The sequence below is a fragment of the Castor canadensis genome, chromosome 3 (genome assembly GCF_047511655.1).
Source record: "Castor canadensis chromosome 3, mCasCan1.hap1v2, whole genome shotgun sequence".
Lineage (NCBI taxonomy): Eukaryota > Metazoa > Chordata > Mammalia > Rodentia > Castoridae > Castor > Castor canadensis.
Genome location: NC_133388.1, coordinates 134,192,040 through 134,336,218, shown reverse-complemented (window position 1 = coordinate 134,336,218; position 144,179 = coordinate 134,192,040). Strand labels below are relative to the sequence as shown.

Here is a 144,179-nt window from a genome sequence, read left to right as displayed (position 1 = left end):
AGACCCTATTCAAAAAATATCTAAAGCAAAAAGAGTTAGTGGCATGACTCAAGTGGTAGAGCACCTATCTAGCAAGCACAAGCCCTGAGTTCCAACCCCACTACTGCCAAAAAAGAAAAATAGAAAATGAAACTATTAAAAGTTTTAAAGGGAAGGAGGGGAGATAAGAAAGAGTTGCAGAGGGAGTGAATTTGATCAAAGTACATTATATGCATGTGTGGAAATACCACCATAAAATCCCTTTGAACAATCAATGTATGCTAATTTTAAAAAGAAAGACAACATTTCCAAATCACATATCTGATAAAGGACTTGTATCCAGACTACATAAACAATTCTCAAAACTCAACATTAAAAAATCTATTTTTAAATGGGCATAATGTCTGAATAGATAAATTATCAAAGACAATACACAGGTAGCAAATAAGCATATCAAAAGATACTCAAAATCATTTATCAGTAAGATAAAATCATGAGAAATCACTATACATTTACTATAATACCTAACATTAAAAAACTTGACCATACTGAATGTTGGCAAGATGTGGAAAAATAGGAACTCTTGTGCACTTCTAGTAGGAATGTAAGATGGTACAATTATGGAAAACAATTGATCTGTTTCTTAAAATATTAAGCATACAACTACCATTCCACTAATAGGTATTTACTCAACAAAAAAAGGTAAAATATGTTTATACAAAGACTTGTACACAAATGCTCAAAACATCTCTCTTTGTAATAGTCAAAAACTGCATACAACTCAAATGTCCATCCATGCATGAATGGATAGACAAATTTTGATATATCCAAGTAATGGAATAGTACTTAACATTAAAAATAATCAACTATAGGGCTGGGCACAGGGACTCATACCTACAATTCCAGTTACTCAGCAGGCAGAGATCTGGAAGATTGTGCTTCAAAGCCAGCTTGAGCAAAAAGCAAGTCCCCATCTCAATCAATAAGCCAGATTTGGTGGCCCGAGCCTGTCATCTCAGCTACACAGGAAGCCATAGGAAGAGGATTGCAGTCTGAAGCTAGCCCTAAGCAAAAATGTGAAACTGTACTTGAAAAATAACAAAAGTAAAAAGAGGGCTGAATTTGTGGCTCACGTGGTACAGCACCTGCCTACAAGCAAGCACCGCACCCTGAGTTCAAAAATCCCAATCCCACCTGAAAAAAAAATGGGCTACTGACTTAAATAACTATACTGAGTAAAAGAAGCTATATTTTAAAAAAAACACATAGTGTAAGTTTCCATGTATTTTCAATTCTAGAGCATGTAAATTAATACATAGTGACAGAAAACATGCTGGTTATTTATCATAGGGGTGGTGGGAAAAGAGCAATGAGACAGGTTACAGCAATGCAGGAGAAAACTTTTGAGAATGATGGATTTGTTCACTCTTGTTCTTGTCATGGTTTCACAGATATGTCCATGTATTACATGATATACTTAAATGTGGATAGCTTGTTTTTATGTCAATTATGCTTCAATATGGCTTTTTAAAAACAAAGGCAAAAACAAAAACAGATATGGAGACTAGTGGAACAGAATAGAGGACTCAGATATGAAGCCATACAACTATAACCAACTTGTCTTTGACAAAGGAGCTAAAAATATATGATGGAAAAATAGCAGCCTCTTCAACAAAAACTGCTGGGAAAACTGGTAAGCAGTCTGCAAAAAACTGAAACTAGATCCATGTATATCACCCTATACCAAGATTAACTCAAAATGGATCAAGGATCTTAGTATCAGACCACAAACTCTACAGTTGATACAGGAAAGAGTAGGAAATACTCTGGAGTTAGTAGGTATAGGTAAGAACTTTCTCAACAAAACCCCAGCAGCACAGCAACTTAGAGATAGCATAGATAAATGGGACCTCATAAAACTAAAAACCTTCTGTTCAGCAAAAGAAATGGTCTCTAAACTGAAGAGAACACCCACAGAGTGGGAGAAAATATTTGCCAACTATACATCAGACAAAGGACTGATAGCCAGAATATATAGGGAACTTAAAAAACTAAATTCTCCCAAAACTAATGAACCAATAAAGAAATTTCAAAAATTTCAAATTTTCAAAAGAAGAAATTCAAATGGCCAAAAAACACATGAAAAAATGCTCACCATCTCTAGCAATAAAGGAAATGCAAATTAAAACCACACTAAGATTCCACCTCAATCCTGTTAGAATAGCCATCATCAGCAACACCACCAACAACAGGTGTTGGCGAGGATGCGGGGAAAAGGAACCCTCTTACACTGTTGGTGGGAATGTCAACTAGTACAACCACTCTGGAAAAAAATTTGGAGGCTACTTAAAAAGCTAGACATCGATCTACCATTTGATCCAGCAATACCACTCTTGGGGATATACCCAAAAGACTGTGACACAGGTCACTCCAGAGGCACCTGCACACCCATGTTTATTGCGGCACTATTCACAATAGCCAAGTTATGGAAACAGCCAAGATGCCCCAGCACTGACGAATGGATTAAGAAAATGTGGTATCTATACACAATGGAATTTTATGCAGCCATGAAGAAGAACGAAATGTTATCATTCGCTGGTAAATGGATGGAATTGGAGAACATCCTTCTGAGTGAGGTTAGCCTGGCCCAAAAGACCAAAAATCATATGTTCTACCTCATATGTGGACATTAGATCAAGGGCAAACACAACAATGGGGTTGGACTTTGAGCACATGATAAAAGTGAGAGCACACAAGGGAGGGGTGAGGATAGGTAAGACACCTAAAAAACTAGCTAGCATTTGTTGCCCTTAACGCAGAGAAACTAAAGCAGATACCTTAAAAGCAACTGAGGCCAATAGGAAAAGGGGACCAGGAACTAGAGAAAAGGTTAGATCAAAAAGAATTAACCTAGAAGGTAACACACACACACAGGAAATTAATGTGAGTCAACTCCCTGTTTGGCTATCCTTATCTCAACCAGCAAAAACCCTTGTTCCTTCCTATTATTGCTTATACTCTCTCTACAACAAAATTAGAAATAAGGGCAAAATAGTTTTTGCTGGGTATTGAGGGGGTAGGGGGGAGAGGGAGGGGGCGGAGTGGGTGGTAAGGGAGGGGGTGGGGGCAAGGGGGAGAAATGACCCAAGCCTTGTATGCACATATGAATAATAAAAATTAAAAAAAATAAAGGCAAAAGATAAGAGAATACCTACACTATAGGAAGTGTTAAAGGAGTTCTTCAAACAAAAGGAAGATAAAAACATAGATGAACAGAGAAGAATGAAGATCACTGAAAATAGGAACTATTGGGGTAAATATGATGGATTTTTATTTAAATTCTCTAAAATGCAACCAACTATGACAAAATAATAACGTACTATAATATTTGTAATCATGTAAAATGAAAATGAATGGGAAAAATTATGCAAAGGATGGAAAGGAAAAATGAAATTATTCTATTTTAAGGTTCTCATGTAATCCAAGAAGTAGCATAATGTTAACTGAAGGTAGACTGTGATAAATATAGGATATATATTATAAAACCAAGACCTAGTGCAATTACTTACAGAAAGAGAAACGGAGGAAGGGAGGGAAGAGAGAGTGAGAAAGAGAGAGGACAGACAGAAAATAAGTCAACAATGAAGAAAAATAAATTTCTCATTTTAAAGAAATACTCATTTCAAGGAAGGCAGGAAAAAAGAACTGACATCTAGACCAAATGACAACATTTGAAAACAAATCACTGTAATCTACCATATTAATAACAATAAAAAGGATAAAAATCATTCGAACATCTTAATAACTATAAGAAAATCATTTTAAAAAATTGAAGAATCTCTCGGGAAACTAGGAATAGAGTGAAACTTTCTCAAATCAATAAATAACTTGAGAGAGAGAAATAGCTATCAATATGCTTAATGGTGACAGACTAAATGCTTTTCCCCTTTGTCAGGAACAAAGCAGAATATTTTCTCTCACCACTAACATTTAACATAATACTAGAAACTCTAGCTAGTGTAGTAAGGCAAGAAAAGGAAATGAAAGGTGTATACATCCAAAAGGAAGAAACAAAATTGTCCCAATTTGCAGATGACATGATTGTCCACATAGAAATCCTATTGATTCTACAAAAATAAAAGTAAAAATTCCTAAAACTAATAAATGAGTTTAGCAAGGTTATAAAATACATGATAAACGTGCAAAAATCAAATGTATTTCTATGAATTATCAATAAACATGAAGCCACCAAAATTATATATAACCATTTACAGTCATTCAAAGAATATTCTCATATATAAATTACCAAAACATTTACAGAACTTGTATCTTAAAACAATAAAACTTAAATCAAAGAAAATCTAAATAAATAGAAATGTAAACCATGTCCATGAATTGGAATACTCAATAAAGTCAATACATAAATTCTCCCCAAATGGATATACACATTTAACAGAATCCCTACCAAAACCCTAGTAAGAGTATTTGTTAATATAGATAAGTTTGTAAATTTTATGTGGAAAGGCAAAGGAGCTAGCTGCAAAGGTTAACACAAGTTTTAAAAAGAAGAATAAAATAGGAGAAATGAGTCTACTCACTTGAAAGCATATCACATATAATCATCACAGTGTGGTATCAGAACAGGCATAGACACATCCATCAGGGGAACAGAATAGAGAACCCTGAAGAGACCAACATAAATTTCTCTACTGATTTAACAACTGCAAAGGCAATTCAATGGAAGAATAGTAGCCTCTAAAACAAATGATGCTGGAATAATTAGACATTCATAGGAGAAACAGAAACAACTCAAGTCTCACACCTTCCACAAAAATTTACTTAGGATCTATGGCTAGGCAAAAATGTTTTAGACTATATAAACAAAGGACAATTCATAAGAGAAAAAGTTTAATCAATTTTACTTCATAAAAATTAAAAACTTCTCTTTGAAACACCATTTTAAGAGGCCATAAAGAAAAGCTATAGACAGGGAGAACATATTTGCAAACTGTATATGCAACAAAAGACCAGAATTTAGACTAGATGAAGAACTCTAAACTCCTCAGCAAAAAGCAGATAACCTAATAAAAGCATGGGCAAAGAGCATGAAGAGACATTTTACAGAAGATACACAGAGATATTCATGAAAAGATGTCCACTGTTACAACCCACTAGGGAAAGACAAATCCAAGCCACAGTGAGACACTACCACATACCTATCAGAATGACTAAAATAAGAAATAAAAGCAACACTAAATGCTGGTTAGGATACAGGCAAAATGTATTAATCATACATTGTGTATAGGAATGTAAAGTAGTACTGTTTGACAATTCCTCAAAATTTGAAAAACATACCTACTAATACAAATACTAAGATGTTTATGACCCAGCAATTATATCCTTGTATTATCTTTTAAAAGCAATAACTTGTTTGCTCAAAAAAACCCATATACAAATGTTTATAACAACTTTATGAAAGCTCCAGACTAGAAAGGACCCTGATATACACCAGTGGGGTGAATGGTTAAACAAACTGTGGTGTATCCATACTATAGAACGTTAGCAATAAAATTACCAAAGAATTATGCTAAATGGAAAAGAAAGGCAATCCCAAGAAGTTACATGTGGAATGGCTCCATTTTATATAATATGCTTACAATGTGAAAACTGAACTCATGGGGGATAGTTAGTGGTCCCCAGGAGTTAAGGAGGAGAGGGTGACTGCAAAAGGAATGTAGGTATGGCCATAAAAATTCAGCATTAGGAATCCTGGTAGTGATGGGAAGGCTCTGTATTGATACTGGTATCCTTTTTGGGATGTTGTACTATAATTTTGTAAGATGCTAATATCTTACAAGGTATTATAAAATTTTACAATAGTAATATTGGCAAATGTATAAATGGGATATGGGATGCATTTGTATTATTCTTACAACTACATGCACATCTACAATTACCTCAAAATGAAAAAGTTTAATTTAAAAATGAAGAGAAAAATGATGGATGGATGTCAAAGAGACATGGAAACCAACTGAAAAATCTCCCAAAATATAAAGTTAATAAAGCAGTGTTGGATTATAACCCATAGTATAAAATGGATATCTATGGATCCATATTAATATAAGTAACAATAAATACCCATTGCCTAAAAGTCCAGATAAATCATGGAGAGACTTGACCTGTAAGGAGGTGGAGCATACTATTCACTCCAATGTGGGCTGCACACAATGATTCCCACTTACAGAGTACAGCAGGGGGGGATTTAAAGAGAGGGCGAGAGAGAGAGTAACTTTAGAATGGAGAAACCTAGCAAACAAATCTTCAGACGTGATCAGATCATGTTGTTTTCATCACCATACAGTGTGATGAAAAGAGTACTTTACAACAGCATTTTTAATGAAAGTGGCACCTTTATGACTTCACTCCCCCAAACCTACAATCCCATTTTAATCATGAAAGATACTGTCTAAAAGAGAAACTGTTTGTAAAAAGTATATTGGGACATTCATTTTCATCTGTCTCCGTCTTCTGTCTCCATCATATCACATCAAGGACACATGGAAACACACTATACTATCTGCTCAATTTCTCTACAAATCTAAAACTGTTATAAAAATCTTGGCTCTTACAAAGCTAGATAATTTCACCACATGATCCAGGAACCACACTCTCAAGTATTTATAAAGCTGAGTTGAAGATATATGTCCACACCGAAACCTACACATGCATATTCACAGTGGATTTTTTCATAATTTCCAGATACTGGAAGCAAGCCTGATGTCCTTTTATAAGTAATAGTTAAACATGGATATATTACTCCATCCATGTCATGGAATATTACTCAGAAATACAAGCAAATGAACTAGCAAACCACAGAAAGACACAGGAGCCAAAAATTCATGTTTCTAAGTAAAAGAACCCAGTCTGAATGGACATCTACCATATAATTCCAACCCAGTGGCATTTTACTCAGGGTAAAAATATAGGGACAGAAAAATATCAGTGATTTCCAAGCAAAATCCTAGGTTCAAATCCTAGTAACTGCCCCTATCCCAAAAATGGAACCTGGAAAATTATCAGTTGAGAACTTCTATCACACATGAAACTAGAGGTATGTTCTCAACAAAGACAAATTCTATTAAAGATAATTTGTGCAAAGAAAATCTCTTAAAAAGTATTAATGGTGCCAAGAGAATGCTATGAAAGTTTCTAATAAACACTACTCTACATTTTAAATCTCCATACTTTCACTCTACAAGGAGATGACCCTATTCTAACAGCTATGCTCTGTCTTCTTACTAAATCCAACAAAGATTACCAAGATTTAAAGAATCCTTCGCAACCAACTTGCTTAAGAACAAATTAAACATCCTCATTTCACCCTGGACTTTAATTCCAAATATCACAACATATCCCTTTTTTCTTTTTTTTCCATGCTGGGTACAGAACTTGGCCTCGTACATGCTAGGCAAGTACTGTACCACTAAGCCACATCTCTAGCTGGAAATAGTAAGTATAAATGTAAAGATAAAAGGTTATATTTTTCTCTTTTCTTCTTTAATTCCTTTTCAAGACATAAGACTTTTTAAAAACTGCAATCTTTTCACCTTTTTAACTGACAAACGGAAGTTAGAAATGATATGCTAACATTTCACCATGAACTTGGCAATTTCCTTCCCAGAGTCTGATCCACGTACATACTATAAGATTAACACAAAAAAATTAATCCAAGTATTTCTCCCCTTTCCCAAAATGCAGAAGTTGAAACACTTTACAACTAGCCTCATCCAAATTTCCATGTGGAACCTAAGTTCTGAGCCAAGACAAATGTCAGTCTTGATGGGAAGAAAAGAAAATCTGTGTTGCTCTACGACCATGGCCGGTAGATTTCATTCATGTTAACTTCCTTCAATCATAGTCCATCACAGACAGAGCCAACTTGTTTACGCATATTCTCTGACTGAACCAGACCATGACTCTGCGGCTCAGAATGTCCACATACATACCAATACGTACCTTTTTTTGGTTGTGCAACCCAAACTAAAAAAATCCTTCAATGATACTTGTAAATTACTTACTTCACCACATCTATTGGTAAGATTTATTATAAATACTTAAAGAACATTTCTGAACACTCACTAATCATAACATAGGGGCCTTCTACAAACTAACAAGACTTGGGTTATTATAGTACAATGACTGTGTGATAGCTTTAATAGGATATAATGAGGTTCTCAAAATGTTCAACATAGAATTACCATGTAATTCACCGATTCAACTATAAAAGATTTGAAAGTGGGAACTTGAACTGATACTTTTATGCCAATGTTCATAGCAACATTATTCTCAACAGCCCAAATGTAGAAACAACCCAAGTGCCCATCAATAGAGGAATGGATAAACAAAATATAGTCACACATAAAAGGACAAATATTTTATGATTCCATTTATATGAGATACACAGAGTAGTCAAATTCATAAAGGCAGAAAGTAAAATAGAGGTTACCAAGTGATGGTAGAAGAAGAGATAGAGAGTTATTGTTTAATGAGTACATAGTTTCTATTTGAGATGGTTTAAAAACAAAACTCAGGAACTAGAAAGTGCTGATGGTTGTGTAATTATTAATGTACCTAATTCCATTTAAATGTACATTTAAAATAAATGGTAATTTTTATATTATGTGTATTTTACCACAATAAAAAGGAATTGCAACTATTAAATATTAAAATAACGAGTCATAAAGTGCTTTGTAACAGTGTACTCTACAAGTATGGAAACCTAAGGTATATAAGCTCTAAAAGTTACATATCTTATTAGCCTCAGCAGAAACAAAGTCTAGCCAGTTAATGGACAAACAGGTTGGATAGCTGAACATTTGACATAGAGATTAATGATAATTATCTTTAGTGACTTTATCAGTCTACTAAGTAGTTGAAGGCAGTGTATGCTTTGTCCTTACTCAGAAGTAAACTAAAAGACAGATAAATATGTGAGATAGTTATAAAAGATATGCCAGTTTGATCATTAATAAATATTTTAAAGGTCATCAGATTCACTCAGTAATAAGTAACTTCATGTACAAATATTAATGATACACATTATTCAAAAATAAAAACATTAGAAAATGTGGTAGAAGCAAATAATATAGAATGCTAAGTCCTCTAAAGAGTTAAATTAAGCTGTAGTCTTTGAGCAGTCACCCTCTAGAACTGTGTCTTCATAAATTTGATTCATTTATAGAGTGTTTTTGATGATAGGCAATTCTGTGTTGAAAGTTAAGTGCTCTTTTATATGAATAAATAAAGAAGGCTTTGGTTTGAACTAATACATTATTTTGACAAATGTTTATTGGAAACCCAATTATGGGATCATAAATCAGGGTTCTTTGTGGTCCATCAGGTGAACTCACCAATGCCACCAGATGTTACGGTGAATACCAATAGGGTAATTAAAACAAGTCCATTGGAACGCTGTCCCTTTCCTGTACAATGACAGTAGTCAAAACAGGAAGAAATAGCTTATTATCTCTAATTTAGCTTACTGAAAATATTTCTGTAAAACATCATAACCATACCTTCAAAGAAAAAAAACATTTGTTTTCTATTTATTGTTGGATTAAAATGACAAGGTCAAGCATGATGCATGATCTGCCAGACAGATGACTTCCAAACACTTCTCAGGATAAAAAGGGGAAAAAAGTCATCTGCATAGATCCCATGACTGCACTATGTCCTTAAGAATTATTCCTTTTTCTTTTTGATTTCCTTTCCTTCAGCTCTTTTCTCTCAATTCCCCTTTTAAAATAGCAGTTATTTCCTGAAGAAGTCAGTCCTGTTAATAATACCTAATGTACCTGATCCAATGTGTATTCAGCTTTACAAAAGTCCCATGCAGTCCTAGTGCTACTAACCATGAAAAGGAAGGGGAATAAAGGCATTTAATGAAAATAGGCACTTGCATATGATGTCAAGACTGGGAAATTTTTTGACATTTGATCATTTAAATCCAGTAAAAGACACAGAAAGCCCATATCATGACATAAAATAAAACCTAAAAATTTTGTCTCATCAGCATTTCCAAAATTATTCAAATTATCTCTACTTTAGACCTTTTCTTGCCATAAGTTCTTAGCTGATTTACTTTTGCTTCCTATGTAGGCAAAGAATCTCTTCCTTTATAGAAAGGATGATACCTTGATTTCTTTAAGATATTTGATTAAATTCTGTAACATAAATAGAAATGCTGTACTTTCCTATACAATAAAGTTCTTGAGAGTTTCTGCCCTTTTTTGTTTACACATTACTGTTTAGCAGTAGAGGAGAAGGATCCTTACCTGTCACAGATTGCTAGGCAGATCTCTGCATAATTCATCCCAAACAATCACAAGTAACATAGGCCAACACATTAGAGATTTGCCTGTAGACCAGTCAAGCAGATAAAGTGCCAGTAGGGTAAGTTCACAAGTGCAAAGCTCTGTTATTACTCTAATAAGTACACTACCTGTCTGGTGGCTTGACTGTTGATAATAATATAATTAAAATGGCAAGTGACAACTTAAGATGCTTGCTGTTGCCAGGCACCAGTGGTCCATGCCTAAAATCCCAGCTATATTGGAGGCAGAGATCAGAAGGCTCATGGCTTGAAGCCAGGCCAGGCAAAAATTTCACAGGACCCCCATCTCAACAAATAGCTGGGCTGGTGATATGTGTCTAACAGCCTGAGTGACACAGGAGGCTAAGCTGGGAAAATCTTGGCTCCAGGCAAGCCCAGGCAAAAAGTCTGTGAGACCCCATCTCAGTAAACAAAAGCTGGGCATAGTGATGTGTGCCTGTTATTCCATCTACGGCAGAAAGCACACAGTCCAGGCCCATGTGGGCAAAAATGTGAGACCCTATCTCCAAAGTAACCAGCATAAAAAGGGATGGAGGTATGGCTCAAGTTGTAGAGCACCTGCCTACCAAACATGAAGTCCTGAATTCAAATCCCAGTATGGCCAAAAAATGATGCTAGCTATTGAACTACTCTAATCATAAAGAAATTATGCCATCAAGACTGACTTAAAAGAACAATGTTTAAATATAGTTCTTATTGGTGAAAGACAAAAAAAAACATACTGTCTTATGTTGCATTAATCATGAATCCCCATAATGCCAGGTTAGGGAACAATTGTCAAGAGCAACTATGAATAGTGGCATGACACCATGAAGAGCTCCACTGATTCACTTCCCAGTAAAACTTAAAGAAAATTATTAAAAAGCAAGCATCTAAAGCCTCTACAAATGGCATCAAATGCAAACAGAAAATGAAAAAACATTTGTCTCCCCAAATCTATGAAAATTTAGAAATAATGAAGACTACTCCCCCTGCTCTTGGCTCAGTGAAGCAGACTCCTTCTGAGACTGTTGCAGCCAAGAACACAGGCCTCCCTCTTGCCCATGCAAGAAGACTTCCTAGCAAAAACGAGCATTTCTCAACTGACCCCTGCCTGTCCATTGCTGAGGCTAAGTTCTAGGAAGTGTGGTCAAGAGGTGGGGCCTCCTTCTTTCTCACTTGTGTAATGAGACATGGTACGCAAGCATGATGCCCTGGCAATACTGCCCTCCAAACCACAGTCTTTTCTATCTCTTGAGGGCAAGGTTACAGGCTGAAGAAGTAAGTCAAGTTGACTTGAGGTTACTTTCCTCCCACTACCAAACACTCAGCTCCTACAATGTCACCCAGACAGGAGTTTGCCATGGTCCCCAGCTCCAGCTCCTAAACCCTGGCTCAGAGATTTTGCCTAGGGAAGAAGCAAACCATAAGACAAATATCGCCTAACCTCTTCCCAAAGAAACTGACTTTATTTACAAAAGAGTAAGCAGAAGCTTAAACTAAGAGTACTGTCAAAAACAATACAGGCTATATGAAAAGCATTTGGCAGGTTTGTGGATCTAATGAAGAAAAGGCTTGAACTATAAGGCCAGGTACTTTTTGGGAGCAAAGTGGAGAATAAGATAGCTGGGAGGATCCCTCCTAGGGTCTGGGTAAATGTCAAGCACTAACCTCAGAAACTATTCTTTCCAAAGAGTCATAATTTGATTGGACTCCTATGTTAGAGGAGTTTATACCCCAGATCATTGCTGTAAACAGCAGAGCAATGGGCCAGCAGTTAGGGAAGTTTAACAGTTGTGTGTGGTCAGGGCAAGAGTGAAAAAGACCTGTACCAATGCTGCAGGCATCCCTGTGACAGAAGATATACCCAGAGTCATCCCTCCCTCAGGAGCAAAATCAAAGGCTTAATGGTGTGGAGCAGGTGAAAGCAAGAAAGACTGGGGGCAGGTGATCATTAAATAAACAAGTGCGTAACAATAGCACGCTTCAGAGTTGGGGACCAGTGCCTAGAGTAGCTACATTATATAAAATGGCCACTTACCAACAGAAAATTATAACATATAAAAAGTATGAGCCATATTCCAGAAAAAGAAAAAAGTAGGCAACAGAAACTACCTGTAAAACCAGCTCTTATTATCAGAAAAAGACTGCAAAGTAGCCATCATAAAAATATGTTCATAGAAATAAAGAAGAGCACAATTAAAGGAACAAAGAAAAGAATATTGCCAACATTTTATACCAAATAGAGAATACTAACAGATAGAAATTACAGGGAAAAAACAAATTAAAATCCTTGTGTTGAGTGTAAAATGGATAGGGGAGTTTGGAGGTAAGAACCAGTGGGGAGGGGAGGGTGAAAGTAAAGAGTGACTGGGAAGAGAATGTGATCAAAGTACTTCATATTCACATACAAAACAGAGTAATAAAGCCCATTAAAATTGTTTTTAAAGTGGAAAGAATAAGAAAGAGTAGTAGAGGGGATAAGTTTGATCCAAGTATATTATATACATATGTGAAAAATTACAATGAAACCCCTTTGTACAATTAATATAAACTAATAAAGAAAAAAAAAGAAAAAGAAAAAGAAAAGCCTAGTGTTGCAAAGTACAATAACTGAAATTTAAAACTTTCTACAGGGGCTCAACAGTATATCTGTATTGGCAGAAGAAAGAACTAGTGACATGGAGATAGACTGATAGAGATTTTGTAAATCAAAGAACAGAGAGAAAAATGAACATATCCTCACAGAAATGTGTGACAGCATTAAATGCATCAGTATGCACATAAAGGGAATACCAGAAGATTAGAAAGGAAAAACTCATACCAAGTCCAGGCATGCTGCTTCCCAAGTACATGGGAAGTAGAGATGGGAGGATCATGGTTAAAGGCCAGCCAGGGCAAAAAGTTAGCAAGACCTTACTGAGGTGGCTAAATAGGGTAAAAGTTATGGGGACTGCCCAGATTCTTCCCCACTGACCACACACACACACACACACACACACACACACACACACACTTGCCTTTGTAATTTAAAAAGCAGCTTAAAACAAAAAGAGTTTCATCTCTCTCTTTTTTCCTCATTGCTTCTCTACCCCATCAGACAGAGATCATGGTCCCTTTTGCACTGTTTTCCCTCACCTATACTAAACTTCATTATCTCCCTTATTATATCTACATGTCCTACCTGGATTCTTTCCATGCGGGATGTAATAATCTAGGTGCCTTCTAACCAGTTTCCAGAGATTGCCAGCAACATTATCTCAACAAACAAGCCAGGAGTAGTGGTACATGCCTGTCCAAGGCTGTCCCTGGACAAAATCCATCAGAACCCCAGAAATTGGGATTCTATCTTATCGATAGAAATTGGCAAGCTGATTGTAAAATTCATATGGAATTGCAAGGGACCCTGAAAATAAAAACAATCTGGAAAAAGGAATCACACTTTTCAAATTTCAAAACTTACTACAAAGCAACAGAAGTCGAAACAGTATAGTAGTGATACAAGGAAAGGCATATGGACAAGTGAAACAGAACTGAAAGTCAAGAAATAAACCCACATATCTGAGGTGAACTGAGTTTCAATAAGGGTGATGAAGTGAGTCAATAGAGAAGGAGTAATTTTTTGCAACAAATGGTGCTAGGACAACTGGATGACTATCCATAAGCAAAAGAATGAAATCAAACACTTATCTCATATATAAAGCTTAACTCAAAATAGATCAAAGACCTAAATGTAAGAACATAATTATAAAACTTCTAGGAAGAAAATATTGGAGCAAATCTTGGTTTGACCTTGGGTTTGGAAGAAGAAGTTTTAGGTATGACATGAAAATCATGAGCAACCAAATAAAATAGCTGGTAAATTGAACTTCATCAGAATTAAATTCTTTGTACTTTAAAGGACACTATCAAAAAAGTAAAAAGACAAAGAATGGGAGCACATATTTCTAAAGCATATATTTGTAAGGGACTTATCTAAAATATGTGAATAATCTTATGAGTCAATAATAAAAAGTCAAATAATTTTAAAGTGGGCAAAAGATCAGAATTGACAAGTGGAAATATATTTCTCCAGGAAATACATATAAATGGTCAATAACAAAACACAAAACATGCATGTCATTAGTTATCAAAGACATACAAATCAAATCCACAATGTGATACCATCTCATATTCTCTAGGGTGGCAAAAATCAAATTTTCAGATAACAAGAGTTGGTAAGGATGTGGAGGAATTAGAATTCTCATACACAGCTGGTGGGAATTGGAAAGTCTATCAGTTCTTCAAACAAACATAGAGTTACCAAATGACCTAGAAATTCCACTCTCAAGAGAAATGAAAACATGACTACAGGGAAATTTGTATAAGAATGTTTATAGTAGCATTATTTATAATAATCAAAAGTGTCCATTGATGATTAAGTGGATAAATAAAATATGTTATACTCATACAATGGAATATTATTTAGCCATAAAAATAAACAAAGCATTTATACATGGTATGACATAGAAAATATATGCTAAATGAAAAAGAGCCAGTCACAAAAGGCTATATCCTATATAATTCTATTCACATAAAAACACAGAATAGGAAGATCTGCAGAGACAGAAATCAGCCTAAGTAACCTAGTGGTTACTAGGACTGGTATTAGGGAGAAGGAAAGTAGAGTTGGGAAAGAGAAGTTTTATTAGTCATGATTCTCCAGAGAAACAGAACCAATTAGATATATGTGTATAGAGAGAGATTTATTTTAAGGAATTGGCTTACAAAATTGTATTGGTCAGGGTTCTCCAGAGGAACAGAACCAATAGTAGGTAGATTAGATAGATAGATAGACAGACAGATAAACAGACAGATAGATAGATTTAGATATTTACATGGGAATTGGTTTACATAATTATAGACCCTGAGAAACCCCACCATATGCCATCTCTAAGTTGGAGAAGCAGAGAAGCTGGTGGCGTGGCTCAGTTTAAATTCAAAGGCCTGAGAACAAGAAGAAACAATGTTGTAACTACCAGTCCCAGGCCAAAGTCCTGAGAATCTGGAGGGAAAGAGCTGTTGAAACAAGACCCAGAGTCAGAATTCCAAAGAAACCCAGAATTTTTATGTCCAAGGACAGAAGAAGATGAAAGCCCTTGCTCCAGAAGAAAGCAAATTCACTTTTCTTCAGCATTTTATTCTTTCCAGGCCCACAACTGATTGGATAGTTCCTGCCCACATTGGGTAGGGGTGGATCTTCCTTCCTCAGTCCACAGATTCAAAGGCCAATTTGGAAACACTTTCATAGACATATCCAGAAATAATGCTTTATCAGCTATCTGAATATCCCCTAACCTGATCAAGTTGACAGCTAAAATTAACCATTACATCAATTATAGAAGCTGACAAGTTCAAAATCTGCAGTGTGGGCCAGTAGGCTGGAGATGTAGGATGAGCCAATGCAGCAGTTCAAGTCCAAAGGCCAGAATTCCTTCTTGCTTGGGGGAGGCCAGTATTTTGTTCTGGTCAGACCTACAACTGATTGGATGGGGCCCATTCACATCACAGAAGCAACTTACTTCCAGTCCATCCATTAAGTGTTGATTTCACCCAAAAACATATTCACAGGAACATCCATAATAATGTTTGACCATATTATCTGGACACTGTGGCCTGGCTAAGTTGACATGTAATTAACTACCACATAAGTGATATCTAAAGGTTCAGATTTCTTTTTGAGGGGATGGAAATGTTCTAAAATTGAACTGTAATATGACTGAAGTTTATAAAAAGTTCAACATAAAACACTGTACACTTCTTGTCGGGCTACTCAGGAGGCAGAAATCAGGAGGATCACGGTTTGAAGCCAGCCCCAGCAAATAGTTCCTCAAGACCCTATCTCAAAAAACCCTTCACAAAAATAGAGCTGGTGGAGTGGCTCAAGGTGAAGGCCCTGAGTTCAAGCCCCAGTACCACAAAACAAAAAAACACTGTATACTTCAAATAGGTGAATTGTATAGCACATGAATTATACCTTGCTAAAGGTGTTCTTGAAAAGACTATCACATATTCTTATAGAATGCAAAAATTTTATTTTATCCACAATTTTTTTAAAAAGCGCTTTTTATCGGTAAACCATAGGAAAACACAAATCACTCTCTGGAGTGGTAATCAATTAAACAACAAGTATTTATTAAGATTCAATCTAGCACAATGCTAAATACATAGACAGCCCTCACAAGTACATCTTGATGGGCCAGAAATGGTTGCTCAAGCCTATAATTCTGGCCACATGGGAGGAAAAGAGCCAGAAGGTAACAGTTCAAGGCCAGCCTGGGCAAAATTTAGTAAGAACCCGTCTCAACCAATTAAAGCTGGATATGGTGGTACATGCCTATGATCCAGCTATGTAGAAAGACACCTATAAGAGGCTCTCAGTACAGGCCAACCTAGGCAAAAGGCAAGATCTTATCCCAAAAGGGGATGGCAAAGTGGCTCAAACAGTAGAGCTCCTACATAGCAAGCACAAGGGCCTGAGTTGAATCCCTAGTACCAACAAAAAAGAAAGAGAAATACATGTTGATGCATTGAGTCATTGTCCCCAAAGGGGAATCAGATAATTTTCCTATGGAATAAAATATACCCTATTCACTTTTCTAGAAATTCAGAAAAAGTAACAGTCCAGGAAACTCTATATAAGTCCTTTGAGGGACACAGAATAACCATCCCTTATCTTATATGGACTTCTACTCTGGTTAGCAAACCATGTTACCAGACACAAAATAAAAGCCATAAAGTTGGACTTTTCTAAGTGAGCATTTGCCCATGATTATCCTTAAAGCAACCATAGCTAAGGGATTCTATGATCCAGAAAGAGCAAGAGAAACAATATTTGTCAATAAATATTTAATCAAACCTACTATATTTTTCTATATATCATGAATAATATACAATAGAACATTCTAATAAAATGTTTTATGCAAACAGATCAAACTTGTCATTTTGATTTCCATTTTTCATATGATTATTGCTATTTTATTCATAAGTAATTTAAGTAATTTTATGAAGCTACAAAAGTAATGTTAAGTTAAAAATACTGCATATAGTGGAAGAATGTCAAAAATAGAAATTCTCAGGAATAGTTACAATCTGCAAGACATTATCATCTATAGTAAGTATCTCAATTAATTTTCACAATATCTCATGAAGATATCAATATTATTATTGTGGTAATAATGTCAAGGCCAAAAATCAAACTCTCCTTCTTGGTTTCAAATAAAAATTTCTACCATACAAAGAAAAGTAATTTCTGGTTCAAGCCAATAATTAAGAAAGGTGTGTAAAGATTATCTATCAAAAGAAACTTTTTTGGAGATAGGATCTCACTGTGTAGTTATGGTAGCACAGTCTCTCCTCAAACTCTAGATCCTCCTGCCTCTGCCTCCCAAGTGCTGGGATTACAGATGTGTGCCACCACACTGGGCCCTCAAAAGAGAATTTTTAGAGAGCAACAACAGCAGCAGTAAAAGCATCTTTCAAGTTCTATACCACAGAGGCAAAAGGAAAATTTAACAACATTCTGGCAAACATCTTTTGTCCTTCCTCTAGTACTTTTATATCAAAGTGATGTATCTAGGAGAAAGGAATTGCAAATTCTCTATACTCTGCTACCTTTATAGTATGTGAATTTAGGTTTATTATATAAAAAGTTTAGTATTTTAAAGAGTACTTAAGCCCCACTTTCACAAAAGACATGTCTTAAAACTTAATAAGCATGGAATTGTCTCCATAATAAAACAGATCTAATATCAAAATGTAGTCTCTTTCCAAAACCACAAGTGGTTCACAAGGAAAACTAAATATATGTGCAAATGTTCACCTGGAAAAGTCCAATTTTGAATTTATTGTGATTGTTAAATGGGGCATCAGCCAGAGTTAAGAGATGCACTATTTATCTCTGCCCCCCAAACCCAAAAGAACAAACTTTGTTCTATATTACAATTTGGAATGAACCACAAGATAATGTGTCGGAAATTAATGTTTGACTTTAGCATTTCCATGGCTTGTAGCAATAAGTGTTTGGTAGCAAAAAGTAGGGAACTGATCAAGCAGTACATCCAATTTGTTCGAGGTTCCATTGCCCTCTAGTGGCTATTCTGAAATTAGTTCTTAACTGTAATACCAACCTTTAAAATTCAGCAGTTTCTCAAAGTAGGGTAGGAAGAACAGCAACATCTGGGAACTTCTTAACACATACAAATTTAAAACCCCACCTAAGGCCTACTGGAAAGACACTCTGGTAATGATGGACAGCAATCTTTTTTAATGGACCATCCAGGTGATTCACATGCATGCCAATGGTTAAGGGAAATGTAATATCCTTCTTTGAAGTAGATGTGAAAATAGGTGCATATGAATGCTTTTTCATGAGACTATTGTTCCTAATTACTTCTCTGCTTTTTCTAAATTTTAAAAAGTCTTTAGAAATACAGACTAATCAATGCAAAGCTTACAATTTAGTTGAGGAGATTTAAAAGGACTTTAAGTCATCACTGAATAATATAGAAAACAAGGGGATAAAAATGAATAAAAGAAAATGCACTAGAGTTCCCCTCCTGCCCACAGACAGGTCTGGAGTCACACACTGGCATTCAAGATGGACACCTGGCAGAACTTCCTACAGCTCATGGGAGCCGAAGTTCAGCCAGGGTCAGTGGAGCCCAATGATCCCAATACCACCACCCCACAGGCCAGAGGGAGCCCAAGCACAGCTGCTGAGTCCACACCAGTTATATCTATTTCATGTGCTATACAAGAAAAGAAGACAGTGCATATGAGGACAGAGATATGGTGATTGCTACATTCCTTCCCATGTATACATATCAACCTATTCAGACTACTGAAGGGATTAACTACAAAAGTACATATGTACAATATCTGGAGATAAAAGATGGCAACTAGGGTACAGAAGCAGACAGTGTGAGCTCCATAAATCAAAAATCTTGCTGAGAAACTGAAACCACATTTGGTGGAAATAAAGCACCAAGAAGAATCAAAACTTCAACACCCTGAACCCCTAGCCCATACAAAGCTTTTCTATGCCATGTTACACTGAGAAAACAGGAGGGCCCCCACACTGCCAGACACTGGCTCCAAACCTGTTTGGGAGACATTCAGCATACCAACACCAGGATGGCTGGTGGGCTACAGAGCTGATCTCTGGAACCTGAGAACAAGCCACACCTCACTGAGGGAGGAACTGACTAAGCAGCTGATGCTGAAAGAAAAAAAAACTGGCAAGACTCCCCAACCACCTAGCAAGACTGAGACAGAACCACTGCTTAAATATCAACACCAGGACTGGATGCTGAAGGAGTAACACCAGAACTAAGACTGGAATTCTATTGTTCCTGAACCTGGAGTTTTTTTGTGTCTGTTTTCTTTCTTGTTTGTTTCTGTTTGTTCATCTCTCCCCATTGATTTCTTTGGGGTTTTTTGTTTGTTTGTTTTGTTTTGTTTTGATAGTTTTACTTTTGTGAGTTAGTTAATACTAGTTAAATTACACCCAGACCAGGGACAGAAATAGCATACATACACTAAGCTAAAATCCAATACACCTACAAAACAAAACTTAACCAGGGGAAAGAAAACAGGTGACTGAAACCACCAATAGTCTATCAGGAACATAGTTACACAGTACCAAGTGGAACAATGTGAAGACAAAAAAGGGATGGAAACTATTCTCCCCCCCAAAAATAATTTAATACAGGATTCAGAGGGAAATGAAGAAAAAGGATACACAGTTCCAAAGTCCAACAAAACAAAGATTAAATGATGCCAAGGAACCCAGGGATGCCCACAAGAACACTCTCAAAGAAGAAATCCTGCAAGTAATCACTGAGAATTTCATGGAGATATTACTAGACATGGTCAACCAAAACAAACAAGAGGCACTCAAGAAATTCCAAGACTCCAAAAATGAAGAATATGAGAAGACACAGAAACAAATAAATGAACTCATAGGGGCCCTAAATAAACACCAAAGTGAAACCAAGAACACTATAAATAGAGAGATAAATGAATTAAAGATGAAAATATAAAATATAGAAGAGGAAGTGACCCATGATATGGAAAACCTCAGAAAAAAGAAACAGAAATACAAAACACAATGTAGCCCATAATGGACTACAACAAGCAGAAGACAGAATCTCAAAACTTGAAGATAAGATGGAAATTAAAGGAAAAACTGAAGAGCTCTTAGTCAAACAACTCAAGACTTGCAAAAGGAATATGCTAGAACTCACCAACTCCATCAAAAGACCAACCCTGAGACTCATAGGCACCGAAGAAGGAGAAGAGATGCAAGCAAAAGGGATTAGTAATATATTCAACAAAATATTAACAGAAAATTTCCCAAATCTAGAGAAAGCTATGACTATTCAGGTACAGGAAGCCTCCAGGACACCAAACAGATTTGACCAAAATAGAACTACCCCACGACATATTATCATTAAAACAACAAGCACAGAAAATAGAGAAAGAATATTGAAGGCCATAAGAGAGAAAAAACAAATAATATACAAAGGTAAACCCATCAAAACCACAGAAGATTTCTCAACAGAAACCTTAAAAGCAAGAAGGGCATGGAGTGAGGTATTCCAGGCATTGAATGAAAATAACTTCAACCCTAGGATACTCTACCCAGCAAAACTATCATTCAAAATAGATGGAGCAATAAAAGTCTTCCATAATAAGCAGAAGCTAAAACAATGTATGTCCACCAAGCCACCACTACAAAAGATTCTTCAAGGAATTCTGCACACAGAAAATGAAAGCAAGCAAACCATGAGAGGAGAGGCAGTACCAAACCACAGAAGAAGACAAGGACTCAGAGAGTAACATTGATTCAGCTGCACACAATCAAATCCTTAAACAACAAAAATAACTAAATGGATTCCAAGATGGCAGCTAGAGGGAGGAAGCAGAAAGCATGCTTCCTACAGTGAAATCTTGGAGAAACACTGGAGACACACCTTGCAGGCAAGGCCACCAAGAAGAGGCAAAACTTTGACCCCTCCATACCTCCAGCCTGCTCAGAGAATCTCCACTTCACATTAAATGGAGAAACCAGGAGGGCCCCCAGGCCACCAGTCACCCGCGCCCAGACGACTTGGGAAGACGTGGACCAGGTGAGCTTCGTGGTACCACAGTACTTCCACAGACAACCCTAGGCCAGATCAGCATAGCCCCCTGGACAGACCGACCCCCACCCAGGGAAAAAAGAGAAACTGAGTAATAAGCAATAAGAACAATAAAGACACATGTCAAAGAGGGTGGGTGCCCTGAGCTCCGAAGATGGGGGGGGGGAAATCCCTCCTGGAACTGTAAATAAACAAGCCTGGCCTGGCCAGAGAGGCTCCAGCAGGAGGGGGGGCATGCGCCCAGCAACCAGGAGTGGGAAAGCTTGTGTGAGTGGCAGAGGGAGGAAAACTCCACAGGAGAGGGGGGACAACCCAACTCCCATGTGAGCTGTAAACAAATACACTGGCTGGCAGGAGCAGCAGCACAGGCCCAGCAATCAGGAGCTGGAAAGCTTGTTAAAGCGGCAGTGGGAGGAAAACTCCACAGGAGAGGGGGGGAAGACCCACTTCCCATGTGAACTGTAAATAAACATGCAGGCCTGGGAAAGCGGGCACAGTGTCACCTCCCCCAGTGTGCTTGGAAAGGGTAAAGCTTGTAGCAGCAGCTCCCGCACAGAACTCTGAGTAAACAAAGCCTGCGGGGCCAGGTGAGTGCTAAGCTCACCCCAGAATCTGCATAAATAACACCACCAGCAACAGCAGGCTGACAGCAGCGGCCAGCCAAGCCACAGTCGCAGATAGCCATTCACAGACCTGTCTCCAGACACTTTTTTTTTCTCTCTCCCTACCTTTGATGAGAAAACAACTGAACTACACCTGTGTGCTGAAAAGCTTACTGAAACTGTATTGCATTTGAACTTGGACACTTGGTGGGCTTTTTTTTGTGTGTGTGCAGTTTTGTTCTACTTTATGTCTCCCCTTTGAGGAGACAACTACAGAACAACATCTGAGGCACCATCTCCAGGACTGTAGGCTGAGGGACGAGCACCAAAATTATTAAGACTGAAATTTCATTGCATTTGAACTTGGAGGTTTTTTTTATATATATTTTTTTTTTCTTTCATTTACTTTTTTTTTATTTTTATTCTTATCTCTACACTTTTTATTTTTTATTTTCAATCCTCTTTCTGTCTCTCTAATGCCTTTTCAGCTTACAGTTGCTTAGTACACTGTCTCTCCCTGTTTATAACTTTGAAACTTTTTTTGTTGGTTTTTTTGGGTTTTTTTCTATTTGATTATTTGTTTTTCCCTTTTCCTTTAACTTCTTTGCTTTCCATCCCCTCTCACCCTTCCATTCTAAATATCACTAGTGCTATTATTACCAGCCAGAAAATACTTAATTGCACACAGTACAGGGACAATAACAATGTCAAGGGCAATGATGGGAAGACAGAAAAAACAGGGAAACCAGTTTAACCACAGCAAAAAATTAGTACAGGAACCAGGGGGAAATGAAGAAAACAGATACTCAGATCCAGACTCCAAAAAAATGAAGATAAACTATGCCAAAGAACCCAATGAAGCCCAAAAGAATAATTTAAAAGAAGACATACTACAGGTACTCAATGAGAATTTTATAGAGATGATACTGGACAGGGTCAACCAAAATGTACAGGAGACACTCAAGAAATTCCAAGAAAACAAAAATAGAGAATTTGAAAAATCAAAAGAAGAAATAAAGGAAACCATAGAAGCACTGTATAAACACAAAAGTGAAACAGAGAACACGATGAATAAACAGATAAATGATCTCAGGACAAAAATAGACAACATTAAGAGGAAACCACCCAGGATATGGAAAACCTCAGAAAAAAGAACGAAACAGAACTGCAAAACAAAACGGAAGGCCAATCCAGCAGAATAGAACAAACAGAAGACAGAATCTCAGAACTTGAAGATGAAATGGTAATTAAAGGAAAAACCGAAGAACCATTAATTAAACAACTCAAGACCTGTGAAAAGAAAATGCAAGAACTTTTTTTTTTAACTCCATCAAAACACCAAACTTGAGAAACATGGGCATCGAAGAAGGAGAAGAGGTGCAAGCGAAGGGAATGCGTAATATATTTAACAAAATAATAACGGAAAATTTCCCAAATCTAGAGAAAGATATTCCCATACAGATGCAAGAGGCCTCCAGAACACCAAACAGACCAGATCAAAATAGAACTACCCCACAACATATCATCATTAAAACAACAAGTTCAGAAACTAAGGAAAGAATATTGAAGGCTGTAAGAGAGAAAATACAAGTAACATACAAAAGGTAAACCCATCATTAATAGATAGGTCATCCAAACAAAAAATGAACAAAGAAATCCTAGATCTAAAATATGCCATAGATCAAATGGACTTAGTTGATGTATACAGAACATTCCATCCAACTTCTACACAATATACATTCTTCTCAGCAGCCCATGGAACCTTCTCCAAAACAGATCATATCTTAGGGCACAAAGCAAGCCTCAGAAATATAAGAAAATAGAAATTATACCGTGCATACTAGCTGATCACAATGCAATAAAACTAGAACTCAACAACAAAAGTAAAGACAAAAAACTTGTGAACAGCTGGAAACTAAATAACTCATTACTTAATGATCAATGGGTCATTGATGAAATAAAAGAGGAAATTAAAAAGTTCCTGGAAGTCAATGAAAATGAAAACACAACCTACCAGAACCTATGGGACACAGCAAAGGCAGTCCTGAGAGGAAAGTTTATACCATGAGTGCATATATTAAAAAGACTGAAAGATCCCAAATCAATGACCTAATGATACCTCTCAAACTCCTAGAAAAACAAGAACAAGCAAATCCCAAAACAAATAGAAGGAGAGAAATAACAAAAGTAAGAGCTGAAATCAATGAAATAGAAACCAAAAAAAACCATACAAAGAATTAATGAAACAAGAAGTTAGTTCTTTGAAACAATAAACAAGATTGACAGACCCCTGGCAAACCTGACTAAAATGAGGAGAGAAAAAACCCAAATTATTAAAATCAGAAATGCAAAAGGGTAGATAACAACAAACACCACAGGAATCCAAGGAATCATCAGAGACTACTTTGAGAACCTATATTCTAATAAATTTGAAGATCTTGAAGAATTGGACAAATTTCTAGATACTTATGACCACCCAAAATTGAACAAGATGATATTAATCACGTGAATAGATCTATAACACAAAATGAAATTGAAGCAGCAATCAAGAGTCTCCCAATAAATCCAGTACCTGATGGATTCTCTGCTGAATTCTATCAGACCTTTAAAGAAGAACTAATAACAACTCTCCTTAAACTTTCCACAAAATAGAAATGGAAGGAACACTGCGTAACTAATTTTATGAAGCCAGTATTACACTTATCCCAAAACCATAGACACCTCCAAACAGGAGAACTATAGGCCAATCTCCTAAATATACATCGGTGCAAAAATCTTCAATAAAATAATGGCAAACCAAATCCAACAACACATCAGAAAGATCATTCACTACAACCAAGTCGGCTTCATCCCTAGGGATGCAAGTCTATAAATGTAATGCAGCACATTAATAGTAGCAAAGGCAAAAACCACTTGATCATCTCAATAAATGTAGAAAAAGCCTTTGATAAGATCCAACACCACTTCATGATAAAAGCTCTAAGAAAACTAGGAATAGAAGGAATGTACCTCAACATTGTAAAAGCTATACATGACAAATCTATACCTAACATCATACTTAATGGATAAAAACTGAAACCATTTCCTCTAAAATCAGGAATGAGAAAAGTGTGTCCACTATCCCCACTCCTATTCAACATAGTCCTGGAATTCCTAGCCAGAGCAATTAGGCAAGAAGAAATAACAGGAAAAAAAATAGGTAAAGAAACTGTCAAAATATCCCTATTTGCAGACAATATGATCCTACCTTAAAGACCCAAAAAGCTCTACCCAAAAACTCCTAGCCACCATAAACAGATACAGCAAGGTGGCAGGATACAAAATCAACTTACAAAAATCATTAGCTTTTCTATACACCAACAACAAACAAATTGAGAAAGAATATATGGAAACAATTCCATTTACAATAGCCTCAAAAACAATCAAATACCTAGGAGTAAACTTAACAAAGGATGTGAATGACCACTACAAGGAAAACTACAAATACCTGAACAAAGAAATCAAGGAAGACTACAGAAGGTGGTAAGATTTCCTGTGCTCATGGATTGGTAGAATCAACATAGTAAAAATGGCTATACTACCAAAAGCAATCTACATGTTTAATGCAATTCCCATCAAAATCACAATGACTTTCATCACAGAGATTGAAAAATCTATCCTAAAGCTCATTTGGAAACACAAGAGACCGCAAATAGTCAAGGCAATACTCAGCAAAAACAGCAATGCTTTAGGTATCACAATACCTGACTTCAAACTATATTACAAAGCAATAGCAATAAAAACAGCATGGTACTGGCACGAAAACAGACATGAAGACCAGTGGAACAGAATAGAGGACAGATATGAATGCACACAGCTATGCCTACCTTATTTTTGACAAAGGCACCAAAAACACACAATGGAGAAAAGATAGCCTCTTCAACAAATGTTACTGGAAAAAGTGGTTATCCACCTGCAAAAAACTGAAACTAGATCCATGTTTATCACCCTGTACTAGTATCAACTCAAAATGGATCAAGGACCTTAACATCAGACCTGAAACTCTGAAGTTAATATAGCAAAGAGCAGGGAATACTCTGGAAGCAATAGGTATAGTCAAGGACTTCCTCAACAGAACCCCAGCAGCTCAGCAACTAAGAGAAAGGATGGACAAATGGGACTACATGAAATTAAAAAGCTTCTGAACAACAAAAGAAATGGTCTCTAAACTGGAGACCACCCACAGAGTGGAAGAAAATATTTGCTAGCTATATATTTATACAGATATACATTTATATATTTATACATGTATACATTTATACAGATAACCAGAATATACAGGGAACAAAAAAAACTAAACTCTCCCAAAAATCAATGAACCAGTAAAGAAACGGGCAACTGAACTAAACAGAACTTTCTCAAAAGAAGAAATTCAAATGGCCAAAAAACACATGAAAAATGCTCACCATCTCTGGCTATAAAGGAAATGCAAATAAAAACCACACTAAGATTCCACCTCACTCCTGTTAGAATATCCATCATCAAAAACACCACCAACAACAGGTGTTGGTGAGGATGTAGCGGAAAAGGAACCCTCATACACTGCTGGTGGGAATGCGAGCTAGTGCAACCACTCTGGAAAACAATATGGAGGCTTCTTAAAAATCTAAACATAGATCTTCTATAATCCCACTCCTGCAGATATACCCAAAGGAATGCGACTCGGGTTACTCCAGAGTCACCTGAACACCCATGTTTATTGCAGCACTATTCACAATAGCCAAGTTATGGAAACAGCCAAGATGCCCCACTACTAATGAATGGATTAAGAAAATATGGTATTTATACACAATGGAGTTTTATTCAGCCATGAAGAATGAAATCTTATCATTCACAAGTAAATGGATGGAACTGGAGAACATCATCCTGAGCGAGGTTAGCCATGCTCAGAAGACCAAAAATCGTACATTCTCCCTCATATGTGGACTTTAGCTCTAGGGCAAAGGCAGCAATGTTGTTGGACTAGGGTCACACACTAAGGGGAGAGCACATACGGGAAGAATGGGGATAGGTAGGAAACCTAAAACTTGAAGTGTTTGATGTTCCACCGCACAGGAGCTAATACAGTAACCTTAAAATGACAGAGGTCAATTTGGGAAGGTGACTGGGAAGTAGTGAAGAGGTCAGGTAGAGATGAATCAATTCAGGTTGTAATACACTTGTGCATGGAGGCAATGCTAGGAATCTCTGTATAGCTATCTTTATCTCAACTAGCAAAAATGGAAATTTTTGTTGAAGAGTAGACATAAGCAAGAATAAGAAAGATGTCTTTCTTATTCTTAACAAAATTAGAGAAAAGGGCAGAACAGGTTCTGCCTGGAAGTGAGGGGAGTAGGGGGAAAGAGGTTGGGGGCGGGAGGCAGGGGGGAGAAATGGCCCAAACAATGCATGCACATATGAATAAATGAATAAAAAAAAGAAAATGCACTCAATGTATGTCCATCTTTTGTGCTTGCAAGCTAGCCAAAATATCTGGCCAGGATCTATTTATTTCTTGGCTATAAAATTAATGGGATATGCTTGTTGGATGGAATGAATATTTAATCCAGGTTGTGTGGGACGTTTAATATTCAAACTGTTTAGCTAATGTATATTATTTTCTACCCATTTTTCCATTACATGAATTGTTATTTCCCCTTACATATATTGTTAACTGGATTACTCAAACTATTAGTTGACACAACTCTAGTCCCACCCTATGCTAAGGTTGAAAAATATTTGGTCAGGAATTTTTTAAATTATATCATAGTCAAATAAATATTTTAATACCTTAAAATCATGTATAACTAGCATTATGTCTAAGCTGCTGATGGTTACTTAACCTACTGATCAGATAAAGATGCTGATGGTTACTTAACCTACTGATCAGATAAAGATGCTGATGGTTACTTAACCTATTGATCAGTTAAAGACAGCATGTTTCCACGGAGTATAAACTGGACCTGGAGTCAAAAAGCCTGAGATTTGATCTGAGTGAACTTCAGCAAGTTACTTGAACACTATGAGCCTTGGTTTTCCCAATTAAAAGGTATTGGTGATTATAATGTCTATATTGCATGGTTTTTGGAGGGTCAAGTAAATAGGGACCAGAGAGAATTAAGTGTTCATTGAAAGCAGCTTTGTATATCCTATTGAAATAAATAGTACTGAAAGACTGGAAAATAGTACAAAAAGACTATTGACATGTTACTTATTAATAAAAAGGTAGTATAGCTCCTACTGCACAAATCCTCTCTCACAAGTAACAGCTATAAACTCTGGGCAAAATATATAAAACTCCTGAAAGCACTTGAGAGCAAACAGTAAGACATTGGAGAGGGGTCAACATTTGGAGAAAGTAATGACATTGATTATGGGCAGAGTCCAGTCAGCACACCAAGTATACAAAATCCTGATTTAAAAAACAAAACAAAAAAAAAACTTGCAGTTTGGTGACTTAAGGCCCAGAGGACAGAATATATGGTGACTATAGCTGCTGCAATGTGAAAGGGAAGATTCTGGAAAGAGGAGAACCATCAGAGAGGTTTTCTAATTAACTCTGCTGAGTCTCAGGCTAAGGAGCAGATTTCAAGTGCACACTGAAGGCTGCTAAAAAACAAAATTATTCAGAGTTCAGAGTTTAAATTGTCTGTTAGCAAGAAAAGAAAACTTTGAAGAAGAAACAGAATTAAGAAGGTCTAATATGAGTCACCCAGAAAATCTGAGACAATTCAAAATTAGTAGCTATATAAGGAAACATGAAAATTTGGCCCATACTTTTGGCCCATACTTAAGAGAAAATGCCATCAATGGAGATGACTTCTGGGATGATCCAGATATTAGAATCAACAGGCAAAGATTTTTAGAGCAACTTTTACAACGATGATCAAGAATATATAGGAAAATATGCTTATAATGAATAAAAATATATGAAATTTTGGCAGAGAAATACAAACAATAAAAACCATAAAAAGAACTAAATGAAAATTCTAGAATATAAAATTTAAAATTCTACTATATGAAATCTTTAAAAATTCACTGGATGACTAGGAATCACTCTGTATAGCTATCTTTATCCCAAACTAGCAAAACCAATGTGTATTTCTCATTACCTCTTATGTTTTCTCTTCAAGAAAATCAGAGAAGAGGGCAGAACAGGTTCTGCCTGTAATCGGGGTGGGGGGGGTACAAACAATGTATACACATGTAAGTAAATGTAAAAATGATAAAAGGAGAAAAAAAGTTCACTGGATAAGCTTAACAGTAGATTGAAGGTAGAAGAAAAAGTCAATAAACTCGAAGAGAAACCCAATCTGAGACACAGAAAAAATAAGTTGAGAAAAAATGAACTCAGGGATCTGTATGATAACACACACATACACACACAAGAACAAGACACTGGTGGTGTGTGTCTAAAATTTTCAGCACTCAGGAAGTGAAGGCACAAGGATGGAAAGTTCCAGACCAGCCTGGGTATGTAGCATAACACTGTCTTCACAAAAAAATTGTATATCTAAAATACAAGAATGAAGTAAAATTAAAACATGATCAGATAAAAGAAACAAGGAATGCATCACCAAAAAAACTTAAATTATAGACAATGCATCAAAAAGTTTTCTAGTCTGAAATGACCCAAGCATTGTATGCACATATGAATAATAAATAAATTAAAAAATAATAAAAAGTTTTCCAGTCTGAAGGGAAATAACATGTAAACATTAAATATTTAGGAATGAATGAAGAACACTTTCACTTAATAACTTAAAATGTGTTGACGAACACATTTTATGACTCAAGAGATTGTGACCAGATCCTGCCAAGCATACCTACTTCTTTTATCACGTCACCTCCTCAAACATACTTGTACACACACAAACATGCAGAAATGGAGATATGCATACAAGGATCACTCTCCCAAGGTAAATGTAGCTTCCCTAGCACCTGCAAAAGCAAATGGTTCTTCCACACTGCCTAACTTTCTCAAAGAGCAGCACAGGGGATATAATACTGAGTTTTATATAGTCTAGGAAATTATTCAGTATTTGGTTCATGGACTAAATGAAAATTCCAACATTAAACATTCTGAAAGATCACTTGTCAGTTTCTGTAAATGCTTCAGTATGTAACTTTTTCAAGCAAGAAAACTCTGTTCTATGCTTGTTTTGGATCCCAACAACACATAATAAAGTGGTGGGCCCACAGTTATTACTTAGCTTTTACTTATGTTTTCAAATAGTTAAAATGTGTTGCATCCTTTAAGTTTATCCTTCTTCCCAATAGCTATAGAATGGTTTTATATTAAGTTATAAACTAAATGTGAAACTGTCCATTATTTCTACTAGCAATATAGAATGTTATTTTTGAGAATTCATCCATCAAGAGCTGACCCAAAGGCACACTTGGTGCTCACACCAGTAATCCCAATGGAAAGCCAAGATGGGGATGATCTCAGTTCAAGACCACCTTGGACAAAAAGCTAGCAAGACTCCATCTCATCAAACAAGCTGGGCATAGTAGTGCATGCCTAACCCCAGGCAAAAACCTAAGGCAATATCAGGAAAATACCTAAATCCAAAAACAGCTGGAAGCATGGCTCAGGTTGTACTTCACTTGCCTAGCAAGAACAAGGCCCTGAGTTCAAACCCCAGTACTGCCAAAAAAAAAAAAGTGAACCTAAGGAGAAGAGAAACTGAAAAAGAGGCAATTTTGATGGAAAAAGTTTCATTTATTTCAAGTTCAGCCTGATCCAACCATTCTATTACTTCTACAGTCAAAATTTACTTACTAGGAGGAATTATGCTCAAAACTACAAGAATATGATTTACCCCTTTTTAATCAGGTTATTTGTGCAGGGGATGTTGTTGACTTATTGTTCTCTATATATTTTAGGTAGTAAATCATTATAGATAACAGATTTCTCTATAGAAGATATACAAATGGGTAATAAACACATGAAAAGATTAGAGAAATGCAAATCAAACTACAAAAAGATATCACCTCATACCCATAGTGCTGGCTATTGGAAGGAAGGTAGGAAGGAGGGATAACATAAGTGTTGGTGAGGTAGAGAAACTGGAACCTTTGTACACTGTTGGTGGGATTATAAAGGCCTAACATTACAGAAAAAGAATAAAATAAATAAAAAATAATTAGCATATAATCTAGCAACTCTACTTCTGAGTATATATCCAACAAAATTGAAAGCAGTAACTCAAAGACATTTACAAACCCATGTTCATTCCTGCACTGTTCACAACAGTCAAGAGGTAGAAGCAACCTAAATGTGCATGATAGATGAACGGACAGAGAAAATGTGACACATGCAAGCAATGGAATATTACTAGTCTTAGGAAAGAAGGAAATCCTGTTGCATGCTACAACATCAAAGAACCTTGAGTACATTATGCTAAATGAAATAAACCTATCACAAAGAAAAACACTATATGATTCAACTTGTATGAAATTCAAAGCAGTCATAAGAACAGAGAGTAGAATTGTGGTTGCCAGGTTCGGGAGAGTTACTGTTCAATGGAGTCTAATTTTTACAAAATGAAAATTTAGAGATGTGTTGCCTAACAAGGTGAATACAGTTAACAGAATACTTAAAATGGTTAAGATCGTAAATATGTTGTACATTTTTATCATAATTTCAGAAAGTACAAATAAAACATGATTTGGCTAAAACTATTTTAGAATAAATAGAATATAAACTATATCAAGAATAAAATTTTAATCAATTTTATTTCAAAAAAGCTGTATTTTTTAAAATTTTATTAATTATTGTATTCATGAAATTTTCAGTCCTCTTAAATGCATGACAATTCTCTTTTGTATTTACTGACCTGGGAAGTTTGTAGAACTTAGTAAGAATTTGTTTTCTTAGTAAGAATTTTTTTCTTCTCTTTTCACTTCTTTTCCTTTTCCTCTACTCAACTTGTTCCCAACTCAAAAAGGCATGCACTGAGTCAAGACTACAAAGAATGAGGTGTCTTGCTCCTCTGCTCCCTTTGTAGTTCTCCACAACATCCACACCAGTGTTAGGAACAAATAAGGAAAAAGTTGAAGCAAACTTCAATGCCAGCCTTTATAGAACTATATCATTTGTTCCACTTCCAGCTCAAGATGGCAGTTTTACCAGAAAGTAAGGAAATATCTTAGCACTCAAGAGCTTCAAAACCAAATGAGAGGTCTGGGCAGAACAGTAGTACAGTGATGGTCTAACAGGTGTAAGGCCCTGGTTGATCCCCAGCACCACAAAAAAACAAAATAGAAAATAATTTAAATAATAAAATATCATTATGCTATCTTGCATTCACAATTAATGCCAAACTGTGACAAAACTGGTTTCAAGTTTTTTTATTAATTGTACAAGATAATGGGTTTCATTATAACTTTTTTTTAAAAGTACAGAGAAAAAGAGGTTTATTAGTACACTACCCATGTGCAGGAAGAGGGCAGAAAGTATTTCAACCCAATTTTGGGATACTTGCATGACCTTTAAGTTTAAAAAGAGGAAGAACTGGAGTGGGGGGAGGGCATTTTTATACATTCATAATGTGTACTTCAGTCATAATCGCCTTCCAAGTACCCTCTTCTCTCTCCCTCCTTCTATTGGTTCTCCCCCCCAAAAGAGCCCCCATCACATTTTTTTTAATTTTTTTTTTAAATCTGCATATGAGACAAAATATGTGGTATTAGTCTTTCTGAGTCTGGCTCATTTCACTTAATGTGATGATCTCTAATTCCATCCATTTTCCTGCAAATGACATAATTTCCTTCTTTGTGGCCAAATATTCCATTTCATATATTTACATTTTCCTTCTCCATTCATATATTGATGGACACCTAGGCTGATTCCACAATTTGGCTATTGTGAATAGTGTGAAATAAGCATGAATATGCAGATATCTCAGTAGTATGCTGACTTTGATTCTTTGGGGTACATACCCAAGAGTGGTAAAACTAATAAATCTATTTTCAGTTTATTTTTATATGGTAGTTCTATTTTTAGTTTTGTGAGGATTTAAATGGTGGCTGCACTAATTTACATTCTCATGTACCGTGTATAGGGTTTCTTTTTCCCACATCTTCATCAACACTTGTTTTTTGCTTTCTTGATGATACACAACCATTCTGACTAGGGTAACATGGAATCTTATTGTAGTTTTGATTTGCATTTCCTTGATGTTGGACATTTTTTCATGTTTATCTATTGGCAATTTATACTTCTTTGACAATTGTCTCATCAATTCATTTGCCCACTTAGTGACTAGGTTATTTGTTGTTTTGGTATTTCATTTGAAGGTTTTTTAATAAATTCTGGATATTAATCCCTTACAGATAAACAGCTGGCAAAGATTTTCTCCTATTCTGTAGGCTCTCTCTTCACACTGGTAATTGTCTCCTTTAATGTGCAGAAGCTTTTTAATTTGATGCAGTCCCATTTGTCAATTCTTGCTCTTATTTCCTAAGCTATTAGAATCTTGTTCAGAAAGTCATGGCCTATGACTATACCTTGAAGTGTTTTCCTGTAGTGGCTTTAAAGTTTTAGGCCTTACATTAAGATCTTCAAATTGATTTTTATACACAGTGAGACATAGGGATCTAGTCTATGTGGAGATCCAGTTTTCCCAGCATCATTTGTTTGTGCTTATTTTGGGGTCCTCTGTTCTATCCCACTGGTCTACTATCTGTTTTTGTGTCAGCATCACACTGTTCTTGTTACTATAGCTCTACAGTGTAATTTGAAGTCAGGTATTGCAATAACTCCAACATTTTTCTTTTTGCTCAGGATTGCTTTGGCTATTTGGTGTCTGTTATGCTTCCATATAAATTTTAGGATTTTTTTCTATCTCTGTGAAGGAAGCCATTGGAATTTTGATGGCTATTGTATTAAATCTGTAGATTGTTTTCATTAACATTGTCATTTCTACAGTATTAATCCTGCCAATCCATTAACATGCAAGATCTTTCCATCTTCTAGTATCTTCTTCAATTTCTTTCTTCAGTGTTTTAGTTTTTATTGTTGAAGTCTTTCCTCCTTGATTAGATTTATCCTTAGATATTTTTTGAAGTGATTGTGAATATGAATGCTTTCCTGATTCTGTTCTCAAATTAAAGGTGGCAAAAATAAGACACAACACACACACACACACACACACACACACACGGCAGAGAGAGAGGATACATTTTGTTTACTAACCAATAAAACAAAAAACAAGAAAATATATTTCATAAGTTAATAGCTTATTCCATTAGGAAATACCTCATTCTACAATCTCTTTGAGCTGATTTTCCATCAGTTTCATCATATTTTGTTTCTTCACTTCTATTTGGGTGGCAAATTCCATAATAAACAATAAGAAAAATAATTCCAAGCAGAAGAGTAAGAACTATAGTGACACTGATAGGTATAAAATAGTCTGAGCTAAAAATAGATAATGGATAAGCCCAGAACACAATCAGTATCCCCACTGTGGCCAGTACCCTTACAATATAATAGCAAGACATTGGACATTTGGTATTCTGTCCCTTAATGTTAAAAAATGTAAACACAAGAATAAATCCAACAACAATTCTATATAAGTATTCCATACTTCTGGAATTACAAAACTTAGTTTGATTTTTAAATGCCCATATTAAACCTACAAGCCAAAGAAATAACAATAGAAATAAAGCAATATTAACATTTACAAACAGTAGAAGTACAACACTCAATGTCCAAGATAACAATGTAAACACCTTGTAAATGAGGTATGTGACTCTGGGATAGACTCCCTTAAGGAGATTTTTATCAGGCAAGGATTTTCTTAAAGCTATTTGAAAATCAACAGTTGACCCAGAAATAGCACAGCAAGAAACCATGATGGCCGCATCTACAAAACAAACAATTTTAAAGACATTGTTAGAAGAATAGTAATAGCAATGTTAAATTACTATATACACACATACTTTGTCTATATACATACACTCACAAATATGCATCAGGCACTTTAATAATCTCATCTAATTCGTGGAGGTATATCATAACATTCCTACATTACATATGAAGAAACTGAGGTTTTGAATATATTACTTTGACCCTAGTTACATGGAAAGTTGCAGAATTGAGACTTGAACCTAAATCTGCCTGATTCCAAAGTTGGTGTACCAAGCCACTATATTAGACTGATATTAAATGATTTTTAATAAGTTCATTTGACAAATTTTGTTGAACAACTAATATACTGAAAACTGCCTATTCTGGTTGTTAAGAAACTACCGTTGTAATTCCAGGTTTTCTAGACATTTTGGCTTTGATCTTGAGCATACACCTAATTCACTTAGAGATGGTATCAGAGGTGTGGGGTAGTTACAAGATTTAACATAAAGTATTATGAGCTTAATTTTTCATATGCTACAGATCATGAATCAAATGACAAATACCAAAAACTTACAAAGTTCTACAGGTTTGACATTTTTACTCCACCTTTTCCCAACAAGTAAGAATAAGTTCATTACTATTTTGGAAAGCAACTATCATTATTAGCCCCACGATCAATGCAGGGGACTTTCATAAAAGTGAAAGTAAAGATATTAGAAAATTGAAATTGAATAGTTTAGAGAATAAATGACCAAAGTGCTGGCCATTTTCATTAAGCCTCATTGGAAGTCTATACTTAATGATAGAAAGGCACACTTCCCATAATTTATCTCTTGATGAGGATGATAAAACAGGAAAGATAAATAAATGCCTTTGGTTTTCACATATGACATTATAGATCTCACTAGTTAGGCTTATTTGAATTAAAACATCATTTTCCTCTAAATTGTCATATGATGTATTTTTATACTTGGTTTTCATTTCTACCAAATTAATACCTATACATATTTTATAAAAGGCAAAAAGTTCTATATGCCTTAAAACAGAAGTACTTTATCCTGTCCCTCCTCACCACTCAGTTGTAACCCCCAGAAGTCACTATCAACTCTTACAGCTTTTCCTCTGACATGTATTTTCACATTGCTACATCAAACACATACTAATATCTATTTACTAATATCTATTTATCTAGATACTGTTCATTGATTTCCTGTTTGGAAAGAGGAAAATTTAGCACTTATACTCGTATACACATGGCCTCCTTCCATTTTCCCCTCCCTCCAACTGCCCAAAAGAATAACATTACAATATTTGATAAAATCAATAGTCAGTGTTTACTTCATTATAACTAAATAAGTACATGCAGTTTTGGGTTGGTTTGCGTTGGATTTCAGGTTTTTTAACTCAGTAATTCCTATGAATTATACTAATTCAAGGAATACTGATTGTATTTCCTTTCTTTTAGAATATTTCAATTTTCATGTAGTTAGCAATTGCCTAGTTTCCTTACTTGCTTAGTGTTTCATGATCCTATCACTAGTTCTTAGCAAATTCTTCAAAGTAATTACATCCACCCACATATTTTTTAGAATATTATCCTTCTGCTCTAAGGTGGTTTCTCTCATTTCCTTCTTGTGTTCCCAGAACTTTCCTTTACCTCTCCTCTCTTCTATGTTGAGTCCTCATATCTTCTTTCTTGCTTTATTCTCATATTTGATTAATCATTCTCCAAGACCTCCTGAGAAAAGTTGCACAGAGGCTAAATTTTTTTAACCATGTATGCCTCAAAAAGTCTGAGCCAGGCATGGTGGTATATACCTATAATCCCAGCATTTTGGAACCAGAGGCAGGAGAATCTCTAGTTTTAGACCAGCCTGGATTACATAGTGAGTTCCAGGCCAGCCCAGGTTATATACAGCGAGGCAAAAAAAAAAAAGAGGAGGAGGAGGATGGGGAAGGGAAGGAAAGAAAGGAAGGGGAAGGAGAAGAGGAATGGGAAGGGGAAGGAGGGGAAGGGAGGGAAGGAAAGGAAAGGGAAGGGGAAGGGGAAGGGGAAAGAGAAGGGAGTGGAAGAAGAAGGAGGGGAAGAAGGAGAAAGGAGAAGGGAAAGGGAAGAAGGAGGGGAAAGGGAAAGAGAGGAGGAGAAGAAAGAGAAGAAGGCAAAGAAAAGAAAAGAAAAGGGCAGGAGGCAGAGATTATGAGCATCAGGGCTCAGTGCTGGCCCCAAGCAAAAAAATAATTAAAATAAATAAAGCAAGAAAGGATATAGTTCAAGTGCATCCTTGACTAGTAAGTGTGAGGTCCTGAGTTCAAACCCCAGAAATATCAAAAAAAAAAGCCTTAATTCTAGTCTCATATTTGATGAATAATTTTACTAAAAATAGAACTAAAGTCAAAATGTTTCCACTGAAACTTTGAAGCTATTGCTCTATTATGTTCTGACTTATGGTTAAGTATTTCTATACCATTCATTTCCCCTATCTTTAGTAAGTGATCTTTTTTTCTCTCAAATCTTCTAGAATTTTATCTTTATCTTTACATTTCTGAAACGATATAGTAATATTCTTGGTATAAGTCATTTTATTCACTATTCCAATCTAATAACCCTCATCTTTCAGTGATATGCTCTAATTTTATCCTTTGATGTTTTCCCTTGAAATCACAATAAGCATATTAAATATATCAAAGCTTTAAAATTAATCAACATTGTTACCTAAGAGGTAGATTTATCATGAACATAGTGACACCTAAATTTCAAGGACCCTCACTTGCCCAATCTCTTTCAAATCTGGCAAAGTCTAGCAAAGTTTACCTCCTGGCATATTTTTATAAAATCTGCAAAACCAGACATACTAATTTCAGTTGATTAGATTTGCTGTGTTCTACTCCTACTCACCCTTTCTCACACTTTGCTTTGGTATACTGCAGTGGCTATAGCATTTTTGGGGACTGAGTTGAGGTTACATTTAGGATATGTGTAGGGCCATGTTTAGAAGGTTTGCTTGAGTTAATTAAGACTAGTAAGTGGATTCTCAGGCAGATTTCCTGATCTTAATATCTCACTATGCAATCAACCCTCTATATCCACTGGTTCCACATCTGTGCATCCAACCAACCACGAATTGAAAATATTTGAAAAAAACACTGCAACCCAGGATAGTTGTGCACACCTCAGCACCTCTGAGGCTAATGCAGTAGGTTCTCAAGTTCAAGGTCAGCCTGGGCTACCTAGTGAGATCCTGTCTCCAGAAAGAAAAGGACGGGAGGGTGGGAGGGAGAAAAGGAAGGAAAGAAGGAAGGAAGGAAGGAAAGAAGGAAGGAAGGGAATTGCATTTATACTGAACAAGTATAGACTTTTCTTGTCATTATTTCTATGAAACACAGTATAGCAACTATATACATAGTAGTTACATTATATACTAAATATACTATTAGTATATAAATTATCTAAAGATGAGGATGTGTATAAGTTATAGGTAAATATTAAGCTATTTTATATAGCAGACATGAGCATCTATGGATTTTGGTACCCATGGGGGTCCTTGAACTAATCCTACACAGATATCAGGGGATGACTATATTGCCTTTCATGTAATTATGCCACCAATAGGCCTTTGATTTCTAATAGTAAGGCACAGTGATCTAAGTTCATCCAGTTAATATTGCTAGTTTGACATTATTGCTCATTTCCTGTTTACCTACTTGCCTCTAAAGCATTTATTTCTAATCATATTGCTGCCTTGATCTGTACATTACACTATGTTCAAAATGAAAGCCTGTTTTACCAAGCCATACCTTTGCTTATGAATTTCCCTTAGCCTGAAATAACCTAGCCCAATCATATTAAACAAAATCATCTTTCTTTCTGTCTTAACACTAAACATTGACACCAGTAAATATAAAACTCCCAATATTCCACTAAGTAAAGTATCAACAAGGTATTTACCATCTTTAAGATGTCAACTCAGTGTTTAAAATTAGTTACTTCATCTTAAAGAATTATGAAATGCCTTAAAATCTTACAACATTTATTGAAAAAAGTTGGTAGAGGTTTTCTAATGTTTCATAACAAACAAAAAAGTGTATATGATTACCAATGAGTTATAAAGCTGAAAAAAACTTTTCCATACTAAAAATAATTTGAAAAATAAATTTTAATTAACTATGCTAAAGAATGAATTGTTTTCCTATTCTTATATGTAAATTACAAAGTCATTACCAAATCTAGAGCCAATTAGTGTTTGAAGCCAAAAAAATTTAGTGAAAAGAATATTAAAATACCACTTTTCTTAATTTTGTGAAATGTGTGAAATGTGTGGTATTTACCAGCTTTCTTTTCCTTCTTTCCTTCCTTTCTCTCCCTCTCTCTCTCTCTCTCTCTTTCTTTCTCCCTCCCTTTTTCTCTCTCTCCCTCTCCCTCTCTCTTGAGACAGGGTCTCATTATGTAGCATGGCCTAGCCTTGAACTCTAGATCCTCCTGCCTCAACCTTCCAACTGCTAAGATTACAGCATGTACTACCACACCCAGCGTTGTATAAGCTTTCTTATATCTGTAATTTACAATAATTTATTTTATTTTAAATAAATATTTACTTGCATGTCTTTATAGTATCTTCATGAATTGTGTACCATCAAAACTCATACATTGAAATCTTAACCTACAATGTAACTATATTTGGAGATAAGGCCTTTAAGGAGGTAACTAAGATTAAATGAGGTCTTAATGGTGGAGGCCTAATCTGATGGAACTGATACTTCCTAAGAAGAGGATGAAATACTAGACATTGAGGCCTCCCTCTCCTCTTCCCTCCTGTCTCCCTCTTCCCTCCTTGTCTCCCTCATTCTGCATGCACAGAGGAAAGACCATTCTGTATGCAGTAAAAGGGCACCAGTCTGCAGCCCAAGGAGAGTATGTGTCCTCATGAGAAACCAGCCCTTCTGGCACCTTGATGTGAGACTTCCAGGCTCCATACTGTGAGAAAACAAATTTTTGTTGTTAGATACCTAGTCTGTGGTATTCTGTTATAGCCACTCAAGAAGATTAACACAATCATCTAATTTTGTTTCCACAATATTGTATTATTTTTCTTAAATAGATCTCTCTAAATGTTTTTGTTTTATACTTAAAAAAAAAACTAGATCTACCTTTGCTTTACCTTTTCCTGGACCATATAGGAAATTTTAAAGTCTTTAACTTCATTTAACCTCCACCTGACTTACATGTTCTTTTTGTTCTATAGTTTTATTCTATCTTTTGCTTAAACATGTAGTATTATTTTATTATATACTAAAAGCTTATTTAGCCATATCCAGAAGTTTACCACTTTCTTTGCTTTTTATTCCTTCTTGCACCTCAGAACACTTCTGTTCTGTGTAATGTACATTCTTTGGAATTTCCTTTAATAATGAAATGTTGGGGTAGGGATTTCTGCTTGCTGTGCTTATGAGATGATGGGCTTAGTGAATGTGTGGGTAGGTATCCCTAATCAGTCCTGAAATTGTTCCAGCCATTAATTTTTCAAATGCTGCCTCTGCTCCATTCTTCCTCTTCTTTCCTTTGAGATCTGCTCACCTTATGTTGCATGCCTTTTAATATCTGTTTCACATTCTCCATTTTCTTTGTATAAACTACAATCTGGATAATTTGTTCTGAATCAGCACTGACTCACTTATTGTCTATTTAGTTATGTCTAATCTGCTGAGTTTTTATTATTCAATTCTTGGGTTTTTTAAATTACCCTAAGGCCTACTTATTTCTTTTCAAATATAAACTCATTTTTATAGTTTCCTGCTCCAAATTTTCACATTCATCATTTACTTCTTAAAACATAATAGGATACTTGTTTCATACTTTCCATTTGGTAATATATAAAATCTTAATTTTCTATTTCTGTTGGTTTATAGTCATGATAATTTACTTCTTTTGGTGCTATAAACTATTTGAACAATTCATTCTCCTCAGAAAATTATTTGAGACAGAAGAGAAGGCGAATTCTTCCAGAGAGAATTTACTGTTTCTCTCAACACCTAATAGCACTATTAGTCTAGGAACACTTTAAACTGCATTCACAGCTTGCTTTTGTTTCTTGGAGGGGGGAGAATGTTATTTCTTTTTTTTTTTTTTAGATTAGCCAACAAGATGTGAATTTTGGTTTTTAATGTTATTTTTGTAACTTTTCAAACACATTTTGCCCTCTCTAGTCAGCCTCCAAGTAATATTCCTTACATTATCTTAGAAGTAGAAAGTGAGGTAAGCAACTTTACCTTACTCTGAGGAAAGTTTTTGGAGTCCCAGTTTCATAGATTAGGCTTACTACTAGAGAGACACTCCTCCTTGTGAGGAACTGATTTTTTGTTTTCTGTCTTCTCTGAAAAGTCCTCAAAACTGATGAGATTCAGCAAAAACCCTCCGATTATAAAGGCCTTCACAGTCCTACTTAACCATGGAGCATGGTTTTGTCCTGTTACATCAGATATTTTATATTTTATGGAATTTTTTAAAATACTTATACAATATTATTAGATACTTTCAGTGAAGTGTTGACTGGAGTGTTTAGTCCTTCAGTGGAAGAGTTGATTCAAACAACCTAACTTTTCCAACTGCGTTCCATCTTCTAAACATCTACTGGCACTTCTAATCTGCTATTCTACTGAGCAATCTCTTGTCCTATGTATTTATATTGGTTTTACTCTTTTATTATGATTTCAGAAGGAGCAGAGATAAAAGAATATGTTCAGTCTTCGCAACCTGATTTTTTTACATTTTGAGTAATTTTTATGCTAGCCAAACAACACATACTTACTGAATAAATGCTGGAAATCCAGAAAAGCACAAAGATAAAAAAAAATCATTCCAAATCCCACTTCATATTCTTAAAAGTATGAAGATGGAAAACTTCATAAACTGCTCTTTGCCTAAATCTTATTTTATAATTGCTTTTGTATGCCATTAAAACTTCTTTGTGAGAACTCTTTCTACATAATGCTCCATTGTACCATAATTTATTGACCAGTTTCTCTGTCTTTAGATAATTGGATTATTTTTCACTTTTTGCTGTTTTAACTAACCTCAAATTGTTACTTTAATAAGGATAAGGACAGAACCAGAACATAAATATGCAAAAAATTATTCATTGCAGCATTTAAAGGTAAAGTAATAAAAACAAACTAAACTAACATAGAGGGCTTGTTAAATAAATTATAGTACATCTGTAATTCACAATACTATGCAGATAATAAAAATGAATGAGGAAGTTCTTTCTGTACTGATATGTATAGATCTTCAAGATATATTATTGAACACAGAATGTAAAGATGCTTTTTATCTTATGTTACCATTTGTGTTAAGAAAAAAGATATATGCTTTTCAAAAAGTTCTCTAAAAGGATTATCAAATGACTGATAGCAGTAGTTTCCTTTCTGGGCAGACAAAAGGAACAGGATGAAGAGAAATGGAGATAATACATTTTTATATACGTTCTGATATTGAGTCATGTTACTGTACTTCCTTTTCAAAAAAAAATTCTTTTTTTGTAAAGGATTAAAAAGTCTAGTCAGCCTACATGCCTGTAATCCTAGCTACTCAGGAGTCAGAGATCAGAAGGACCACAGTTCGAAGCCAGTCCTGGTCAAATAGTTTGTGAGATTCTATCCTGAAAAAAAAAAAATCACACACACACAAAAAAAAAGGCTGGTGGAAAGGCTCAAGCAGTAAGAATGCCTGCCTAGCAAGTGTGAGGCCCTGAATTCAAGCCCCAATGCTGCCAAAAAAAAAAAAAAAAGAGCTCTAAAACATGCCTGAGAGTTAAACAGTTGGCATAAGATCCCAGTGGTAATCTGTGTAACACAAGGTGTTAAAGACTTACACTGAAAGAAATTTGCTTCACCATGCTTCAGGAAGATGTAGAGCTGAAGAACAAGTTGAGGGCAGCCTTCCAGATAGGTCTCAAATAGCCTGAGCATGCTCAGATCAGTCACTCTGTCTATAATTTCTTTATGTGTATCAATTTGCTCTTCCATGAAGTTATTAGTGTTGCTGCTATATTTAAAAGCCACATGGTAACCCTTTTTCAAGGCAAACCAATACCTGTAAAATAAACATGAACATGTATCTTCAGTCATATATTTTTATAAATTTAAGTTTATTTTAAATGACACATAAAAACATAAAAATTATGCACATGTATGTGGGACCATGGATCTTTCGATATATCTATATATTGTGTAAGGTTTACATCATCTTAGACATGTCTCTCATTTCGAATGTTTCCTTTCCTCTAGCTTTTTAAAGTAGTATGCTATTGTTATCTATGGTCATTCTCCTATGTAATAGCATACCAGACCATCTTACTCTTCTCTTATTGTAATTTATACACATTGATCAACCTCCCCCCATTCTCTGCAGTCTTATGTATTTTATAACACATATGTTAACATATATAACTTTGAAAAAAGCAACATGTGTTTAAGTACAGAATTTTTCCACAAACGTTGTCTAGTACAGATTTCTGTGAACATTTCACGTGGATTTTATTGAGATTCAGGCTTAAAAATTTGTATGTTTGATGATAAAAGAGAGAGCACACAAGGGAGGGGTGAGGATAGGTAAGACACCTAAAAAATTAGCTAGCATTTGTTGCCCTTAACGCAGAGAAACTAAAGCAGATACCTTAAAAGCAACTGAGGCCAATAGGAAAAGGGGAACAGGTACTAAAGAAAAGGTTAGATCAAAAAGAATTAACCTAGAAGGTAACACCCACGCACAGAAAATCAATGTGAGTCAATGCCCTGTATAGCTACCCTTATCTCAACTAGCAAAAACCCTTGTCCCTTCCTGTTAGTGCTTATACTCTCTCTACAACAAAATTAGAAATAAGGACAAAATAGTTTCTGCTGGGTATTGGGGGGGGAGAGGGAGGGGAAGGAGTGAGTGGTAAGGGAGGGGGTGGGGGCAGGGGGGAGAAATGAACCAAGCCTTGTATGCACATATGAATAATAAAAGAAAAAGAAAAAAAAATTGTATGTTTGATATATCATTTACATGGTAGGTCTGCTAAATGTATATAATAGTACTACATCTTTTTGATAATTATGTGAGGTAATTAGGTGTCATTACCATTTCACAAATGGAAAAACTCAGGTTGAGAAAGACAGAGTGATTTGCTGAAAGTTTTTCAGAGAGTAAAAGGCAACCCTTGGGTCCAAACCCAGATCTTATGATTCCTAGTCTTAACCACTGCTTTCCAAAACACGAAATGCAATTTTACTTCATGCAATTTATCTTAACTACAACGCAGATATATTCTCCTATGAGTATGTGAAGGTTGAAGGTAAGATTGCATCTTCTTTCAATTTAATTTAGCAAACAATTACTCAATATTTACAAGGTGCTAGGCTGTTTGACCATTACCATACTAGGAAACATACAAAATGTCAAAGACTCTCAAGACAATACAGCTCAGGCATTACCTCCGCAAGAATTTTTAAAAGAACATAAGCTATCATCAGACAGGTAAAATTAGTAACAAAAAGTTGTAGCAGTTATTTAAAAGAAATCTGAGGCTAACAGTAAGGCAATCAAGACTCTACCCCAAAACTTATCAAAACGCCTTATCTACACTCAGTTTTCTCATATATAAAACATAGGCATGATGAATATTCTACTTCAACCTGCTCCTTCTGCCAGATTTTCCCACTTCAGTGAATGGTATTAACATTCACCATGTTGCTCAGACAAAATTGTAGAAATTTCTCATACCCTTTAAAAATTCCTTAGTAAATTTTCTTGGTTCTTGGTTCTAACATCAAATATATCTACATTCTACATGTCTCTTACCACTTCCAATGCTATCCTATTTAAGGAGCCAATGTCTGGCCTGGATTATTTCAAAAGGCTCATAATTAATCTTTTTGATTCTACTCTTTCTCTCCATATAACCTATTCTCTGCACACATTTTATTTTTTTTATCCAGTTTGCATACTGACTTTATTTTTTTGTTGTTGTTCATTTATTCACATGTGCATACATTTTTGAGTCATTTCTCCACCCTGCCCCCCACCTCACTCTTCCCCCCTCCCCCCCTCAGTTACAGGCAGGTCCCGTTCTGCCCTTATCACTGAATTTGTTGAAGAAAAGACATATGCATAATAAGAAAGACAAAGCATTTTTGCTAGTTGAGTTAAGGATAGCTATACAGAAAGATTCCTACTCTTGCTTTCGTGTACCCATGTATTACGACCCATGTTGATTCATCTCTAACTGATCTTTACGTTGGTTCCTGATCCCCTGCTCATGATAACCTGTCATTTTAAGGTTTCTGTATTAGTTCCTCTGGAGTGGGGACATCAAACGCTTTCATGTTTTGGGTTTTCTACCTATTCCTATAGTTCCCATATGTGCTCTCCCCTTTTCTTGTGATCCAAGTCCAACCACATTGCTACATTCACCCTAGATCTAAAGTCCACATGTGAGGGAGAACATACGATTTTTAGTCTTCTGAGCTTGACTGACCTCGCTCAGAATCATGTTCTCCAGTTCCATCCATTTACCTGCAAATGATAAGATTTCATTTTTCTTCATGGCTGAGTAAAATTCCATTGTGTACAAGTACCACATTTTCTTGATCCATTCATCAGTAGTGGGGCATCTTGGTTGTTTCCATAACTTGGCTATTGTGAATAGTGCACACATTTTAAATATGATTCATACGTCATTCCTTTGGTCAAAATGTTCCAATTATTTCCATCACACTTAGAATAAAACCCAAAGTCCTTATCATGTCTTTCACACAACCTGCTTCTCACACACACTACAACCTACTACATTTCCATCTCATTGGTCCGAATGTGGTTTCTTGCTGTTTTTCCCAACTTAAAGGTCTTTGTCTTCGCTATAACTCTTTTAAACTCCAGAAATTTTAAAAGTTAGCCCATTAACTTCATTCAGGTCTCTACTCAATTGTCACTTCTTCACAGAAGCCTCCTAGAACACATCATCTAAAGCAGTACTCTCCATCATATTCTACTCCTTTACTCTTATTTTTCTTGATAATATTTATAACACATTATTTATTTTGGTTAATTATCTTCATTTTCTGACAAGAATGTAATATACAAGAAAGGAGGGACTTTGTTTTGTTCACTGCCATAAATTATGCAAGTAGAATAGTACCTGGCACATAGTAGATGCTCAAAAAATTACTGAATTAATAAAGAAAAGCTCATAACATTTATCCCATACAAAGATAGTAAATACGAAAGGACTTCACAAAGTTGAGAGTAAAACATAAAAACCAGATATTCCTATTGTAAATAAAATGTGTATATATATGGATACACCAAGATTCTATATCTGGCAAAGTGTATGCTTTTCCCATTACAGTTTTAGAATAGAATGACTTATTATATTTAACTTGGGCTACATCTCAGGTATAGAAGATTGTCTACAACAATGATGGCATGGTCACTATCCTTAATGCACGTGCAACCTAATGGAAGGGTCAAGCTTATGTACTACTGGTTGCAATACAAGGCAAATGAAATAAATACACATTATAAACATAAATACTATGCTGTGAAAATGATTTAATACTGACTAGGAACTATCAACAATATTTATAAGGGAAAATATGTTTGTCTCCTTTGAATATCTAGCACAACAAAGAGTATGTAGTTCCTGTTATTGAAGTGGTCCATAAATCAACAGGATAGATACTACTTTTAAAAACTTGAAAATTTCACAAGTATTAACAGGTACATACACAAAACATACATAGTACAGGCAGCAGAGGCTGTGGCACAATAGTTAAACGTACAGACTCAGCCAAGCATGATGGCACTCGCCTGTACTCTTAGATAGAAGATGAAGAAGATAGAGATAGAAGAGGATTACATGAGCCCAGAAACTCAAGACCAACCTGGATAATACAGTGAGACCCCATATCAAAAAAAGAGTACAGATACTAATAATGCCAGAATTTCTGGGTTCAAATCCTGGCTCCACCACTTCATCTCTCTGTGCTTTACTTTCCTCATCTTGATAGCAGAACATCATTGTGTTAGCTATTAAATGAGTTAATATATCTAAAATGCTTACTTAAAATATAACTGATTACTTCCAGTACATAACAAAGAGTGGTATGGCTAAATCATTAGTTCTGTTTTCATCTTTCTGAGGAACCTCCATTCTGATTTCCACAGTGGCTGCAGTAATTCACATTCCCACCAAGAGTGCATAAGGGCTTCTTTTCCCCACATCCTCAGAAGCATTTGTTAGATTACATTTTCTTTTTTATTAATTTATTGCACAAAATAATGGGCTTAATTATAACATTTCTACACATGTATATGATGTACCTTGATTTTATTCATCCTCCCTCCCCTTTCCTTCACCCATTCTTTCCTTCCTCCTGGTCCCTCTCCCTAAATAGTCCTCCCTTTAGATTTATGTCTTTGTGTTGTTCCTGCTGTTCTTTTTATACTTATGTTCTAGATTCTGTATATGAGAGAAAACATTCAGTATTTGTCTTTCTAAGTCTGGACTACTTCATTTAACATGATGTTCTCTAGTTCCATCCACTTTCCTGCAAATGACATAATTTCATTCTTCTTTATTTCATTCTTGATAAAGATGCCAAAAGATAGCCTTTTTAACAAATGGTGCTGTGAATACTTGCTATCCACATGTAGAAGGTCCCTGTCTCTCACCTTGTACAAAAATAAGTTAAAAATGGATCAAAGACCTTAATACAAGATCTGGAACTTTTCTCATAGCAGAGAAAACTATGGAAATCACTTCCACATATAGACAAAGGCAATTATTTCCTGAACAGGATACGAATACCTTAAGAATAAGGGCAAGAATTGACAAGTGGCATTGCAACAAATTTAAAAGCTTCTGCACATCAAAAGAAATAATTTTGGAGTGATGAGATAGCCTACAGAATGAGAGAAAATCTTTGCAAACTATTCATCCAACAAAGGATTAATATCCAGAGTATATAGAGTTCAGAAAAATAAATACCAAAATAGATAGCCCAATTAAGAAAGGAGCAAATTAATTTAACAGTTTTCAAAAGAAGTCATGCAAGTGGCCAGTAAACACATGAAGAAATCTTCAATATCCTTACCCATCAGGGAAATGAAACATTGAGATTTCACCTCATCCCAGTAAGAATAGCTGTCATCAAGTAAACAAATGAGACAATCCCTAGTGTTCTTTGTTTCCAATTTGGGCCTGGCAAAATGGCTCCCACAAAGGGTGGTGAGAAAAAGGGCCATTCTGCCATCAACAAGGTGGTGACCCATGAATATACCATGCATATCCATGGAATGGAATTTAGGAAGCATGCTCCTTGGGCATTCAAAGAGATTGGGAAATTTCAATGAAACAGATAGGTACTCCACATGTGTGCATCAATACGAGGCTCAACAAAGCTGGCTGGGCCAAGGTAATAAGGAATGTCCTATATAGTCATAGAGATAGCTATTGCTGTATGGGCTTTTCTGGCTATTCTATTCTATTCTATTCTATTCTATTCTATTCTATTCACCAGTGTGTCTGTTTTTGTGCCAGTACAATATAGTCTTTGTTACTATGGCTTTGTAGTATAATTCAAAGTCAAGATACTGCAATGCTGCAAGCACTGCTCTTTTTGCTCAGGATTATTTGGCTAAGGGTCTTTGGTGATTTCATATGAATTTTGGGATTTTTTTTTCTATTTCTCTGAAGAATTACATTGGGATTTTGATGAAGATTACATTGAATAGGTTGCTTTAAGCAATATAGTCATTTTCACAATATTAATTCTGCCAATCCATGAACATGGGAGATTTTTCCATCTTCCAGTGTCTTTCTCATTTCTTTCCTTAAGGTTTTATTAATTTCATTGTACATCTCTTTCACCTCCTTAAGTTTATTCTTAGGTATTTCTTTTTTTTTTTTTGAGGCTATTGTAAATAGGAATACTGACTTCATAGAATAAGTTTGGTAACATTCCTTCCTTTTCTAATTTATGCAATAGATTGAGGAGCATTGCTGTTAGCTTTTTAAAGGCCCAGTAGAATTCAACAACGAATCTGTCTGATCCTGAGTTTTTGTTGGGAGAATCTTTATTACTGTTTCAGTCACACTGCTTATTATAGATCTGTTTAAGTTATTTACATACTCTTTGTTCAAGTTTACTAGGTCATATGTGTCTGTAAGTTTGTCCACTTCTACATTTTCCAATTATTGGAATACAATTTTTTAAAATATTCCTGAGTGATCCTCTCTATTTCACTGGTATCTGTTGCAATTGTCCCTTTTTATCCCCAATTTGATTATTCAGATCTTCTTCTTCTTTCTTTCAGTTAGTTTGGCTAACAGTTTATTGATCTTGTTAACTTTTTTTTTTGATGGAGGTGATAGTGTTTTACATTTGCTAAGTAGGCATTCTACCCTTTGAGCAATGCCTCCAGCCTGATCATTTTAATCTTTCCAAAGAACCAGCTACTTATTTCATTGATTATTTATATTGTTCTTTTAGTCTCTGTTTCATTGATTTCTGCCCTAATCTTCATTATTTCTTTCTATCTACTAATTTTGGGTTTCACCTGTTCTTGTTTCTTGAAGACCCTGAAGTACATTAGGTTGAGATCACTCTGCTTTTTTAATGTAGGTATTCATAACTTTAAACTTCCCTCTAAGAACTGCCTTTATTGTATTCCATAAGTTCTGGTATGTTGTGTTTTCATTTTCATTTAATTCTAAAATTTTTTTATATTCTCTGATTTCTTCAATAATCCACTCATCATTCAAAAGTACATTGTTCAGTTTCCATGTGTTTCTGTAGTTTTTCTTGTTATTAATCTCTTATTTCCATTATGATCTTATAAGATATAAAACATTGTTGCAATTTTCTTGTATTTGCTGAGACTTGCATTATGGCCTAAAATGTAATCTATTTTGTATACCATTCCATTAGCTACTAAGAATAATTCCATCCACAACAGTTACATGGAATACTCTGTAGATGTCTAAGTCCACTTGCTCTATGAATAGTTTAACTCTGAAATTTCTTTGCTGACTTTCTTTGGGTATGGTTGATTATTTATTGACAAGAGTAGGGTATTGAAGTCATACACTATTGTTTTATCAATCCCTTTATGTCATACTGTCTTATGAAGTTGGGTGTATCAAGTTTTGGTGCATATTAATTTACAATTGTTATATATTCTGGATGGATTGTTCCTTTTACTAATATATAGTGATCCTCTTTATCTCTTCTAAATTTGGCTGAAATCTATTTTGTCTGATATGAGTATATCTACTCCTGTTGCTTTTAGCTTTCACTTGCTTGGTATATTGTTTTCACTTTCACCCTGTGCGTGTCATTGCCAGTGAGGTATGGCTCTTGTAGACAACAAACAGTTGGATCTTGTTTACTGATTGAATCAATACGTGTCTTTTAATTGGAAAGGTGTTTCCTGATTTCTGTAATTTTTTTTTTGTTTTTTATCCTGCATGACTCTATTACTGTTTGTTCTTTTCTTTTTGCCTTTATTCATTTTTGGAGATTGCTAGTTTATTGAACTGAACAAAAGTGATTCTTTCCTAATGTTTACATGTTCATCTTTTCACTCATGAAATTTATTTTTTCCTAAACTCTCATGTTTGTGACTTTCTTCATTCTCCATATGAAAGTATCTTCTGCAACGCTGCCTTAATAATCATGAGTTGCTTTAGTTTGTGCTTATCTTAGAAGGTCTTTATTTCTCTTTCCATTTTTAAAGCATCATTTAGCTGGGCACAGTGTTCTTGGTTGGCAGTTATTTTATTCTCAGGAATTGAAATATGCCATTACATTTTTCCTGACTTTTAGGCTATCTACTGAAGTATCTGGTATCATTCTGATGTTTCTACCTTGTAGGTTAGCATTATTCTCTTGCACCATTCAATGTCCTTTCTTTTTTCTCTAGACTTCACATTTTAAGTATAGGATGATGTGCAGTCTTTCTTTTTGATCCAGTTTACTTGGGGTTCTATATGCCTCCTGCACTTAGATGTCCATATCTTTCCCAAAACCTAGGAATCTCTTTGCTATACTTTCATTGAATAGCTTTCTTATGCCTTTAGTTTGCATCTCAATTCCATAGATTCTTAGGTATGGTCTCTTAATTGTGTCCCAGAGTTCTTGAAAGTTGTGTTCATGTATGTTTATTTTTCTTTTTTGCTATCTGAATGTAGTATTTCCTTGACCTTGTCTTCAAGCCCTGATAGTCTTCCTTCTGTATGGTTTAATCTATTAGCAATGCTTTCCACTTTGTTTACTGGATTTATTGAGTTTTTCATTTCTAACACTTCCATTTGTTGCTTTTTTTTTTCAGAATCTCAACATCCTTGCTGAGCTTCTCATTCATGATGCTGACTTTTTTATCCAGTTCTGGAATTCAGTTTCTTAGTTAATTCATTTGTGTGTTTGAATCCTCTTTCAGGTCATCGTTCATTTCTAGAACTATATTTTTTATTTTATTTTTTTTCCAGTTCTTTTTTTTTCATTTTTCTTTTATTATTCATATGTGCATACAAGGCTTGGTTCATTTCTCCCCCCTGCCCCCACCCCCTCCCTTACCACCCACTCCGCCCCCTCCCTCTCCCCCCCACTCAATACCCAGCAGAAACTATTTTGCCCTTATTTCTAATTTTGTTGTAGAGAGAGTATAAGCAATAATAGGAAGGAACAAGGGTTTTTGCTGGTTGAGATAAGGATAGCTATACAGGGCATTGACTCACATTGATTTCCTGTGCATGGGTGTTACCTTCTAGGTTAATTCTTTTTGATCTAACCTTTTCTCTAGTACCTGTTCCCCTTTTCCTATTGGCCTCAGTTGCTTTAAGGTATCTGCTTTAGTTTCTCTGCGTTAAGGGCAACAAATGCTAGCTAGTTTTTTAGGTGTCTTACCTATCCTCACCCCTCCCTTGTGTGCTCTCACTTTTATCATGTGCTCATAGTCCAATCCCATTGTTGTGTTTGCCCTTGATCTAATGTCCACATATGAGGCAGAACATACGATTTTTGCTTTTTTGAGCCAGGCTAACCTCACTCAGAATGATGTTCTCCAATTCCATCCATTTACCAGCGAATGATAACATTTCGTTCTTCTTCATGGCTGCATAAAATTCCATTGTGTATAGATACCACATTTTCTTAATCCATTCGTCAGTGCTGGGGCATCTTGGCTGTTTCCATAACTTGGCTATTGTGAATAGTGCCGCAATAAACATGGGTGTGCAGGTGCCTCTGGAGTAACAGTCTTTTGGGTATATCCCCAAGAGTGGTATTGCTGGATCAAATGGTAGATCAATGTCCAGCTTTTTAAGTAGCCTCCAAATTTTTTTCCAGAGTGGTTGTACTAGTCTACATTCCCACCAACAGTGTAAGAGGGTTCCTTTTTCCCCGCATCCTCGCCAACACCTGTTGTTGGTGGTGTTGCTGATGATGGCTATGCTAACAGGGGTGAGGTGGAATCTCAGTGTGGTTTTAATTTGCATTTCCTTTATTGCTAGAGATGGTGAGCATTTTTTCATGTATTTTCTGGCCATTTGAATTTCTTCTTTTGAGAAAGTTCTGTTTAGTTCACTTGCCCATTTCTTTATTGGTTCATTAGTTTTGGGAGAATTTAGTTTTTTAAGTTCCCTATATATTCTGGTTATCAGTCCTTTGTCTGATGTATAGTTGGCAAATATTTTCTCCCACTCTGTGGGTGTTCTCTTCAGTTTAGAGACCACTTCTTTTGATGAACAGAAGCTTTCTAGTTTTATGAGGTCCCATTTATCTATGCTATCTCTTAGTTTCTGTGCTGCTGGGGTTTCATTGAGAAAGTTCTTGCCTATACCTACTAACTCCAGAGTATTTCCTACTCTTTCTTGTATCAACTTAAGAGTTTGTGGTCTGATATTAAGATCCTTGATCCATTTTGAGTTAATCTTGGTATAGGGTGATATACATGGGTCTAGTTTCAGTTTTTTGCAGACTGCTAACCAGTTTTCCCAGCAGTTTTTGTTGAAGAGGCTGCTATCTCTCCATCGTATATTTTTAGCTCCTTTGTCAAAGATAAGTTGCTTATAGTTGTGTGGCTTCATATCTGGATCCTCTATTCTGTTCCACTGGTCTTCATGTCTGTTTTTGTGCCAGTACCATGCTGTTTTTATCATTAATGCTTGGTAATATAGTTTGAAGTCAGGTATTGTGATACCTCCTGCATTGTAGAACTATATTTTTTAATTTGCCTGGAATTTCAGCTGTATCAGTATCTCTTGGTTCAAATATTGGGGAATTATGAACTTTTGGAGGGGGCATATTGCCTTATGCTTTCACATTTCTTGTGTTACCACATTGTGATTTGTGTATTAGTTGGGATAAATTTCTCTTTTTATTTATTCACTTACTTATTTTTTTATTGTAGGAGTCTTCTTAGTAGACAGGCTTTTCTTGGGGTCACAATCTCTACTATAACTCAAAAGGGAGAAAGTAGGCAGACTAACAACAATTCAAAGACACAACAGATATTTAAACATAGTGCAAAACAATTGAAAACATCACTTGCACCCTCAATAAAGTTTGAAAGGAAGGGAACTAAAATACTTATAGGATACACTATGAGTTTAAAAATTATTAGCTCTAAAGGTATCAGTGACTAGTTACTAAAAATGAAAAAAGAATGAAAAATGGAAAAATAAGCAAAATGGCAAAGAGAGGAAGAGAATATAGGATGGAAGTATAAGCAAAACTAGAATGACAGTGAGAGAGAACAAGGTAAAATGGATATAGCAAAAGATAAAATGGCCAAAAGACAAAAGTGAAATTTAAAAAAGGAAAAGAGTAAATCCACAACTACCATAATCCACCAACTGCCACTATACAAAATAAGTAAATAATACCATCAATAAAATATATACCAGCCAATATTTCTTCCTTGATGAGGGAAAGGAGGTGGATTTTTACCCCTTTTCAGTTTCCTTTATAGGAGCTTTTTTGTTTGGTTGGTTGGTTTTCCTCTCTGAATTTATAAACATATGGGCAGTAGAGTCTGTTAAAGGGCTGATAAGGACAGGTCAAGGCAGGTCAGGACCTGCCTTCCCTATTGGGTTAAATTCAGGACAGCATTTATCCACCAGCAGGCATGGAATGTAGGGGCTGTCCTCAAATGTTACTGGTAGGTAAACAAACTAACCCCCAGACTGGATGTCTCTGCTGGTGTTGTTTTATCCTGGGAGAAAAGTTCTTGAGCAGTGCTCTTGTATGCCAGTATCTCTCACCATCTAGAGATGACAAAGCAGTCAAGACAACTGTGGGGAAAAGACACAGGCTACCTGCCACACGCAGGTTGCACTGAGCATATCTAGGAGATAGTGGCACAGATGCTATGTAACCCACTTAAGGACAATTAGTTATATAACTATAGCTAGGTATGCATGTAATAACTTGGCAGAATGCCCTTTTATCTGTATCTATATAAAAACCTCTGCACAGAGTCACCTGTGGCCTGGGTAGTAAAGCATGTCAGATCTCCCTAAGGCTCCCCATTTCTTCTTTGGATTGCCCAAATCTTGGTATCAAACTGCATAGAGCAGAGTATTTGACGTACAACAATGTAGTTTGCACTAGCTGGGCAAGACAACGGATGCTAATTGACCCTGGTTGCCTTAACTATTTTCTGTCAGCTCAGACAGTGCAGATGTATACCGCTTCTCTTACTAGAATGCAAAAAGTCTGTGTTGCAGGTCCATATCTTCCACCATTCCAAGAGCCCTCACTTAAAGCTCCATGGCTATTATTTTGATGATGTTTGTCTTAGGCTTTGCAGCTGAGATCCTGCTGGCACTAACTTACAAGTACCTTCTGTTGGTGAATCTGAGGTCAAGTGGTTTCACTTAGGCAGTGAAGAGGGAAGTCTTCAGGATTTGGATATACACAGAAAAGAAAGAAAAAGAATAGGCTTGCCTCCTTTCCTAGCATCTGTCTGCTATGTGGTATGTAGCTCTTTCACCTTGGATTATATTTTTGTAGAAATCCAGCTGGTGCACACCTGTGGATCTTTAGAGGCTTTTTGTCTTGTGCTTATAGCCCCTCTGGTGGGGTTCTCCTCCTTCCCTCACATCTTACTCAGTGCTTTATATAAGAATTCTTTTTTTTTAATAAATCTAAAGTCCAATATTTGCTATTGCCTTCCCTTGCTTTTTGTCACCAATCCTCTTCCCGAGACAAAAATCTGATGATTTTGTTTCAGGTTCATGGAGAAGCAGAAAAGTGCTGTGTGTCTCTAATCCTCTGTATTAAGTCTCATTTTGTTGTTGTTTTGTTTTGTTTTCTTGATGATAGCCATTCTCAAAGGAGTGAGATTGAACCTCAGTGTAGTTTTGATTTGCATTACCCTGATGGTTAAGGATGTTTGAAAAAAATTTTATTTACTGGGAATGTGTACATCTTTTGAGAAGTGTTTGTTCCATTCATTTTCTCATTTATTGACTGGGTTATTTGTTCTTTGATGTTTATCTTTTCAAGTTCTTTATATATTGTGACTATTAATACCCTGTGAGATGAATAGCTGGCAAAGATTTTCTCCCATTCTTTAGGTTGTCTCTTCACTCTGGTATTTGTTTCCTTTGCTATGCAGAAACTTTTTAATTTGATGCAATCCTGTTTGTCAACCCTTACTATCATTTCCTGAGCTAGTGGAGTCTTATTCCAAAAGTCATTGCCTAAGACCTATGTTTTTCTGTAATAGTTTCAGACACTCAGTCTTTGAACCATTTTGAGTTGATTTTGGTACAGGATGAGAGATAGGGATCTAGTTTCAGTCTTCTATGTGAGTATATCCAGTTCTTCCAGCATTGCTTGTTGAAGAGGCTACCTTTTCTCCAATGTGTTTTTGGTCCCTTTGTTAAGAGTCATATGGCTATAGTTGTGTGGGTTTATTTCTGAATCATCTATTCTATTCCATTGCTCTTTATCTGCATTTGTGCCTGTACCACGCATGGCTCTGTAGTACAATTTGAAGTCAGGTATTATAATACCTCCAGCATTGGATTTTGATTTTTGCTCAAGGTTGCTTTGGCACCATGGCATCTTTTGTGCTTCCATATGACTTAGGATTTTTTTTCTAGTTCTGTGAAGAATGTCACTGGAGTTTTAATGAGGAGAGCATTGAATCTACAGCTTTCTTTGCACAATGTGGTCATTTTTGCAATATTAATTCTTCCAATCCATGAACACAGGATATATTTCTACCTTCTAGTATCTTATTCAATTTCTCCCTTCAGTATTTTGTAGTTTTCACTGAGCAACTTTTCACCTTTTTGGTTAGGGTAGGTTTATTCCCAGAGCAGAGGTTTCTGGTGTTACTGTGAATGGAATTATTATCCTGATTTCTTTTCAAGAAGTTTGTTGTTGGTGCACAGAAAAATCTACTGATTTTTGTATGTTGATTTTGTATCTTGATAGTTTGATGAATATATCAGATCTAAAAGTCTTCTGGTGGAGTCTTAGGGTCTTTTAAGAAAAGACTGCAAGTGGGGATTATTTGACTTTTTCCTTTCCTATTTGTAACTGTTTTATTTCTTTGTCTTATTGCTCTGACTAGTAATTCAAACACTATAAATACAAGTGGAGAAAGTGGAGACACTTGTCTCATTCCTAATTTTATAGGAAATAGTTTGTTTTCCTCATTTAGTACAATGTTGGCTGTATGTCATATATGGCCTTCATTGTACTGAGGCATGTTTTTTCTATTCCTAATTTCTTTGGGGCTTCATAAAGGGATGTTGAATTTTGTCAAAGGCTTTTTCTATATCTATCGAGGAGATCATTTGATTTTTGTTCTTGATTCTGTTTATGTGGTATATTACATTTATTGATTTGCATTATTTCAAACTATCCTTGCATCCCTAGAATGAAACCAACTTGCTCATGATATATGATCTTTTTAATGTGTTGCTGAATTCAGTTTGTATGCTTTGATGTTCATCAAATAAATTAGCCCATGGTTTTTCTTTTTTCTGGTGTGCTTATCCAGCTTCAGTATCATGGCAACACTGGCTTCACTGAATGAGTTTGTAGATGTATTTCCTTTTGTATTTAATGGAATAGTTTGAGGAGCATTGGTGTTAGCTTTTCTTTAGACATCTGGTAGAATCTGGCAGTGAGTACATCCAGTCCTGAGCTCTTCTTTGTAAAGAGACTAAAAATATGGAAGACTTCATAAATTTGCACATCATCCTTGCACAGGGGCCAGGTTAATCTTGTCTGTATCTTCTTAGGGTATGCGCTGCCAAAGTAAGCACTATAGGGTTCCTTTAAGTATATTTTGCAGTGCTGGATTAGCAAGCATGAATTCCTTTACTTTTGTTTATCATTGAAGGTTCTCATTTCTCCTTTAATTAGGAAGGATAGTTTTGCCTGGCATAGTGATCTAGGTTGGCAGTTATTTTCTTTCAGGGCTTGAAATACATTATTCCATGCTTCCTTGATTTTAAAGTTCTGTTGAGGAATGTGCTATTATTCTGATGGCTTTCCCTTTGTATGTGACTTGGCACATCTCTCTTGCAGTTTAAATATTCTTTCCTTATTTTATATACTTAATATTTTACCTATAATATGACATGGAGAAGGTCTTCTCTGGTCATGCCTGTTTGCAGTATTGAAAGCCTCCTGTACCTGGACATTCATCAATTCCCTAAGATTTGGGAAATTTTCTGCTATTATTTCATTGACTATGGTTTCAATGCCTTTAGTTTGTACCTCTTCTTCTTCTTCTCTGCTAAAGAATTATAAGCTTGATCTTTTAATGATGTCTCAGAGATCTTATATGTTCTGGTCATTATTTTTTTATTCCTGTATGAATGTTCTAATTCATCTACCTAGTCTTCAAGCCCTGATATTCTGTCTTCTGCTTGGTCCAGTCTATTGGTGAGGCTTTCAACTGAGGTTTTCACTTGGTTCATTGAACTCTTCCTCTCCAAAATTTTTGTTTTAATTTTTCAGAATCCCTCTTTATTAAATTGTACTTTCATATCCTGCCTTATGCTTCTTACTTCATTGAGTTATTTATTTATATCCTCTTTCAGTTCATATAGCTATTTCTATGCCCTTGGAGTTCACCATCATTTTTCTAATCATTCTTTTGAATCGAATTCTATCTGGTATTTCACTGCTTCATCCCTATTCTTTCTTTTGAAGTATTCATCAGTGTTTGAGTTGAACTAGGTTATGTCAGTGCTGATGTACACTTTCTCACAACTAGGTTTGTTCTGTATCTAAACACCCACAAAATGTGCTCAAGAAACTGGCCAAATCCTCAGCACCACTCAGAAAAAATAAAATACAATGGAAACATAAACAAATCAGCTATGGGAATATGGCAATAACAAATTAACACCACAACTCCAGTAATTTTAGAGGCGAAAGGTGCAAAAATAATACTGTGATAATACTGTTAAGATATTAGTTAATAAGATATGAAAACATAATACAAAAATAATACTAAAGAATAATACTAAAATGGGAAAAAAGAGAAGAAAGAGGAAAAATAAGTATAAGGGGCAATGAGAAAAAAGAAGAGAGAGAAATGATCCAATTAAAGATTAAAACAAAAAATGAAAATATCTCAAGAGGAAAAAATGAGAAAGGAGAAACAAAAGAGATTAATAACCTAATTGAAGAAAAAAGAAAAAGGAGGAAGGAGACAGAAGAAGAAAAGATTAAAAATTACACATTAAAAGCTAGGCATGGTACAGACCACCTGAAATCTCAGCACTTGAGAGACTGAGTCAGGAGTACTTTAAATCTGAGGCCAGTATGTGCTCCACAATGACAGCCTGTCTTCAAAAATGAAACAAGACAAAGAAATGTGATGTTAGAAGGAGAAGAAAGGTAAGGGAAAGAAAAAACTAATTTTAAAGCAAAATTAAAATTTGTATGTAACTATTCAAACTGATCAGCTGACCCAAAAACTCTCAATAGAAAAACAAACAAAAATACAACACCAAAAAGGAAGACGAGAGAGAGAGAAAGAGAGATGGAAGGGTAGGTTCACTATCTTTCAAGGAGGTCAAATGTGCAGGCAGAAGTGAAAGTTCTCAAGATCTCTGCCAACTGGATCATCCTTCTGTGACCACTTTGGCTATGTGCCATTTGGTGAGAGCAGAGGCTGGGTGCTGCTTGGCTTTTTCTTCTTGTTTTTGGTGCTTGCATAGTAACCAAAGGAAGTGGTGTGTGGGTAGAGCCAGTCATACTCTTGGTTGTCACAGTAATCAGAACAGGGTGAAGTGGAATATAAGATTTCTGCTAATCTGAGTAAAGAAGAACTGTTTGGCACGAGCACCTTCTGATGTCTACATGTGAGGTAGGAAAACACTATAGGGTTGTAGCAATCTGCACTGAAGAGTGGGCAGCAGCCTAATAAGCACATGCTCCACCCTTCAGAACTCCAGACTTCTATAATTTAGTTCCTGCAAGTAATCACTTGCAATTACTCATTCCCCTCTTTTTTTATTTATTATCATATTATTGTTGTACTAGACATTTACAAAAGTACTTACAATATATCTTAGTTAAATTCACCCCTTCCATCATTGTCCTTTATCCCTCCTCCCCCCATTCTTGGAATAGTTTCAACAGGTCTCATTTTTTCATTTTCATACATGAATACACAGTATTTCCACCATATTCACCTTCCTTCTGTATATCCTTCCCCCCCCCCCCCTTTGGGAGCTCTTGCAGCAAGTTTCCTAAATTGACATACCCAAAGAAAGCAACCTCTGCTCCCTTTTGTGTCTTAGATTGGCTTCCAGCAACATGAAGCTCTCAGTAGCTCTGATTCAGTCTTTCCCCTATAGCCAGACTAGCTCTCTATACCAATACTCACTGAAACTGCCAGCATTTGACCCTTGCTGTGGGTTCCAGAGGTGGGAAACTACAGAGATCTTTGATTCCAAAAGTCACAAGTTCAGACAGTACCCTTTCCATCAGTGCCACTACAATGCAGCCAAATGCCAGAAAGGAGAGGGAGCTTTTCCAGTGTCACTATGCTATACAGGTTCCAGGTCACCTGTCTGGTTAGATGGTACTTCTGTATAGTGAGAGATCTGTGTTGTGTTTTCTGAGTCTTTTGTTCTTTCTTTCACCTCCACCTCCTCTCTCTCTGCCTGAATATCATTTTTAATCAACAGAACATTGTTTCAGTTTTATGGGACAAATGGTGAATAAGCCAAAGGGGGGAAGAAAAAGAGAACACTTATTTGGTATAATTTATATTCTAGTATTATTTTTAGATTAAAAAGGTATTGACTTCTAGTAATGAATTACCTCTTACCAGGCAAACTTTCCTACTGTAACAATGTTAAATTCTAGACAAAATATTTTTAAAAGACACAGAAGAGCAACCAAAAGTAGGAAGAAACTTGAGGGGATTCACCCTTGAAAGAAGGGAACTACATAACATGAGATACACATTTACTACCTTTTCCTCTGAAAGCACCCCACGGTCTAAGGAGCACAAAAAGATTCAGCTTAAGCAGTAAACTCTAATCTTATTGACCCGAAGAGTCAGAGGACTGCGTTTTACTCTACCAGAGAGGTTAGAAATTAAGAAGGACCAACAGAAATGGGGCAAGATGGCAAATTAGAAGCATCCACCATTTTCATTCCATGAATGAGAAGAGTCTGGTAACATAAGAGAAACTAGATTCTGAAGAAAGAAAGACAGGAAGAGCACCAAGACCCATCAAAGAGGTAGCAGAAAACCACAGAGAAACCCAACCAAAAGAAAAAAATCAGTGTGGCTTCCCAGGAGAGGGAGAGGAAGCTAAAGACTCCATTTCAAGGTAAAACAGATGGCGTGGGTGACAGACCAACAATTGTACCTGCAAGATAAGTCCCCATATTCTAGTCTTGGTGAAGAAATTCAGTCACTCCCTTTATCTTAGAGGGTGACAGCAAGGCATACCATCTTGAGACGGAGCCTATTGTTTGAGACTAAGGGGAGCCTGAAAACAAGGAACACTCATGGCTCAGGGAATCTTAGGACACAGTGCAATAGACTCTAGGTGGGAGACATTTACAAGAACTCCTCAAGGAGAAAGTACCTCAACATGATAAAAGCTATATATGACAAACCTACAGCCAGCATTATACTTAACGGAGAAAAACTGAAACGATTCCCTCTAAAATCAGGAACCAGACAAGGATGCCCACTATCTCCACTCCTATTCAACATAGGACTGGAATTCCTAGCCAGAGCAATTAGGCAAGAAGAAGGACAAAAGGAATGCAAATATGTAAAGAAACTGTCAAAATATCCCTATTTGCAGACGACATGATCCTATACCTTAAAGACCCAAAAAACTCTACTCAGAAGCTTCTACACATCATCAATAGCTACAGCAAGATAGCAGGATAGAAAATCAACATAGAAAAATCATTAGCATTTCTATACACTAACAATGAGCAAACTGAAAAAGAATGTATGAAAACAATTCCATTTACAATAGCCTCAAAAAAAATCAAATACCTAGGTGTAAACCTAACAAAAGATGTGAATGACCTCTACAAGGAAAACTATACACTTCTGAAGAAAGAGATTGAGGAAGACTATAGAAAGTGGAGAGATCTCCCATGCTCATGGATTGGTAGAATCGACATAGTAAAAATGTCGATACTCCCAAAAGTAATCTACATGTTTAATGCAATTCCCATCAAAATTCCAATGACATTCATTAAAGAGATTGAAAAATCTGCCGTGAAATTTATATGGAAACACAGGAAGCCACGAATAGCCAAGGCAATACTCAGTCAAAAGAACAATGCAGGAGGTATCACAATACCTGACTTCAAACTATATTACCAAGCATTAACGATAAAAACAGCATGGTACTGGCACAAAAACAGACATGAAGACCAGTGGAACAGAATAGAGGACTCAGATATGAAGCCATACAACTATAACCAACTTGTCTTTGACAAAGGAGCTAAAAATATACAATGGAGAAATAGCAGCCTCTTCAACAAAAACTGCTGGGAAAACTGGTTAGCAGTCTGCAAAAAACTGAAACTAGATACATGTATATCACCCTATACCAAGATTAACTCAAAATGGATCAAGGATCTTAATATCAGACCACAAACTCTAAAGTTGATACAGGAAAGAGTAGGAAATACTCTCAAGTTAGTAGATATAGGTAAGAACTTTCTCAATGAAACCCCAGCAGCACAGAAACTAAGAGATAGCATAGATAAATGGGACCTCATAAAACTAAAAAGCTTCTGTTCATCAAAAGAAATGGTCTCTAAACTGAAAAGAACACCCACAGAGTGGGAGAAAATATTTGCCAGCTATACATCAGACAAAGGACTGATAACCAGAATATATAGGGAACTTAAAAAACTAAATTCTCCCAAAACTAATGAACCAATAAAGAAATGGGCAAGTGAACTAAACAGAACTTTCTCAAAAGAAGAAATTCAAATGGCCAAAAAACACATGAAAAAATGCTCACCATCTCTAGCAATAAAGGAAATGCAAATTAAAACCACACTAAGATTCCACCTCACCTCTTTTAGAATAGCCATCATTAGCAACACCACCAACAACAGATGTTGGCGAAGATGCGGGGAAAAAGGAACCCTCTTACACTGTTGGTGGGAATGTAAACTAGTACTTAAAAAGCTAAACACTGATCTACCATTTGATCCAGCAATACCACTCTTGGGGATATACCCAAAAGAATGTGACACAGGTTACTCCAGAGGCACCTGCACACCCATGTTTATTGCGGCACTATTCACAATAGCCAAGTTATGGGAACAGCCAAGATGCCCCAGCACTGACGAATGGATTAAGAAAATGTGGTATCTATACACAATGGAATTTTATGCAGCCATGAAGAAGAATGAAATGTTATCATTCGCTGGTAAATGGATGGAATTGGAGAACATCCTTCTGAGTGAGGTTAGCCTGCCCCAAAAGACCAAAAATCGCATGTTCTCCCTCATATGTGGACATTAGATCAAGGGCAAACACAACAAGGGGAGTGGTCTTTGAGCACATGATAAAAGTGAGAGCACACAAGGGAGGGGTGAGGATAGGTAAGACACCTAAAAAATTAGTTAGCATTTGTTGCCCTTAACGCAGAGAAACTAAAGCAGATACCTTAAAAGCAACTGAGGCCAATAGGAAAAGGGGACCAGGAACTAGAGAAAAGGTGAGATCAAAAAGAATTAACCTAGAAGGTAACACCCATGCACAGGAAATCAATGTGAGTCAATGCCCTGTATAGCTATCCTTATCTCAACCAGCAAAAACCCTTGTTCCTTCCTATTATTGCTTATACTCTCTCTACAACAAAATTAGAAATAAGGGCAAAATAGTTTCTGCTGGGTATTGAGGGGGTAGGGGGCAGAGGGAGGGGGCGGAGTGGGTGGTAAGGGAGGGGGTGGGGGCATGGGGGAGGAATGACTCAAGCCTTGTATGCACATATGAATAATAAAAAAAAAAGAAAAAAAAAGAAACCGCTTACCTCATAATGTTTACAACACAGTAAACAATTACTTGCCATACAAATGAACAAATACAAATAACAAACAGTTCATAAAAACTATCAGTTAATAAAAACATAACTATAAGTGACCAGATATTGAAATAAGCTAATAAAAACTTTATAATAAATGTTACAGAATCTATAGGAAAAATTATGTAATGGGTGAAAAAACTGCAAATTTTGGAGAGATATGAAAGCTATGATAAAGGAACAAATGGAAATTTTAGGAAAATACCATATAGAAACTGGGCATGGTAGGGCACATCTGTAATTCCAGCTTCTCAGGAGGCACATATTGGAAGGATCATGTTTTGAGGCCAGCCTAGGCAAAAAGTTAGCAAGACCTTCATCTCAACAAACAAGTTGGGCATAGTGGTACATATCTGTAACCCCAGTTACACAGGAGGCATAAGTAGGAAGATAATGGTTTGAGGCTAGCCCAGGCAAAAAGCTTAAGACCCTATCTTTTTTTTTTTTTATTCATATGTGCATACAAGGCTTGGGTCATTTCTCCCCCCTGCCCCCACCCCCACCCTTGCCACCCACTCCACCCCCTCCCTCTCCCCCCTACCCCCTCAATACCCAGCAGAAACTATTTTGCCCTTATCTCTAATTTTGTTGAAGAGAGAGTATAAGCAATAATAGGAAGGAACAAGGGATTTGCTGGTTGAGGTAAGGATAGCTATACAGGGCATTGACTCACATTGATTTCCTGTGCATGTGTGTTACCTTCTAGGTTAATTCTTTTTGATCTAACCTTTTCTCTAGTTCCTGGTCCCCTTTTCCTATTGGCCTCAGTTGCTTTTAAGGTATCTGCTTTAGTTTCTCTGCGTTAAGGGCAACAAATGCTAGCTAATTTTTTAGGTGTTAAGACCCTATCTTAAAAATAACTGAAGTCAAAAAAAAGGACTGGGGATGTAGCTGAAGTGGTAAATCACTGGCCTAGCAAGCATGAGACCTTGAATTCAAACCCCAGTACAGCCAAAGAATTTAAAAAAGCCTATATAAAATCAAAAACTCATCAGATGGACTTACTAGCAAATTGACCACAACAAAAAAAAGGATCATTGAACTTTAAGGTAGGTGTTGTCAATTGAATATCTATATTTCCCCAACATCACAGACCAAAGCCTAATATGATGGCATGTGGTGGGGGGAGAGATAACTATAGATGAATGGGCCCCAATAAATGAGGCCTTAGAGAGTACCTTTCCCTCCTACTATATGAGGATATAATTAGGAGATAACATCTAAGAACCGGAAAGTAGTCCTTCACTAGACAGTGAATCTGTCAGTACTTTGATTTTGGACTTCCTACCCTTTAAAACTTCGAGAAATGAGCTTCTATTGTTTAAACATCATCCAGTCCATGATATTTTGCATAGCAGCCTCACAGAATAAGACAACAGGTCAATAGAAATTATCAAACTAGATTGCAAAGAAAAAACAGGAAAAAATGAACAGAAATTCAATAAAATCTGTATAATTGAAGTCCCAGAGAATGGAGCATGAAAAAAGTACTTGACAATATACTGGCTAAAAACATATTTTCCACATTTGGTCTAAAACATAAACAGACCCACAAATTCAATTAATCCAAGTAGAAACAATGCAAACAAGTGCAACATTAGTGTATCATTCTTAAATTGTTGAAAAATCTAAAACACAGAGAGAAAGATATTCTACATAAAGGAACAATAAAAAATATTGGCTGGCTTCTTGTTACAAGTAACATAAGCCAGAAGAAAACTTTATCCGTTATTACATTAAATGTAAATGGACTAAACATCCCAATTAAAAGAGTCTGTCATTGGATAAAAAGCATGATATAACTTTATGTGCTTAGCAAAAGATTCTTTAAATATAAGACACAGTTTGAAAGGAAATCACACAAAAAAGTTGATGTGGCTATATTAATATCCCAAATAAAAGACTTTAAATCAAGGAACATTACTAGAGATAAGGATGGTCATGTCAAAAGGATATAACAATCAATTCATTATGAAGACACTACATTCCACAATCTGTATACCTCTAAGATACATCCAGCAAAAAATATCAAAAGTAAAGAGAAGTCTAGTATGGTGTCACATGCCTGTAAAGTAAGTAAGTAAGTACTCAGGAAAGTAAGGGAGGATTGCCAGCCTGGACAACTTAGGGAGACCCTATTTCAAAATGTTTTTTAAAAGGGATGGTGATATAACTCAAGAGCAGAATGCACACCTAGCATGTATAAGGTCATAAATTCAAATTCCAGTGTGTAAAATGGAAAAAAAAATCCAAAGACTTGAAGATTTTAATACCTTTCTGTCAGTACTTGAATGGAAAAATAGACCTAAAAATCAGGAAATAGATAGAAGATTTAGATAACACTATCAGCCAAATTGATCTAAGTGATATTTATAGAATACTATCTTAACAATTGAAAATTACAAATTATTTTCAAATTCATTAAGGATGGGCCTTTAAAATAAGTCTTAATGAATGTAAAAGGACTATAATCACACAAAATATGTTCACATAATGACATTACAAGAAATCAACAATAAAATATCTAGAAATTCCCCCAAATATTTAAAGATTAAGGTAAACAGTCCAAATCTGAAATTTTAAACCCTATGAAATTTCAACAAGTCTAGATGTCCTCTAAGGAGTTTTAAACTTAAAACTAGACTATGAAAGATGGTTCAACTACCCAATGCCATTTTAGAAACTGTACACAAGGACCCTACAATCTGTGGGAAAAGAGAGGCTCAGCTCCTGTTGTGTACTCTTTTATACAATTTGAACATTATTACATATTTTTAAGGAGCAAAAGCAATTTCAATATTTTAAGTAATTCAAATGCATTCCATATGCCCATCAAAAGAAAAATATCCTTTGGCAAAGAGAGGTGTTAATCACAAATCATACATAAAATAGAAATACAAAAATATTAACTAATTTACATCCTGAAAAATGGAACACTTGACTCCAATGATCCCTGAGCAGTAACAGCATACTTAGTAGCAACAGACGCACAATATATAACCATCTCAGTACATAAAGTACTTTATCATTCTCTGTAATAGCTATGCAGCTTGCCATTGCATAAATTGACTAGAAGAGGAAAGCAAGCAACAGTCACTATATGCCTAGGCACATATCCCTAGACTAGAAGTTCTCACAGCACGAGGCTTTCATCTCTCACAAGCTACAAATATTTTTCCCTATTAATGTTGGTTTTCCTTTGACTTTGCTTTTATTCTGGGTTTTTTTAGGGGGAGGGCTTGTTTTGTTTGTTGACATGCACTTAGTTTATAGTCAGATCTACCTTTTTTATAGCTTCAGGATTTTGAATCATACTTAGAAAGGCTTTCCCCATACCAAAGTTATAAAGGAATTCTCCCATGTTTTCTTACAGTACTTATATGTTTTTTATATTAAAATGTTGATTAACTTGAAATATTTCTAGTTATCTGGTATCCTCCCTAGAAATATAGCCTATAATGTACTATCTTAAGTGATCCTAATTCTAAAATTAATCAAATCCTTTACTGTTCTCACCCTGGATATAGTGACTGTTGCTTCTTATTCTATTCCAGTCAATTTCTAAAATATGTGGTCTTGTCTAAACTCTTTTCTTTTCCCTGAAGTTTGCATTTGTGGGAATAAAAGTGCTACTCAGACTTTCCTTGAGCTAGAAGGAATTAGATGCTGTATTTAGTCACATCAAAGGCTATGGGAGGCTGAAGACATAAAATGCAACATTTTAAAAGACACCTAATGTACACCTCTGTGTTTATATCAATATACTTCTGATGATTCCCTCCATTACAGAAGAGTCTAAACTCTTTCCAGATCACGCGCCATGGTAAGGCATGGCCTAATGAGTGAATAAACTGTTGTACGTCCAGACGATGGAATTCAGCATTTGAAAGAAATGAGCCAGTGAGGTGGAAGAAATGTGGAAGAATTTTAAATGCATATTACTAAGTAAAAGAAGCCAATCTGAAGGGAAACATTCTACATGATTCCAACTTTTATGACATTCTGTGAAAGCAAACTAATAAAACAGAAGGAAAAATCAGTGGTTGGCAGTGGTTAGCAAGGAGTTAAATGGAGCCCAGGGAATTTTAAGCCAGTAAAATTATTCTGTCTGATACTACATTAGTAGATACATGTCATACATTTGTCAAAACTCATAGAATGTACAACATATTGAGTGAATCCTAGTATAAACCAGGAATTTTGAGTGATGACAACATGTCAGTTAAGTTCATCTATTATAATAGATGTATCAGTCTGGTGCAGGACACAGACAGTGAGGAACCCTGTACAGTGAGTGGATGGCAGGGGGAGCAGGGAGTATATGAGAACTCTGTTCTTTCTGTTCAATTTTGCTGTAAATATAAAACTACTCTAAAATAAAGTCTATTTTAAAAGAAAAAAATAGTACAGGATTTCAAGATATATTATAAAGCTAAAGTAATCAAGATGGTATGATTTCTTTGCAAATGAGAGGATTATCTATGTAAAGAAGCATCATAAATACATCACAAAAATTTACCAGAATAAATGTCCTTAACAAAGTCTTAGAATAGAACTCTCAATACAAAAATGAACTGATTCTATATACCAGCAATAAATATTAGAAACTGAAATTAAAAATAAATGGATTTCTAATAGCTTCCCAAAATGAAATATTTAGGAATAATTATTACAAAATATGTATAAGACTTTTACACAGAAAACTAGAAAGCAATGCTAAGAGAAATTACAATCTAAAGAAATGGAGAGAAAATACTGTAGATTAGGAAGAATAAATAACTTTTAAGATTTCATTTAGAATTTTACGTTTTAATGTATAGAAAACTGTACCTCCATAAAATTCATTTGTTAAAAAACTGACTGAAATTGAAATATCACTGACACAGACTTCTCTTGAACAGATTTGTATCCCAGGTCTGTATCACCTATGTAGTTCAGGGAACTTTAAGCCACAAAGCTAAGTGTAGAATCTATCTTTTTGTTTTGTTTTGTTTTGTTTTGTTTGTAATACTGGGGATTAAAACCAGTATTGCCTCATGCATGCTAGGCAAACACTCAAGCACTGAACTACATCCCCAGCTCCAGATTCCACCTTATAGACCCTCCAGGCTTTTGTAGAAACAAACCTGAAGTTTTTAGGGGGGCTTGAGGAAGGCCCCACACACAAAATTTTCAAGTGCAATGACCAGAACATGATTACTGATGTCATGCCTACCAAACAACAAGGCAATACGACCACCCAATGGAAAGCACAGCTGCTAGTAACAAACATGAAGAGGCTTCTGATATTGGAATTATAAATAAACAACCATACTTACTGTGTTTAAAGATATAGTTGACAAATATGAAGATATCTGCAAGTGAACAGAAACTACAAAGACATGGCAAACTTGAAAATAACCACTTGCAACTTCTAAAAAGTCAGTGGTTACATGTAATAACATCATGACCACAGCAAAAGAAAACACTTGTGAAATTTTTTAAAGTCATGAAAATTATGTAAACTGTACCATAAAGAATTTAAAAAAATAATAATTTCAAACTTAACATGTAAGAGTCCTTTTAGATACAGAGAGAGGGTCTAATTTAAATTTGACTGGAGTCCCAGGAGGAAAGAGACAGAAATGTGGTAAAGAAAATGTCAGAAAAGATAATAGCTGTGAATTGTGTAGAGCTGGTGGAACATAATATCCATAAAACCAAGAGGTCCAGCAAAGCCCAAGTAAGAGAACTAAAAAGAAATCTACACCTAAACATTAAAGTGGTTTAGGTGGTTTGGATAAAGAACTAGAAGAGAGGTAAAAGATAAAATAATTTCAAAAGAGCAGCACTAAGACTGAAATCTAACTCCTCCAGAACAATGCAAACAACAAGAGAATATAATATGCAGACAGAAAATAACCATCTGTCTAGAATTCTATAGCTACTCTAGAATTTTTAAGCAACTAAAAATTGATAGACGAGATCACCAACAGAACCTCCACAGATAGAATTTTAAAAGATGGACCTCAGAAAGGCATTCTAAGTCAGATCTGAGATTTAAGAAAAAATTTTAAAATACTATAATAAATGTAAACAAAATTTAATAAAATTCAACTATACAAAGCAGAAATTATAATGCAGCAACAATATCACCCAGTAAGATCTAAAATAGGAATTAAAATACCAGCAACATTAATAAGTAAGTGGGAAATATGGTAAATGGAATTCAGGTGTTTTGAGATCTTTAGGTTATCAATGTTAACACTAAAGGTTTTGTTTTATTTTGCATATTGTGGACTACACTGCCAGGGAGGATGTAGTATACTGGAGCAGCATAATGCTCTTGCCAAAACAACTACAGAAGCTAGAAATGGAGATGTTTCTATAGATGCTTGTTGCCTGGGGTTAAGTGCAGATTCTGTTGCTCAAGACAAGAGAATGAAAATAGAATTTTGCTCAGGCAAAAGGCTATTGTTAGGAAACAGAGAAACTACCACAGGTTTTAGAGATCTTGCAGAACTCCAGGGCCTCAGTTTCAGTCAGTTTTTTCCCTAAGACATTTTCCAAATATTGAAACTGTATCATGGAGGCAAAAGTAAGCAGAAAATTTCTTAAAAGCAAAGTGTCTAGTAGTCCTGTAGAACAAGGAAATAAAGACTAGTGTTCAGGATCTGTGGGGTGAAAATAACCAGGCTCTCAGTGCCCAGAGGCTGCACCCTAGTAACACAGGTAAATCAAAATTAGAGCACCCTTACGCTAATGCTGAGCAAAGAAAAAGGAGATCAGCACCACTATAATTTTTAAACACAACATCTGACTCTGAATCAAAAATTACTAATATCAAGAAACACCAAAAATCAAGGCAATTTTGCCTTTCTTTTATTTATAATCTATACACAATATAAATTACGTATTGTGTATTTAGTGCCCATAAATTTTTACTTTTAACAGGATAGAATATCCTGTAATATCTTAAGCTTATCAGTTGAAACATCAATGAAAATAGTTCCATAGATGGAAAATGTTTAATAAAACAGCAAATAAACTCATATTTACCATATTTCTAAACTTAGTGTACGAGTAATTCTTATTTTTCTTCACATATTACAATTATGTAATTCTCATTAATAGACTACTCATTAAATCTTACTTATTACACATTTACTTACTTATCAGCACTGTTTTACTCCATTCCTTTTCATCTCATTAAGATAAAATTTCAAAACTTACTTCCAATGCTAACTAAAGTACTTTCTTTTGAGCTTCCCTAAAACCTGCAAATGTCTTTTTCACTATACATTTTATTTCTCTTAACAAAGTAAAACACTACATTAAATTGAAACACTCTGCTCATGGATCTGGAAAATTCTGACAGTACTGCAATGACTCATATAAACACCAGTAATGAAGAGCAAGTGACCTTTGCACATTTCACTACCCAGAAACAAAAAGGTGGTTTCTTTTTGGATTAAAGAGTAACAATGTTAGTGATCAAAAGCTTGGAATGTTTTAAAATTTTCAACTTATGCCCATAAATTTGTTGTTTTTAAACAGGAGACAATCAAAAAATAGCCTCTATGTTAGATAATAAAATAGGCCAAATTGAAAATCTAACTATAAAAAATATGTAATCCTCTTTTAATAGCTATCTTTACTTTTTAAATATGTGTTTATTTAAAATGCAAATATTATTTTAAAATATATGTTGTTTTTAATAATAAAATCCCTTAAGGTGATAATGAAAATAAGTATACAGAGAATCACAGAATTCTCAGGGTCTATTTAGATTCTACTTTCTTTAATGGTATAAAATAATAATGCTTAACAACATGATTCTTAAGGTTCTTTTTTGTTCTATGACTGTGTATATAGCTAAGCAGCTGCCTACTGCATTGTTAGAGTAAAAATTTCATTTAGTTAGATGAATAGTAAAAAATTAAGTACTCTCTCAGAGCTATAAGTGATAGCTACATTTGTACCGTCCAACATAAAATATACCTAAAAGATAAAACTAAGTACATATAAAAACCATAACTTAATTACATAAATTTAAAAAGTTCATTAAGCCAGACATTGTGGTGCACACTTAATGGGAGGCTAAGACAGGAGGATCATGAATTCGAGGCAAAGCCTGGACTATGTGACAAGACCCTTGTCTCAAAAAGAAAAAGAAACAAAAACATTCAATAAATCTGGAAAATTGTGCTAGTACAATAACAACTTGTATAAGCACCCATAGTGAAAAGCAAGTAACCTTTGTGCTACTTGAAAATAAGAACTTGGGCATATTCAACTACTCAAATAACAGAAAGGTAGCTTCTGTTTGGCTAAAATAACAATGTTAGTGATCAAATGTGTAGACTCACCTCACAAAAACTCCTCCTTGCAAGCAATGAAGTAGAAGAAAACAATGCTCACTCTCTTGGCCTGTCTTCTTTAAATCGGCTTTATACCAAGAATAACTAAAACACTGGACCACAAGTGTTCCAAAAAGCATAAAGCTTAATGTTAAAATACCAGAAACATATTGTCCTTCATGGAAAAACCTGACAGATACACAGATGTCCACAATTAAGTCAGTTATATAGATTATAATGCCAAAAACTGACATCATAAAATTGCATTTAGTATATTTCATTATGAATCACTATAGCTCTTGGCTATCTACTCTTTTCTCACACAAAAAGAAAAAAAATGCCAGAACAAATATTAGTGTGTCCTTTGGTACACCACTGAATTTTTAATTTCTACTCCCTAAGTCAACTTAGAAAAAAATAAATATTATGAAATTGGAACACTAAAACCAAAGTGACTAATTTTAACTTTCTTTTCTAAATCTCTAATCCAGGTCCAATGTTACAATGCCTTACTCAATCTTCTGATTCACAGTTATCTTCATTACAGATGATAATACCTAAAATGAAACATAAGCATTAAATTCCTAAAAATCTTTAAGTATAAAACCTGGCCTCTAATGTTATCAAAACTATATTTTTTCTAAAAATGGTATATTACCATTAGATATACTTCTTACATTTGGGAAAGTAAAGTCACAAAAATATACTTACTAGTTAACAACTTGCTATCAAACAAAAGCATTAATCTTTTTAAAAATATATTCTACTCAGTGGAGATACTTACCACAGGACCATTTATAGTAGAAAAAAAATTGGAAACCACCTTAATGTGTTATCAGAAGGAAGTGGTAAAGTAAAAAAGGTAGACTTGTAAAATGGAACGTAAAAAGTGACTAATAAAAATTGTAAAAGTTACCTAAAGTATATGTTAAAGAATATGTAAAATTACAGAATGTGCTTTTGACCCAGAAATTCCATGCAGGATTTCAGCCTAGGGCAATATTCACAAATATGCACAAAGTTATGTGCTCTTTGTAGTCTTTTTTATAACAACAAAACACTGAAATTTACCTAAATGATAACTGAAAGGCCTATTTCAATAAATTCTGATATATCACCATAAAGGATACATCATACAACCTGTAGAAAGGACGAGGTAGCTTTGTCTGAACTGACTTCAGAAGCTCCCCAAGATGTATTAAATGAACAAGGTAAGTATTAGAAACATAAAACATAGCACTTATGGCTTTTAATTATATATGAAAAAGGGAAAGGAGGTTGGGAATAAGAAGCAAATGCAGCTTGTCATTATTTTCTATGCTTCTATATTGCTTGAGTTTTTACAACACATGTTCTTGTGAGGGTTTTTTAAATAACTTCGAAGATAAATGATACGTTTGAGGAATTTTGATAACTAGAGATAATGTTTATCCTACTAATAAGAGTTAACATTTATTTGGAACTCTATGCCTGGTATTGAGTTAAATGTTGCATACAAAATGCCCTAATCTAGCCTGGTACCTGTGGCTTACATCTTGTAATCCTAGCTACTTGGGAAGCTGAGATCAGGAGACTGTAATTTGAGATCAGCCCGGGGAAATAGTTCCCAAGACCCCATCTCAAAAATAACCAGAACAAAGTGGACTAGATGTGTGCCTCAAGTGGTAGAGCACCTGTGTTGCAAGTTCAAAGCCTTGAGTTCACACCCCAGTCCCACCAAAAAAAGCCCTAATTAAATTCTTATATCAAACTTAGAATGCAGATATTACGATCCCTATCTTATAAACACAAGCTGAATACAATCTGAAGGCAAGATTTGTCTGACTCAAGCATTTTTGTTTTCCTAATTGTCAACATTTTACACACACAAAAAAAATCAGATTTCCGTCAAAAAATTGAAAGATCCACTATGTTACACCACCATTTTTTATAAACAGTGATGGCCCTTTCGGCGGGTATGCTCTCTGCAGTTCACTTCAGTCATTTTAAAAGCTGGATCTCAGTACTAATGCAGCTACCTACCAGCTGTGTTTCCTTCAACATTTATTTTCCTCCTTACACCCAATTTTCTTCATAATAATGAGACATACCTTAAAGAATTGTTATGAGTTTAAGAAAAATAATGCATATAACATATACACCCCTAGAAAGGTACTTAGCACATAGTTAGGGCTCAAGAAATGATAGTTATTATTATTACCTTGTATGCCTGCTTGTCTAAACATCTGAGTTTGTGACCTCTGACTTCACCTTATATAATGTTAACTGAAAAAATACTATGGTATGATCTCCAAACTATGAAAATAAAAGGAAATATTACTAGAGAAAATTTTTAAATGGTAACTGTGGTTTTACCTGGGGAATGAATAGATGATTTTTTTTCTTCATGATTCTTTTCTATATGACATGGAATAAACTGACCCCCAATTCATATATTGATGCTCACAAATGGGGCTATATTTGAAGGTATAGCTATTAAGGAGGTAATTAATGATATATGAACTCTAGGGAACTAATCCAATAAAAATGGTCTCCTTATTAGAAGAGAATAACTGGGGAGATATAGCTCAATGTAGAGAACTTGTCTAGCATGAGGCCCTGGGTTTTATACCCAGCACCACAAAAGAAAAAGAAAAAGGAAGATGAGGAAGAGGAGGAGGAGAGAGTGGAGGGAGAGGAAGTGGAGGAAGTGGAGAAGGAGGAAGAAGAGGAGGAGGAGGTAGAAATGGAGGAGGAGGGAAAAGAGGCAGAGATGGAGAAGGAGCAGTCAGAAGAGACACTAAAGTAAAGATCGTGTGAGGATACAGCAAGAAAGCAGCCATCTGCATCCCAGAAATAGAGAAGCCCACCAGAAACCAACCCTGCTGACACCTTATTCTTAAACTTCAATCTCCACAGATGTGAGAAAATAAATTTTGGTTATAGCCATCTGGCTTACTTCAGTCATTTTAAAAGCTGGGTCTGAGTACTAATGCAGCTACCTGCCAGCTGTGTACTGTTGAGCATTTTATTTTCCTCCCTATACCCTGTTTTCCTCACTTGAAATATAAATAATGGCATATACCTCAAAGAGTGTTATGAAAGTTAATAAAGACAATGCATAGAACACATATAACCCCAAGGTATTAGTCAGTAAGTCTATGGTATGCTATTATGGTAACTAGAGCAGATAACACACTGTTTTCTTTTAAGAACATTCAGGACGGGACTCACTGAGAAAGAGGCAAGTAGAACCATGTGAATTACCAAGTATAACGTCTTTCCAAGTGGAAAGAACAGATAGATTTCAAATGTATGACTTCCATAAACAAAAGTTCCATGAACTCTTGGCAGAGATTCCTTAGCATAGTTATATTTGTTATGTGGAATGTGCATCCAAATCCTATTCTAACATTGTTATTAAAATTATAGTTTCCTCATCTTTGCTAGGTAGGAAAAATCATAGAGTAGAAGAATAGATATACTAATAGTAGCCTACCAAAACTGAATGTTAATTGTAAGCAAAGTGTTTTGCATACACTGTTTATTTAATCTTCACAAGTCCTTGTGAGAAGGGTATTACTGCTCCATTTTACAAACCAGAAAACTGAAGATTAGACATGTTGGGTGTTTATAGGAGTTATCTCTGAGTAAAATCTGCTTGCATCCAGTGCTTGGGTTAAAACCACACAATATACTACACAGTCTATGAAAGAGGAACAGAAAATACTAATAGTTGCTTGAATATGACACAAGCATAGAAGTCTACAGATTTGACAGACTGAAACCATAGTATATAATTATTTTCTGTAGGAAAATAAAAAGAGAAAGAAATACGGTTAGAATTTCAAAGGATGTGATGCTGACCTTTCTAAGCAAAAATCTTTAACTCATTTTCCAGACATTTCTCAGCAAAGATTTATAGTCTGACATCTTCAGAATAGTACAATGACAAAAATTCAATAGTTGAGCTAAAATTTTACATAAATTAAATTAGAATATAAATAACTTACTTAAAATTACGGACTATAAAATCTAAGCAGTTTCTGTGTATGCATTTCTTAATCTCTCCACTCACAAAAAGAACTTCCCTTACTTGACATGAATGAGTAAAACACTAGCAGTTTTAAGACAAGTTTTACAATATGGAAAGGATCATTTCTAAGAAACAGAAACTGAATTATTGGCAGAACATTACACTCAATAGATTAATCTGATACAACACTGTTCATATTCCTAATTGAGTCAGGAGGAACATAATTTACATAGGAAGCTAATAAACATAGCAGCTCTCATAAAAACAGCCCACGTCTTTCAATAACCTTATATTTTTATAATTTGGATTCAGGATAGTTCATTTCTACTTTTAGTTGATTGCTATTCCAATAGCACCAGAGGAAAAATAATGCCACCTACAAAATTTGGGTTCTAGGGATATTTACACTCACTGACTTAAAAGGACAGTTTCAATTTATTTTCATTCAGAGGTCAACCTAGCTATATGACTACCTGATTGCCAGTCAAAATATGTAACTTTTGCCCTTGTACATGATTTCTCTGTGATAAAGAAGATATCTGAAGAAATAAAAACTAAGAAACTCATTTATCGACCAAATTCAACACACAAGAAACATACTTACTTGTTAAATATAAAAAGTCGTCTTTAATTCAAAGTCCTTTCCTGGAAAATCTTCATCTGTGAATCTTTTATTTCTTCTTTACTGAAAACAAGTATAATTAAAGAGTATATAATCCTTTAGGATCGAGTACTAAAATGAAACTGAAATCACCTGCTAGTTACATATGACATTTTCTAGTCTAGTGATAAGCGTCTGTATCATTATGAACAAAGCACACCTCTTTATAACTATCTCACTGGGGAGGAAGCAGTAACATGGTTCCTTTTATAAGTTGACTAGGTTCCAAGCATTCATGTATTTGTCAATTAACTCTTAAGAAAATGTGATTAGCCTCACAGCATATCCAAATGGACAAAAAGCCATGTTTGAAAGGACAGATAGACTCTTAAATTTGAAATACTCTATTTGACAAAGAATTTACAAAGTTGACAGCCCTACCTACTTTTTTTCAACGTATATGCCTTCTCAAACTGTACGTCCCCCAAACATAAGATTGTTATCTCTATTCATATGTAGGCAGCTTTCCATCAGTGTAACAAATACTTACAATAAACACCTTATAAAGATAAAAGATTTATTTTTGTTCACAACGATGGAGCTTTCAGTCCATGATGTAGTGGACCCATTGCTTTTAGGTCTCTGGTTTAGGGGAGGGCAGTAAAATCATTGTGGGAACATGTGGCAGAGCAAAGCTTCTTGCTTCAATGTCAGGAAGTGAAAGAAAAAGGGTCCCACAATCCCCTTCAAGGGCACATCCCAAATAAGTTGAAGACCTTTCATAAGTCCCAATTCTTAAAAGTTCCACTACCTCCCAAAAGCACCACAGATGGGGACCAAGCCTTTAAGATATGGGCCTTTGAAGGACATTCTGGATCCAAACTATAGCAATTCTTAAAATAAACACAGCATTTCTTCTATTGTTAAGCCTCTGCTGAAGGCTATTTAACCACTAACCATCTGATGAAATTCTTAGCAATACATTTAAGAATCAGCTCAAAACCTATCACCAGTAAGCTTTCCCAGATCTTCCCAAAAAATATGATCTTCCCCTTCTTCCTTGCAATTCCATCATTTTAGCTGTACTTCTAGGATTTACCTATATATGCTTTAAAATAGGTCTTGTAAAAGCCTGTAGCCAACATTAGACTAAATGGGGAAAAACTGAAACCATTTCCCCTAAAGTTAGGAATGAAACAAGGGTGTCCATTCTCTCCACTTTTATTCAACATAGCTTTAGAATTACTAGCTAGAACTTTAAGACAGGAAAAAGAAATAAAAGGAATTCAAATAGGAAAAGAAGAAGTCAAGCTATCCCTACTTGTAGATGAAATGATCTTGTACCTAAAATACCCAGAAAACTCCTAGACATCATGAACAACTTCAGCAAAGTAGACATATCAGTTTACAAAAATCAGTAGCGTTTCTATTTACCAACAATGAACAGACTTAGAAAGAGTACCGGAAAACAATTCCTTTTATAGAAGCCTCAAAAAAAAATATCTAGGAATAAATTTAACAAAGGATGTGAAAGAGCACTACAATGAAAACTATAAACCACTGAACAAAGAATTCAAAGACTACAGAAGATGGAAAGTTCTCTCATGCTCATGGATTGGAATAATCAACATTGTGAAAATGGTTGTAATACCAAAAGCAATCTACATGTTCAATGCAATCTCCATAAAAATTCCAATGACATTCTTCACAGAGATAAAAAAATCAACCCTAAAAGTTCATTTGGAAGCACAAAAGATGATGAAGCAATACCAAGCAAAAAGAGCAACACTGTAGCTATCAAACTATATTACAGAGCCATAGCAACAAAAACAGTCTGGTACTGGCACATAAACAGACATGAAGACCAGAGGAACAGAAGACCCAGATTTGAATCCACGCTATGCCCACCTGATTTTTGACAAAGGTGTCCACAACATATGATGGGAAAAAAATACAGCCTCTTCAACAAATGTTGCTGGGAAAATTGGATATCTGCATGCAGAAAACTGAAACTAGATCCAAGTCTTTCACCCTGTGTAAGTATCAACTCAAAGTGGATCAAGGACTTTCATATAAGACCTAAAACTTTGAAGCTAGTGAAGGAAACAGCAGGGGATACCCTGGAACAAATGGACATAGGCAATGAGTTTCTAAATAGAATACACTTGGTTCAGCAACTAAGAGAAAGGATTGACATGTGGGACTACATGAAACTAAAAAGTTCCTGCACAACAAAACAAATGGTCACCAGAATGAAGAAGCAGCCCACAGAATAGGAGAAATATCTTTGCCAGCTGTACCTCTGACAAGGGTTAAGAACCAGAATACACAGGGAACTCAAAAAACTAAACTCCCCAAAAATCAATGACCCAATGAAGAAATAGACAAATGAACTGAACAGAGCTTTTTCAAAGGAAGAAGTCCAAATGGCTAAAAAACACATGAAGAAATGTTCAATATCCCTTGCCATAAAGGAAATGCAAATCAAAACCACACTAAGATTCCACCTCACTCGTGTTAGAATGACGATCATCAAGAACACAACAACAAATGTTGAAGAGAATGCAGGGAAAAGGAACCCTCCTACATTGTTGGTAGGACTGTAAATTAGTACATTAGTACAGTATGGAAGTTCCTCAAGAAACTAAAAATAGAACTGCCATATGATCCAGCAATGCCACTGCTAAGGATATACCTGAAGGAATGAATGTAAGTCAAGACACAATAAAGACACTAGCATACTGATGTTTACTGCAGCACTGTTAACAATAGTCAAGCTATGGAAATAATCCAGATGCCCTACAACTGAAGAATGGAATAAGCAAATGTGGTATATGTGTACAATGGAGTTTTATTCAGTCGTAAGGAAGAATTAAATCACATGGTTTGAAGGTAAATGGATGCAACTGGAGGACACCATGATAAGTGAAGTAAGACAGGCTCCAAAAGTCAAAGGTCACAAGTTTTCTCTCATATGTGGGAGATAGACACAATGCAAAGATAAGCAATATTATGAAAAACAGGTTATGCTAACAGTATGTCACTAATGGGAGTAGGAGGATGATAGAAGGACGTTAAGAAGTGAATACTGGGTGATTTGCTCTCTATACAAGAATGAACATAGAATTTTTAAACTTGTTGAATTCAACATAAGAAGGGGACTAAGGTAAAAAGGAGAATACTAGAAGGCACGAACCAATTCGAGTTGTAACACATAGATATGGAAAAGTCACAAGGAAAATCCCTGTAGACTATCTTAAACAAACAAAAATGCCTTTTTTTTTTCCCGAAAAACAGAGAACAGGAAGGTAAAACAGGTCCTGACTGGGGGTTGGTACCAATGGGAGGGGGAAGGCATAAGGAAAATGTGAAGGAGGCTGAATGTAGTGGAAATATCATGAACTCATGTATGAAAATGGAAAAATAAGACATGTTGAAACTACTCCAGGAATGGGGAGAAGGAGAATAAAGAAGAATGATGGAGGGGGTGAACCCAGCTATGGTATCAGAACTTTTGTAAATATCACAATGTACCCCCAGAACAACAACAATAAAAATAAATAAAAGGGAGATGGTTTAAAACCAAAAAAAAAAATAGGTCATGTATATCTCCTTCATGGTTATGAACCTCTAGAAAGCAAGACTATCTTTTTCATTTTAATACTCCCAGTATGTCTACAACAATATCTTGTACATTGTAGGCAGAAAATAAATGATTATAACTATAATTGAACAGAATATAAAAATCTTTGTCTTAAAGACCCCAAATAGTCAAAACAATTCTGAGCAAAAGGAACAATTCTGGAGATATAACAATACTGACTTCAAATTATACACAGAGCCGTAATAACAAAAACAGCAAAGTACTGGCACAAAAACAGACGAATCAATCAATAGAATAAAACAGAAAGTCCAGAAATAAGCCCACTCAACTTTAGCCATTAAATATTTGACCTGGGCACCAAAACCCTACAGTAGAGAAAAGACAATCTCTTCAACAAATGGTGTTGGGAAAACTGGAGATCCACGTGTAGAAAACTGAAACTAGATCTCTATCTCTCACCTTGTAAAAAAACCAACTCTTAATGGATTATAGATCTTAATGTAAGACTGGAAACTTTGAAACTGCTAGATGAAAACATAGGGAGAACCCTTGAAGATATAGGTATAGGTAATGCTTTTCTGAATAGAACGCCAACTGCCCAGAAAATAACAAGAATTGCAAAATGGGATTGTATCAAATTAAAAAGCATCTGCACAGCAAAAGAAACTACCAAAATCAAAAGTAAATTTACAAATAGGAGAGAATCTTTGTCACTTATTCACTGGATAAAGGATTAATATCCAGAATCTATAAGGAGCTCAGAAAATTAAACACCAAAAGAATAATCAAACTAATAAATGGGCAAAAGAATGAACAGACAGTTCTCAAAAGAAGCACAAATGGCTAATAAATATATAAGGAAATATTCGACATCCTTAGCCATGAAGAAAATGCAAATCAAAACATTTTTGAGATTCCATCTCAATAATGGCTATCATCAAGAAAACAAACACTGGTGAGGATGCAAGGAAAAAGGAAACTTTATACACTGTTGGTGGGAATGTAAATTAGTGCAGCCACTATGAAAATCAGTATGGAGGTTCCTTAAAAAACTAAAGATAGAGCTACTATATGATCTTGACATACTATTCCTGGGTATATATATACAAATGAATGTTAAGTCAACACACTGTCAAGATACCTGTACACCCATGTTTATAGCAGCATTATTTACAATAACCAAAATATGGAATCAGCCTAGGTGCTCATCAACCAATGAATGGATAAGTATGGTATATATATACAGTAGAGTATTGCTTGGCCATAAAGAAGAATCAAATTATGTCATTTGCAGGAAAATGGATGGAACTAGAGGTCATCATGTTAAGCAAAAAAAGCCTGACTGAAAAAAACAAATATCCACATGTTCTCCCTCGTATGCACAATCTAGTCATTAAAAACTAATAACAAGAATGTAAAATAGGTCATTTCTAGGGGTGGGTATTGGCGGGAGGGAGAAGGGCAAAAGGAGAAGGGGGGTGGTGAGTGTAGTTAAAGTACTTTATACCCATGTATGAAAACTGAACTGTGAAACCTGTTGAAATTGTTATAAGAGGGTGCAGGTGATGAGGGGGAGGAAAAAAGGGGGTAAATTTGATCAAGGTATACTGTGTGCATGTGTGGAAATATCACAATAAAACCTCTTTGTACAACTAATATATGCTAATAATAACTACTACAACAAAATGTTATCATGTGTGCATATTAATCTAAAAATCTTTACAGGTCTGTAGTTAGTCATTCTAACATTTCCAATAAACTAAAATTATTTCACTGAAGGTTTACCCATATAGCATAGTAATGAGTTTGTTTTTTAACAAGTTCTTAATTGTTTTTATAAACAAGTTATACTAGATTGAGTATTTTATCACAAATTCAAAACATAAAATAAGACTGGAGGTGTGGCCCAAGTGGTAGAGCACCTGCTTTGCAAGCACGAAGCCCTGAGTTCAAACCCCAGTCCTGCCAAAACCAAAAAAAAAAGGAAACAAAACATAAAATCATTGTTGAACATTAAATCCTCTGTGTTTTTTCACTCACACACAAAATCTCTGTTCTTTATTTTTGGAGAGGAACTTAACCTTCAAGTCTCATTACAAACTATATTCACAAAGAGTCTATTTTCTACCTATGGGCTGGAGCCCTCTTTTGAGTTCAACCCAGGTATACAACTGTCCAAATTTCTTTACCAGTATATCCCACAATCTCATCTTCAACTTGTCTAAATCATGTTCACTATCTATCCTCTATGCTCTTCCATTACTGTCTCCTTATATGACCATATGCAAGTCAATTGACTTAAAACATTTATTGGGCTCAGTTGTTCATCTGCCAAATGACAAAAGATTAAATGAAACCAAGATGGAAAGCACAAAGGATATTATAATTTTTTAAAAAGGGAGAGACTCAGAGAAGCTACCCAGAATCTCAAGGACAGCATTATGGCCCAAAAATTACTATTCCATTCTCTTCTTTAGGGTTTTTAAAAAGGGAGAGTGGAGACGGCTTCCCACCTAAATAGCCATTAGTTGATGGCCATCAACTAGTAAATATTGGTGCAATGAAAATGCCTCGATTTTGGTGGTCTCTCCAAGCACTTTTTAAAGGGTACAATGCTTATCTAGCCAAAAGAATATTTATGTGATTATTTCACTAAGATTTTGAAACTCTTCCATTAAAAGTACGTCTGAAACCCAAGTCAAAGACATTTCTACACATAACAGAGGTGTCTTTCAAATACTAACCTGTTGATTTGTAAAGTAAATGTGAGTCAATACCAGACAGTCTTCTCTTTGGGAGGAAAAAGAAAGACTTTTCTAAATAAAAAACTTTTCTGAAGAAGAAATAAAGTTAAAAATGTAAAACCTAAAATTTTGACCTAAGCATCTAATGTGTCATTTATTTCTAAAAGGAATAGGCCAGGACAGTGGATATGTTCTACATGTCTTTTTGGAGTAGTAATGACAGATGATTGCCCTAACAGAACTTATTATGTACATTTTCTTTTCCTTTTTTTTTTTTTTTTTTTTTTGGCAGTACAGGAGTTTGATCTGAAGGCCTCAGACTTGGTAGCAAACACTGTATCACTTGACCCATGCCCCCAGCCCTTTTTTGCTTTTTAGTTAATTTTCAAGTGGGATTCCGGGTTTTTTTGGTTATTTTTTTTTTTGGCGGTGCTAGAATTTGAACTCAGGACCTCACACATGCCAAGCAGGTACTCTATCACTTGAACCACGCCACCAGCCCTTTTTGTGTTGGGTATTTTTGGGATGTGGTCTCTCCAGCTATTTACTTGGGCTGGCTTCAAGCAGTGATCCTCCTGATCTCTGCCTCCTGAGTAACTAAGATTACTGGCATGGGTCACTGATGCCCAGCAGGATCTCCCATTTTTTAAGCCTTCCTTGTTGTAATCCTACCTAAAGCCTCTCTTATAGCTGGGATTGAAGGCAGGAAGCTTCACGTTTGATTTTGGCTTTTTGTTAAGATGGGGTCTAACTTTTTGCCTGGTACCCCCGGTCCTGATGTGACCTCCTGAGATGGGATGTGACCCACCATGCCTGCCCTTGCATTTTCTTTTTGGTAACTTATAACTCAATTTTTTAAATGGGGGGCAGTAGTTAATTCTTGGCCAATTAGGAGGACTCATCACAGAGAAAACAAGTCCTTTTCACATGTTGGACACAAACCACATCCAGGAGACCAACCTATTTCCCTGAGGCAGGTGTTGGGGGATGAACTCCTTGACTCTCCATGTATGGGGACAAGAGTTGATGCAAGGCTGGCAGGAACAAAGCCCCAGACACGCTCTGAGCGAGTATCCCAAACTCTGTTTTTCATTTATAAAACAGAGGTGGAAAAAAAAAAAAAAACAGTGTCTATCTCTTAGAGCTATTTGAGGATTAAATGAGATCTACTTAAAACCATATCCGCAAAGATTAGTTACACTGTTTATTATTGGAAAACAAAAAAACCAAGCTACTCTTCAGCCACACATACCCAGCCACTGCTAAACACCGCTCCTGCCTGGAGCACGCTACTGGAGCACTAAGCCCCAACCCTTGTCACGTAACAGGTTAAAATGTCCCTCGTCCACGGGGGCGCACTCGCCTGCCTGGACACAAACTCCGGTGAGAGAACCAAGCTCCGCGACGGCACCAGCTTCTCGCCTAGTTCCAGGTCGTGTCACACCACCCGAAACCACGCGCCAGCGAACGCCTCCGCGCCACCGCCTCCGCTGCCCGCGCGGCCTCACCGGACCTCCAGTCCCACCCCCGCCGCGCCGCTGGGTCCCGCCCCCTAATTTCGAGTCCTCACGTGATCTCTGACCCCGCCCCCGTCCGGCTATCCATTCCCTCCCTCTGGGCTCGTGCGGTGTCGCGTGAACACCGTCCGCGCCCATTCTCCTTGCTAGTTGGGTTCCGCGCCGTAGTCCGCTGCAACTCAGTTGGCTAGCGGCTGAGACTGCGATGGCTGCTTCGCTGCAGCGTATCGAGCGGCTGTCCAGTCGGGTAGTGCGCGTTTTGGGCTGTAACCCGGGCCCAATGACCCTACAGGGCACCAACACCTACTTGGTGGGGACCGGCTCCAGGTAAACGTCCCGCCCCTCCCCCTCGACGCGGGACCGTGCTCGCCGAGCCGAGAGGCTGGGTGCTCTCTGCCGGGATTACGACCACCTACTCGGGTGGCATCCTCTACGGCCGAGGGAGAAGTGAAGAAGGGAGGAAAAAAAAAAAAAAGCCCTTCCTACTTTTGAAGGGTTTACTTCCGATTTACTTTGCTTGTTGAAGTCTGAATGCCAGGGTGACCGTGTTTAATCAGAATCGCCTGGAATTCAGAATCCAAGAAAGCGTTTGCTGTACTTTGCTCAGCTGACTTTCACGGGCGTTTTGCCCAGTCACAAAAGCGATTGTGCTGGGGACATTTCCTTAACTTGGCAGCAGGGGGCAGGATTTTCTTGCTTCCAACTTCCTTGGGTCTGTAAAACCTGAAAGAGAACCCGCAGCTCCTGCGAAGGAGGAGCTGGCCGGAACTCTTGTTTTGGGGGAGAGGGGCGGGGGGTTGGTAGAATTGTATGTGAAGAGCATAGCTCATGGAGTTTTCGTCTAAAAATCTGTACTGCATTTATTGTTCGATAATGAGTTTTAGAAGCAGCAAACTAGAAAGGACTGGAAGTACTGTAAGCCAGGTAGGCAAAAAGTCCAGAATAACCAAGCCAGGGTCGGGTAAGTGCAACAACCTTAGGCTACCTCCAGAATGTAGGAGAATAGAGAATTAAGTAGAAAAGGATGTTAGACTTTTAGAGTGTAGTCTGTCCAAGCTGGGCCTCCCTCAACCCAGTAAGTCCACAGGCATTCTGTCTTGAATGTGTCATCTTAAAGTAATTCTAGAGTCAGCCCTTCAGATGAAAATCGCTTATAATCCAAATTATCCTAGAAAGTCTCCAGAGCACCATGTTGGAGATCAGTATATAGTCTCAATACTTTCAACACAACCTGTTTTTCTTCAGGGTTAAAACAGATGGCTGGTTCTGTTTGAAAACAAGATGAAGTTGGCTTGCACGTAGAGGCCATGTTGTGTGAAAAATACATACTGTATCTTTAAACACTAAAATCACACTCAGCATAGCAAAATGGTTGTGCTAAAAAGAGACTCCAAAGACCTGAAACTAATTGAGAGAAGAACAGATTGATGGTTTCCCATCTTAAGTTACTTAACATTATTACATAGAAGTGCAATGACCAGTGGACTCTCATTATTTACATTATGTCTGTATAAACTAGGATGGATTAATGTGCCGATGACACTGTAACATAGGAAGTAAAAAATGACTAAGTATTAATTGGGTCCAAGTCAGATGTTCCAAGACTGGTATCCACCTGTTCCACTTCACAGAACAGTTCTAAGATCACATTTTTCTATTTCTACATTCTATTATTTCTATTTTTCTATTTCTATCTTGCTATCTTTTGACACCATTGACTTGATTTGCTAACACTACGTCCAGATTTCCTCTTAGCTCTCGTATCTGCTCTTCTCATTCTCCATATTTACCAGATGTTTGTTTTCCTCAAAATGCAATCCAGTACCTCTCTTCTGTTTTTATACCATATGCCTTACCTAGGTGATCTTTTCTTCCATGGCTTTGATACTATGAATTATTAACTCCTGAATTTGCAACTCCAATCTAGACAAAAGATAAACAGTATTTAGGCTCACATAGCTGACTGCTTTCTTAAATGTCTACTTGCATGTCTCACAGCCACTTGAAACATTTCCCAAACTGAACTGGAAATCAGTTCACTGGAGTGATCTTCCCTCCTCCAGTGGTCCCCAACTTGGTAAAGGGACAAGGAAAAAAGGCCTAAGTACCTTCCAGGATATTTCTTTGCCTCCTAGCATACATCCATGTGATTTGCAAATATTGCTTCAATTCCACTAATACGCAGTCCAACTCTAGCATAGGCTTCTGTTGTAGCCTCCTAAATGGCTTCTCTACATCTGGTTTTGTCCCTCTTCATTCTCCCACATATAGCCAGAATGGTACTTTAAAAATGAAAATCAGAAGGCCTTGCATGCTTTGGCTCCCACCTGTTTCATCAGGCTTATATCAGACCTGTCTCATGCCAGCCACACTGGCATTCCTGTAGGGCCTCAGATGAGTTGTATCATTTCTGCCTCAGGGCTTTTGTGCACACTTTCTTCTCTGTTTGTCTCATCCCTTTTTTTTTTTTTTTTCAGTACTGGGGTTTGAACTCAGGGCCTACACCTTGAGCCACTCCCAGCCCTTTTTGTGAAAGTTTTTTTTTTTTTTTTTTAGATAGGGTTTCGTGAATGATTAGCCCAGGCTGGCTTCGAAGTATAGTCCCCCTGATCTCTTCCTCCTGAGTAGCAAGGATTATCGTTGTGAGCCACTGGCTCCTGGCTCATCATCCCTAGCTTCTTCACCCAGTTAACCTCACTCATCCTTTAGAGCTCACTTGAAACGGCATTTCCTCATGGAAGTCATCCCTGTGATTGTCTTAGCACCCATATTTTTATAGTCCTTATCCCAGCAATAATAAATGGGGTTGTGTGTGTATTTGTGTATGTATTAGAAGTTTAATGTGTTAAACTTACATGTCCCATTAGAACACTGAACTTCAGTGAAGACTTAACTGCTAGCACCTAACACAAAGCTTGTATTGCACAGGTAGTACAGTAAATATTTGCTGAATATTTGCTTACATTTTTCTCTTAGTTCTCAACTGTTAAGATTCTAGGACTACTAAATTACTACAGTTTTACCAAATCTTTTTTCCTCCCTTGTTCTAATCAGCCAGCCAATGGATGCCAGATGCATCTCATTAAAGCACTAGTAGCACTTGTGAAACTTACCTACATATTCAGTAAGCATTTGCATCAACAAATGATAACCCAGCTTTTCAGGGTATTTCATCATTCCTCCTCTGCTCAAGAACCTCTGATAGCTGCGATTTTAACCTTTCCTGTCAAAAGTGTACATACCTTAAGGGCAGATAATAATAGGAAAATAGAGTCCAGTAGAGTTAAAACTCTAAACTCTGATTATCTAGATGAGAATCCAGGCTCCATTTACAAACTGTATGACTTGAAATAAGACAGATATCTCTCTAAATGTCATGTTTCTTACCTGTATACAACAAAGGTTATATAATACCTATCTTATAGGGGTATTGGGAATTCAGTGAAATCTACATGAAACATACCAAAAGCACAGCAAATTCTAGCATGTGGAAAGTATACAATGTTAGCTGTTTACCACTTCTGCTTTCCTTATAACTTTTGGCAACACTGGGTTCATGGTGGATGCTCAGCAAATATGTCATGATTTTAAGAGAATGGAGCAAAATGACAGAGCTACCAGTTAATTCCTATCTTAATATGGATATAAAGTAACTGTAGAGTTGATTCTTCTAACTTACCATCATTGAATTTTTTTCCATTCATGTAGCAGATGATTATTATGTGCAAAGTGCAGAGTTCTGGTGAGTAAGTCACAGGCCCATACAGATTCATTTGCACGCTTTTCTTCAGCCCTTTATGTATATTGCATTTGCAAAATGACTTCCTAAGATAGGAATATTATCTCTGATCATGAACAAAGACACCCACCCACATAAAGATGACACTATCTAATCTGCAATAATTGTGCTATCTACAGTAACTATTACAGATAGAATAACTGTTTGTTAAGGAGGAAACAGAACTTTTTTCTAGTCTAATGCTGATGTTATATTTATGCTAGGATGAATGATTCCAGGTGCTTGCCTAAGCAGTCCCCTTCCTCCAGAGAGGAAACGAATGTCTTCAATGGAGAAGTCACTGCATGTTGTATCTGTTCATTAGTGCTGCTCAGCACTGCCTCCTGCCTACTGTGTAAAACTGGTACAAATCATTCAGCCTTTCTGAACACCAGTTTCTTTTTCTGCAAAATAAAATAATAATTACTAAAATATTGCCAACTACCTGGAGTTGATTTGAGGATTAAAATATAAGTATAAATGTTCCCAATAGTTTTTATCACCATGTCAATGTAAGATGCTTTCTGCATGACCTTTTTTCCCTTCATACTTGCTACAAACTCATTTTTTAAGTTTTATAACATCAAGATACTGCTTTTCCATTCTCCGTAAATTGTGTTTATTCCAGGACTTATAAAAGACCTTTATTCCCAACTTGAGTGTCTATCTTTTCCAATCCCAATTTTGTTAGACTAAGATAGATCGTTAAGAGATCTAAAAAAGGAGGCCTGGGAACCATATTCTCTAGTACCGGAGGCCTATTGTCATCACTCATTTGACCTGCAAACAGTCAGCAGAGGCATTCTAAAAGACCTGTTTTTTCTCTGCTGCTAGATTTTGGCAAATCTGTTCGTTAACCCTGTTAATTTTGTCATGACTTTTGATTACCATGATATAGCCTGGTCTTTAAAATGTAGAAATTTAAATTCTACATTTTAGATTGCCATATATTTCAAAACCATTTCTTAGAAGTAAAGAAAGGCAACAATTAAAAAGTAATAAGGGGCCTTTATTGTTTGGAAAATTTTGCAAGTTTTTTATTGTTGTTTGTGTCTTAGTTTTTTTTTGTTTTGGGGGGTTTTTGTTTTTGGCAATACTAGGATTTGAACTCATGCCGTCACACTTGCTAGGCAGGTGCTCTACCACTTGAGCCATACGCTAGCTCTTTTTGCTTTAGGTATTTTTTGAATAGGGTCTTGTGGTTTTTTGGTGCGTGATCCTCTTACTTACACATCCCACATAACTGGAATTACAGGCATGTACCACCACACCCAGGTTTTTTTATTGAGACAGCCCTGAACTGGCCCTAAATCATGATCCTCCTGGTCTTTGCCTCCCAAGTAACTGAAATTACCAGCATGAACCACTGGCCCAGCTAAAAAGTCTTGATCTGAAGCATGGAAGAAATCTCAAGGGCCAGAAGAGTCCCCAAATAGTCTGAGTGATATTGATTAAAGGGCAGCAAGAATATGGGGTAAATAAATACCAAATGACCTCAAATGAGTAGAACCAGTGTTATATAGAAGTACTATAGTATTACTGTATGGTATATTATTATTTTAGTGTGACTAAATGTACACAAAGCTAAGCATCATACAGTGTATCATAGATATGGAAATAATTCCTGGAACCAAACTAACAAGGTTCCTGCCCTCACAGAGTTTATACAATAAGAGATAGTGAATAAACATAAATATATATTTATATGATAATAGTTACTGTGGAAGAAAAGGAAGGGAAGATGATTAGGAATGGCATCAACATTCATTGTGACCCAAATCATACTCACCTCAGATTTGCTTCCCCCCCTACCCTGTGTTTACACTCTTTGTTAGTGACACTCCAAACATCCCACTAGAACCCTGAGAATGATTGACTCTTTTTCCTTCCAATCCTGTTGATTGTGCCTTCTAAATGGTTTTTAAACCATCTCTGTCCTTACATTTCACTCAACAGTATCTCAAAATGCTCCTTTATCCACTGTAACCATCTGGTCACTGTCTCCAGAATGATGAGTTCAATGCTACTTCTAAGGTCTGTCCGCTACTCTACAGAACTTAATATATAAATAGAAGGCAACAAGCCATAAGGCCATTGCCTCTTTCAGTGAGGGGCCACTTTTTTAAAATTTAGATTCTGTTTTGTTTTGAGGCTTTTGTTGGTTTTTTTGTTTGTTGGTTTTTTTGTTTGTTTGGTTTTTTTGTTCTTGTTTTTTGGTGCTACTAAGGTTTGAACTTGTGCCTTATGCTTGCTAGGCATATGCTCTACTACTTGAGCCATGCCCTCCAGTCCTAAAATTTAGTTTTAATTGAGTCATAGAAACATAAAAATTGTACATATTAATGGAATCTCATATAATGTTTTGATACATGTATATATTGCATAATGTTCAAATCAGATTAAACAACTCAGATATTTATCACTTCTTTATGATAAAAACTTTCAAAATCCTGCTAGCATTTTAAAATGTATATACATTGTTATCTATAGTCACTCTGCTGTACAACAGCACACCAGAACTTCTTGTTCCTATCTGGCTATAACTTAGTACAACATGGTTTGGTTTTTTTCAGCTGTGGGTAGAGGAAAAACAAACCCTTCCAATGCAAGACAGCCATCTACTTACTTCCTATCTATATACCCTATTTTAATGCTCTGAAAAATGCTTTCTGTTACTTGCTACTTTCATTGTTTGTTCATTTGTTTTTAGTCAAGACACCGCTTCCCCTTCCCATCCTCCACTAAACAGTAAGCAGGGTTTTTGTCTTGTTTTCTTCAAGAAATAAAGGCATTGTGTTTGGTATATAATCTGTAAACAGTTATTGATGAATGAGTGAATGACTCATACTTTTTTCAAGTCTAATCTTCTCTCAGACAGCCAAAATTAGTGAGATTACTATGAAAGCATGAATTAGTTCATGAATTGGTTCTTGAGGAAAATGTCACCCTGATTTCTTTTGTTCAGGAAAACAGAGAGAAAAGCCAGCCCATTCAGATATTAAGGAAAGCAAAGTATAGAGAACACTCACAAACACAAGCAAAAACTTAGAAATGATAGGAAAAAAATAAAACAACTCAGACTTTTCCGCCATGTTTCCCTTCAGCCCTTTTGCATGTGTAAGGGCACAAGTATAAAACTTAAGTGTTAGGTATCTAGTGCAAAAGACCAAGTTTCTTTAGGGATGCTATTGAATTAGATTCTTTCGTATCTATGATATATTTGAGAAATTGTAAAATATCTGGAAGTAAGAGCGTACATTTGCTATCAGAATACCTGGGTTTGAATGCTGATTCTGCCATTTGTCTGTGGAGTAATATTAGGCAAGTTACTTAACTTCTGATCATACCAATGAAATACCTGCCTTAAATGGTTATAAGGAATACAAGTGGAATAGGGCCATGTTTATTTTAATAGCTATGTCAGTGTTCGAGATTATTGGTGTTATTCCTTGTTCAGACTTACATTTAGCTATAATTCAAAGAATTTATAGTAAGATTAGTTAAGCTGAAGTAAGATATAGCTGTTTTCCAAGCAGGTGGAATGCAAAGCAGTTTATATAGTTTCTTAAATTTAATATAAGTTATCTGAGTAAATATGCTAATATTAATTCTGTGTTCCAATGTGGTGATGTTCCATTTCATTTTCAGGTGCATCCTTATTGACACTGGAGAACCCTCAGTTCCAGAATATATCAGCTGTTTAAAGCAAGCTCTTACTGAATTTAACACAGCAATCCAGGAAATCCTGGTGACTCATTGGCATCATGATCATTCTGGAGGCATAGAAGATATTTGTAAAAACATCAGTAATGGTAAACAGAAAAGCTTAAGCTCACTGAGGAAAGCTGTTTGGGGAAATCATTCCTAACTTAAGCTAGGAACTTACCAAATACCGTATATTTAGATGGTACTTTTAGAAATTGATAAGATGTGAATGCTGTCCTCAATTTTAATGAAGGAGGAAAGGAAAAGTTCTGTTTTCTATTTCAAATCCTCCCTCTTACTATTCACCTTTTCCCAGTGATAAAGATCAGTTTTAATTTAGTCTGTGTGACAATTACTACGTAAGACTGAATAGCTCACAACTGTGAGCATTTACTGCATGCCAGGCACTGTGCTAAATAAACACTTCACATGGGTACTGTAAGGTACTTTGTGTTATTGTCCATGTCCCAAATGGATGATCTCAGGCCTCCCATAACTTTTAGGCAATTACTAAGGTATACTGAAATTCAGGCAAAATATTGTAGCGACAATTCCCTTTCTCTGAAACCTACCCAGTACTGACATTTTTCCAACTCTCTCCTAATTCCTTCATCTCACCACCACTTATAAGTCATTAAACAAATATTCAGATGACTACTCTATGTAAGGTACTACATATAGCAGTGAACAAAAAGACTGCTGTCCCGAAACTTTCCTTCTACTGGTTCAGTAGCCCTAATCTGAAAATCCAAAATGCTCCAAAATCTGAAACTTTTTGAGCACCAACTTGATGCTACAATTGGAAAAGTTAATGCCTGCTGACCCCATGGACAAGTCACAGCCAAAAAGATAAGCATACTAAAAATAATTGTATAAAATTACCTTTAGGCTTTGTGTAGAAGGTATATGTGAAACATAAATAAATTTCATGTTACACTTGGGTCCCATCCCCAAGAAATCTTATTATATGTTGCAGATATTCCAAAGATCCAAAATCTGAAACACTTCTTGTCCCAAGCTTTTCAAATAAGGAATACTCCACCTGTAGTAAGGAAATTAAGTGGTAGATAAATAATAGATCAGATAATGATAGGAGCTATGAGGAAAAAATCTACAGGAAGAACAAAAGGAGAAATTAAAGTGGATGCAGTGCCAGGGTGGATGGAGTGAAGGGTAGGCTCTTAAGAGGAGGTTATGCCAGGCAGAGGGCATTTTAAGAGCAAAGATGCTGGAATTGGGAGTGTGCTTGGCATGTACAAGATAAAGCAGGGAGGTCAAGAACAGTAATTCACAAAAGGATGTGCATTTGCATTCGACTAATATTTTTGAATATTTGTAAGGTGACTTTAAGTTTTGAGACTGCATTTAGGACACAGTGATAGGCTCAGCTGCTGTACCCAGTGTCTCAGGCTGCCATTTATTTAAAAAAAAAAAAAGCTTTCTAACTCAACATTTTACTTGCCTTCTTTCTTCTAATCCAAAGGGACTGTGTGTCAGAGGAGCTCATAATTTCTCAGCTGGTCTTTTCTTTTTTTTTTTTTTAATTTTTTTTATTATTCATATGTGCATACAATGCTTGGGTCATTTCTCCCCCCTGCCCCCACCCCCTCCCTTACCACCCACTCCGCCCCTCTCCCTCTCCCCCCGACCCCCTCAATGCCCGGCAGAAACTATTTTGCCTTTATCTCTAATTTTGTTGAAGAGAGAGTAGAAGCAATAATTGGAAGGACCAAGGGTTTTTGCTAGTTGAGATAAGGATAGCTATACAGGGAGTTGACTCACATTAATTTCCTGTGCATGTGTGTTACCTTCTAGGTTAATTCTTCTTGATCTAACCTTTTCTCTAGTTCCTGGTCCCCTTCTCCTGTTGGCCTCAGTTGCTTTTAAGGTATCTGCTTTAGTTTCTCTGTGTTGAGGGCAACAATTGCTAGCTAATTTTTTAGGTGTCTTACCTATCCTCATATCTCCCTTGTGTGCACTCGCTTTTATCTTGTGATCAAAGTTCAGTCCCCTTGTTGTGTTTGCCCTTGATCTAATGTCTGCATATGAGGGAGAACATACGATTTTTGGTCTTTTGGGCCAGGCTAACCTCACTCAGAATGATATTCTCCAATTGTATCCATTTACCAGCAAATGATAACATTTTGTTCTTCATGGCTGCATAAAATTCCATTGTGTATAGATACCACATTTTCTTGATCCATTCATCAGTAGTGGGGCATCTTGGCTATTTCCATAACTTGGCTATTGTGAATAGTTCAGCTGGTCTTTTCTTCAGTTTTCCTTCTCTAGTCAATGTGCCCATTAGATTTTATGAACTAAAACACTACTTTTAGGGTTCGTAATTCACTTTGCCACTTTGTTAATCTTTTTTTGCATGGAAATCCATTTGAAAGATTAAGATATTTATGTTGCACTTTTTCTTTCATAAATCAACTTTCTGAGCTTTAATTTACATATATAAAAAGTGCCCCCATTTTAAGTGTACAGTTTGGTGAGATTTAACAAAGGTAAGTGCCTACATGACCACTGCAGTCAAGACCCAGAACACCTCCCCCACCCCAAAAAGAGGTCGCCTCATGCCCCTTTGCAGAGATTTTACACCTAGCCTCTAGCAATTGCTGAACTGCTTTTTTTCACTGTGTATTAGTTCTGCCTGTTCTAGAATTTGACATCACTCTCTGTCTGTTTTCTTTTACATAGCTTCATTTTTCTGAGATTGACACACGTTCCATGTATCAGTACTTTTGTTTCTTTTTATTTCCAAGTAGTCCATTGTATAAATAGACTATGACTTGTTTATTCACCCACCTGTTAATGGATATTTGATCCATTTTCTTTAAATTAAAAATTAAAATAGTCTTGGGTTCCAAACAAAAATAATAAATATTGTATAGTAGATTACCTACTTAATTGATTTAAAAAAAAAAAAAGAGAAAGCTGGGTGCTGGTGGCTTATACCTGTAACTCTAGCTACTCAGATGGTAGAGATCAGGAGGATCGCAGTTCAAAGCCCAGACAAATAGTTCAAGAGACCCTATCTCGAAAATACCCAATACAGAAACAGGGCTGGCAAAGTGGCCCAAGTTGTACAGTGTCTTCCTAGCAAGCATAAGGTCCTGACTTCAAACCCTAGTACAGCCATCCCCCAAAAAAACAGAAATTTGACCCTGTTTTTTATAGCAACTAAAATTTAAATACTTTTTTTGAGAAGTGGGTTGGTATCTTTCTTTCTGGACTCTATTGAAGCTAGGCAAGCTGCATTCAGACCTTGCGTTGCTCAGCATTGAAATTGAACAGAGATTCCTTACATAATATCCCCGCAAAGTTCCATGTTATTTTTCATTCTTTAAATCCTGGATCAGGTACTGTGGCTCATACCTGTGATCCCAGATAGGCAGGTGACCATTGGTAGGAAGATTGAGGTCTGAGATAAGACCTGGGCAAAAATGCAAGACCCTACCTAAAAAATAACTAAAAGCAAAAAGAAGGGGTGGAGGAACCTGGAAACATGGCTCAAATGGTAGAGCACCTGCCTAGCAAGCATGAAACCCTAAGTTCAAACCCCAGTATTGCCTAACTAAATAAAACCTTCATCACTAGCATTCTTGTCCCATTTTGCTTTATTATTTTGTTCCATATTGTTTTGTAGCTGTAATTTTTAGTGGGGCAGATACATTTCAGGTATGTTCAGGGCTAACTACCTGTATTTTCACAGGCCATGCCAAAAAATATAAATGCCATTTATAAGATACAGTAAACTTGAAGCAGCCTGTTTACATTTTCAGACATAAATCAGTATAATCTGGGAACTAGTGATTTACAGGGAGTCAGAATTTTACTGGAAATAAAAAGTAGGTAGTCCCAGGCTGTGTAGGTATTTGGTTTGGTTTTGAGTAAGTGCTGTAAAAGATACTTTGTTGTGTGATAATTAAAAGTTATTTTGCAACAAAATTGAGTCTCAGCCACATTTTTCACATCTCAGTCTGAGGAGTCAAATGTATACATCTATGTTATTCAATTAGAATGTGTTTTTATTAGAAATTATTATAAACAGTATCACATTTATTATCAGCTTACATGACTAGCACATTACTACTATTTAAACTTAACAAATAACTGAGGGTTTGTTTCTGTTAAAAGAAATTATATGATAGAGACAGAGAGTAGATAAATAGTTGGCAGAGTCTGGGAGGGAATGAATAGGGAGTGATTACCTATTGGGCTCAGTATTTCTTTTGGGAGATTTGAAAACTAGATAGTGGTGATAGTTGTGCAATTCTTGGACTATAGTAAAGCCTGTTGAGTTGTACACTTTGGTGAATTTTATACTGGTATGTGATTGCTTTCAGCAGATATTCTCCATTCTTCCCATAAGAAGAATACAATACTGTTTTCATATTTGCACATAATTTTGAAAATTGACACAAAGTTATAGTATGACATTGTTTTGTAGTTTTGAAATAGTTGTGATATTTTTGTAAGGACTGTGAACCAAAGGTCTTTCTTTTTTGAGACAGGGTCTCATTATAGCCCAAACTGGCCTGGAACTGATAATCCTCCTGCTTCAGCCTCCTGAGTGATGGGATTACAGTTGTGTGTATCACTGTGCCCAGCAAACAAAGGTCTTATAACTAGAAATATAACACCTCCACTTCTTTACCAAAACACACAACTATTACAAATTAAAAACAAAAAAGCCTCACCATTCTAATCTGATACATAATATCAGTTCCCAGGAAATGGTTTTTGTTTAGTTTTGTTGGTTTTGCTTCAGCCTCTGAGATACAAAATAATGGAGTTTGAGGTTGGAAGGGGGAAGGTGCTGTTTGCTGTTGTTTATTTTTTTTCAGTGTTTCCATCTTCTTTGTCTACCATATTAGGCAGATTTCTATGCTTTGTACATTCTTTGAGATTTTTTTTCTCCCTCCGTCTTTCCACTGCTACCACCTTAACCCTAATATTCACTGTCTTCCAGTTGGGATATTGCAGTTATCACCTCCTGGTTCTGTCTGATTCCCTCTCCACTGTCCCCACTTAGAGCTGCTGTATTGATCCACCTACTAACACCATCTCATTATCTTCCTAAAAAGTATGTAGCGGCCACAACACAGAGCTTAAAATTCTTCCATTCTGTGAAAGGCAATTTAAGGCCCTCCATGACCTGAGATCATCTCACCCATGCAACTTTTTCCACTCTTCCTGGCCGGTATTTTGCATTGAACAGGTAGGTAGCATTATCACATGGTAATAGATGCTCATTCTCATTTCCATATTCCATGATTACTAATGCTATTCCTCTTATCTACAAGACTTTCTCTGCATCTTTACCTATCCAACATCCTGTAAACAACACCTCAGTTTCTATTATATTTATGAATCTTAACTGTTTCTCCTTTTTCTGAAATCCCATTGCTTTTATTAGCTGAATTGTCTTTTTTGATATTCTGCAAATGGTACAAATGTAAGTCTTTGTTCCTTGTTTGCAATTTTCTTTCCCCAATTATGACATATGTTTATATTCATAATACATAGCATACTGGTTAGATAATTGGTAGTCAGCTGTTGAGTGGCTAAGTAATTGATTTTCTTCGTGTTGGTAAGGAGTAGTATATGTTAAAACTTATTTTAAAGATTTAATATCTTTTTTTTTTTGCAGTACCAAGATTTGAACTCAGGGCCTACACTGTGAGCCATTCCACCAGCCCTGTTTTTTGAAGGGTTTTTTCAAGATAGGGTCTCATGCACTGTTTGTCCAGGCCTGCTTCAAACTGTGATCCTCCTGATCTCTTCCTCCTAAGTAGCTAGGATAACAGGTGTGAGCCACTGGCACCTAAGTTAAAGGTTTAATATCTGATGTTTGGGGTTCTCTTTCAGCACTCACAGCAAGGCCCACATGCTAGCTTCTTATTATTAACTACTGCCATGACTTCTATATGATATATAGGCACCTAGATAGAGAACAGTGCTCAGGTTCCTTATAACTGCCTCTTCAATACATGTTCTGGGTGTCAAAGCTAGCTGAGATTATGAAGAACTACTTTCAGACTTTTACACAGACTGCTATTGACTAGAGGAGCATGGGAGAATAAAAAGCTCTTTTGTTGAGATATATGAAATAATTACATCCCATAGATAAGCTGTTATATGTCATCCCATTTTCTGTTGTCCTAATATTAGTATTTTATACAGTCATTAACAAGTACTACCTGTATGAAAGTTAATTTCTTAAAAGCCTTAATCATTTATAGTGTAACTTAATATATCTACATGTTTTGTGACTAGACACTACCTATTGCATTAAAAAACTCCCACGGAATCCTCAGAGAGAAGAAATTATAGGAAGTGGAGAGCTACAGTATGTTTTTCTGAAAGATGGAGACGTGATTAAAACTGAAGGAGCCACTCTAAGGTAAGTAAATGTCCCTTCGGAAAAACAAGGGGGTCTGTGTATATGTATTATAAAGAAGGGTGAAGGCAGATTTAGGCATATTTGCTTATTATGTGAAGAATACCCCAGGAAGGATACAAAACAAATCTGGTAACACTGGGGAGAGGAAATGGATTGCTTGAGAAACCAGAAAGGTTTCTCTGTATACCCTTAATTGTTTGCTTGAGTCCTACCATTTTTTTTCACATAAATAAAACTTAAATTTAAAAAATTAACATTTCCTCCTAGGGTGTTTAGGGCTCTACCTGTACTTCAAGGCTCTCCCATATTCTCATTTGAAAAGATGACCCATACCTATGATAATTACATTTTAGGCCAAACCCATAACCCCTCATGACCTGTTACAGCGACTCAGAAAGGTACTTCAAACTCAGTAATTTTTAAACTGAAGTAATTATAGCCCTTCTCTATCCTCTACAATCTGCGCTTACTTTCTGATCTCAGAACATCTACTTTGCTCTGTACTGAGAATTTTACTCATTCTTCTAAGATCCTTCAGGATTGCCTTTAACCTTTTATCTGCTGTTCTCCTTTACATCCCTCCCTGCACATGCATATCTAGGTAGGTTAGTTTTTACCTCAGAAATATTTGTCAGTGCTAGCCCCTCTTCATGTCCACTACTACTACATCTTCCTGCCTCCAGGCTTTCCCCTTTCCAGTCTATCCCTTACATACTTTGCCACTTGAAATGTTGGTGGCTCTCACTCCCTACATGTTCATTCTCCTTACTGTGCTACAGTCTGGCCCTAAACCACATTTCTAGTCTTAACTCCCACTACTCCCTTTCAAACCCTATTAGTCATAAGTAAATAAACCTAGACATATATGTGTTCATGCCTTTAACACTTCCCCTTTTCTGGGCATTGCCCCTTCCCCCACATTTGTCTCCCTGGTAAATTTATTTGTTCTTCAAAGCCCTGTTCCATATTACTTACTTTGAAAATCCTCTTCCAACTTTTTGTATAATTTTTATTATTTCATTAAAGCACTTATATTGTATTATAGTTTGTGGGGAGGAGGGGTGTTGGTGTTCCTTAAAAAGGTAATCAGCTCTTTAAGTTCACAGTGATAGTTAATGCCAGTTGCCATAGTAAATCAACTTGGAAATTATAATGGCTCAAACATGAAATAAGTTTATTTCTCAGTCATATAAAATCCCCAAAAAAGGTTATTGATTAGCAAGTGGCCCTCAAGGTGTTCAACAGGATAGTGATTCAGATTCCTTCCATCTTGTGATTACACCCTCCTTGCACTTGACTTTCAGAGTTGCTGTGCCCACATCAATCAATCCATCAAGTAGAAAAGAGCAGGGTAGGTTTTCATGGGCCAAGCCTTCTATTGCTTTGGCTATAAATTCAGTCATTCAACCCCAAACTGTAGGGAAGCTGGGAAATGCAGTTTAATGACATGACCACAAAAAAGAAGAAATGGGTTTGGTAATTAGCTAGCCATAATATGACAAAGGCAGATACTGGTTCATCTTTATAGCCTCAGTCTGTGGCACATGGAAGGCACTAGATATTTATCCTGCAAATAGTGAATGTCTATAAAGAGGCAAGAAGATGAACATTTGAATGAGAAGAGAATGTGACGTAATGGGAATCCATATTCTTCAAACCAGTACCGCCTTTTCCCACTATGCCAGTTATTTTTTAAAATCTCTGAACAAAATCATTAGAAGAGGTAAAGATAGACAGCAAGTGGTTCATTAAGTCTGCTGTCTCAAAAGTTCAAGGTCATAGTATTGGTTTATCACACTTATCTAAGAATCATGCATATTAGATTTATACCTAATACTGCAGGTTAAGAATATCATCCTTTAGGCTAGCAGCATGGCTCAAGTAGTAGAGTGTCTGCCTGGCAAGTGCAGGACCCTAAGTTCAAGAATATTCAGCCCTTGGAAGTTAACTACTACCAATGTGAGCAGGACATACATTTTAAAACTTTTTATGAATATGTATGTATATGTTAATGTATGTATAATATATAAGCAGAAAAGTGTTCATATCATCAATGTATAAAGTGACAGCTTTTTACAAACTGAACAAGCCATATGAGCAGAACTCAGAGAGGAAACAGAACTGTAAGTATCAGTGCCCCAAAAGACCCTTTGTGCTAGCTCCCCATCACTATCTCCCCCTTAGTTAAATACTATCTTGAATTTGTGGCATAAATCGATCTCAAAATTTAAAGGATCTCAAAATTATCTGACTTCTATTTTTTTTTTAATTTTTATTTTATTCATATGTGCATACAATGTTTGGGTCATTTCTACCCTCATCTGACTTCTATTTAATACTTGTTTTGCTGCATTCAAACTAAGACAAGTAAATAGGGAAATCTATTTTAAGGTGGGAGGGAAACTAATAATCAAAGATAAAAAGCATGTGTACTTTTTAAAAATGATTACTGTCAAATAATTTTTCTTAAAATATCTAATTATGATAAAACATTTAGTTTCTGAATAGCCATTATTTCCAATTTCCACTTGTATAAAGTCAGTAAAACTAGCTGCTTTCAGTATTTATCTGAAAACTTGTTGGTAAATAAAAGTTCCATAAATAGACGGTTAAAACTTGATTAAGTCTTCAAGTATTTATGGTCCTGTTGATCTTACCTACTTGCCAACTTTGAAAAAAATACAGTAAGAGCAGAGGTGATACCCACCAAGAACCCTTGTAGTAGAAAGCAAGAAAGGTTTTAATGATAAGAATTTATTCTGGATATCACCTTCAGGAATCTTCCAGAGTTTAATTTCTTGAAGAAAGATCAATCTGGTAGTTTCTGTTGACTGTCATGAATTTTCCGAGAGCCATCTTCATGGAGTCTACTCCATACAGAAGTGGCAGAACTGGTAAATGGGAAGACCACAGTGGCATTTCCTCTGATCTTTAGCAAAGCACCCTTGATGTCATTTCTTCTCTGCCCATGTTAATTGAATTTTCACATAGCTTTATGCAAATAAAATCCTTAGTCACCAGGTACTTCAGAATTGGAATTTCTGATCCCTTAATTTAAGAACTCCTACTGCCTGCAACCTAGAAAATACCAAAGAAAAAACATTACCAAGGTCTGGTGCAGTGTGGCGAGTTGGTAATAAAGGAGACATTCAGGCATGTGCACAGATCAGACAGTTGCAGACTGGAAAAGAATGACTCTCCAAATGATTTTTTATGAAAAAAAAAAAAAGATTGGAGCGCTATTTGTTAATACATTCTATGTGCTCAAAGATTATCCATAAGCTATGAAACGCACCCCCACACACATAGTTTGATAGTTGGCTGGCAAATTAACCTCCTGGAATTATTTGCCTATAACATTGAATACTTTTATTGACAGGTTGTAGCAGGTTTAGTCAGACAAAATAAATAATTTCAAACAGCTATGTAATACCTCACCACTGGAGCAACTATACTATAGATATAAAGCATATATATGTATATGTATGTATATATATGTATATATATATATATACATGTTTTATACGTATATAAAGCATACACTTGGAAATTATAACAGCTTAATATTTTAGGAGTTTTTTCCAGTACTGTGGTTTGACCTCAGGACCTTGCACTTGCTAAGTAAGTACTTGAGCTACTCTTCCAGCCCTTTTTGCCGTGTTATTTTTTCAGACTGGCTCTTATGTTATTACTAGACACAAGCAATCCTCCTATCTAAGCCTCCTCAATACCTGGGAATATAGGTATGACCCACCATGCCCAGCTTGTTTGTTGAAATGGGATCTTGCTAATAAAACTGAGATCTTCCTGATCTCAACTTCCCAAGTACCTGGGATTATAGACATGAGCCTCCACTCCTGGCCAGCATAATAGTTCTTAATGCCAGGCATTGGCCTTTCAAAAGTAATTATTCCCATCATACTGGTGTCTCATGTTTTTATATATTATAAATGTATTATGTTTTAGCAGATTTTTAAGATTTTATAGTTTCAATATTTGATAAAAAAGATTTGATTAATTTTTATTTTTTGGCAAAAGAGAACTTCTGTGAATTTATAGTCATTTCAGTTCCCTTAAATGCTAGTAAAAACTGACTTTTTCAAATGTCTTTTCAGAGTCTAAGGAGATGAACTTACTAGTTTTCCTCAAAGCTTTATTATTATTTTAAGGTATCTTAACCCATTACTAAAGCTAAAAAAAAAAAGTATCTTGTAATATTGAAACACCCTTAGACTTTCTAAATTTTGCTTAGTCATATTATTTTTCAATGTGTTTTTTTAATTTTTATTAATATTTTATAACAATATTAGTGAAATCGGATGTAGTTAGTATATTATTCAGGGTTCTCCAGACAGACAAAATCAAAAAGAAAGGAAAGGAAGGCCACAAAGAAGGAGGGAGGGGAGGGAAAAGAAGGGAAGGGGGGGGAAGGAGGGAGGGGGAAGGAGGGGAGCAAGGGAAGGAGGATGAGGAGGGATATTTTTCGATGATTACATCATTAGCAGCTATAAACACTGTATACATCTGAACCATGTAGTAAACTATGCTTACCTTCACTTTTCTTGCTTTCCTGAAGTTAGTAATTGCTTTGCTTTATTTGGATAGTGTGTTCGTTAGCTTTTCATCACTATAGCAAAATACCTGACATAAACAACTTAAAACTGACACAGATTTATTTTGGTTTCTGGTACCAAAGGTTTCAGTCCATGTTTGTTTGGCTGCATTGCTTCTGAGTCCATGCGTTGTAAAGCAGAACATCAAGGTGGGGAACATGTGGGGGAGCAAAGTGGTTCAGCTCAAGGCATACAGAGAGACAGGAAGGGGCCGAGAATATATCTCTCCAGAGATACCCCAGAGACCTACTTCCTCCCACTAGATCCCACCTCCCAATAATGCCATAAAACTATGAATCTATCAATGAATTAATTCACTGATTAAAACAGAGCCTCCAGGATCCAACCACTTCCCAAAAGCCCATGAGCTGGGAACTAAGCCTTTAACCTGTAAGCCTTTAGGGTGGGGGAGGGCGGTCTTTATATCTAAACCATAACAGATAGTTTTCTATGTACTTGTGACTAATTCAGCCTTAATTATATAAATCTCTCAGGATGTTTAAATGTATCAGGGATTCTCTCGATGTCATCTTTCAGAACTCTCCTTTTGCATCTTGTAACTTCCAACATGCTCCATCCAGTCTTCACTGGTTTTCCTCCAGGCCTAGTACTGCTGTCATCCCAGAGTTCCCATTGTTGGCACCTAGGGCTTCTTTTGCCTTTCTCAGTGTTGGATTTTCTATTTCCTGTTACCCGTAACCCTATTGTACCCCCTCTTTGGAAACTCAACTCCAATAACTTCTGGAGAAAGTGTGGTTATTTAAGACCTTTCATGTCTAAAGGTGTTTTTTAAATCTAACTTAATTTAAGGTTTGCTGGATGGGTACTAAGTTATAGTTAGATAAGAGTAAGGAGTTCTGGTGTACCATTGCCCAGTAGGATGGCTATAGAACTGTGTGAACTGTATGACAATGTACTGTATAGTTCAAAAGCTAGAAGAACAGATTTTGAGTATTTTTACCATAAGGAAATGATTACTGTTTGAGGAGACAGATCAGCTTAACTTTATTTAAACATCACACTATATACAGTTCTCAAAATATCACATGGTACCCCATAAATATTGCCACTTATGTTTTTATGTTTTATATATCAGTTAAAATTAATTTTTTAAGGTTTGCTGTATATAGATTCTAAAATGACAGTCTTTTCCCTTCTCTGTTTTGATGGTAAGATTTCATTTCCTTCTAGTTTCAGCATTGCAGTTGAGAAATGTGAAGCCCTCTGATTCCTGAACTTTTTTTAATCATCTATTTTTTTTGTATGGGAGGGTTGTTTATTTTTTGCTTGTTTGTTTGTTTTTTTGTTTCATTACTCCTTCCCAGCCACTTTTTTCTTAAATTTCACAATGATGTGCCTTGGTAATAGTTGATGATTCTGGGTCCTGTTAAGAGAAAACTGTTCATGACCTTGTTAATGACAATGGACTAACTTTACGAATGAGGACCATGGAAATAAATACGGGGCCTTCTGCAATCTGTGGAGTTAGAGAGATGACACTCCATAACTCCAGCAAGGACAAGCAGGGATTGATAACCAAGGAAGGGATGGAAAATGACTAAGAGGAAACATCAGGTGTCAGGGAATTCTGGCTAAACCAACTCCAGGAGATTATTGCTTAAGACAGGACAGGACAGTAACATATGAGAGGGCAGATATCAAGTGTAAGAGATTTCCTCTAAGAGTAGAAACTAGAGCCTTTTCTCAATGTCAGACCTACTAAGTATAAGGGAGGAAAGTTTCCCTCACTGGATCTAAAAATAGTACTGACAAAGACAGATTAACAGGAAAAGCAAAAACATACTGCTCTATTTAATAAGTGTTTTGGGGATTTGGGTTTTTTTTTTCTTTTTTTATTACTGTTGCACTGGGGGTACATTGTGACATTTACAAAAGTTCTTACAATATATCATAGTTGAATTCACTGCCCCCCATCATTCTCCTTTACCTCCACTCCCCCATTCCTGGAATAATTTCAACAGATCTCATTTTTCCATTTATATACATGTGTACATAATATTTCCATCATATTCTGTGCCTTTCCTGTGGCACAGGATCCTTCAGAAATAAAGACCCAAAGAAACAGGGAAACCTGTGTATTTTTATGCAAAATTTGATAAAGAAGTATATAGTCATGAAGAAATGTGATCAGATAAAGTATGATGGGGAAATTAGCAAGGCCTGTTTGTTCAGATTGTTCTCCGTGTCTCTGTGTCTTCAGAGATAAGGCTGTTCCTTCATCCAGGTGTGAAAAGGCACCTCTTGCGTGAGGGTCTAGTGACCTACTTCATAGAAAGGTCAGAAACTTCCTTCTAGGATTTATGACCTCGTTCAAGAAAGAAGGGCAGGAGGAGGTAGAGAGACCTTTCTGCTTTTGTTGTTTTCTCAAGTTCCTTCAGGTTAGTAACAGTACTCGGTATGCCAGTGTGCAGTATTTTGGAGTAACCTGTTCTAAGCCCTGTCATCAGAGAAGACGAGAAGAGCCTGATTAAATTTTGATCACAGCAAAGACTCTTTGTCAGTCCTTCATTTCAAGTCCTTTTTAGCCTAGAAATGTGTTCTTAGGTTCTAGAAATACTTGTTAAAATTGCTTGTTGACTATTTTCTCTCATCTGTTCTGTTTCATATATGAAAACTCCTGTTATGTGGTTAGAATCCCTGAAGTTATTATCCTAAAGCTACTTTTTTCCTCTCCTGTTTTCTTCTTTTTTGACTTTTTATATATCTTCAGGAAGATTTTTATCTATTTTATCTCCTAATATTGTCTTTCATTTCTCTCTCTCACTTAATTTTCAAGAGCACTTTTTGTTGCCTAGGAGCTCCTTTTGTACTAACATAGTCTTGTTTCTTAATTTAGTGTCTGTGATCTTGCTGAGAATTTTCTAATCTGTGGCCTCTGAATTCCTTTGTTTGCTTGCAGTTTTTATTCACTGTCTTCATTGTGAGAGGCTTTCCTTAGATGCTAATAATCCTGATTATCCTCTGGTATTTACTAATTGTCTTTTTGTTTGTATGCTGGGGGTACATTGTGGCATTTACAAAACTTCCTGCATATATCCAAGATATCATAGTTAAATTCACGCCTTAATGATTGTCTTTTGATAAAACTGCAGAGCTATTTGGGAGCTCTCAGATTGTGGTGGGTTATGGGGGTTTGTAGGTGAGTGCCTCACTGTAGAGTAATCTGGATGACTGCTTCTTTGGGAAACTTCCAACATTGACACCTTCCAGTATTTCCTCCTGAGCTGATGAAATAACTTAGAAAAGACTTCAGATCTTTCTGTAGGGTAAAGACCTACCTGCCAACATTATGGAAGCTGAGTATTGAAAGGCAGCTTGGAGTCAACCTATATTCCAGTAATCTTCCTTTTCCTAGTATATTGTTGTTACCTCAACCTGTGCCTGTTTTAAAGTCTTCAATGAGTAAATCTCCAGTCTTTTCCCATTAATGGGTTTGAGACATTTGTCAATGAAAAGTGAAGATTAGAGGAAAGGAAAGTGGAAATAAATCATGCTAAATCGGACATCAGTGGTCACACCTGTAAATCTAGCTATTTGGGAGGCAGAAACCAAGAGGATTGTGGTTCCAAGCCAGCCTGAGCAAATAGTTCACTAGAGCCTATCTTGAAAACATCCAACACACACACACACAAACACACACAAAAGAGCTGATGGAGTGACTCAAGTGGTAGATCACCTGCCTAGCAAGTGTGAGACCTTTAGTTTAAACCATAGTACCACAAAAAATAAAAATAAAAAGCTAAATTTCTTACATGGGGTGAAATCAATCAAAACCACTTTGTTCTTAAATTTCTTAAAGAGCAAAAAAATAATATACTTAAGAATGTTTCTTTTAGCCAGGTGCAAAGGCTCAAGCCTGTAATCCTAGCTACTCTGGAGGTAGATATTGAGAGAACTGTGGTTCCATGCTAGCTGGGGCAAAAATATTCATGAGACAACCCCCCCCCCAACCAATGGCCTGTCATCCCAACTATGCTGGGAACCACAAATAGAAGGATTGCAGTCCAGGCTGGCCTGGGTATCAAGCAAGACTGTATCTCAAAAATAACCAGCACAAAAAGGACTGGCAAGTGGCTCAAGTGATAGAGTGCCTTCCTAATTTACTTCCCACCAGTTTCTGTATGCCAGTGGTTCTTACTTATTACTTTATTATTTGCCATTTTGTTTTTTCAACCAGAGTCATATACACGCCTGGCCACACTGATGATCACATGGCTCTACTCTTAGAAGAGGAAAATGCTATCTTTTCTGGGGATTGCATCCTAGGGGAAGGAACAACTATATTTGAAGACCTCTATGATTATATGAACTCCCTAAAAGAGTTATTGAAAATCAAAGCCAATATTATCTATCCAGGTGGGTAATTTTTTTTAATCTAGCAAATGATTTTTATCAAATGATGAGGAAGGTTAATTTTGGGTTTTCTCTGTGTGTATTTGGCCTTGAAGATAGTTTTTAAATTATATATATATGTATATATACATATACATATATATGTATTTATGTATATACATATACATATGTATATATATACTCATATATATGTATTTATATATACATATATGTATTTATATATATATACATATATATGTATATATATATATATATATACACTCTTACATATATTTATACTTTTTAAATCTTTAATCATGTATTTTAATTATACAAAAAAAAAAGGGCTTCATTATTGTCAGAAAAAAATACCTCAATCCTTGTGGCCAGCAAGAGATGAATTCCAGCAAGATGCAAAAATATAGTAAAAGTAATAGTAAAGTTTATTAGGAAAGGAATTTAGTATAACAGAATAAAAGTAGAGAGAAGTGGGAAAAAAAGGGAGAAACATTTCCTGCCCCCCATGCAGGAAATGGGAGTAGAGACTCAAAATGGTGCCCCCCTCCCCATCTCTTTGTCTTCTACTTTCAGAGAGCTGCAGGAAAACTTGAGGTCAAAGATAATGGATCTAGGTGGCTGAGATGGCTGCTAAAACAGGAAGGTGTTGTCCAGGCCTACCAAAATCACAGGGACAAAAGATATGCCTTAGAACTTTCATCTGCCAAACATGATATTCTCCACCCATCCAAGGAGCTAGTAGTTTAACATCACAAAGAGAGAAAGGCAGATACAGATAGCCCTGGAACCCAGATAGCCCTGTTCTTGTAACCTAACATCTAAAAGGAGATGGGAGAAGATGGGCTAGCTGCTCTAACTTTTTAGGCTTTTCTTTCTTCTGATGTCTCAGTCTGGCCCTTTAAATATTTATTAAGACAACAAAATTTTCCTGTCTCCTCATTTATCCTGCCTCATCCATCACTCATGGCTAATTGCTACCTAACATTATAACATATCCATGCATGTATATAATGTACTTTGTTCATATCCACCCTGCATCCCCTCTCTTGTCCCCCTTACCCCTACTGCTGTTTTCCTAATAGTTTCCTTCTATGTTCATAGATTCCACATAGAAGAGAAAGCATGTAATTGTCTTTCTGACTCTTATTTTGCTTAATATGATGATCTCCAGTTCCATCTATTTTTCTGCAAATGACATGATTTTATGGCTAAATAAAATCCCATTGTATATGTATACCACATCTTCTTTATCCATTCATCTGTCAGTATGCACCTAGGCTGATTCCATAACTTGGCTTTGTGAATAGTGCGTCAATGAAACATAGGTATGCAGTTATCTCTGTGGTGCTGATTTTGATTCCTTAGGGTATATATCTTAAGAGCAGTATACCTGGATCCTATGGTAGTTCTATTTTTAGGTTTTTGAGGAGCCTCCACACTGATAGTGGATGAACTAATTCATATTCTTATCAATAGAATATGAGGATTCCTTTTCCCCCCCCACATCCTCAGCAGTATTTGTTGGTTTTTTTCCCTATTCTTGATGAAATGGAATCTTAACTTAATTTTGATTTGCATTTCCCCAAATGGCTAAGGAAGTTAAACATTTTTTCACGTACTTTTTGGCCATTTGTACTTAAACTTTTGACACCTGTCTATTAAATTCATTTGCTCATTTATTAATTGAATTATTCTTCTGGCATTTAATTTTTTGGGTTTTTTATATATTCTGGATTTTTTTTCCTGTCAGATGAATAGCTGGAAAATTTTTTCTCTAATTCTGTGGACTGTCACTTCACTCTGAAAATTGTTTCTTTGGCTGTGCAGAGCATTTTTAATTTGATGCAATCTCATTTGCCAATTCTTGCTATTATATTTCCTGATCTACTGGATCCTATTCAGAAAGTCATTGCCTGTGCCTGGATCTTGACTAGTTTCTCCTGTTTTTCTCTAGTATGTTCAATGTTTCATTAAGGTATTCTACTTTGGTTTTTTCTCTTTTTTATTAGCATGTATGTTTCCATACGTGTATATAGTGTACTTTCATCAAATTCACCCCATCTATTACTCTCTTTGATCCACTTTTAATTCATTTTTGTACAGAGTGAGAGATAGGAATCTAGTTTACATCTTCTATATGGGGATATCCAATTTTCCCAAGACATTTTATAAAGAGCCTGTCTTTTCCCTAACATGTTTTTGGATCTTGTCAAGAATTATTGGCTGTAGCTTGTATGGGTCTAGCTCTGGGTTCTGTTTTGCCGTCAGTATAATGCTGTTTTGTTACTATGGCCCTGTAGTATAAATTGAAGTCAGATATTGTCTGATACTTCCGTCATTGTTTTCTTTGCTCAGGATTGCTTTGGCTATTTAGAGTTTTTTTGTGCTTCCATGTAAATTTTAGCATTGATATTTTTTCTATTTCTGTGAAGAATGTCATTGGAATTTTGATATGGAGTACACTGAATCTGTAGATCACTTTTGATACTATTGCAGTTTTTACAATATTAATGGAAATTTTTTCCATCTTTTGATGTATTCTTTAATTTCTTTCTTCAGTATTTTCTATAAAATTCAGTATTTTATAATTTTCCTGGTATAGCTCTCTTGCCTCCTTACTAAAGTTTCTTTATAGTTTTTTTTAATTCTTTGAATAAGGCTATTGTGAATGGGATTGTTTCCCTGATTTCTTTCTCAACCTGCTCACTATTGTTACATAGAAAGGTACTTGATTTTGCTACTTTGCCAAGTGTTTATCAGATTTGAAAGATTCTTGGGGTGAAAAGTATAAGATCATATCATTCGCAAATAGGGATAATTCTACTTTTCTTTCCTATTTTTTAATCCCTTTAATTTCTTTCTCTTGCCTTATTGCTAAAAATTCAAAGACTGTATTAAAATTAAACACTAAAGATTTAATTAAAAATTAAACACTAAAGGTGAAGAGAGTAAACACTCTTATCTCATTCCTGACGTCAGAGGAAATGGTTTCAGTTTTTCCCCATTTAGCATGATTTTGGCTACAAGTTTGTCATACATAATTTTTATTATGTTGAGTTACATTCCTTCACTTCCAAGTTTATTCAAGGATTTTATCAAGAAGGGATGTTGAATTTTTGTCAAAAACTTTTTCTTCATTTGTTGAGAAGATCATGTAATTTTTTTTTGTCCTTGATTCTATTTATATGCTGTGCTACATTTGATTTGCCTATGTTGAATCATCCTTACATCTCTGATATTAAACAACATTGATCATCATATGATCTTTTTAATGTGTTGTTGAATTTAGTTTGCAAGAATTTTATTGTGTTCATCAAGGAAATTGGTCTGTAGTTTTCTTTATTTTGTTGTGTCCTAATTATCCTTGGTATCAAGTTAATACTTGATTCATAGAATGAGTTTGGATGTGTTCCTTTCATTTCTGTTTTATGGAATACTTTGAGAAGCATTGGTGTTCTTTTTTGTTTATTGTTTTATTATTCATATGTGCATACAAGGCTTGGGTCATTTCTCCCCCCTGCCCCCACCCCTTCCCTTACCACCCACTCCACCCCCTCCCTCTCCCCCCCCACCCCCTCAATACCCAGCAGAAACTATTTTGCCCTTATCTCTAATTTTGTTGAAGAGAGAGTATAAGCAGTAATAGGAAGGAACAAGTGTTTTTCCTGGTTGAGATAAGGATAGCTATACAGGGAGTTGACTGACATTAATTTCCTGTGCATGTGTGTTACCTGCTAGGTTAATTCTTTTTGATCTAACCTTTTCTGTAGTTCCTGGTCCCCTTTTCCTATTTGCCTCAGTTGCTTTTGAGGTATCTGCTTTAGTTTCTCTGTGTTAAGGGCAACAAATGCTAGCTAGTTTTTTAGGTGTCTTACCTATCCTCACCCCTCCCTTGTGTGCTCTCGCTTTTATCATGTGCTCAAAGTCCAATCCCCTTGTTGTGTTTGCCCTTGATCTAATGTCCGCATATGAGGGAGAACATGCGATTTTTGGTCTTTTGGGGCAGGCTAACCTCACTCAGAAGGATGTTCTCCAATTCCATCCATTTACCAGCGAATGATAACATTTCATTCTTCTTCATGGCTGCATAAAATTCCATTGTGTATAGATACCACATTTTCTTAATCCATTCATCACTGGTGTGGCATCTTGACTGTTTCCATAACTTGGCTATTGTGAATAGTGCTGCAATAAACATAGGTGTGCAAGTGCCTCTGGAGTAACCTGTGTCACAGTCTTTTGGGTATATCCCCAAGAGTGGTATTGCTGGATCAAATGGTAGATCAATGTTTAGCTTTTAAAGTAGCCTCCAAATTTTTTTCCAGAGTGGTTGTACTAGTTTACATTCCCACCAGCAGTGTAAGAGGGTTCCTTTTTCCCCACATCCTTGCCAACACCTGTTGTTAGTGGTGTTGCTGATGATGGCTATTCCAACAGGGGTGAGGTGGAATCTTAGTGTGGTTTTAATTTGCATTTCCTTTATTGCTAGAGATGATGAGCATTTTTTCATGTGTTTTTTGGCCATTTGAATTTCTTCTTTTGAGAAAGTTCTGTTTAGTTCACTTGCCCATTTCTTTATTGGTTCATTAGTTTTGGGAGAATTTAGTTTTTTAAGTTCCCTATATATTCTGGTTATCAGTCCTTTGTCTGATGTGTAGCTGGCAAATATTTTCTCCCACTCTGTGGGTGTTCTCTTCAGTTTAGAGACCATTTCTTTTGATGAACAGAAGGTTTTTAGTTTTATGAGTCCCATTTATCTATGCTATCTCTTAGTTGCTATGCTGCTGGGGTTTCGAGAACTTTTGAGAAAGTTCTTACCTATACCTACTAACTCCAGAGTATTTCCTACTCTTTCCTGTATCAACTTTAGAGTTTGTGGTTTGATATTAAGATCCTTGATCCATTTTGAGTTAATCTTGGTGTAGGGTGATATACATGGATCTAGTTTCAGTTTTTTGCAGACAGCTAACCAGTTTTCCCAGCAGTTTTTGTTGAAGAGGCTGCTATTTCTCCATCGTATATTTTTAGCTCCTTTGTCAAAGACAAGTTGGTTATAGTTGTGTGGCTTCATATCTGGGTCCTCTATTCTGTTCCACTGGTCTTCATGTCTGTTTTGTGCCAGTACCATGCTGTTTTTATCGTTATTGCTTTGTAATATAGTTTGAAGCCAGGTATCGTGATACCTCCAACATTATTTTTTGACTGAGTATTGGCTTGGCTGTTCATGGCCTCTTGTGTTTCCATATAAATTTCATGGTAGATTTTTCAATCTCTTTAATGAATGTCATTGGAATTTTGATGGGAATTGCATTAAACATGTAGATTACTTTGGGGAGTATCGACATTTTTACTATGTTGATTCTACCAATCCATGAGCATGGGAGATCTCTCCACTTTCTATAGTCTTCCTCAACTCTTTCTTCAGAAGTGTATAGTTTTCCCTGTAGAGGTCATTCACATCTTTTGTTAGGTTTACACCTAGGTATTTGATTTTGTTTGAGGCTATTGTAAATGGAATTGTTTTCATACATTCTTTTTCTGTTTGCTCATTGTTAGTGTATAGAAATGCTAATGATTTTTCTATGTTGATTTTATATTCTGCTACCTTGCTGTAGCTATTGATGATGTGTAGAAGCTTCTGAGTAGAGTTTTTTGGGTCTTTAAGGTATAGGATCATGTCGTCTGCAAATAGGGACATTTTGACAGTTTCTTTACCTATTTGTATTCCTTTTATTCCTTCTTCTTGCCTAATTGCTCTGGCTAGGAATTGCAGGACTGTGTTCAGTATGAGTGGAGATGGTGGGCATTCTTGTCTGGTTCCTGATTTTAGAGGGAATGGTTTCAGTTTTTCTCCGTTAAGTATAATGCTGGCTGTAGGTTTCTCGTATATAGGTTTTATAATATTGAGGTACTTTCCTTCTATTCCTAGTGTTGTTAGAGCTTTTATCGTGAAATGATGTTGGATCTTATCAAAGGCTTTTTCTGCATCTGTTGAGATGATCAAGTGGTTTTTGTCTTTGCTTCTGTTAATGTGGTTTATTACGTTTATTGATTTTCGTATGTTGAACCACCCCTGCATCCCTGGGATGAGCCTACTTGGTCGTGGTGAATAATCTTTTTTGATGTGTTGTTGAATTCGGTTTGCCATTATTTTCTTGAGGATTTTTGCATCAATGTTCATGAAGGAGATTGGCCTATAGTTCTCCTTTTTGGAGGTGTCTTTGCCTGGTTTTGGGATAAGTGTAATACTGGCTTCATAAAATGTGTTAGGCAGTTTTCCTTCCCTTTCCATTTCGTGGAACAGTTTAAGAAGGGTTTGTATCAGTTCTTCTTTAAAGGTCTGATAGAATTCAGCAAAGAATCCATCAGGTCCTGGACTTTTCTTTTTGGGGAGACTCTTGATTGCTGCTTCAATTTCATTTTGTGATACAGATCTGTTCAGGTGATTAATTTCCTCTTGGTTCACTTTTGAATGGTCATATGTATCTAGAAATCTGTCCATTTCTTTAAGATTTTCAAATTTATTTGAATATAGGTTCTCAAAGTAGTCTCTGATGATTTCCTGGACTTCATGGTGTTTGTTGTTATCTCCCCTTTTACATTCCCGATTCTACTAATTTGGGTTTTTTCTCTCCTCATTTTAGTCAGGTTTGCCAGGGGTCTGTCGATCTTGTTTATTGTTTCAAAGAACTAACTTCTTGTTTCATTAATTCTTTGTATGGTTTTTTTTGGTTTCTATTTCGTTGATTTCAGCTCTTATTTTTATTATTTCTGTCCTTCTATTTGTTTTGGGATTTGCTTGTTCTTGTTTTTCTAGGAGTTTGAGATGTATCATTAGGTCATTCATTGGGATCTTTCAGTCTTTTTAATATATGCACTCATGGCTATAAACTTTCCTCTCAGAACTGCCTTTGCTGTGGCCCATAGGTTCCAGTAGGTTGTGTTTTCATTTTCATTGACTTCCGGGAACTTTTTACTTTCCTCTTTTATTTCATCGATGATCCATTGTTCATTAAGTAATGAGTTATTTAGTTTCCAGCTGTTTGCATGTTTTTTGTCTTTACTTTTGTTTTTGAGTTCTACTTTTACTGCATTGTGATCAGATAGTATGCACAGTATAATTTCTATTTTCTTATATTTGCCGAGGCCTGCGTTGTACCCTAGGATATGATCTATTTTGGAGAAGGTTCCATGGGATGCTGAGAAGAATGTATATTGTGTAGAATGTTCTGTAGACATCAAGTAGGTCCATTTGATCTATTGTATATTTTAGATCTTGGATTTCTTTATTGATTTTTTGTTTGGATGACCTATCTATTGATGACAGTGGGGAGTTAAAGTCTCCCACAAACACTGTGTTGGCGTTAATATATGCTTTTAGGTCTTTCAGGGTATGTTTGATGAAATTGGGTGCATTGACATTGGGTGCATACAGGTTGATGATTATTATTTCCTTTTGGTCTATTTCCCCTTTTATTAGTATGGAATGTCCTTCTTTATCTCATTTGACCAATGTAGGTTTGAAGTCTACTTTGTCAGAGATAAGTATTGCTACTCCTGCTTGTTTTCAGGGGCCATTGGCTTGGTAAATCTTCTTCCAGCCTTTCATCCTAAGCCTATGCTTATTTCTGTCAGTGAGATGGGTCTCCTGTAAGCAACAAATTGTTGGATATTCCTTTTTAATCCATTTCGTCAAACGGTGCCTTTTGATGGGTGAATTAAGTCCGTTAACATTAAGTGTTAGTACTGATAGGTATGTAGTGATTCCTGTCATTTAGTTGTCTTAGTTGGTTGAAGGTTTGATTGTGTGTACCTAAGTTGAGGTTACTCTCTACTTTCTTGTTTTTTCTTTTCCTGTAGTAGTTTGGTGCTGCCTGTCCTTTCATGGTTAAGTTGGGTTTCACCTTCTGTGTGCAGAATCCCTTGAAGAATCCTTTGTAGTGGTGGCTTTGTGGTCACATATTGTTTTAGTTTCTGCTTATCATGGAAGACTTTTATTGCTCCATCTATCTTGAATGATAGTTTTGCTGGGTAGAGTATCCTGGGGTTGAAGTTATTTTCATTCAGTGCCCGGAAGATCTCACCCCACGCTCTTCTTGCTTTTAATGTTTCTGTTGAGAAGTCTGCTGTGATTTTGATGGGTTTACCTTTGTATGTTACTTGTTTTTTCTCTCTTACAGCCTTCAATATTCTTTCCTTAGTTTCTGAACTTGTTGTTTTAATGATGATATGTCGTGGAGTAGTTCTATTTTGATCTGGTCTGTTTGGTGTTCTGGAGGCCTCTTGCATCTGTATGGGAATATCTTTCTCTAGATTTGGGAAATTTTCCGTTATTATTTTGTTAAATATATTACGCATTCCCTTCGCTTGCACCTCTTCTCCTTCTTCGATGCCTATGATTCTCAAGTTTGGTCTTTTGATGGAGTCGGTGAGTTCTTGCATTTTCTTTTCACAGGTCTTGAGTTGTTTAATTAATAGTTCTTTGGTTTTTCCTTTAATTACTATTTCATCTTCAAGTTCTGAGATTCTGTCTTCTGTTTGTTCTGTTGTGCTGGATTGGCCTTCCGTTTTGTTTTGCAGTTCTGTTTCATTCTTTTTTCTGAGGTTTTCCATATCCTGGGTGGTTTCCTCTTTAATGTTGTCTATTTTTGTCCTGAGATCATTTATCTGTTTATTCATCGTGTTCTCTGTTTCACTTTGGTGTTTATACAGTGCTTCTATGGTTTCCTTTATTTCTTCTTTTGCTTCTTCAAATTCTCTATTTTTGTTGTCTTGGAATTTCTTGAGTGTCTCCTGTAGATTTTGGTTGACCATATCCAGTGTCATCTCTATAAAATTCTCATTGAGTACCTGTAGTATGTCTTCTTTTAAATTATTCTTGTGGGCTTCGTTGGGTTCTTTGGCATAGTTTATCTTCATTTTGTTGGAGTCTGGATCTGAGTATCTGTTTTCTTCATTCCCCTCTGGTTCCTGTACTCATTTTTTGCTGTGGTTAACCTGGTTTCCCTGTTTTTTTCTGTCTTCCCATCATTGTCCTTGGTGTTGTTACTGTCCCTGTACTGTGTGCAATTAAGTATTTTCTAGCTTTTAATAATAACAATGGTAATATTTAGAATGGAAGGGTGAGAGGAGATGGAAAGCAAGAAGTTAAAGAAAAGGGGAAAACAAATAAACAGACAAGTAGGAGAAAAACGAAATAAGGAATCAAACAAGAAAGTTTCAAAGGTATAAACAGGGAATGTTAGTGTACTAATCGACAGTAAGCTGAACAGGCATTAGAGAGAGAGAGGATTGAAAATAAAAATAAAAAGAATAAAGATAAGAATAAAAATAAAAAATAAGTAAATAAATGAAATATATATATAAATAAAACAAAATAAGAAATAGATAATAAAAAAATAAATAAAAAACCTCCAAGTTCAAATGCAATGAAGTTTCAGTCTAAATAATTTTGGTGTCCGTCTCAGTCTCCAATCCTGGAGATGGTGCCTCAGATGTTCTGTAGTTGTCTCATCAAAGGGGACGCATAAAGTAGAACAAAACTGTACAAAAAAAAAACAAAAACCAAAACCCACAAAGTGTCCCAAGTTCAAATGCAATTCAGTTTCAGTAAGTTTTTCAGCATGCGGATGTAGTTTGGTTGTTTTCTCATCAGAGGTAGGGAGAGAGAACAAAAAGAAAGAGTCTGGAATGAGTTCTGTGTATGGTATCTGCAGCTGTGGCTTGCCTGTCCGCTGCTGTCAACCTGCTGTTGCTGGAGGCATTTTTATGCAGATCTCAGGGGTGAGCTTAACACTCACCTGGCCCTGCAGGCTTTGTTTACTCAGAGTTCTCCTTTGCGCAAGCCTCTGCTGCAAGCTTTCCCCTTTCCAAGCACACTGGGGGAGGTGACACTGCACCCGTTTTCTCAGGCCTGCGTGTTTGTTTACAGCTCACATGGGAAGTGGGTTTTCTCCCCTCTCCTGTGGAGTTTTCCTCCCTCCGTCACTCTCACAAGCTTTCCCGCTCGTTGTTGCTGGGTGCGTGCCACTTCTCCTACTGGAGCCTCTCCAGTCCGCCCTGCTTGTTTATTTACAGTTCCGGGAAGGATTCCCTTCCCCCAATCTTTGGTGCTCAGTGCGCCCCACCCTCTTTCCCGCATGTCTTTTTTGTTCTTACTGCTTATTACTCAGTTTCTCTTTTTTCCCCTGGGTGGAGGTCGGTCTGTCCAGGTGGCTATGCTGCTCTGGCCCGGGGATGTCTGTGGGAGTACCGCGGTACCGCTAAGCTCACCTTGTCCGCGTCTTCCCAAGCTGTCTGAGCGCGGGTGACTGGCAGCCTGGGGACCCTCCTGGTGTTTCCATTTAACATGAATTGGAGATGCTCTGCGTGGGCTGGAGGTGTGGAGGGGTCAAAGTTTTGCCTCTTCTTGGTGGTTTTGCCTGCAAGGTGTGTCTCCAGCGTCTCTCCAAGATTTCACTAAAGGAGGCATGCTTTCTGCTTCCTCCGTCTAGCCACTCTTGAAATCCTCAGCATTGGTGTTCTTTAAAGAACTAGTAGAGAAGGAAAAAATGACAGAAATGGCAAAATTCAGCAGTAAATCTGACCAATCCTAGGCACTTCTTTGTTGGGAGTCTATTACTGCTTCAGTCTCATTGCCCATTATAGATGCATTTGGGTTGTTTATATCCTCTTGGTTTAATTTTGGTAGGTCACTTGTGACTAGAAATTTATCCGTTTTTTTCTATATCTTCCAATTATTGGAATAAAAGCTTTTGAAATATCCTGTAGTGATCCTCTGTATTTCACTGGTATCTGTTGTAATATCCTGCTTAATCTCCTCAAATTTTATTAATTTGGATCTTCTCTCTCTTAATTTTGGTTAGTTTGGCAGTGGGTTTGTTAATCTTGTTTATATGTCAAAGAATCACCTCTTTATTTTATTGATCCTTTGTATTGTCCTTTAGTCTCTAGTTCTTTAATTTTCACCATGATTTTTTGTTTGGTTGGTTGGTTGGTTTTTGGTTTTGTGGTTTTTTGGTTTTTTTTTCTCTGTAAAGCAAGTACCTTATTTGCTTCATTTTATAGATAACAAATCTAAGGTTTGGAGAAATAAGCCAATTGCTCAAGTTCTTTAGCCATGACAAAGTCAGGTCTTCTGGACTCCAAAGTCTTTTGTTGTTGTTGTTTTACAAATTTTTTATAAGGATACATTCATCATACAGAGAATTCATAGTGACAATTCCAATTAGACTTACATTGTACATTATTTAGATTGCCCCCATCATCTTTTTCCCTCAACCCCCATCCCCACCACACTTAAAGCAATTGCAAGAGGTTTCTTAGTTCTGTTTCAGATAGGTATATGAAGTACATCTACCATACACTATCACCTTAATCTCTTTTTCATTCATTCTCTCCCTCCCACTGGTACCCCCTCTCACACACACACACACACACACACACACACACACACACACACACGGTACCTATTTTACAGTCCTGTTTTTCATCATTAATCCACCATGATTTTTATTATTTCTGTCTACTAGTTTTGAGAGTTACTTGATCTTGTCTTTCTAAGACTTTGATGTATGTATCATTAGGTTATTTATGTGTAATCTCTCTGGTTTTCTTTTAATGTAGGTACTCGTAGCTATAAGCTTCCTTCTTATAGCTGCCTGTGTTATATCACAAAGGCTCCAGTAATTTGTATCTTCATTTAATTCTAGCAATTTTTAAAATTTCAGTCCTCATTTCTTCAGTGGCCCACAATCTTCATATGTTTTTATAGCTTCTATACTTTCTCTTGCTGTCAATTCATAATTTTATTCCATTATGATCTGATAACAGAAAGTGTCTCACTTTTTTAAATTTGTTAGGACTTACTTTATGCCCTCAAATACCTGTTTTGGAGAAAGTTCCATGGACTGCTGAGAAGAACATGTATTCTGCAGCTGTTGAATGTAATAATCTGTACATGCCTATTAAGTCCACTTAATCTGTGGTGCAGTCTAACTCTGAAATTTCTTTGTTGATTTTTTTGTCTGTCTGATCTGGACTTTTCTGTCCCTTTATGGCCATAGTGTTTATTTTATGAAATTGATGGTCCAACATTCAGTGCATATGTATTTGTAATTGTTAGGTCTTCTTGATGAATTGTTTCTTTTATTAATACTTAGTGATCTCTTTTATCTCTTCTGACTAATTTTGACTTAAGTCTGCTTTTTCAGATATAAGTATAACTACTCCTGCTTGCTTTCAGACTCTGTTTGATTAGAATATCATTTTCCATCCTTTCACTTTTAGTCTGTGTGTCTTTGCCAGTGAAGTGAGTTTCTTGTAGACAGTGAACAGTCAGATCTTATTTTTTTTAATCCATTCATCATTCTGTATCTTTTAATTGGATAGCTCAGACCATTTACATTTAGTGTTACTATTGAAAGGTATCTACTGACTTCTCTATTATTCATCTTAAAGGTTGCTTGTTTACTGAGTTAATAATGTTTCATTCTTCCTACTAAACATTTGTTTATCTTTTGTTCTACTGAGATTTAATCTTTCCCAAGCTTTTGTGCTTGTGTATGTATTTCTTCCTCTTCTGTATGTGTAGCATTCCTTTAAGGATCTTTTGCAATCTTGGCTTTGTAGTCATAAATTCTTTAGTTTGTGCTTATCATGGAAGGTCCATATTTCTCCTTTGATTTTAAAGTATAACTTAGCTGGATATGGTGGTCTTGATTAGCAGTTACTTTGTTTTGGGTCTTGAAATACATTAGTCCATGCTCTCCTGGCCTTTAGAGTTTCTATTGAGAGTGTATAACTTGACACTTTCTTCTTACAATTTTCAGTATTCTTTCTTTGTTCTATACTGTTGGCATTTTAAGTATGATGTGACATGAAAAGTTTCTTTTCTGGTTTGGGATTTTTAAGTACTTGGATGTCCATTTCTTTCCCTAGATTTGGGGAATTCTCTGCTATAATTTCATGGAATAAGTTTTCTCTACCATCTTTAGTTTATATCTCACTTCCCTCTTCTACACCATAGATTCATGGGTTTGGTCTCTTAATTGTGCCTCAGAAGTCATGATTATTTAAATTTTTTCTTTATTTCTATCTGAATGTAATAATTCCTCAATCTTGTCTACAATTCCTAATATTCTTTCTTTTGCCTAGTCTAATCTGTCAATGATACTTTCCATTGAGTTTTTAAATTCATTTATTGAGCTTTTCATTTCCAAGATTTTCATTTTTCAGAATCTCTGTCTCTGCAGAATTTCTTCCCAAGTTAATAAAATTTTGCCCAAGTTGTCAAATTTCTCCTCCAAGTCTTAAATTGATTTCTTTACTTCATTCATCTGTTTATTTGCATCCTCTGAAGTCATTGGTCATTTTTTAAATTAGACTTCTTAATTCTTTGGCATTTTAACCATTTCACTTTCTTTTATTATTTCATTTATTAAAGAGTTTGCATATGTGAGGTTGAATATCTTTTCTCAGTTTTACATGAGAGTCTTTTTTAGTGAGCATTGTTCTCTGAAGGACTCACTCCCCAGTACCATTCTGAGAGAAGGTAAAAAGAAACTGCTGTAACAGCAACAACACAACCAGACACAGAAATACAGTTAACCATAGAAAATTGGCAAAAGTAATGTAGAATAAACTGTGAAGGTAAAAATTAATAAAGGTAAAGGTAATAGTAAATAAATAAAATAAAATATAGTAACAAAAAATTTAATTTAAAAAGAATTTGGAGAGCTTTCACTCCTGGACCTCTAATACTGGATTCTGCCAGGGAGGGGAGAAAGGCATAGTGAATAATAGCAATAGTCTGTCATAGTTCCTACTGTGCAAGCTGAGGGCCCAGCTGGTCAAGAAGCATATATTGTCAGCCTCAACATACCCTGCATTCACTTTAGAAGCTTCCCTTCTTTGCATACTATGAGCTGCTGCTGGTTGCAATGACCTTTATGGCCTGTGGGCTGGGCAGATTCCCACTGGCTCCAGAACTCCCCCCAAGTCTATATATCCAAGGACAGCAAACATCCCAGCTGAAGAGTGTCACTCAAGTATGTTGGAATGTGTGGGAAGCAAAGAGAGCACTGAGATCTGGACTTAAAGGGAGAACCAAAGGACCCCAGCACTCTTAACTGCTGGTCTTAGTGCTCTCAGACCCTGCCCAGCAGTAAAACATTCTGTGAAAGGTAGAAGACAGAAATCAAGTGACTGGAACTGGGCTCAAAGCTCTCAGTCCTGCCCTGCAGCCAACCACACATGGCAGGGAGGCAGCTCCAGTTGTCAAACAATCAACTTTGCCATGGGCTCATAACTCCGTCTCCATAGTAATCCACATGCATTGACAGAGTGGGGCTAACAGCCACTGTGCCCTCCAGAGCCCCATTTCTCTGCTGACTAACTCCCCTGACTGCTTCTCTTGGCCATCTTCTACTCAGACACTATGGCAGAGTGTCTCCAGACTCCCTTACTTGTAATTATTTTCAACTCCCCAGAGTAACTCAAGTCTCAAAAATAGGCCCCCTCTCAACATGGCGACTGCCTATAGCACTCGAAGATATGGGAGCAATGTAATGAATTTCTTCTCCAGTGCTAACCTGCCACACGGGAGGAGTCATTATCACTGGTTTTCAGGCTTGCAAGAACTGTGGGGTTATCCTGCAAGTAGGAGTGCCAATCTGTTGTCACCAGGGCTGCTTGGCTTACCCTGTGCAGCTTCTGTTTCCCCTCCCCACCACCTCCTGGGAGCCAGGGTTGGAGCTGGGAGCTGTTTCCTACTTTTCTATGTCTTGTCTTCAGCTATCCTTGTCATCTCTTTCTTGATTATCAGTGCTCCTTCTCTCCTTGGAATACAGTCTATCTTTTGTTACTCTTAACTCTACTCATTCACAAAGTCACATGAAAGAAGCTTCTAATCTGTCATCTTACTCTGGAAGCCTTTCACTGCTACTGTAAATTATACCCTTAAGTCTTGCCTAGGCATACAGTTAAATTTAAAGAAAAGGCCAAGAGTTACATTAATAATATTTTATAAAGAGCATCTTTTTCAAGACTGGCGGAGTGGCTCAAGCAGTGGTGCCTGCCCATTACTGCCAACAAAAAGAAAGAGTTTTTTTTCAATATCTACACAGATGCTGATAGACCCATTAAGTGAAATAAGCTTACATTGGAACTGAAAAAAAATTGGGGGGGCAGTACTAGGGATTGATCGCACATCCTCAGGCATGCTATGCAAGTGCTTTTCACTTGAGCCATGCCTCCAGACCTGGAACAGGAAAATTTTTTTTTCTTTTATTCATGTATGCATACAGTGTTTGGGTCATTTCTCCCCCCAGGAAAATTTTTTCATTCTATAAGCCACCATCATTTTAGTTAACTTGATTTTTATTGTGAACCACATTTCAGTTGTGCAACCATGGGTAACTTTTGACCTCTAAAGTTTAGTTTCTTAACTCACAATATTGAAATACCAGTTGTTTCCATGGCATCTGTAAAATGGTATATATTTTGCAAGTCTCCAGAAAAGGAAACCTGTTATTAATATCTCAAATATCACTGTACTGCTCTACAATGTGAATCTCCTGTCCATCTTGAAAGCTACGAAAAAAAACAAGACCCAGAAAAAGAAAGGGACTAGGTTACTTAATTTTCTAAATCCATCTAACTTGCTTCTAACCAAACAACCATGGAAAGATCTGTTGTGGATGTACTTAACATTCTCTCAGGAATTCCTACTGCTGAGGGACTAGGAAGCACACTGTGAAGCTGGGCATTTAGATTAATTTCATGATATAAAGAAGTATACTCTGACAGCTGTTTTTAAAGAGAAGAGAGTAGATGCTCTGTGTACTTACATTCAGGCTAAGCCAATGAAAGACTGCCTACAAAAGGTTCTTAGAATATTTGAATCCAGTAAACTGGCATATTACTAGCACAGTAGTTATTTATATGAAAATATGTTCTGAGGCAAGAACTTTCTCAATGGAACCCCAGCAGCTCAGCAATTAAGAGATAGCATAGATAAATGGGACGTCATAAAACTAAAAAGCTTCTGCTCAACAAAAGAAATGGTCTCTAAACTGAAGAGAACACCCACAGAGTGGGAGAAAATATTTGCAAGCCACACATCAGACAAAGGACTGATAACGAGAATAAGGAACTCAAAAAACTAAATTCTCCCAAAATTAATGAACCAATAAAGAAATGGGCACGTGAACTAAACAGAAATTTCTCAAAAGAAGAAATTCAAATGGCGAAAAAACATGAAAAAATGTTCACCATCCCTAGCAATAAAGGAAATGCAAATTAAAACCACACTAAAATTCCACCTCACCCCTGTTAGAATAGCCATCATTAGCAACACCACTAACAACAGGTGTTGGCCAGGATGTGGGGAAAAAGGAACCCTCTTACACTGCTGATGGGAATGTAAACTAGTACAACCACTCTGGAAAAAAAATTTGGAGGCTTCTTAAAAATCTAAACATTGATCTACCATATGATCCAGCAATACCACTCTTGGGGATATACCCAAAAGACTGTGACACAGGTTACTCCAGAGGCACCTGCACACCCATGTTTATTGAGGCACTATTCACAATAGCAAAGTTATGAAAACAGCCAAGATGCCCCACCATTGACGAATGGATTAAGAAAATGTGGTATTTATACACAATGGAATTTTATGCAGCCATGAAGAAGAACGAAATGTTATCATTCGCTGGTAAATGGATGGAATTGGAGAACATCATTCTGGGTGAGGTTAGCCTGGCCCAAAAGACCAAAAATCTTATGTTCTCCCTCATATGTGGACATTAGATCAAGGGCAAGCACAACAATGGGATTAGACTATGAGCACATGATAAAAGCGAGAGCACACAAGGGAGGGGTGAGGATAGGTAAGACACCTAAAAAACTAGCTAGCATTTGTTGCCCTCAACACAGAAACTAAAGCAGATACCTTAAAGCAACTGAGGCCAATAGGAGAAGGGGACCAGGAACTAGCAAAAAGGTTAGTTCGAGAAGAATTAATTTAGAAGGTAACACACATGCACAGGAAAGCAATGCAAGTCAACTCCCTGTATAGCTATCCTTATCTCAACCAGCAAAAACCCTTGTTCCTTCCTATTATTGCTTATACTCTCTCTACAACAAAATTAGAGATAAGGGCAAAAAGTTTCAGCCTGGTAGTGAGGGGTTAGGGTGGGTAAGGGGGTGGGGGGATGACCCAAACATTGTATGCACATATGAGTAAAAAAAGAAAATTATGTTCTGTAGCCATAGCTACCTTATATTAAAGCCTGCTATCCAACAGGTACTTGAAGGGGTCTTTATAGCTGTCATGCATGCAAAAACTAGGTGAACTAGGCAGTGGTATCCTTGTTACAGAGCTGAAGAAACAGACTCAGAGTCACAGATTTCCGCACAGAGCTAAGAAGGGAAATCTCTGTCTAACCAAAGCCCAGTGTTCTTTATGTGATAGTAGGTTAGCCTTCTTTTGGATATTTTGCTTTCAGATATTTGAAACATCCATTTTGCAGACTTGTGTAATATGTTAAATTTGTATTGTCTTAAAGAGCAAGTAAGTTCCAGTATAACTTAATCTGGATTGTGAAAAATTCTGAATAACTAGCTTAGATATGAGATTCTTAATGTTCTACTGTGACTCTTGTGAGTTGTTAATAAATCTTGGTCACTTTCACAAATCTGCTTTTTGTGTTCTCATCTTTCAGTCTTTTAAAGGTAAATTTAACCGTGGTGGTTGAGAGAACAGAATGCTTAAAAACTGCCAAGTCAGAATCCCAGCTTTACCAACACTCTTAGCTGGGTAACTATAGGCAGGTTGTCTATCTTCCCTGTGCCTCAGGCTAATACCTTCTTCATGGGGTTCTTGAAAGCATAATGTATCTTAATCATGTAAAGTAGTGCCTGGCACATAGTGAGCACTCTACATGTATTATCTATTGTTATTTTGTGATTGCTGCTTTTATTGCATATTTTATTGTTATAGTCTATTTTATATTTTAAGTGTACAACAGCATTTTGTATAAAGTTTATTTGATAGGGTTCTTTAAAGTTTTTTGGTATTGTGCATAATTTTTAAACTGCTTATATGTGTACAACTTTCAAATAATGTGTATTTGTGTATTTAGAGTAATTTTTCAATACATTATCTGAACCGATTTAAATAGAGTGAATTGACTCTGATTATACTTATTTTTTTATTTATTGGAAGTAATTTTTATAACTATTTCAATTCAGGACATGGACCAGTAATCCGTGATGCGGAAGCTAAAATTCTCCAGTATATTTCTCACAGAAATGTCCGAGAAAAACAAATTCTTACTTTATTTCATGAGAACTTTGAAAAATCATTTACAGTAATGGATCTTGTAAAAATCATTTACAAGGTAATTTTCATTTATTTGTACATAGCCACAATTTACTAGAGTAAATAATCTACTTAACAGACAACATATGGTAATCTTACCACATTTCACATTAGAACAGTCTGTTAATTTTATAAGTAAGCAACTTGTCTAGACTTGAGACCAGCAGTCTCACCTTCTAGAATGCTAAAGTTAAAAAAACTGTCCATAGAAAACAAAAGTAGCCATCTTGCACCATCATTAACCTCATGTACTTTACTTAGGATGAACTGCTAGTGTTTTATAATGACATAGATTATTCCAGACATCTTGATCATCTGGCATCCTTGCCTACAGTGAGTGAGAGGGGTGTTCTACAGCAGACTAGTATAGGGACGAAGGCAGTGAGAAGTTGTAGCAATGCCTAACAATGGAAAAATACCCACCAACGAACATGAGTAATTTCCTATGGAGGGAAAGAGCCCCACACCTCAGAGTGTCCCCTCTGATGGACATCTTATGTTGGTAGAATGGATGAGCAGTTAAAAATACAGGCTTTGGATGGAAAAAAAAAAAAAGTAGGCTTTGGAGTAAGTTGAATTTAAATTTAAAAAGTCCCATTGCTGGGCACAGTGATGTATGCCTTTAATCCCATCACTCAGGAGGCAGAGGCAGGATGAGCACAAGTTTGAGGCCAGCCTGGGCTGGGCTACATAGCAAGATGTTGTCTTAAAAAAAAAAATTCCACTACCAAAACTGTATAGCTATCAGATGCATATGGTTGTTATCAAAGCAGAGTTTTTAAAGGTAACTTGTGGCCAGTTACAATTAGTAAAGGACCCCTTAATGTTCCATAGGCTTGTGTCATCAACAAACAGTTAAATCACACTCAGTGTGCTTTGTTTTAAAAGAGAGGGTGAATGACTAAAATATTAAAAGATAAAAAATGTCATTGTGTGGGGCTAAGAATGTAGCTCAGTGGTAGAGCACTTGCCTAGCATGTGTGAAGCTCTGCGTTGATCCCTTGCACCACCAAGAAGGGAAAAAAAGTCATTGGAAAAATAGTAATGAAATAAATTGTGTGAAACAGCCCATTTTCTTCTCCTCATACTGAGGTATAGCTTCTCTAAACTATACATTGGAACAGTGATAGGTTTTTTTTCTTATAACCTAAGTACAAATAGCAAGACTCACTCACACTCATCACAGATGAGTCAAGTAAACTGCCCAGGCCTAAATAATACCAATTCTATATTCAGAGGCACATTCCATGTGTATGCAGGACCATATTCACTATGCAAGTGTTAATACATTAGGTATTCTAGAGTGATTTATTAATCCAATATTTATTGACTATTTTTTAATGCGACACTGGAGTAATAACAGAGATTCAAGGACAACTAAAGATCCCTCGAGGGATTCATGGCTCACTGGAAACATGTTCAACAGATACTTGAATACTGGCTCTTCCATAATAGTTTCCGTTTATTGAGCATATTTCTATATGCCAGACACTATCCTTAATCCAAAATGCTTCAAAACCCTAAGTGTTCCAATAGCTGAAACATTTTGAGTGCTGACAATGAAGAGGTTTGAGATTTGAGAGCATTTTGATTATTTAAATCTTGTGGATTTTCTACACCAATCATCATCCAAATTCTGTACCTAGTATGTCAAGGCACAGCAGTAGAAATCAGTTCTGCCACTTGAAAATGCAGGGTAAGGGCTTGTCTGGAAAGCCTTCAGAAATTTATTCCCTGAATTCAGTCTTGAAGAAGAAGCAGACATTTTCTAGGCCAGTGTAGAGGGGAAAGTAAAGTATTCCAAACAAAAGGAAGAATGTGTTCAAACACCAGGCAAAATAAAAGATCATTGTGTGTTTGAAAATCCACATATGACTGGAACACAGAGTGCATAAATGGATGGACAGAAATGGAGCCCAGGAAGTAAGGCAGAAAAAGGAGGCATGATCAGATCACAGAAATATTTCATTGCCAGCTGAAAAATTTGGACTTTATCTGGCAAAGATTACTTAAGGATCTTGGCAGAGGAATTCACATAATGAGATCAAGAAGATCACACTTCTGGATATAGTGTATGGTACTGGCACCTAAGGGGGTTTTAGGGATTGAATTCAGATTTGGGAATCATCAATGCCTGACATTGCTGCGGTGAACTCATCACAGTCACCTGGCTGAGTAAAAAGGAGAGGAGAGTCAATGATTCAACTCTTTATAAACATCAGTGTTTAGGAGAAATCTCAGCATCAATATCCAGAATAAAGACAAATAAAGAGGTGGGATAAGCAAGGGAAGAGGTCTTCAAAAGGGAGGGACTAGCCAGTTGATGTCAGATACAGCAAGACTGGAAAGAATCCATTGAGTTTTGACTGAGGTAATTTGCTCATCTTAGTAAAATATTTTCAGGGAGTTGAGAAATTGAGATATAGTGAATTTAGTCAAGAAGCTTGGCTTCCAAACTATAATCCTTATTTAAAGAATAAAAAGAATGTTTGTTTTCATTCAGATAAACTTTGTCAATATTACCTGTGGGGAGCGGATTATGAGAAGCCTATGAGAACTTGACATAAGCACAGTTGTGCTCAATAATCTACAGGCTGAGTTTGGCATGGCCCCAGCCTCAGAAGAGAGCAAGAGGCAAAAATGCAGCACAGCTGCTTTTCCTAAGTTGTTTACATTCAGAGAAGTAGGGAGCCCAGCACACCTTGCCCCAACTTTCTGCATGGTTGTCTTCTATCGTTTGTCCTTTCTGCATCTCCAGTCACCCCCAGTTAAGTCTGCAGAGCAAGAGCTTGTGAGAAAAGCTCGCAAGACAGGTGGCAACCAAACAGGGACCTAAGTACAGGGAGACTCAAAGTCTGAGACAAGGAGACACTCTCTAGGAAGTGCACACATAATAGAGAAATGAAAAATAAGCAAAGTGAGAGGGAGAGTGAATTGAATACAGTCAGGTGTAAAAACTTGGGAAACTATATATAGGCTTTTAAAAAACTATGTTAAAGAAGTTTAGGTAAAAGGAAAAAATACAGAAGTAGAAATAAGATAGAAAATATAGTAGAAGAATTACAGTAGAAGAAGAAATGCAGTAGAATACAGTAGAAGAAACATAGGATAATAGATGTTATAATAATGTAAGGAAATAGAAGTAAGAAGTAAAAGATTTTCCTCCTTGGTAGCCGAGCCAGGATGTGGGACTCATCCCTTATAGCCAGTGGTACAGGAGTGTGACAGGCAGTAACAAGATGCTGTGGGTGGTGGAGCTGCTGAGCCATCAGCCCCACCTTAAAAGTAAAATTCAGTCTGAAGGTGATTTTGATTCGGTGTCAGATGAGGAGGGTCAGGAGGACACTCCGGCCCATCAAGTACTGGGAACCATGCATTTGGGGTCACTTCCATGGCCAAGATACTACCTGCTCTTGCAAGAGTCCCCTACAGGCTGCCTTGCAGGTGGCTTGTAGTCAGAGAGGCTTTTACACTGTGTTTGAGAGATTGGATCCTAACAGCACTGGCATAAAACAGAGGTTTCAAGACAACTCCTTGGATTGGGGAATGGGCTTCATCAGGAGCATTTAAAGAAATAAAAAAGAGGAATTACCATATTATTTTAATAAAAGTAAATGAGTCACAGGCATAAAGATATTATCATGTAATCTAATAAACCATAGAGCCAACTGTCTGTTCAAAACCTGGCTAAGAATAATTTTTATATTTATTCCTACATTCATAATTTTTTGGGTATCTGTAAGTTTGAACTTAAGGCCTTCTGCTTGGTAAACAGGTACTCTACCACTTGAGCCACACTCCCATCCCTTTTTTGCTTTAATTATTTTTCAAGTGTGGTCTTGTATTTTGCCGGAGGTAGGAAGATTAAGGAAGACCTTAATCTTCCTACCTGTGGCCTGCCTTGTAGCTGGGACCACAGGTGCAAATCATCACACCCAGCTTATTGATGGAGATAGAGTCTCACTAACTCTTTGCCCCAGCTTGCCTTCAACTGTTATCCTCCCAATCTTTGCCTTCTGAGAAGCTGGATACAGAAATGAGCCATTATGCCCAGCCCTTCACTCATAAATATTAATGAGTTTCTATTGTGTGCCATTATGCTAAACATTGGAAATTCAGTAGTGAATAAAAGACACTGCTACTGTTTTTATGGCAGTCTATTTCATTTATAGGAATACATAGGAATATAGTGTCCTAAAGTAAGACCAACTGCAAAGTGAAGAAGTTTTTTAGATATTTCTCTTTTAAAATATGTTTAATATTCATAGAAAACTGTTAAGTCAAGAAGAGAAGTTGTCAGAATCCAAACAAAGCCACTTGTGGCCAACCCTTCCAAAAGTAACCAAAGCCGAGAGGGTTTGAAGGAAAGTTTCATAAGCATGGCCACCTAACATACCTCTGACAGAGGGCAAACTCATACTTTTTGGCCCAAGCCTTCTTAAATAGAGACAACAATTCTTACTGACTCCAAACATATCCTTTTAGTAGTCCATGCTCATGGAGTTACTTAAAAGATGATCCCCTACACAATTTATTTAGTTGATTTCTTCTGACTTGTACTACACCTTGTGTTCTGCTTTAAGATGGTGTTTCTAGTTTTAAGCTTAAGCAATGATTCTTTTGACTTACATACTTGGGTTGTTTGCCCCCTTTCTCTTGTACTAGTTTATCACTGGCCAAGAAACTTACAGAGCCAGATTGACTAACAACCTAAATCCTTCAAGACTGAGGAATGTTCAAACACAAGGGGGAATTGTAGTAGCTTACTTAAGCTCCTTTTGCTGAAAAGCACTGACTCCTTACTTGGGCCCACAAATTACTAAGAGCAGAAGAGAAACTTGGCATCTCTGTCTCCATTTTGTGCTTGTATTCTTTGCTCTGAGCTGTTCTCTCTGTATTAACTTTGCAGTCAGGAAGGACAGGATTGATTGATAACATGTTTACAAAGAGAGGTGGAGGAAAACCTCTGCCAAGGGAGGTTCAGCAGAGACTCCTCAGGATAAGACCACCCGGCAACAATGACTTGTTTATCCTGACCAGATTGCTATCACAGCAGTGATAACTTCTCCCAAAACAAGGACTGAGATAATGAACACACCTGAACACACTTTATAACTAGGACTGTAAATGTAAACTATGTGTACATTTTCCCCCTGTCTTAATTCCTTTTCTATTTAATCCTAATGCTTATATCTGTACCCTCAAATTGGCAGAATATAGGCTGAAGTCCTAAACTTTGCCTGTTCTCTCAGCTGTCCATGCCATAATAAATCTCTTTCCTCTGCTAAATAAAAATTGTATTTAAGTTAAATTTTTTTGGTTGTATATTTGTTTTTCTTTAAAGGTTTCAAAAATTAAGGTTTTTAATGCTTTTCTTCTCCTTATTCCCCTTAGGATGTTCCTGAGCATTTACATAAAATGGCTGAGCGTAACCTCTTGCTTCATTTGAGAAAACTAGAAAAAGAAGGAAAAATAAGTAAGTATAATTGCAAATTTAAGTTCTTTTACTACTAGCATTTAAAATATTTTTACACATGTACTCATTCCCTTTTTGGAAAAACAGCATCCATCAAAGTTGTCCCTTGAATATCACATTCAGTTAGACAGGGACTGGGAAGGTGTGCAGCACAGAGCCAGTTGACCACAAATTGCAACCAAAAGCTCCCAGAGGAATTAGAATCCCATGCAGAATTCCAGTCTTCACCCAACGTAATGACACTCAACAGTGTGATCTGGAGAGTAGTTTGTATTCTAGACCCCAAGGCCAGAATGACTCTTACATGTATAAGATTTGGAAATAGGCACAGGTTTTATTTAAGCAGTGGTAAGTCAGTAAAGTCAGAGATACTGAAGTAGTAATTCTTCAGTTATTTACTAGTGTTAGGTTAATTTGTGAAATCAGCCATCTTTATAGAAATTTAGTCCTTAAAATCAAGAAGTTCTTCAAAGCATGAATTTGGTGTAGAAGCCTCAGCAGTGTGTTTACATGTACCAAAAAAAAACTATATTAGTCAACAAAATCAATTTTTAGATGCATGCTTCTAGCCATAAGAGAACTTAAAATCCAGTGCATTAATTTATCTTTTGTTTCCACCCTCTGATTTTTCTCTCCACAGTTAGCAACACAGATCTTGACAAGAAATGGAAAGCTGTACTTTAGTTTCAGATCAATGGAAGCTTTGCTTTGCTGTAAAAAGATGGTGTGTTTTCTTGGCTATGGATAATTTATAGCGAATATAGTATGTAGAACTTTGCAACTAACCCTAGATATACTTTAAGACAATGTCATCTACTAACATATATGAATTACAGTATAGGTTGGTCTTACACCTTTTTTCAAAAAATTCAGACTCCAACAGTTTTATCAGTTTTCTATGGATTAAGTAAAATAGTTACTATAAAATAATGTGCATAATTTAAACCATATGTTACTCTTGGAGAATAGTTATCTATTTCCAATGGGAAATAATGTTTTCTTTAGTTGCTTCAGTTAACAGCACAGATATCTACATACTCCTTTCTTTTATTCAACCCTTGTCTATATCTGTAGATACCAGATTTATCCTCATGTTTCCATCAATTGTATCATGACTAAGTTTTGATTCTTTACTTCTGTATCGTGTATTTTCTTATAGCATCCCACAAATGATTCGTGTAAATCAATTTTAAGTAATTGAAAAATATTAAATTAAGCAGATAGTATTATATGATGAATGATTATTTTTGTAAGCCCATTAGTGCAAACACTATACTTTTCAAGTTTAGATGTTAGTATATAAGAAGTCTCCAGCTTATATATGAAGTATATACTACAAATTAATTAGAGTATCATAAATCAGGGCGTCATTCTAACGTTAGCAATGCTCTTAAGTCATTAGGTCCACGGGGTTGCTCACTCAGTTAACACACAAGAACTAACATAAAAGGTCAGAATCTAAAAGTGTACTTTTCCTTATTCTTCCCTAAAAGTAAGATTTCAAATTTTGAAAAATTTTTTTTGACTGCCTCTTGTCCCAAAGTCCCTACCATTTTCATGCCATCTAATATACTTATTCTCATGCCATGGAGATCTGTTGTATACCCAGAACTATTTCATATTACTCAACAACAGAAAATCAAAAAACCTAAAAATATTTGACATTTCTCCAAAGAAGATATGAAAATGGCCAGTAATCACATGAAAAGATATTCAGCATTACTAATCATTAGAGAAATGTAAATCAAAACCATGAGGTACAACTTCATGCCCATTAGAATGGCCATTATTAAAAACCACAAGAAGAGCCAGGCACTCATAGCTGACAACTGTAATCCTAACTACTCAGTAGGCAGAGATCCAGGAGGGCTGCTGTGTGAGGTCAGTCCTTGCAAATAGTTCATGAGACCCTAGCTCAAAATACTCAAGACTGAGATTGGGAAGATCATGATTTGAGACCAATCTGGACAAAGAGTTTGTGAGACCCCATTTCCAAAATAACAAGAGCAAAATGGAGTGGAGGTGTGGCTCAAGCAGTAGAGCATGTGCTTTGCAAGTGTGAAATCCTGAGTTCAAATTCCTGTCCCACCAAAAAAAAAAAGAAGAAATCTGTTTTGAATATGTGGATGGTTGGCTTACCTCTTAACTTGATACTCTTCCATTCTTTCCTATATATTTGGATGAAAATACCATTCACCTGGCCAAATCAGAAAACCCAGAAGTCATTCTTGATTTTCCTCCCTCCTTTTTCTCACATCCAAATCTTCGCCTGCCTATTCCCTGTCCAGAATTTATTACTACATCTTTCTCCACCAGAACTCCTTAATCCAGGCCATCATCCCCTGTTAGTTGAAATAGTGCAATAACCTTTAAATCTCGGGGAACTGAGATAAAAGGGGGAGGGGCATTCTGAGCTGAAGAAATCTCATGTAAAATCTGTGGAGTCGTCTTTTTATAGTACCATGACCTGCTTCACATGCACACTACAAGTGGATCTTTCAAAAGGGATGAGGATGGAAAGCTGTTAGATTTATTGGTCACTGAAACAGTAGCAACAGAGCTTTAACAAAATCAATGGCATACATTAAACACTTTGTGCCAGGTACTGAGCCAGGCACTTGACGGAGCAACATCTCTGTTCTCAAAATAAGCTCAGAGACACACAATGTATAGTGCCATTAGGTTTGTTTGGAGTAAAGGAAGAGTATCTAACATGGTTGGGTTACAGAAGACTGCTAAGAGAAGCCTGAGCTCAGTCTGGAAAGATGAGTAATTGGTAGCCAAACTGGGAGATGGGAAGAATTGTGCCAATTAAAGGAAGTTAAATTCATATACATAAACAGATATAGCAGAACATGCCATAGTTGAGGAACTAATTTATATGACTAGAATGTATGGTATTTGTGGTTGAGGTCATAGAGATAACAAGAATCTCCTGGGAATGTAGAAATCACCCAGGAACCAATGCATTGTCACCCAGCTGAGCTTCACACAGGCTGGAGTACAGTAGCTCCCTGTTATTATTGGGGATATATTTTAGTACCTCCAGTGATGCCTCAAATTGCAGGCAGTATCAAGTCCTATCTATACTTTTTGCCTATGTATACGTATCTATAATAAAGTATAATTTATAAATTAAGCACAGTAACAGATTAACTACAATGACAAATGTAATAGAACTATACCAAGGTACTGTAAGAAAGTTATGTATAAGTTCTCTATCTACCTGATTGTACTTTCACCTTTTCACTTACAAAAAGCACTTTACAGTTTCTCTTTGGCATATCTAAATTGCCAGCATCACTACTCTTATGCTTTGTGGCCATTATTGAGTAAAATAAAGGTTACCTGAACACAATCACTGCAATACTGTGAGGGTAAATCTGAAAACCAAGAGCATGCTAAGTGACCAACAGGCATATAGAGAAGAGTGTGAATAAGCTTGATGAAGGATGACTCATGTCCTGGACAGAACACAGCAGGACAGCATGTAGTTTCATCTCACTACTCAGAATGGCGTGCAGGTCAAGTTCCAGGGCCATTCTAGTATTACTTTGTTGTCCCAGTAGCAAGAGTTTGTCTCCTACCTTTATAGTAATTTAATTCCTCTGTTTCTACACTCCATTCGATATACCCAGTGGTTTTTGATTACTTACAGCTTGTGCTTACTCATTTTTTGTGTACTGAAGACTGCAGTCCCCTTGTCATCACCCTTGCCTTCTCTGTATGTCTTCAACTTCTGTCTTAAAACCAACTAAGTAGTTGTCTTTGTGTCTGAGACATAGATTTCCTCATAGATGAGGACCTGGTTGGTGTAATTACTATTTGGGAGAATTTTCTTGCACTGTTCTTATATATGCTCCTGACCAGCCTTTACAGTGACCCCTCTGAACCAGTCATCTAGAGCCAGAACTCTTTTCAGAAGGGGATACGAACCTTATTCAACCAAGGCCTTGGCCGGGTAAGGTTCTGAGATTTGGTTTTTCAGTACAGTAAGGGAAGGATGAAAACAAAACAAGGTGTCAAAGGTACAGATATTTAAGAGGAGAAACAGCACCTACAGACCTGTTACATCTTGAGACATGGGGATTAGGTAGAAAGGAAGAAGTCTTGGACAGCTATACATTTCTGGCTTGAGTGCTGGGTAGATACAGATAATTAGGATGAAAGAATACAGGCAATGGGACAGGTGGAGTGCAGAGGGGAGGAAAGACACATTGTACTATAAATATGAATTTGAAGTACCAGGGAAACACCCAGAAGGAGATACCTAACAAGCATGTATATGTATGTATATGGAAGTGGAGCTAAGTAGATAGTAGCAGGTGACAAGAATTTCTGTTCAACTAGATAAACTAAAGAGGATGTTAGTTGATGCATAACCAGGGAGAGTGGAGTCAGGCTTGTAAAGAAGAATAAGAATCTCTCATCTTGAATCTGTTTTGCTGGTCAGAGACCCCGTAGATGATTGGCTTCTCCACAAGATAGGGGATATTGCTATGGGCAGCTCTAGGCTCACATCCTAACCACTCTATAAGCAGCAGAAAAAACTGACTCTTCCAGCTTCAATATGAAAAAGTCATAATGGAGAGAATCTGATTTATACTGGTTCATTACCCAGTCCCTGTGGTCAAGGAAACAGGAGATGCTGTATTTGGCCCCTTTAATCTAATGACAACCCCTATGGCTGGAGTGGGTGAGGTCTGTACCCAGAAAAAGTATCACAGGAAGATTGTGGACAAATATTTTTCCTTACTGCAAAGGTTTCCCTTCTTTCCAATATGTGTAAATGTATTATAAATAAGACTGACTGGGCCAAGTGTAGGCAACCTTAATCTTTGTTTTGTTGTTTTGGTTTTTGTTTGTTTGTTTGTTTTGAGGGTTGCTTGTTTTGAAACAGAATCTTGCTCTGTAGCCCAGACTAGCCTGGAACTCATAATCCTCCTCCCCCAGCCTTCCAAGTGTACCCCACCATACCAGACTATGCAACCTTAATCTTGTGTGTGTGTTCCTGTGAGACTTTTTGAGTATTTTTAAGTTATTTGGGAGTATTTTCATTTCTCCATATTGATACTTCAAGAAAAAGTCCACGGAGTAGCTAGTACAGTGAAGCTAGAATCCTGGAGAAAATGAAAAAAGATTTAAGTTATAGAGGTTTCATATTTCTGTCAATGTTATATATCAATGTCCCCTCCCTTACAAGTCTCTGTGCTTATCAGAAAAACAGGTCAGAAGGAGACTTGATAACAATTTCTAAGCAATGTTGGAATGGAAAAAGTCTCATTATTATCAGTCTTCTCTATTCTGTTTTTGGGCGTACTTGGAAGAATACCTTGTTTTGATAGGGGAAAAAAGTTCAGTATTTGAAGTCTTGGTTCTAACTGTATCAGTTCTGGGGCTTTTGAAATAAATCTATAGGGAGGCACATATATGAGGGTGTTTACTTCTGTATTCATAAGGTACATAAAATAACGTTTGTTACATCACAGGAGCACGTATGAGTGGATAAAGAACGAGATAGAACTAGAAACTTTACAATATGCTCTTGTATAGCTTTTGAATTTAAATTAGTAGAAAGTATTATCTATTGAAAATATAAATAATGAAACATTTAAATCAAATAAAGGCCAAGCAGGTCATAGTGATACATACCTGTAATCCCAGCACCAGGGAGGCTGAAGCAGGATTATTAGTTCAAGGCTAGCCTGGGGTATACAGTGAGACCCTATCTCATTAAATGAATGAATGAATCATGCTTATTTCACAAAATCTTCTGAGATAGTCCTCCAAAACTGTGGGTAAGTACATGACCAGTAGGAAAATGGAAACCTGAACTACCCCCCAGGCTACTGAGAAGCTCGTGAAAGAGGTCTGGGTTAAAGACACAGATTAGGAAATCATCTTCACTGAGGGTGCAGTTGAAACAATGAGTTAACGTGTAAAGACAACCTGGGGGTGGTATAGGGGCAGGGGAAGTCAGCAAGGAAGATTAAGAAAGATTGAGCAAGGCCAGGACAATTGCTGAGGGAGTAGTGTTATAGCAATGGAGGTATCAGGAGTCTGGAAAAGGAAGATCAGCTGTATTAAGTGAAGGTTCTTGTGTGATGTTTATGATTATTTTATCCATTACTGGATTATGTAACATTAAATTCTCACCAAAGTGCTTAATGCCAATTTTATCCTGAGAGAGAATGGTCATAAATGCTAAATTTTAAATATTCTGAATCCCCAACAAATCCATGTTAATAAGCCTTTTACCATTATATAGTTTTTTTAATGTATTAAGCATTTTTCTTTGGAAATACAGTTCTTGCTGTTGATTATTTATGTCAGATTGACCACATGTTTTTCACTAGTCATTTTTAAGACCCAGTTAAAAAAAATAGTAAGTAATTCTGGAAATGTAGCTCAGTGGGAGAGCACTTGCCCAGCATGCATTAGGCCCTGGGTTCAATCCCCAGCACTGAAAAAAAATAGTAAGTATATAGCTATATACATATATATATATATATATATATATATATATATATATATATATATATATATTAGCAGAAAGTATAAAACTATGTGTTAGCTTTCCATTTCTATAACAGATGCCTAAGGTAAGTCAACCTTTCAGTGGTTTCAGTCCATGATCAGTTGGCTTTGTTGCTTTTGGGCCTGTTGCAAGGCAGTACATCATTATGGGAGTACATGGCAGAGGAAACTGCACATCTCCACTAACCCCCACTTATTAAAGTTTCCACCACTTCCCAATAGCACCACACACTGGGGACCAAGCCTTTAATAAATGGGCCTTTGGGGAACATTTCAGATTCAAACTCTGTTAACCCACAAAGATATAATGCAAATTAAATCTTTTGAAAAATAGCAGATGGAATTAGGACAATGATAAAACCATAACTAACATTCCTGCAGTAAGGAAGAGAGCCGTTTCAGCCTCTCAACACCCTGAGAAGATTAGGACTTGGAGGTACTAGTCATTTCAGAAGACTCTGGTGTGAAAATTGGATTGTGGAAGATGTATATGTGCAATATACCCCATAGTCTCCTCCCTAGTACTACACAATCAAGCAACGATCACTTTCAGTCACCCCAAACAAAAGATGAAAGCATATTCCTAAAGGGCTTTGAAAAGCAGAGGGAAAAATATGTGAAACAACAGTAAACCTCCATTCTCCTTTCCTTGCCTGTTCCCAGAATAGTGATTTCCAAGTACATGAATGTCAGATTGAAGATAGTGAACTAGTCTTTAGAGAAAGTGAATGTTCCTAGAGGCAAAAAAGCTGACCAGCAATATACAGCCAACCAATTAATCACGGGTGAATGTAGTGACTCAAAAAGTGTATCTACAATGCACATCTCTTTAGGAAATTGCTGGATGATGTGCTCCAGAGAAATAAGAAAAGGAAAGCATACAACTGAAATAGTACACTAACAAAAAAGGTTACCAGGAAATTCAAAAATGTATACGTGGTCTAATTTCTGGCACTGTGGCAGAACACCTGCCACAAGAACACTTTAATCAAGTTAAAAAGAGGAAAGAGCTGGTGGAGTAGCTTGTGGCAGAACACCTGCCACAAGAACACTTTAATCAAGTTAAAAAGAGGAAAGAGCTGGTGGAGTAGCTCAAGTGATAAAGCACCTGCCTAGCAAGTGTGAGGCCCTGAGTTCAAACCCCAGTACTGCCAAAAAAAGAAAAAGAAAAGATCTGGTCACAGTTTCAGAGATTTCAGGCCATAGTTGCTTGGCCTTGTTGCTTTTGGACCTGTGGCAAAGGGAACCTGTTTGCCTCATGGCAGTCAGGAAGCAAAGAGAGAGGAAGGAGTTGGTGGTCCTAATATCCCCTTCAAGGACACACTCCAATAACATAACTTACTCCCACTAGGGCTCACCTCCTAAACATTCCACCATCTCCCAGTAGCACCCCAGGCTGCTGACCAAGCCTTTAGCGTTTGGGCCTCTGAGGGACATAACAGCATGCCCAAAGTCTTTTCAGATTGGTGCAGGAAGAAGTGGGCTTCAGAGAAGTATCTCCAGGGGGAGGGATGAATGGAGCCAATAGGTTTTGTGGTAAGTTTGAATATTTGGGGTAAAAACATGATGGTCATATAATAGCTCTACTTGACTCAGGTTATAATACATACATACATGGACATGTCACAATGAAATTCCCTGTATAGCTATCTTAAACAAAAATGCCTTTTTTCAAAAACAGAATAGGAAGGTAAAACAGGTCCTGTCTGGGAGTTGGCACCAGTGGGAGGGGGAAGATATAAGGAAAGGGAGTAGGAGAGTGAATATGGTGGAAAAATAATGTACTTGTGTATGAAAATGGAAAAATGACACCTGTTGTAACTATTCCAGGAATGGGGGAGGAGGTATAAAGAAGAATGATGGCGGGGATGAATTCAACTATGATACATTGTAAGAACTTTTGTAACTGTTGCAATGTCCCCCCAGTACAACAATAATGTGATAATAAAAATAAATAAAAGCATGTTACAGAAAGAAAAAAAATAGCTCTACTTGGACAATTGAAAAAAATGGTGAGTTCATATGTGCTGGTGAAAAAAAAAAAGGCAGTTATTGATCCCAGAAAACAAAAGTTATGCAAGAAAGGAAATAAGCCTGAAATACTTTCTCCCTATTTACACAAGCAAATATAAATACTAACTGAAAATTGTATTAAAGGATAACAGGGAAAAGGAAGTGGGAGGTTAAGAGTGCTATATCATCACATATGATAACAGAAAGTCAAAGTCTAAAACTGACAAATGAAAAAATAAATGTATAAGCATTTTATTGGTTAATAGCAGGGGAAAAAATATCTATGAAAGATTTAATGTCATTGCCTTTGGAAGGTGAGACAAAGAGTGAGGAAATGTTTTTCCTATTGATACTTTTTTATTTTTAAATGAGGTGCATTTATGAATTTGATGTAAATTTAAATGTCAGAATATTATGATACATGCAATGAGTGACATTTGAGGAACATTCCAAGTCCAAACTATAAGCAACTAGTCATTAGTTCTCCCATGTGTTTTTTTTTCTGTAATTCTAAAAGATTTTAAGCCATTAAGTATTAATTTCTTCTTTTAGGGTAAGACTAACATATACCCTACTGGCACATGAAACAACATTTTAAAATGTTTTCCCAAGAGTTTAAGAAAAGTTTTCACTGAAAGAAACTCTATAGTTTGATATAACAGAAGTCTTCCCATGTAGAGGAAAGTGCATTGTGGGAGGAAATTAATCCTGCTTTATTCCCATTTCACTTTTCAAAAATGGTGAAAATGTCCATTACAATTTATATATCTCAAGACTCGACGTCTAATCCTGAAATGCTAAGGAACATCGTTAGCCATGCATTCTCTCATTGCATGAGCGTAGATGCAGTCCTAGGTCACTTGAATCATTATGAACTGGGGAGTTCAGAATGCCTATTTCCGGGGCTACCCAGATTTCTGAAGAGAACCAAGAATGTAATTTTTTTCAGTTGACCCAGATGATTCTTTCCCCACATCAACAGTGATAGTGCAATATTAGATTACTAATTTTTATCAAAGTTCATTATAAGTCATAGACATAAAATCTGTATCTGGTTTTTTGTTTTCTTCTTAATGTTGGTGAGAATATTCTCTCTTATGATTCCATGCTAACTCAATATCAAAGGAACAAAATCACTTTCAGATTTCAAAGCTGGAAGAAAGATTTTTTTCTCTCATGAACTTATATGATTCCTTTATTTGATTCTCATGTTTGACTAATTATCAGAATAATCCAGGAAGATTTTTTAAAGTACCCTGTATCCTAGCTGCAAGACCATTCATCAGAATCTCCAGGTGAAAATGGTCCTATCTGATATTGAAATACCCATGTTTCAGAAACTACATGGGAAAATATCTACTTCATTTACCCTGCTCACTTTTTGCCTTGTCTGCTTAGAAGCTAGTATTACAGCATTTTTTTCTTAGAATTAAGTCCTCTAATATAATTATCCTCCTTTTCTTCCCCACATTTTATTACTTCATTCTTTTAATACGTTTTTAACATTTCAACTTCAGAGGAAATAACTTGTATAAACACTGTCCATTAGACCAGCACATTCCTTGCAATAGCACTTGAGCCTAAAATAAATCAGTTATTAGGATCAAAACATGAAAGACTTTTACTGGCATCAAAAAGTTTCACCATCCAAGCTTACAGAGATTTTGTGGGAAACCATTGTTTGAAAAGCACTCTGAAATTAATTACTATTGAAATTTCTTGGTACATAGTTAAGTTCCTGATCCCCCCCTCAGCCTCTTTGATATTAGCACCCCCAAGAGTAAATCTGTTGCTCTTCCTTCTTTTATTCACCACCTCAAAAAACTGGTGAATTTTAGTGGTTTTAACCATTACCACCATACTGAGCAATTTCCACATGTATGCCCCCGGCCTAAATCTTTTGCTGTCTGCACAGTCCCTTCATTTGGCTCTCTCCCAAAATCAGACATCAGAAACCTAATGTGTCTAAACCTAAACTCTTCGGCTTACTCCCTTTGTCAGATTCCTGAGTGCCACCCTTGCCCAACTCACCATTTAGGTGAGTGGCACCATCTTTCTTCCATGTCCCAAGCTAAATTAGTCCTTGGCTACTCCTGTGTTTTGTAAGCCCACTCCACTTGGGCGGGCAGTAGTTACGTTCTAATTTGAGGATGTAGGGAGAAGTCAGTTTCAGGATCCAAGAAAATAATGGTGGCTGAGTGATGATCAGAAGAGAAACTGCTTAGGAAATGCAAGTGGCTTACTTCACAGAAACAAAGCCTAGTACTTGTCTTAACCTCCCAGGATTTATTCCTGCTATGGTTTGTGTATTATTTGTGTCCCCTAGTTGTTCATGGGCTGAAATTTAATCCCCATTCTAAGGTATTTAAGAGGGTGTTAATCTGACTATGGTATGGCCTTTGGGCAGTGATTTGGTTAGATATGGTCATCATGGTGGGGCCCCCATGATTAACTCCTAAAGGCTTTATAGGAAGTGAGAGAGACCAAGGGAGACAGAAACACATGTGCCTTCCCTGTCTATTGCCCTGTGATGCCCTGCAATGCCATAGAACTCTGCCATTTAGAAGGCCATACCACATATAGCCCCCACAATGTGCACCTTCAAGAGCTGTGACCCAAAATAAACCTTTTCTTTATAAGTCTCCCAGTCTGTAGAATTCTGTCATTGGCAACAGAAAATGGACCAGTATAATTCCATTTTCTCCCCACCTCCATTTACCAACTAAAATAAGCTACTAACTTATTTTCTTGTATGTAGCCTATTCCTGTTTCCATTCATCCTGGTAGTAGAGGTAATACTATTTGTCCAGTCAATTCCTCATGTACAAAAGGAATAGTAGTACCTCACTCAATCAGTTTTAAATGAGTAGTTTGTAGTGTTTAGCAACAGGCTGGCACCCAACAAATATTAGTTACTTGTATTTTGTTGCTAATAGTACATTCACTTGATCCATCATGATTATTTCACTTTGACATATGTCTGTTAAGTACCACAAAATACTATATTTACTCTTTAGTAAAATTTTATCCTAACTTTATAAGATAAAATTCACATTCTTCATATAGGAAGCTAAAACAATACATAGTTGTCAAATTTTAAACAATTGATTTCCTAAGACTGTTTCCTCATCTGAAATATGGATAATATTATGTCCCAGGTTGAGATGTGTTTAAAATTAATAATGTAAATGAAAAGTGATCTGTAGACTACAAAGATATATATATATATATGTTTTAGTTGATTTCATTTGGAATGAATGCTTTGTCTTAGAGCACTTGGGCAGATGCAAACAAGGAACGATCACCAAAGAATCTTTGGCCATCATCCCAAGACCTTGGTTCTTCTAGGCATTGAGCCATATGCCATTTTTTGATGGTTACAAGATACCTACTCAGTTCCACCAGTGACAAATTTCCTGAGGCATAATTCCTTCTAATTTTAAAAGCAATTTAGGAAAGCATTTTGTGCAGAATGATGCTGTCCATGTTTAGCTCTCAGGTAATGTGATGTACTGGGTGGCCTCTCTGGCAGAAGTTAAGTGCTCACTTGCCTTAGAAGCTGCTGCTGTCTACAGGATGTGCCAGCCTTCCCAGGAAGCAATTACTTGTTCAAGACAAGCCAGGGCTCTCTTGAAAACACAACTAATTCTAACTAAGGCTTTCATCTCTTTGTGACAGCTGAAATTTTACAAATCCACCCTACTACACACCCCCATAACCCTTGGCCAAGTATAAATCATTCCATCCATTCTGTTCATTCATGTTAACATCATTACATTGGAATTTTCTCTCCTGATGCAACTATCTCCCACTGTCCCTCGATCTCCAGAATCTTTCAAACCATATTTTCTGAGACACCTGTGGTGGTTCATATTCTTATTTGGCCAATACACCTTACCTATAATAAGTGACCTAGTATCGTAATGTTATCCCTATTTCAAATGAAGAAATAGAGGCTCAAGATTTGATAACTACTGGTTTAATTTTAACTCTCAGGATGAAGAATGTGAGTTTTCTTATAAAGTTATGGTAAGATTTTACTAAAGAGTAAATGTATTTTGTGGCACTTTGCAGATATAAATCAAAGTGAAATAATCAGAAGGGAAGATATAAGAGAAACAACTACAATTTGTTGGGTGTCGGCACCTGTGCTAAACACTACAAACTACCCACCTAATACTGAAAAATCCATTGAATGAGTTTGTGTCAGCCAGCTTCCCATCACTGTGATAAAATACCTGAAATAAACAACTTAAGAAAGGAAGGATTTCTTTTGGCTCATGATTTTAGAGGATTCAGCATGGTAAAAGAAAGCTGCTCTCCTCATCACAACCAGGAAGCAGAGAGAGGGAGTGAGAAAAGGTCCAGGACAAGATATACCCTTCAAAGGTATGTACCACCTCCCTCCTCCCCACCCAGTAACTCACTTCTGGCCAGCTCCACCATTAA

The 144,179-nt window shown here is 36.3% G+C and overlaps 2 protein-coding genes and 1 pseudogene across 9 annotated transcripts; 1 reads left to right on the top strand and 2 right to left on the bottom strand.

Moving 5' to 3' along the window:
* Window positions 1–34,329: 34,329 nt before the first annotated feature.
* On the bottom strand, window positions 34,330–84,436 carry Xkr9 (XK related 9). 7 transcript variants are annotated; one of them, XM_074068690.1, is made up of 5 exons: window positions 84,176–84,436; window positions 76,579–76,659; window positions 71,969–72,516; window positions 42,882–43,102; window positions 34,330–35,029 (listed from the first exon to the last, which is right to left on the bottom strand). In XM_074068690.1, exons 3-5 carry the CDS (start codon window positions 72,238–72,240, stop codon window positions 34,401–34,403), a joined length of 1,122 nt encoding a protein of 373 aa, XP_073924791.1. In that variant the 5' UTR covers window positions 72,241–72,516; window positions 76,579–76,659; window positions 84,176–84,436; the 3' UTR covers window positions 34,330–34,400. The 7 variants fall into 7 exon arrangements, with proteins under 7 accessions (XP_073924791.1, XP_073924792.1, XP_020022168.1 ...); XM_074068691.1 differs by lacking the exon at window positions 84,176–84,436 and adding an exon at window positions 82,924–84,097; XM_020166579.2 differs by lacking the exon at window positions 84,176–84,436 and having other exon boundaries at window positions 76,579–82,877.
* LOC141422057 (U6 spliceosomal RNA) lies at window positions 57,238–57,338 on the bottom strand (annotated as a pseudogene).
* Window positions 84,437–84,538: 102 nt separating the features above from the next.
* On the top strand, window positions 84,539–132,409 carry Lactb2 (lactamase beta 2). 2 transcript variants are annotated; one of them, XM_020166580.2, is made up of 7 exons: window positions 84,543–84,767; window positions 91,867–92,030; window positions 98,209–98,335; window positions 107,147–107,325; window positions 125,575–125,723; window positions 131,099–131,180; window positions 131,821–132,409. In XM_020166580.2, exons 1-7 carry the CDS (start codon window positions 84,646–84,648, stop codon window positions 131,862–131,864), a joined length of 867 nt encoding a protein of 288 aa, XP_020022169.1. In that variant the 5' UTR covers window positions 84,543–84,645; the 3' UTR covers window positions 131,865–132,409. The 2 variants fall into 2 exon arrangements, with proteins under 2 accessions (XP_073924790.1, XP_020022169.1); XM_074068689.1 differs by lacking the exon at window positions 131,099–131,180 and having other exon boundaries at window positions 84,539–84,767.
* The last annotated feature ends 11,770 nt before the right edge of the window (window positions 132,410–144,179 follow it).

Excerpts from the sequence above, each read along its gene's own strand:
- Xkr9 (XM_074068690.1), bottom strand. The coding sequence starts at position 72,240 with ATGAAATATACTAAATGCAATTTTATGATGTCAGTTTTTGGCATTATA. Across the intron at positions 43,103-71,968 it reads CAAGGAGGAGTTTTTGTGAG|GTATTGGTTTGCCTTGAAAA; the intron begins GTGAGTCTACAC and ends TTTATTTTACAG. Across the intron at positions 35,030-42,881 it reads TGAAGCAAATTTCTTTCAGT|ATGCGGCCATCATGGTTTCT; the intron begins GTAAGTCTTTAA and ends TTTGTTTTGTAG.
- Lactb2 (XM_020166580.2), top strand. The coding sequence starts at position 84,646 with ATGGCTGCTTCGCTGCAGCGTATCGAGCGGCTGTCCAGTCGGGTAGTG. Across the intron at positions 125,724-131,098 it reads TTGTAAAAATCATTTACAAG|GATGTTCCTGAGCATTTACA; the intron begins GTAATTTTCATT and ends TATTCCCCTTAG. Across the intron at positions 131,181-131,820 it reads AGAAAAAGAAGGAAAAATAA|TTAGCAACACAGATCTTGAC; the intron begins GTAAGTATAATT and ends TTCTCTCCACAG.